Source organism: Perca fluviatilis, chromosome 21 (assembly GCF_010015445.1).
Source record: "Perca fluviatilis chromosome 21, GENO_Pfluv_1.0, whole genome shotgun sequence".
Lineage (NCBI taxonomy): Eukaryota > Metazoa > Chordata > Actinopteri > Perciformes > Percidae > Perca > Perca fluviatilis.
In genome coordinates this window covers 19,902,090-20,018,226 of record NC_053132.1, presented here as the reverse complement: position 1 = coordinate 20,018,226, position 116,137 = coordinate 19,902,090, and the positions used below count along the sequence as shown (strand labels likewise).

The 116,137-nt window shown below is 40.1% G+C and overlaps 7 protein-coding genes and 2 non-coding genes across 12 annotated transcripts; 5 read left to right on the top strand and 4 right to left on the bottom strand.

Annotated features, from left to right (window-relative positions):
- Positions 1 to 915: 915 nt before the first annotated feature.
- tex2l (testis expressed 2, like) lies at positions 916 to 17,506 on the top strand. The gene is made up of 12 exons (XM_039789227.1): positions 916 to 1,081; positions 5,327 to 6,707; positions 10,053 to 10,253; positions 10,681 to 11,011; positions 11,957 to 12,234; positions 12,480 to 12,629; positions 12,730 to 12,829; positions 13,431 to 13,563; positions 15,118 to 15,255; positions 15,783 to 15,992; positions 16,475 to 16,595; positions 16,679 to 17,506. Exons 2-12 carry the CDS (start codon positions 5,358 to 5,360, stop codon positions 16,850 to 16,852), a joined length of 3,186 nt encoding a protein of 1,061 aa, XP_039645161.1. The 5' UTR covers positions 916 to 1,081; positions 5,327 to 5,357; the 3' UTR covers positions 16,853 to 17,506.
- An 8,976-nt stretch (positions 17,507 to 26,482) lies between these two features.
- trnai-uau lies at positions 26,483 to 26,576 on the bottom strand. Its single transcript has 2 exons — positions 26,539 to 26,576; positions 26,483 to 26,518 (listed from the first exon to the last, which is right to left on the bottom strand). It is a non-coding gene; the product is annotated as a tRNA-Ile (tRNA).
- Positions 26,577 to 31,837: 5,261 nt separating this feature from the next.
- Positions 31,838 to 36,130, top strand: LOC120550672 (NADPH oxidase organizer 1-like). The gene is made up of 8 exons (XM_039787323.1): positions 31,838 to 31,986; positions 32,103 to 32,183; positions 32,283 to 32,355; positions 32,540 to 32,720; positions 32,808 to 33,010; positions 33,122 to 33,229; positions 33,638 to 33,755; positions 33,999 to 36,130. The coding sequence occupies exons 1-8, from the start codon at positions 31,912 to 31,914 to the stop codon at positions 34,660 to 34,662; spliced, it is 1,503 nt and encodes a 500-aa protein (XP_039643257.1). The 5' UTR covers positions 31,838 to 31,911; the 3' UTR covers positions 34,663 to 36,130.
- A 4,699-nt stretch (positions 36,131 to 40,829) lies between these two features.
- On the top strand, positions 40,830 to 40,923 carry trnai-uau. The gene is made up of 2 exons: positions 40,830 to 40,867; positions 40,888 to 40,923. It is a non-coding gene; the product is annotated as a tRNA-Ile (tRNA).
- A 1,670-nt stretch (positions 40,924 to 42,593) lies between these two features.
- On the bottom strand, positions 42,594 to 46,557 carry LOC120550701 (NADPH oxidase organizer 1-like). Its single transcript, XM_039787388.1, has 8 exons — positions 46,077 to 46,557; positions 45,880 to 45,960; positions 45,705 to 45,777; positions 45,184 to 45,364; positions 44,894 to 45,096; positions 44,675 to 44,782; positions 44,192 to 44,309; positions 42,594 to 43,915 (listed from the first exon to the last, which is right to left on the bottom strand). The coding sequence occupies exons 1-8, from the start codon at positions 46,149 to 46,151 to the stop codon at positions 43,216 to 43,218; spliced, it is 1,539 nt and encodes a 512-aa protein (XP_039643322.1). The 5' UTR covers positions 46,152 to 46,557; the 3' UTR covers positions 42,594 to 43,215.
- Positions 46,558 to 57,968: 11,411 nt separating this feature from the next.
- LOC120550905 (glucose-induced degradation protein 4 homolog) lies at positions 57,969 to 63,830 on the bottom strand. The gene is made up of 6 exons (XM_039787851.1): positions 63,422 to 63,830; positions 62,930 to 62,989; positions 62,418 to 62,525; positions 62,220 to 62,321; positions 61,996 to 62,126; positions 57,969 to 59,457 (listed from the first exon to the last, which is right to left on the bottom strand). Exons 1-6 carry the CDS (start codon positions 63,611 to 63,613, stop codon positions 59,394 to 59,396), a joined length of 657 nt encoding a protein of 218 aa, XP_039643785.1. The 5' UTR covers positions 63,614 to 63,830; the 3' UTR covers positions 57,969 to 59,393.
- Positions 63,831 to 63,961: 131 nt separating this feature from the next.
- atpaf2 (ATP synthase mitochondrial F1 complex assembly factor 2) lies at positions 63,962 to 71,234 on the top strand. Its single transcript, XM_039787850.1, has 8 exons — positions 63,962 to 64,363; positions 64,452 to 64,496; positions 64,660 to 64,808; positions 67,232 to 67,329; positions 67,744 to 67,824; positions 68,408 to 68,520; positions 68,760 to 68,875; positions 70,418 to 71,234. The coding sequence occupies exons 1-8, from the start codon at positions 64,246 to 64,248 to the stop codon at positions 70,562 to 70,564; spliced, it is 867 nt and encodes a 288-aa protein (XP_039643784.1). The 5' UTR covers positions 63,962 to 64,245; the 3' UTR covers positions 70,565 to 71,234.
- A 234-nt stretch (positions 71,235 to 71,468) lies between these two features.
- Positions 71,469 to 91,243, top strand: tom1l2 (target of myb1 like 2 membrane trafficking protein). 4 transcript variants are annotated; one of them, XM_039787846.1, is made up of 16 exons: positions 71,469 to 71,596; positions 72,008 to 72,092; positions 72,855 to 72,933; positions 73,249 to 73,398; positions 74,545 to 74,679; positions 74,810 to 74,956; positions 76,964 to 77,080; positions 77,344 to 77,477; positions 78,043 to 78,094; positions 79,277 to 79,285; positions 80,385 to 80,553; positions 82,999 to 83,125; positions 83,358 to 83,433; positions 86,274 to 86,333; positions 90,316 to 90,352; positions 90,497 to 91,243. In XM_039787846.1, exons 1-16 carry the CDS (start codon positions 71,545 to 71,547, stop codon positions 90,643 to 90,645), a joined length of 1,578 nt encoding a protein of 525 aa, XP_039643780.1. In that variant the 5' UTR covers positions 71,469 to 71,544; the 3' UTR covers positions 90,646 to 91,243. The 4 variants fall into 4 exon arrangements, with proteins under 4 accessions (XP_039643780.1, XP_039643781.1, XP_039643779.1 ...); XM_039787847.1 differs by lacking the exon at positions 79,277 to 79,285; XM_039787845.1 differs by lacking the exon at positions 79,277 to 79,285 and having other exon boundaries at positions 80,370 to 80,553.
- A 5,150-nt stretch (positions 91,244 to 96,393) lies between these two features.
- Positions 96,394 to 103,922, bottom strand: foxl3 (forkhead box L3). The gene is given in 4 exon segments (XM_039787263.1): positions 96,394 to 100,969; positions 100,972 to 101,104; positions 102,189 to 102,357; positions 103,735 to 103,922. Coding segments are annotated over 4 exon segments (747 nt in total). The 5' UTR covers positions 103,842 to 103,922; the 3' UTR covers positions 96,394 to 100,631.
- Between the last annotated feature and the right edge of the window lie 12,215 nt (positions 103,923 to 116,137).

Below are 116,137 nucleotides of genomic sequence, written 5' to 3'. Positions count from 1 at the left end.
GTTGATATAAATAGAACTGATTGTAGGGTAAATGGGCTCACACTGTATGATATCATCTAATATCAATTGCAGGCCACTGCATTGAATCAAATAGAAATCGTATAGTGGCAGACTTTGTGATATCAGCAAATATTGTATGGTGTCCAAAGAATCCATATAATAGCATGCTGTATAATTTGTGATTTACACCCCTAGGCAGCAGATAATAAAATAGGAATAATAGAGGGTGTTCTGTAAATATACAGTAGGCCTACTTTACATTCCCATATCTGGTCCTGGGCGATATTGTCAGTCATGCAGCCACGGTGTTCAGGAACTCCTCCTCCAGTCAGTGATGGATGGGGGTTATTGTCTCTCACCCCAGCTGCAGCCTGCACACCACAACCCTGTTCTTTATTTTGTCATTTCTAGGGCTTCCGGTGTGTTTTATGTAGGCCAAGATGGAGGGAGGGAGGGAAGAAGAGAGAGAGAGAGATGTGGGGTCAATTATTTTATCCTCTTCTTTATCTTTTTATTGTCACCAGAATATTTCAATGTATTTACCATGGGACACAATAATGAAGACAATAGGAGGAAAAAAGTAAACACCTATTAGTAATAACTTGGATACTGCTGTACTTGATTATAAATTGAGTATAGTTTTTGTGTGCTCACCAGAAGAGAAAATAACACTATTTAGCCTACTCAGGCTGAACTTTTGCTGTCGCCATGTTGTGTGTGTTGTACAATTAGACAACACTCTGAATGTACAGTTGTGTGGGTGAGTTCCATGCGTCTGTTGGGGCTGCAGGACTCTTAATCTGGATTATCATGCTTTTCATAATCAGTTTGGCGAGCTGTGATTCTCGGCAGCGCATGACACATCTGGATGATGTCGGTGAAGGGGAGCTGTGTGCGTGTGGGACTGTGTGAGAGAGAGAGAGAGAGAGAGAGAGAAAGAGAGAGAGAGAAAGAGAGAAATAGAGCGTGTTGAGACTCCTCACTCCGCGGTCCTTGCGCACACAAATGGAGAGGGAACCAGCAGAAGACATCCCTGACCGGCGGGTTTAGTCACATTTCCATGCACAGCATTATTTTTCGTGTAAGTAATATATTCCTCATCTCCATTCATGTTGCCATTCTTTTTTTCTTCTTCTCTTTTTTTGTTGTTGCAAAACATCATCAGTGCTGCACACATTTGCTGTTCCATTCATTTCTCTTGGCCCGTAGCGTTTTGCAACACGTTCTTACTCACTTTAACTTCTGCTGTCACGTCTGCATGTCACACTTGTATTGTGCATGTCCAGGATAGAGAAAGAGTGCAGCTCTGGAGGTAAAGGTGGAGGTGTTACACTACATTCTGTGACCTGCATTTTGCTGTAAATAGTCACTGCACAAGTTGAGGGGCCATGTGCTGTTTTGTGTACATTTATATTTTATGGCCTAATGACCCTATTTGATTTTGGATTGGGTCACATATTTTGGCAGTTGTGACAGCATACATTTTGTTTTGAGTAGCTTAGAGATACGTCTGTCTGCCCAAATAGTAATTATTTTCATTATGTATTCATCTGTTGATTATTTTCTCTAATTATGTTGTCAGAATATAGAGAAAAATGCTCATTATATCTTACCAGAGCCCATGTGTCACATTTAGTTGCATGTTTTATTTGACTTTATTTGTCCAAAACTCAGTTGACTCAGTTTTCTCTCATATATGACAAAGAAAAGCAGTAAATTCTCACATTTAAAAAAAACGGAACCAGCAAAGATTTGCTTGAAAAATGACTGATTAGGCCTAACTCATTTTTAATGACTTTCACTGTACACACACTCAAAATAATAATAACTTTTATTTATAAAGCGCCTTTCACAAAACCTAAGGACACTTTCCAGAATTACTGGGGCTAAGAAAAGCTAAGGGAAGCTGTGGTGAACAGGTGGCGTATGAAGAGTTTTTAAACATGTCCGGGGATGTAGCATTGCAGATATCTACAGGGAGGGTGTTCCAGAGGGACAGGGCTGCAACACTATAGGCTCTGTCTCCAAAGGTACAGAGTCTGGGATGGGGAATACTTCTCATGATCCTTCAATAATAATAATGTATTATCTGTTTGATAGTAATTATTATTGGTAAAAAACTGAACAGTAACTATACACCATAAATTACTGAGCAACATGGTTGCATTTCATTTCAGTTCAAAATATGTTCCGAAAACACTATTGAAATATATTTTCAAACTCATCAAACCATTCACTGGACCCCCCCCCCCCCCACACACACACACACACACACCCTGAATTCTGTACAGAAGCATCTGCATCGGACCTTAAGCATAAAGGAATAGAACTGATAGCAAGGGAGGATTGTGATGTTACTAATAACTACAATCAACACTGGGTCACAGAGATGAGCTAGCTTGGAAACGCACCCCACCAAATGTTGGCTTAGCCCATAATCCGGCTGTGTGTGATTTGTCAGATTTCACAGTAAAAGCCAGCATTAAATTAATCTGAGATTGTTAGTCTTCGTGTCTGATCAGAGGGTGGCAAACACACACACACACACACACACACACACACACACACACACACACACACACACACACACACACACACACACACACACTCTTTCACTGATTGAGAATGTAAAGGATTGATCGAACACGTTGCAGTGCACTTAGAGCAGATGTGTGCTGTGTTTCGTGCTACAGTCCTCACACATCACTATGTACTTCACATGCAGCCTTATGGCGCAGTTAACAGCTCTCTTATAGGCTATTACAGTTTATCATTAAGCATCACACGCTGCTTAACCCAAAATGACTCCCCACAAATAAAAGCTCAACCAGGCGACAGAGCTCCAAAATTCCAGCAGATATTACTAAAATAAACTTTTAAATTTGGCTGAATGCTTTCAACAACACAGTTAAACCAAAAACCCAAAGGACAGTTTGGGGAGTCAGCCCTGATAACACACACACTTTGCAACATATTAGGAGTTTTTGGGTGGAAATCTTTAGGAAAGAATTCTTCTTTTAAAAAAGGACCGGTTTTCTATGCATAACATAGCCCACATCGACTGGCAGCCAATGAAGTGTGGCTATATGACTCATTCGCTTACGGTAACAACCAATATTTTTAGCTATGCTAGCAGCTATGCTAGCAGTAGCCTATGGCTCTATGGATCAATACATTTTGTACACACATTCGTGGTCTCCAGAGGGTTATTCCTACTGACGTGAGGTTTGTGGTTCTGAGTGAAATGTCTAAACAACTATTGGATGGATTTCCATGAAATTTGGCACACACATTCATGTCCCCACAGGATGAATTATAATATTAGTGATCCCGCAATTTCTCATCAAGCTGCACCATCTTCATCATCTCTACTATTGCTTATTATCAAAACCTAATACCATTCCCTCAGTTTTACCATGTTAGTTCGCAAAGTTATTTTAGCATGCTAGCACGCTAAACTAAGATGGTGGTCATGGTAAATGTTGATAAACAGAATGTTTACATTGTCCTTTTGAGTACTATGTTAGCAAACAGATTTTAGCATTTAGCTCAAAGCACTGCTGTACGTAAGTCTCACAGAGCTGCTAGCATGGCTGTTGACCCTTAAGGGCCTTTCAGACCAAAGGCTGGAACCCATTGTTTCAGTGGCTTGCGTCGGGGCCACGACGGCGTTTTGCGGCCTCAAGCAAAGCGTTGGCGCAGGTTCGCTACAGGTCTGTTGAACTCTGTACCTAGCGCGCTGTAGATGTGTGGTGAACCCAGCGGCATAAACGGTGCAAAACCGTGTTTGGTCTAAAAGGCCTATTACTGGGTAGCTAAACCAACATGTTAAGTTTAAAATTCTCCACAGTGGATATTATACCACTCAATGCCAAAAGATGCACATCCAGTTGCAATGAGGTTATGCAAACAAAGCAGCAGTTATCTGATATATGACCATTTGGATTAGTGAAAAGAATACAGAAGCATCTGGAGTCCAAACAGAGTCCATTCACAGCAGCTTCCAAACTGGCTTGATGATATGACAACATGTCCTCTTAGTGTTCTAAAATTAGCTTGGACAAAACATTGTTAGCTTAACAGTGGTTTAGCCTGATGGCGTGTGAGTGCATTTGTGTGTTTTTGGACACTTGTTTTCTTCCCACCCTGTGAAAAGCTGCAAGGAAGGTCTAATGTCGCCTGGCTGCATGTGTGTCTGTGAGGTTTATCTCCCCATCCATTTTGGGCGAGAGCAGATTAGTCAGAACCCACCAGCTGCTGTGGAATTGCTTGAAATTGTGCCACACAGCACTGTAATACAGTTACATAAAATGTGACCAGTCAGAGGTGGGCTTTAACTTGAATGAAGAGCAGGGCACTTGACCCAGAGAGACAGCGAGTAAAAGAGTCCCTACTGGGCCTTTGTGCTGTTTCCCAGCTTGTGTCCAGTGAAGCAGAGCTGCTCTTTTCTCCCACAAAATGAGAGCGGATAACACGCATCGCCTCTCTGTTCTATGTTAGCATCATTTTGACAAGCCAGTAGGTGGTGGCTTGTCAATGTTAATGCTACTGACACTCAAAAGCCACATGGGGGGAGAGGGCACCTTTGAACTCTCCTTACTTTTTCTTTCAGGATTGAATATGTAACTCTTTAAACAGCTCGAGGAGACACCAGAGGGAGTGCTGTGGCTCGTCTGACAGTTAGCTCTGTAGAGGCTGAGACTGGAAGACGCTGTAGTTGTTTCCTTGGGGAGATGGCGTGGTGAAAACCACTTCAGGGAGTGCCTTTTTCCTTTGTTCGGAGATAACATTTTTGACAAAGACAAAAATAAACTCTCTTTGTTTAATACTGAAAGGTGTCTTTACTCAAACTAGGCCTTTTTCATTTCGTATTCATGTTCACAGAGGGCACAGAAATTGAATGAATTCTATATACAATAGACATCCAATCAGCCCCAAAAGACATTAGATCCAAGCTGCCCTAGTTTGTGCAACATTTGGGGGAGACTATCTTGTCTATTTTTGCATGCCTCTAAAGCCCATTCACTATGTGGAGCGGCAGCTATGGGAGAGGTGCTTATTTGGATCGGAGTCATTCACTAGGCTTCGGATTAATGTAGATTTCGACAACTCTTCAGAGCCAAACTACGTGACATTCACACAGTAATACGGAGTTGGCACTTGTAAGCAGTTTCTGTAATAAATGAGGCACAACTGTAGAAAAGATGCCCGTCCTCTTTTTCTCTCTCTATGGCTCATTCCCTCAAAGCTTTTATTTGTTCCGCCTCCGAGGCTTAATAATGTTGCTGACCGTGTTCTTTATTTATTCTCTTTCACTGACTCTTAGGTGCCTTGGCTGTGCGATGTAAAGTCAAGAAATGGCAGAGCTCGGAACAAATGGGGAAAGAAGTGAGGGTAAAGGAAGAGGAGGTGGCGGACCTCTCCAGGAGCCCCACGGCCCGGCGGTTGGCCTCTCCCCAGTGGGTGGGACCAAGAGGCATCGAGGGATTGTGATCCAGCTGACCAGGACAGAGGGAGAGTGGAACAGTCTGGATGACAGTGAGCTCATCTTCTCCATCGACCACGATGACGACTACCCCTCCATATCTCTCTCTAAGGAGAGGCAGCTTTCTGTTGAGGATGACAGAAAGTTGCAGTCCCAAGCTTTCCACGTCCCGCTTTCCCCCTCGTCCCCTGGCTCGTTGGGCAACTTCTCCGCCAGTGGCCCCAGCTTCCTCTCCCCGGGCACTTCTTCGCCCACCCACCGACCCCTCGCGAGCCTGGTCAAGTCTCTCTCCACAGAGCTGGAGCTTAAAGAAGGCTCCACCCTCAGACCTAGGCCCCTCCTCAGCCTCGTGAAGTCCATCTCCACGGAGATCTCCCGCTCAGAACCCGAGGTGTCGCAGTCTAAATCAGACTCCCGCCTCAACCTCCACCTGTGGAAGCAGCTCACGCAAACAAAAAATCGCAGCACTGGGGACTCTCGCACCGCGCCCCCTTCTCCGAGCTCGCACTCCCCTAGTGGAGAGAGTCTGAAAGGGAGCTTCTTCAAAATGGAGTTAGAGGACACCAAGAGGAAGCTCTCGGAGGCCGTGCACGAGCCCCTGAGCAGTATGTTCAGTAAGATCATGAGAGAGGAGAACGCAGGCAGCCCCAAACACCAGTGTAAGAGCCATGGGGCTCATCACGTCAGCTCCAGAGCTTTGGGGCGCGAAGGTAGCACCGACACGGTTCTCTCTGAGTCTCCTGTGAGGAACACGAGAAAAGCAGACGCGGATGTTTTTCCCGTGTTTGACTGGCCTTCTGTCAGACATCCAGGGAGCAGCCACTGCCCTGTGCATCACAACAGGCAACATCACAGGGACGAGGAACTGGAAATACGTACAGACGGCGACGTGATGCAAGTGTTAGCCATGGAGAGATCACCTACCCTTGCAGCGCCCCTGGTTAGGACTTCCCCCCTTTCTCAACCCCCTCATCCTCTGCCACGCATGAGTTTATTCTGCGTGGCAGTGCTGTCCTATGGCTATTTCATCCTACCTCTCAGTCCGTACTTCTCTGGCCTGGCTCTGGGATTAGCGCTGGGCTTCTTGTTAGGACTGTTGCTCATTAGGATGGGTTCCCGCAGGACGCGCCGCTCAGCTCCTCCACACAGATCAGCACAGACTCTGTTGGGTGAAGGCATTCTGACAGGTGGCACTGTCAGCACTGAGCCTGACACCCTCAAGGTAAATCTGATGATTCGTTAACACATTTCTCAACATGTCTTCCAGAAATAACACCTGACAAAGAGCGCTTATGCAGAATCATCAGACTTTGAATTTCATTTCTTCGTTGCACCCAACCCTTATCCGTTAAAGCAATAGTTGGCATTTTGGGAAATACGTGTACTCGCTTTGTTGGTGAGAATTAGACGAGAAAAATGAATACCACTCTCGTGTCTGTCCGTTACAGACAGTTAGCTAGCTTAGCGGCACAACGTCTGAGAACATGGGAGAAACAACTTTTTAAAAAAAGAAGGCATTTTTACTCCAAATACAGTACAGTTAACGAGTGACTTAAGCACCTCCGCTGACTGCTTCCCTCGCAGAGTAATGCTTCTCAAAGTGGCACGCAACTACATAAGATGCCCAGAATGCAATTACAATCTTCAATAATAAAAGCTGCCTGAGCCGCAGCGGTAATTACTGTTCTCCTACTGGCTACTGAGCTCGGCGAGGGGCAACCGGAGAGGACGGCTACCACCCAGACACTGTCAGTTCCAGAGGCAATTAGTGGGGATACAGGCAGGAGGAAGCTGTAATTTGTCAGGGTGCAAGGCAGGGTAGGGGGAGTGGAGAGGGGTGGTGATGGCTGGAAATGGGGGTTGTGCTGTCTCAGTGTTAAGATAATTCCCTTGTTTGGTCATTAGCAGGTTTGGTTTCAGTCTCATGGCTGTTGACATGTGAAAGTCAGAGCGGCAAGGTTTGTGAGAGAACAGTCATGGTGTTTTTAATTGCGGCCACAATTCTGAACGGTGTTAGCAGAGGCTGACACCGCTGTATGAATAAAGTACAAATACAATTTCAGTTTAAATAATAGATTGTTTATTAGTTAATTGGAGCATTAGGAGGGAGCATCAAGCTCTCAAAGGGGACCATGCAGTATGACACCATTCAGCACACATGCAGCAGTCCTAACAAGGCCGGAGTGGGACTCACTTTCAGCCCTGGAGTTTCATGCCTTAGACCGGCCCACTTTACTTCACGACTGACTATATTAAAATAATGTAATTAAAACCTTAGTATATACAACAAAAAGTTTGATTCATAAACACGAACATGTTGTATTATGTTTTGTACAAATGCTAGCATCTTGCACTGCTCCTAACTAGCTCAGCTTACCTCATCGTCTTCATTTGGCGTTTCACTCTCGCTGGTTTTAATGAAAAAGTAGCTCAGTTTAGCACATTTGGCCACGGTACCTTCTAGAGCAGGGGTGTCAAACTCATTTTCACTAAGGGCCACACTGGGAAAAGAGAATCACACCAAGCGCCAGACATGTAGAGTTTATTGACGTGCTTTTGTTACTGTATCTCACTCCTTTTTTTTTTTTTTTTTTTACATTTTGGTAGCTTTATTCCTCATTTTTGTTGTTTTTGTTCTGACTTTTTTGTGGCTTTCTCAGACATTTCTCACCTTTTTGTAAATTTGTTGCTTTTTCCGACATTTTTGTATGCTTTTTGTCGCATTTTTGTTGACATGAAGCCCTACAAAAGTGTTCCTTAGCCATCATAGAATTTAGCAAATCAAGCAAAACAACAACAACAACAACCTATTTCACAGCCTGAATATGAAAACTCTCTGCTTCTGGGGGAACGTCTGAGTCTCAGAGTCAGCAAATCTGCCATATGTCTGCTTTGAATGTCAGCTAATTGGAGTTTAAAAAACACTTTCCTGTATTTTTGGTTTGGCGCACAACTAGGCGGGCCAAAATGTATTGTGAACCCAAATTGATATACGGGCCGGTTTTAAATCTGCAAGGGGCCGGATGTGGCCCGCGGGCCTCGAGTTTGACACGTGTTCTAGAGCTTACCTTTATTTAATTGTCGCCTTTTCACAGCCGTTTATGCGCTTTCTATTATCTGTTTATATAGCTTCTTTTAGCTCGGGGTCGCATCCTCCAACACAAGCACCGCTGACTGAAGTGTATGAGGTGACGGTTTGTTTTTGTTATTTAGTAAGGTACCGTAAATACGTCATTGTTTACCAGGCTGCACTCTGCGAGTGGGCTGCATGAATTTAGAGAACAGTGGGCTGCAAGGAACAATACATAAATATAAAGAGTGGGCTTCGAGTTCAGGCAGCCTAGGGACATCACCCACGATTTTCAACTTTGATTTCAAACCAGTGCCATGACTAAACACCGGCTCTCGCGACCAAAAAAACAGACCCGGTGCTCCCAATTAGCCAATCTGGCCCGAGTCCTAATGAACACTTCAGCATATGCTGAAAAGGCATTACGTTTTATATTTGAATGCTTCTTCATTTTTTTTAATTTCACAGGATTTTAAAGCCAGCAAATTTACACTAATTAAATTATGTCTATCTGGTTATAGAGTTGTGTTCAAGCATACATTGACCCAATGCAACTCCAGACATTAAAGAAATAGTTTTGGAAAATGTACTTTCTTGCTGAGATTTAGATAAGAAGACTGCTATCTCTCACAGTTTTGCACACTAATTATTAATGGTAGAGCCAGGAAAGGCTTAGCATAGCATAGCGAAACGATTAGCTTGGCTCTGTTCGAAGCTCAAAAATACACCTACCAGCACATCTAAATGCTCACTAATCAACACATTAAATCCTGTTTGTTTAATTCATATATAAATTGTTAAAAACACTGATTTGTGGTTTTCCAGGTTACTGTGCCATTCCTCAATACATATAAGCTGTAGTTAGCTCAATACTTTGCATACAACTTAGTCGATTAAGCTAGCTTTGTCAAGCAAGAACTAGAATCTCTTAGCCACAGCAGTGACATTGAATGTATCATATGATTCATTTCTGATTTCATTTTATTAGCATCGGTTTACACACTAACCGAAGCCCTGCGTCTAATTCAACCGTTACCATCTGTAACCCAAAGTCTGTGATTGGTGGAGGTTGTTGACAGCAGCATGAAGCCAGAAAAGGCACGTTGCCTTGAAGACCAAATCCAGGAAACAATGTCCCTTTAAACTAAAAGCAATTTTTTTGTTATATTCCAGAATATTCTCGATTGCTAACATTATTGTGGATGACTAATCCTCTTACCCCTCAGCTCGCAGACTCGCCTCCTGTACTGCTTTGGTTTCATAACTAATTCAGCCATATTAAAACATAATTTATGTTGAAATCCATGAGAGGAGAATTTACCAAGAGAGAATTTACCAAGTATGATAGTTTGGACAAAAAGACTGCATTGTTAGGCTGATTACAATCATCATAGCATGATTTTCAAGACTGGAACAATTCCAGATCTCGTGTTTATAACTCATTTGAAACTGTGCACGGTGTTGATTGAAATTAACGCTCACTTTCTTTCTTTTCAGGGCTGGATGAATGAGATACATGATTACGACCCAGAAACCTACCATCCAGCTCTGACTCACTCCGTGTTTGCCGCCCTGGAGGGCTCTTGTCTCCGTCTGGACTCCCCACGTAACAACATCAGCCGCAGGGCCACGTACGATGAGAGAATCCACGAGACCACCTTCGTCAAGTCACGCTCCTTTCAGCTCGCAAAGAGCAAAGTATGATGACTAAGTAACTGTGTTATGGGAACATTTGTTCTGTATTTCAGGCTGTTTTTTGTATTTTTTTTTATTGGGATCTACAAAGGAAAGGGAAGGCCTGATATATTTTGGTGTTCTGGGGATGTTCTGATGGTGTATGTAGGGCAGAGCTGCAGTAAACTTAGTCTAACTTTATGTATCATTCACTGTCTTACTAATGAATGCATAGGATTTAGTACAGGGCCTGAAGTTGCTAGTAATACCTGAGAGAAAATAAACAAATATAGTGAAAAACATATTTGAAATCAAGTTTAATGGCAAGAAACAGTTAAATCAACTTCTAATGTTGGTTCAGCTCTTTAGAATTAATTTCATGAATCTGACTGCATTGCTCATTTAACGGTTGCCTTTTGCTTTGACACAAAACAAAAACTGTTCCCCAAAGGTATTCCTGCTGCCATCTGTGTTGGCTCGAAAGCGGATGTGGAACCCAAAGTATCCCATCTGCATCCAACTGGCCGGGACAGAGAACTCCCAGGAGGATGAGGGAGGAAGGTCGGAGGAGAGTCGGAGAGAGGAGCTAGGAGCTGAACCGGCAAGTCCGCAACAAAGTTCCTCCAAACACGTCCATGGCCTTCCCACCACTCTTTACCTCTTCGGCCGCACAGGAAGAGAGAAAGAAGAGTGGTTTCGCCACTTCCTGTTTGCATCTGTGGAGCCAGAGAGGGAAAAGGAGAGGGACAGACAGAAGCCTGGCAGATGTGTGTCCAGATTTGGTACGAGAAATGTTAATAATGCATTAGAGAAGAGAGGGCTTCCAGATAAGGCATCTATACAAATGCTACATATATGTGTGGATTATGGATTACATGCTCCAATTCTTTGCATTTCAAAGCCAATCCCTTTCAAAAGAACATGCAGATCTCATATTTGTTTCCTGACATGACAGGGCTAAGGCATCAGAAAAAAACAGCTTTGTTTTTACTGTATTTTGTAGAAAATGACTAACGTGTATAACCCCCTTGTGCTTTTTATTTTCTAATGCAAATCTGACATTTGATCTGGCATCTGTCACACCTCCTTATGACATCACCACACTCTTGTTTATGGCATTGGTTAGAAGTAGTACTGTATAAAAAATTAAAGTTGCTGCGTCACATTCTTGGGAATTGCTGGCGATTGATAAAAGTGGTTTAGTGATTTTAAGGATTTTAGTTTGACATATTACCTATATTTGTTTTCTTTTTTTGCAGAGAGTTAGAGGAGAAGATTGATACCATTCTTATGTCACGTGGCTTATGTATTAAGCAGGAACAGCGGGTTATCTTAGCTTAGCATAAAGACTGTAAATAAGGGGAATCAGATGGCCAAAAGTTACAAGCTCACATAGTAAATTTTGTATAATTTCCACAGCACTAATTCACCATACCAACATCAGAGAGATTTCATACACTCTGCTGCGCTTAGCTTCTCTTTTTTTAACAGAAATGTTTTCATACAAAACTCAACACGTTCCTCACATTAAAAGTGTACCTATGAAAAGAATGCTGCAAGACTTTTAATGTGAAAATTAAAACTTCATTCATAGTAGCCTAACATGTTCGGTGAAAAGGCAAAGTGGAATGCCTGACATGACTCTTGCTGTGCTAATGGAATGAACGTATTTTCTGTGAATGGTCGTTAAATAACCATAACCAACAATGCTGCCTGTGTTCTCCCAGGTGACCCAGCATCGGCACAGAGCGTTAATGCCCAAGGTAATGTCCCAAGCAGCAGAGGCTCCAGCGGAGTGGACAGCTGTGAGGACGACGCCCCCTTCACACCCCCAGTCCCCTGCATCCCTGCAGCTCCTGTCAGTCAGACCTCCAGTAGCACCGGGGGCCTTTCCCTGCTAGACTACCCCGGATACATGGCTCGCCTCCTGGCCACAGAGGAGTTCACCCCCCTCTCCAGATCTGGAGCCAGCAGCACAGCAACAAGCCCCACCATTAAGGGAAATGTAAGTCATGCTCGCAGATACAATTAAGTGAATCAAATGAAGTGAGACTGTAGGGACATTCCATAGCTGGACAGGTTACACGTTATCTTAACAGAGTAAAGTGACACAGCCCCAGTGGTATAAAATGGCGTAATTATTCCACTGTTCTTCCTCTGTTTTTAGCTCTAAATTGGACTAAACCAGCACTTTTCTTGTCCTTGCTCAGCTTTTACTCAGGTGTCCTTTTTTCTCTCCTTTTTCTCCAGTGTACCTGTGATCTAGCAGAGCACCCTGGGACGAGCCAGACTGCGTGGGCTAACGCTCTAATTGGTCGAATCTTCTGGGACTTCCTGCGAGAGAAGCACTGGGCCGATGTGGTTTCCCACAAGATCCAGAAGAAGCTGAGCAAAATCAGAGTGCGAGCAGCTTTATTTAAAGTTATAGTCAATTTACCCATAAGTGTGGACTTGTGTGTGCATTTTATATCCTTTAAAAGCTATGCAATATTCTTTACAGCTGCCTTACTTTATGAATGAGCTGACTCTGACTGAGTTGGATATGGGCTGCTCTATGCCACAAATCTCCATTACCTCCAGACCAGAGGTCAACCACAGAGGTTTGTACAAAATGGAGATGAAACACGGAGAGATAAAGAAAACCATACACATACCCAATATGCAAATGCAACATATGCAAGAGATGAGTAAGGAGATGGCCTGTTGCTCATGTGATTACAGCTGAGTACTGCAGAGCATCAGATCAGAAGTTGTTATCCTGTTGTAATCTCACAAAGCAGGAGAGCCATTAGGCCACGGCCTTTGGAATTTGGAGCGTATTGGCTTGTGTGTCTGTGTGTGAGTGTGTTTGTGTGTGTGTTTTAAAATCAGAGAATCTGGCAGACAACACTCCTAATGACGAGCGAAATGAAAGTGTGTCAGCATGCGTCTACGTGTGCGACCTCATGGTTTTTCTGTTTCTCCGCCCAATTCGCTGTTACACAACCGCCCGTCAACAAATTATCCTGTTTTCAGCCCCTAAAGGGGATTTATAATCCCTCGTAATTTGTTAGAAATTTAATTTCAAGGCTTGATAATCGCTGTAAAAGCTGTTTAATCCGCCCACTAGGCAGTGGGTGTCCAGATTGAGCTGTGTGTTTTGTGAGTTTTGTCTTGATTTCGTTGGTCTGGTGTTGACCTTTTTCCACCACCCCCCTGCAGGCCTGTGGGTGCAGATGCAGCTGGTCTACACTGGCGCCCTGCAGATGACCCTGCAGACAAAGTTCAACCTGTCCAAGCTGGGTAAGGAGGGCGGTCAGGATGCAGACTGTACGGCTGAAACCGGTAGCCCACGGTCAGTACCACACACACACACACACACACACACACACACACACACACACACAATGCAAACATAAATAAAATAACCGTTTGGGAATGTCTGTTTTCAGCTAATCCAGTGAATAATGAAAAACCTGCAAATAAAGATTCCCTGAGAGATATTACAGGGGTTTTCCAGTGATTTAGTATTGCACTTCCATAAAGCTATGGGATTTTATGGAAGTGAGAGACAGATTTTTGTTTCAACACATCCTCATACCTAAACGATAGAATAGGTCAATTGTCAATGACTCCCAAAAGGATATAAATGACATTGATAAATTGATAAATTAATCGTGACTGTTCTATTTAATGTCACGGGCGCAATTTTAAAAAAGGCAGGTAATGTCGAACGGAACCAGTTATGTTTAGGCAACAAAAATACTTAGGGTCAGTAAACATGGGATTGGCTGAAAATGCGTCGCTTAAAACTACTATAATGAGGATGTAATGTGACGTCACTGATGTCGTTACGGACTAAGATCCGTAAAAAATGTATTTGAAAAAGTGATAGTTGACTTAAAGGTGCTCTAAGCGATGTTGGGTGACGTTACTTCTTGTTGACGTTCAAAGTATTTTCAAACAAAACGAAGACTAGCTCAGATTAGCATCTAGCTAATCAGACAGATTAGCGCCGCCTGCTGTTATGGAGACGTATTACGTCTCGTCGCTTTGGTGTGTTCCGAGGCACTTTTTTGACCAATTTGGGGAGACTGATCAGCCCAACTGCCTTTTCTGCCGACGTTTGGCCGTCGGCTCTGTGTGTTTTACCCTTAAAGGCCTAAAATGCCCAAAAAATAATCTTTAAAAAATAAAAACACCAGAGCCTCCAGTCCCCATCATGCAACTCAATAGCGCCTATTGTTGGACCTTCACTGCCTGATGTCATCATCAGGGGTATTTTATCAGACTTTAAAGAGCTCCCTCCAAAAAACCAAAGAACACATCAAACAGCTGTTTTGACAGGCTAAGTAGTACTCCTCGTGATGAGTTAGCTACCCTTTATGTGTAAATTCTGTGGAGTGAAAAAAAATCATTTGAAGGTGTATATCATCATATTGCCCAGGCCAAGTAGCAGGAGTGATAGCCCACATAACACAAAATCCTGTATTTTCATTCTCATCATAGCATGAATATAACCACCTACACAGCCCTCTTTCTATCCCTTTATCCCCCTGGTCTCTCGGCTGATATTTAGAGCAGAGCTCCACATTACACTGATAAGCGTAGACCTGCCTGTCATAGGCCTGCAGCGGTGGGGATTACAGTCCAGGCTAAGCTTTACATTAGCTGTCTGTCGTGCATCTGAAGCTTTACACAGGGAGAGAAAAGTTGTGTTTTTTTCATCTTTTCAAGCCGCTGAGACACTTTTACAGAAATTGCAAGATTTGTTCTTAAACAGAACTCAATCTGATGGTTAAATGTCACTTTTTTGAATGCAAAAAATTATTTTGACGCTTCCATGCATATCATACATTTTGTCATCCATTCGCCCGTTCCTAACTTGTCTGCCCGCGCATCCTGCCAGCTGCAAGCCCATCTTCAGCATGTTGGCGGACAGTGATGAGGAGTCCTCCAGCGCTGGTTCATCTGATGAGGAAGAGCTGCTTCTCTCTGAGCCTCAGGGTCCAGTGGGAGAGAAGGGATCCACGCCAGCTACTGATGGGTAAATGCTGATATATAAAGTAGTGTAGTAAAAAACTAAATTCTGGCCATGTGTTTCCTTAGTACAAAAAAAAGGCTGTTTATTACAATACTAAGTACTTATTTGACTCTTTCAAAAGATGTTCAGAGTAGGTTTTGTTAATTAAAGATTACAAATGTACCACCAACTGCTACTTTTGGATGATATGCAATTAAAAATACTTTTACATAAACAGCTACTGAAAAAGGCAGAACGTGTATCCTTTAGTAAGCAACACCTCTAAGCGTTACTTCTACCCTTCTGTGTTGTGAATGCTCATTTTTCCAAAGCAAAAAAGAACCTGCGCTGACATCACACTCCAGATGGCTGCAGCTTTCCTTTTCATTTCCATTTCAGACTCTCAGCTCCCCTCAAATTTAGACTTAGCATCTAAATACTAAATCTCCTCTCCTCTCCTCTCCTCTCCTCTCCTCTCCTCTCCCTCTCCTTCTCCTCTCCTCTCCTCTCCTCTCCTCTCCTCTCCTCTCCTCTTCTCTCCTCTCCTACAGCACAGGGAGCGGTAAGACTGGACGGAAGATTTTGAGATTTGTGGACAAAATCGCTAAATCCAAGTATTTCCAGAAGGCGACAGAGAATGAGTTCATTAAGAAGAAGTTTGAGGAGATGTCCAACACGCCTCTGCTGCTCACTGTGGAGGTTCAAGAGCTGTCAGGGGCTCTGGTGGTCAACATCCCACCGCCCCCTACAGACAGGATATGGTAAATGCTGAGGCGTTGGAGCGGTTTCTGTCCAGACAATGTAATCGTGACACTGTAAACTACCTCAAATCCAGTGTGGATTTCTGTTATGCTATTTCTTGCTGCCATAAGCTCCAAGCAAAGCTTGGTCTAGCTCTCTGGATATAGACACTGATATTACCTTCCACATTTCAGACTAAATTGTGGACATTCATTTCACTCGGTACCAATTACTGCACGTCATGAACGCACCGCAACTTCAGAAACAGCCATTATCAAAATCAAATCAAATCACAGTGTTCAGCAACATGTTGTGTTTGTCACCGTTTGCGTGTGACTCATTTTCCACACCTGATCTCCTGCCAATTTAATTATTCTACCAATCCATTTTGGGCTGAAGCCTGTTTCAAGCACTGAGGCAACAAACGAGACTAAAACGTGACCGAAAACAGCAATTAAATAAAGATGTGATAGATTTGATTCTGTTATGACGTCCTCTGTAGGTACAGCTTCTGCGTGCCCCCCAAGCTGGATCTGCACGTCCGTCCCAAACTAGGGGAGCGGGAGGTGACTTTTTGTCATGTAACCGAGTGGATTGAAAAGAAACTGCAGGATGAGTTCCAGGTAAAAAAAAAAAAAAAACATCTACCATCTACAATGCTGTCATTCTCTTAGCTTTCCTTACAATCATGTTACTTCTCCTCCAGAAAGTGTTTGTACTGCCGAACATGGACGACATCTACATACCCCTGATGCATTCTGGGGTGGACAGCCCTCAAGCCTCCCAGCCACTGTCCTCTCAGTCCCGACGGTCCCAAAACTCCTCCACGGAGTCCATAGAGAGGATCCCACCTGAGGTCCCTGGGGCAGAGCCGCACTAGTGCCTCGTGTTGACGATCAAAAGAGCGCTGACCCTGCAAAATGGATTCAAAAGGGGCCGAAGCAGAAGAAAGAGAGCATAGTTACATTAGCCCCTATAGACTTCAGTAGCAGACTCGCTAACCCTTGTGTTGATGTCTGAACCAGGAGTTCCTGAAGCTCTGACGTTTAGCGCTGCAGGCAGTGTTGTAGTCGAGTCCCCAACTGTTGAGTCCGAGTCAAGTCGCGAGTCCCCAGCGTTCAAATCCGAGTCCAACTCACCAAAGAAGAGTCAGAGTCGAGTCTGAGTCGAGTCTCGAATCCAGAGAACGGCGACTGGAGTCAGAGTCCAGGACTCGAGTACTCCATCACTGCCTATTACACGTAAAAGTAGTCAGAAACTTCATCCAACTTCCTAGTCCTATTTCATGACTGCTCAAGTCCGATTTCATAAATCCTCGAGTCCGAGTCCACGTGCGTGAGTTTAAGGTGAGACACTAGTCCAGAGAATAGTGACTCCAGTCCAGGACTCTCTCATCACTGGCTGCAGGTGTTTGGGTGACTGATGCAGAGAGATGGAGGTTTGTTTACTGTACAACCAACTACAACGAATACCTTTTTGCAAATGTTTACATGTGAATTATCCCTGTGAGAGCATATATATATATATATATATATATATATATATATATATATATATATATATATATATATATATATATATATTATTAATTCGCTGCTTTGATGTTTACAGTTCAATGTCACTTTGGATATAAGATGATAGACATTATTAAAAAGAAAAACACTTGCCAGTTTTATTCTCCTTGCGCACAGAGTAAATGTGAAATCTTTGATTTCCCTATGAACTCTTTTATGAAAAAACAGCAAAAATGAAATCTTTTAAGAGACCTTGTTTCAGTTCCTTCACGTACTTGAATTAATACATGTGCATTAATACGTGTTCATAGATCGCTCTGTCTCAGAAAATCAATTAAACATAACATTTCTGTTTATTCAAAGGCACCATTGGTGTAGGCCTTTCATTTGTTGCTTATGATTTGCCAGCCTACACTGTCCTCATACAAACATACTGTTCACAATGTTCATTTTCCAATGAATGCCAAAGGCCAAAAACCTGTGTGACAACTTCTGGACTGATGCCGGCTCATTTGTTGGTTAATATCTACAGTATGCATATGCATCTGCAAAACGCCTAACAATTTCACCCTATTGACCACCATTAACAAGCTTTTACAATAATCAAAAGAGAGGACGGATACAGCATGTAATCTATTATCAGACTCTTGAAAATAAAGCAGAAAGTAATTCATTTTATTATACATTTTCCAAATGCAATATTAGTCAAGTCAAGTCAAGTTTATTTTTGCCAGGCTCATTGGAGTACTTGTGCGGATAACTCAGTCAGTAAAAAACACTTATAATTAAAAAAAGACAGAGCAGATAAAAAAGTCCACATACTAATAAATAACAATAAGTACAATAAATACAGAAGTGCAAAGTGCAAACTTGTGCCCATGATGATTGCACAGAAAGATGAGGTAGGTGTGCGTGTGTGCACGTGTGTGCGCACGTGTGGTCTAAATGTGTCAGAGTCAGAGTCTGAGTCTGAGTCTGAGGTGGGACAGGTTACTTCAAACCAGATAGAATGTCCTTAGCCAGCAGTTTGATGGCAGCTGGGTAGAAACTGTGTTGAAAGTGCTTTCTGTTCGCTCCTATGCTCTCCGGTCGATGGTGTCTCAGCACACGACCAGAGCTTCTCCACCTAAACAGAGAGTGACTGGCGTGATGTGGATCCTGGAGAATGGATTTGATTTTGTTCCTGCAGCGATCTTTTGCAGGGTTATTAAGTAAAGAAAAGCAAAGGGTGGGCTTAAGGGCTTAGCACTCATTGGAAGGGAAAAGCTTTCATATAATTTCATTTCATTTCGCGCAATATGATATACTGTATGATCATTGTGGATTTATTGTACAAATGCTCCGAAAAGACACTGACGTTCCAGTTGGATGTAGAAGCTTCTGGAAGGCCTACAATTGCAAGAGAAAACTATTTCACATATAAGCTGGAGAAAAAGACGGCTTACTCCCCTGTAAATATACTAAATATGATGAACAGGAAGTTGTTTTTCTGGGTTGTTTAGGATGAGTAAAAGAAGATCATGGCTCTGGATCACTTGATCTTAATAACATTAATATTGTTAGTGTGAACTGACGAAGTTTGGGGTAGAGCTCAAATGACTGTCCTCCATCATTCCATAGGCCCAGCCTCATTTACTGTAACAGGAGAGAGGAGGTGAATTGTAAGAAGTAGTCAGTCAAACGGAAAACGTTTGTAAAAGAGAATACATAATGAGGTCTGGCTGGCTGGGATTAGTTTTAGCATCGGATATTGCAAATACATTACAGTAATGTTAATAATGGTAACCAATGCTCATCGATTAAAGAACAAAAAAAAGTAAATCAATGACACAGATGTCGAGATGGAAAGCAAAGATTCAGATTAACTCTTCGACAAAACGACAGCAGAACATGAAGGGAAAACAGCCTGTACAAAATGCAAAGCCCTGATGCACAAAATTAAATCAACATGGGAAGGAAGTGCGATAACGTGTGGGAGGGTGTGTGTGTGTGTGTGTGTGTGTGTGTGTGTGTGTGTGCACGTATGTGTGCACATGTCGCTCTGTGGGACACTGTCGAGTTATTTGCGGTATGCATCATTAGACAGGCCCTAAGTTTGTGTCTGACGTTTTTATGAGATGCAAATGTGTTGCTGCAGTGCCTGTTATTATTCCACAGTGGAACTATAAAGTAATTTATTGTAACGAGTTAATAACCGTATTTGCTGGTATAGTATGGCCCTCTGACTGCTGAACATGATACAAAACGAACTGCACCATAACCATATTATTATTTCTTTCTTTGTATATGTATAATATCTGATTACATCCAAGGTTGTATTTGACGAACACTGAGACATGAACATATAGTCAAAGCAGCATAATGCTGTTTGGATAAATAAGAAGTTTATGAAACGGGCAAATCTGTGCAGGCCTTCTCCTTCAGGCTGTATGGTGTGCTGTAAAAAGACATTACACTACACTGTTGAACATGTGTACTGATCATACACCGTGTAGATTCTCCAGGGAACATTAGAGGGCAGCACCTGTTCATCATTTAGCAGGGACTTCTACGGCTCTACTGTACCTGCCAACAGCATACAGTATGACTACCAGCTCACTCTCATCCTTAAAGCATTTCCGAGTTGAGTGATGGGGGGGCAAAAGTGCCTTTTTTCAAACTTAAAAAGACGGTAACTTTGGAAGATATGAAGTAGATGTTGTCTAACTAAGACTTCTGAAGTGTCAAATTATCTTTACGATACGACGTGTGATACAACTTTATTATCAGTTTACACTGAAATTCATTTTGCGTTGAAAATGCCCAAAATGAAAAAAAGGTACACACAGATTTAGACAACAATTACACATATAGTACAAAAGTTGAAAACGCATCAGTAGCCATGACAAAGTGACAAAAACATTTTCATGATATTCTCGGATCCAGATCTTAGTAATTGGCAGAAGACTTATGCTACGTTTACACGTGGCCGGCTATTTTCATAAACGGACATTTCAATCTCTCCGTTTTCAGAAAAGTGTTTGCTTATATGTACCCGTGTATATATGCCGTCAATGCAGTCAAGAGCATGCCAGACCTGTAGGTGGCAGTGTAACGAGAAGCTCAAGCCCACGTTAGCCAATCAGAATCCCGACAATAGCAACAACAGCAACCAATCACGTCCTCTTTCTCTCTCTCGGCTGCCTAAACCTCCGTTTGTCTCAGTTTACATGCAAACGTGCAAACGCAGTTTTCCAAAATCTCCACTTTGGCCGGAGTTTTTAGAAATAATCGTTTTCTGTGATAAAAACGGGGGTTTTCGTGTAAATGAGAGGCCAAACCGCTGGAAAATATCTGCGTCTTCCCTTCGTGTAAACAGGGCCTGATTTTGGTTTAGCATCAGGTAGACTGACATATAAAAGAGTTCTTGAGCCTGTTGTGTCAAAACGAAGGGACTCCAAATTGCTTGTTAGAAGGCACAGGTTGGTATTTATAGTTTTAAAACATGCATGGAGTCAGAAGAGATGCTGTTAGCAAAGCCTGAGCATGCTTTTCTTGTGGGTTGTTTGAAAGGAGTGTGCAACAAGCACAGCCTCAGCACACATCCCTGTGGTGTTCAGGGTGATGGTTGAGGAGGTGTGATTATCTAACCTAACAGACTGAGGTCTGTTGGTTAGGAAGTCCAGAATCCAGTTACAGAGGGAGGTATTGATGCCCAGTTCACTGAGTTTGTTGATCAGTTTGAATGCTGAACTAAAGTCAATGAATAGCATTCTCAAATAGGTGTTGCTATTGTCAAGGTGGGACAGGACGGAGTGAAGTGCCGTAGAGATGGCATCCTCTGTGCTCCTGTTCTGACGGTAGGCGAATTGGAAGGGGTCCAGTTAAGGTGGTAAGCAGGTCTTGAGATGGGCCAGGACCAGCCTCTCGAAGCACTTCATAATGATGGGGGTGAGTGCAACTGGACGGAAGTCAGTAAGGCTTGTTGCAGTGGAGTGTTTTGGCACGATGGAGGTGGTTTTAAAGCATGCAGGGACAGCTGCCTGGGCTAGTGACAGATTAAATATAACATTGGTAAGGGTCTTGCTTTAAAAAAAATCAAAACATAAGGTTTAACACCCCTCCCTACTCTAATAATGTTTGTACAGCCCCCTAAATAACCCATGTGTAGGATAAAAAAAAAAAAAATTAGGGAATGTGCAAATGTATTGTTTGATGATGATGAAGTCAACATACAAAAGTGGCTGAGACCAAGCTGTCACAGAAATATTCTCCTGCTGTACACACTTGATGCTTGACTGAACTGGGGATATTTCATCAGAGAGAGTTCAGAGTTCAGAGTCATCCCACTCATTTCACTTCCTCTTCCTACCCTGAAAAAACTTGTTAATGAGACGTATTGCATAACCAGTGAACTTCAAAGAACATTGCTTGGTGTAACTGAGATAATAATGTTTGACTGCAGGGGTTGCTGATCCACGAGAGAGAGAGAGAGAGAGAGAGAGAGAGAGAGAGAGAAACAGAGAGAAAGAAAGAGAGAGAGAAAGAGACAGACAGAGAGAGAGAGAGAGAGAGAGAGAGAGAGAATTTCCATTTCTGCTTCCCACCAAATACAGTATATAGTATATCTTTTTTGAGTTTTGTTTCATGAGTGAAGTTTTTGCCCTTGTGTAGTTTTTTTCCCCCACCTTTTGTTCTGATTTCTTCCCATGCTATAGCACTCTGACTCAGGGCCAGGGTGGGACTCGTTTCCAGCCCTGGCGTTTCATGCCTTAGACTGGCCCACTTTACTTCACGACTGACTATATTAAAATAATATAATTTAAACCTTAGTATAAGTCTGCAACTTTGTTCTTTACAATAAGCACAGTGTACAGGTGACCGTTTTATTTTTGTTTAGCAAAGTGACGTAAATACGTCATCATTTACCAGGCTGCGCTCTGCGAGTGGGCTGCATGAATGTAGAGAACGGTGGGCCACCATGAAGTTGACATTGTAGTTTTGACTGAAATATCTGAAAAAAAATAAAACCCGGGGGATTCCCAAAAAGGGGTTTGTACAGAAAGTGAAATATTTCTACTACAGAAGGTATACTATTTCTTCATTATGTACATAATAGGTCTTAAAAAGCTGACCTGTGTGCAGCAGTCAATCGTTACATGATTAACCTATAAATAGATCACTGGAACGTGCGAGACATGCTTCCTTCAAGGAATCACATTCATTAACAGGAAACAGGAAAAAAATTCCATTCTTACATGAAGGTTTAAAATTCAGATGGGTGTTGTGATGCAAAAGGCAATTTAAAAGTTTGAGCTTTTGTTCAGTAAATGCCTGAAATAAATGTGAATGGATCCAATACTTTGCTTTATGACCAAATACCAGCAAAGCTAAGAACATTCCCATCAGCCTCAATTGCAAATTGCAAAGCACTAATTAGCAAATGTTGGCATGGTGATCTCAGAACGATTAAACATTGTATCTGCTTAACATCAGCAGAGTTTCTTCAACCTTCCAGCCTTTCAGGATTCTGTCTTTTAGTCATGCAGGTTTGCAAAACCATTCCTCAAATGCAGAACTCACAAAATAGTTGGATGGAAACACAGTGACGTCAGAGGAATTGTTGAGATTTCAAAAGTCAAACAAAGACTCTCAGTTGAAAGAAATCTTTTTACTGTAAACCTGTGCAATGATTGGAAGATTGAGCCACAATGAGCAATGGAAGCATTACCTAATGCCCCTTTAAAACCTGGTTGTGGTCAAACAGCAAACACAGCAAACGGTATTAGATAACATTTGACAAAGGGATGATATTAAAACAGCTTTAGTTTAGTTTTTTTCAATCAATCAATCACATAAATTACACAACATCACTTGCATAACATAAATGGTAAAAAAAAAAAAAAAAAGTGCCACCTTAGTTCATGCAGTGTCATCTTAACTCGTTTATAATCAACACTGATTGAAAAGGTGTAGGTTGAAGCATTTGCTTATTACACCTACCCTTTTTATATTCAATTTTTTCAAACTTTCTTTTGTTCTTAGGTCCCTCAGCATATTATCAATTTTATAAGATGTATTATCATTAATTTCTGTGTTTTATATACATATTATCACACATATGTGCAGAAGTAAAAAAAATAAACAAAACAAAATACATTCCCATTCATATATATACATTAACATTCTTGCCTCGTTTTTATATTCGTTAATCCTCCTACTTTTTAGTATTTTTAAATCTTGTGTAACACATTTTTTCTTCCTCATCTAAAAGATTCCACGTTTACTCCTTTTGCTGATATACATCTTTGTTTTACATTTGTTCTAATCTTTATCTTTGTGAACATGCACATTCTCCTCAGTTCACATTTGCTCTCTCCAATCTGAAACTGCTTCTGGATAGACTCTGGAACCATCCTATTTTTGACGTTATACATTATTTGCATTGTTTTGGCTTCCATCAAGTCTCTAAATTTAAGTGTGTGTGAGTTTATAAATAATCTGTTTGTTGGTTCAAGCTTCAGGTCGGACACACAGAGTTTTAGGCTTCCCCCGCTTTCTTCAGTGATCTGTAGTGAGCTTATCCACCGGCCCCCCAAATAAAGGGATTGTTTTAGTGCAAATCTGCTAAAGGCAAGAACATCCACGTCAAAAAATAAATAAATCTCGGAGGAAGAGATGTAGTGTATGTAATGTAGCTGTTCCTGTATCACACACAGTGTTATTGTAAATTAGTTTTACATTTATACATGCATGAAGATTTAGTCAGACTAGCGAATGCATACATCATTATATTATGTTCTGTTGGTTCAGTAAAATGTGGCAACATATGACAATAAATATGACTTTAATTACAGTAATATTAATTTGCCACGCAGTAAAAGGAAATGGATCTGGGGGTTTTCTTTTTAAAAAGAATCACAGGAAGAAAGAAAGGGTTTATTGTGCTTACAGAGAAAGACAAGGAAGCCTGAGACGACTAAAAATCAGAGACGAGCTGCTGATGGGAAAAAATAAAAGCCCCAAAGAAGTTTTATGGATGTAATGACGTGTGTGTGTGTGTGTGTGTGTGTGTGTGTGTGTGTGTGTGTGTGTGTGTGTGTGTGTGTGTGTGTGTGTGTGTGTGTGTGTGTGTGTGTGTGTGTGTCTCAGACCAGGAACCATGAGAAAGGTGATACTTTTGTTATGTTGAAGAATGTACAGTGTATTAGACTCTCTACACACAGATCACCCTGCCATCACTATTATGTGAAATTCTCCTTTAGTAACATTGACAATGTCTGAGAGAAGGTCCAGCACGTGATGTCCATAGGAACAGGACGAAAAATATTTCCACAGAAAGAATACAATTCCTTCATTCTGTCCAGAATAGGTATTCAAGAGCTGACCTGTAAGATGTCTGCAACAAGTGCAGTCAATCATGTAGTCCATGATGATCTTATTAATAGATCATTGTAACGTGTGAGACATGCTTCCTTCATTCATGTTTCAACAGAAAAAAAAGTGTCTTCTTGGTACCTACAATATTTTAATTCTAGCTGTTAGAGCGACACAGCTGCTGTCAGGGGATTTCATTGCAGCGGGGAAAAGCTTTTGTTCAGGAGTTCAATTGGAAAGAATCCATTCTCACATGAAGGTTTAAATTCAGCTGGTGTTAAAGGGCTATTCGATTCTTTTTCCTCCCACAAATAGTCCACCTCACTTTGGATAAGACGGTACCTTTCTGCAAGTCTGGTGGTTTTTTTTTTCATTCTTTATGGGAAAGCAAAAGATAAAGAAAGATTGGAGAAACAATACTGAAAAAATAATGCTACACCGCTAAAATGACTTACACTTTACAGGCTGTAGATATTGTCATTGTAAGAAAGCAAGTGTCGCTGATAACATTGAAGATGAATGCCAATCATTAGTTCATTTAGTATCACCTGTGCTTACCTAAAATGACATGTCAAAATGTCGAAATGTTGAAAATATTTCAATAGTTCAAATATTATTACCTAAACATCTAAGATTATAACAGAGCTTGGTTTTGCTCGTGCATTTGAAAACTAGGAAAAGCTAACCGCTTAGCCGCCAGACTGGAGTTAAGGATTTGAGGCCAACCTTGGTCGTGAACTTTGTGCGCCGATTTCTCCGCTTTGCGGCCAGCTCGCTCCTTTTCATTAGTCGGTGTGGTGTCAAACAGCGTCAACACTCAGCTGACAGTTCATTTGTAGACATTCAAACGTGGACATAACATCAACATAAACTTGGTGAGGAGATATCACAACAAATCTGAGACGCCTCCTTCCTCTTCTCATCTCTTCTCGTCACTCTCTCTGAACTCCACAGCAACCCCTCGAGTCGTACAGAGCAAATAGATCCGCTGATGATCTCCACAGCCCTCCACACTGTTCTCAGCCACCTGGAACACCCATCGTAAGAATGCTCGGCCTTTAATACCACCAGAACGACATCCTAGTGGACAAGCTGGCTGCCCTGGATTTCCCCCCTGCCACCCGTGCCTGGATTAAAGACTTTCTTACAAACTGCCCGCAGCCGCGTCAAAATCGGAACCCACAGCTTCTCCACACGCCGCTCAGCTCCGGCTCCCACGGTTTGTGTGCTGAGCCCATTCCTGTATGCCATCTACACCCATGACTGCACACCCACCAACACAATAATCAAATTTGCAAGACGATTCGGCCGCTTTGTGGGGGTCATAACCTGACTCTCATCAAAAAACAAACAATGAGGTGGTCATAGATTTCAGGAGGGACAAGGCTGACCCTGTCCCTCCCCACATCAAATGCAAAAACCTCCATGTCACATTCACCGGGTCCTTTGTTAGTTTATATTTATTCATATGGCATATCCCAAATATTCTTCATCCTAATCCTTAACTTAAACCCCCAAAAGCACCAACTGTACACCTTTTCTATAAGCTAGGCAGCATCTGCTAGTCTTTGTCGTCAGGGTTTTCTTGTGATCAGTGTTTTTTGAGCTTTTTAATAAACCCCTGCATGGTAAAACTCTTCTGCTCCAGGTGAGGATCGAACTCACAACCTCGGCATCACTCTGCAGGTTACTGTCTTATAAGTACCGCGCGCTGACCGATTGCGCCACTGGAGCCTATGTGCCATGAAGTTCAGTTGCTGGAAAATGACTGAATGGGTGTAGCTGTGGTGGGAGTTTGCTGAGGTCACCTAAAAAAACAAAGATAAAGATGGAATAATATTTCACCACCGAAAAAAGGAGAGGCCGTTTAGGCTGTATACCAGGAATCCATGCACATACTCCACTTTTACCTCACACACACACACACACACACACACACACACACACACACACACACACACACACTGTACAAAAAACAACGTAACATGAGACACAGCCATCTTCTAACCGTAAACAAACCGGAACTATATTCTCAGACAGGCTTGCTGCGAGCATATCACTCCCCCCAAGTACTATATTCTTCCGCCTGAGAATATAGTTCCCGGTTTATTTACGGTAGAAGATGGCGACTCTTCTGAATATTTGTACGACGCTATGACTCTACAAATCACAACATGTAAATAGGAACATGTCGGCGTTATTTTGTCACTTATTCGGAGCAGTAGGATTACTGGAACCATTCACCTGCCTGTTCTGTGATGGGCTGATGCCGCTGGAGACGTCAGACCGCTTTACAGCACGCACGGAGATGAGAAGGGTATGTATCGACTTGTCTAACTCTGGGGGTTACGGTGAATAAGCCATATTCCCAATAATTCGGCGTGTTCCTTTAAAGGTTCAATATACTCTTCAATATTTTTTTATATGCTTTACATTTTCCACTTGATAACGAGACAAGACTCAGAAACAGATCTGGAATGACATTCAGATCAGAACACTACCATCCATCATATATTTCAAAAAGACATACAAACTGTTCAGGCTTCAAAATTAACATTTTCGTCTACCAGCCAAATGGCTAATGAATGTTCAAATATTACCAGCCATTCAATAGATTACCATTGGGTTTTTGGCTGGTGAGTGAAGCAAATCTACCAGCCACTTGCATATTTCACCAGCTTTTGGCTGGTAAACGGTGCTAATTTAGAACCCTGAAACTGTTCCTTCTCAACAGTTACACTTGCACACATTAATTGTTCATGTATTGTTCAAGTCTGTATTGTTGTTTTTAGTTGTCTGTATCCATCTAGCCCATGCTAATGTCCTGTACAATTGTTTCTGTCTTCATGTGCCGTAACTATGTTCTATGTTCTATGTTTCTGCAGAACAGGAACCTGCTGGAAACCAGTTTTTAAACAGAATCAGGCCCGTTTATATTGTAACTTAATGTTACTTTTAACTTTCCTGTATAATAAATGAAATAAAATGAAATCACTGAGGCTACACAGCCGTGCTTTGAGCTAAATGCTAACATCAGTATGCTAACATACTCAAATGACAATGCTTACATGCTGAAATTTAGCAGATATGTTTAATCGTTCAGAGATCAGAATGCTAACATTTGCTAATTAGTGCTAAGAAAAAAATAACAGCTAAGGCTGATGGGAATGTTCTTAGTTGTGCTGGTATTTAAAGCAAAGTATTGGATTCACTCAGTATTTTGTTTCAGACATTCACAAAAGCTCACACTTTTAAATTGCCTTTTGATTAACAACACCCATCTGAATTTTAAATGTGAGAATAGATTATTTCCAAACAAAAACCTTTTTTTTCCATTACAATTAAATTCCGAGATTTGTCACCGCATTGACATTACAGCTATAATTAAACTATTGTTAGGTACATAAAAAGAGCCTTTTTTCCTGTTCAAACATGAATATGATTCCTTGAAGGAAGCATGTCTCGCACATTCCAAAAATCTATTTATAGGTTAATCATGAAATGATTTACTGCACGTTTGGCAGACCTCTTACAGGTCAGCTCTCTATAACCTATTCTCTACATAATGAAGGAATTGTATACTTTCTGTAGAAATATTTCCTTTTCTGTGCTTATTGACAACATTTGCTCTGTGGGGTTAATCAATAGCTGCACCAAAATTCAGGCAATCCATCAAATAATTTTCAAAATATTTCACTCAAAGCTACAAAAGTTTACTTCATGGGGCTAAACAAAAAAGTCAGGGAGTTACCAAAGTCAGTAAGATTCATCCTCTGGGGACATGAATGTCTGTACAATATTTAATGGCAATCCAGTTATTGGGATATTTCAGTTTGGACTGAAAAGATTTCAGCTCTTTAATACCTATTCTATAAATAATAAAGGAATTGTATACTTTCTGTAGAAATATTTTTCACACACACACACACACGCGCGCAAAGTTGTTCACCAACCGACTGACATTGCTGTCCTTACAGTCATGATGCTATAGCATAGGGAAAAAAACATGAACAAAAGTTGGAAAAAAAGTTCACTCATAAAACACATAAACACAAAACTCACATACAAGCTAAATATTTGGTGGGAAGCAGAAATGAAAATATTCTCTGGATTATTTAGATGCGTTACGACCCTATAAATCAGAGATTAACCATTGATGTAAAAAATAACTGAAGAAAGGAACTTGTTTTGGTGGAACATGTGCACGTTCAAAAGTTGTTTTAGTCGTGCATCAGAAAACTCAGATTGGACAGATAGTGTAGCTAGCTGTCTGGATTTACCCTGCAGAGATCTGAGGAGCAATTGACCATAGTCCTCAGAAATCCACCGGAGTTTAGAATGCCAACGCAAAGAAAGCGGTAAGGTAACGGACATCTGGGCGAAAAGAGCGTGATCCGGCAGAATTTCCGGCAGCACTGGAGCAATTGATGATGATGATAATAGACTATATAGTCATATACACTGACTGGTTGGGATCAGCAATGCAGTCAACCCCTGCAGATATACTCAACTATCATCTCAGTTACACCAAGTCTCACTCACTGCCTCTTTATTTGCCACAAGGATGCGTTGCCCAAAACCCTCCGAAAAATGTTTCTGATGGTAATTCACAATGATGGAACAACTTTACGAACGCACCAAACACCCCATACCCGCCTGTCAGCACTGATTAGTCTGAATGTTTTGTGAAAGAAAAGCACAGCACGACACAAGCATAGAACTACAGCCTCCCAGCGACAGAGTCAAGAAGGGATTCAAACCGGTTTCATTTTCTGATAATTACACCGTGAATAGAGAATGCAGAGTTGTTTTAAGGTCAAGTCAAAGTCATTCATGTAGTCATCAGTCTATGAGCTGAGCGGACTAGAAATATGTACCTCCCGCTGCCAAGTGTCTTAGTTACCGAAGGAGTGAACAACGTTGCCCTTGCATAAGAACCTTATGTAATGAATGTTCCAGGTATTAGTCAACCCCGCAGCTGTTACCAGAGTTTTGAGTTTTGGCTTGAACGTTTTTAAAGAAACATCAATATAGGTGATTCCAAACTTTTGAACGGTAATAGTGGATCTTCAAAAATGTGCACAATTATGAACTATAATATATTTGCAACAAAAATAAACTCCCTGCAGCTTTGATCACAACAGTTATGCCTATTCAATTATGTTTATGGTTCGGTTTCTTCGGCTGAAGTACGTGTTGTTTTCCATGACAGCGGGACGTGCGTCACACTTTTTGTATATATGCTATGTTATTAAAACACAACGCCAGCTCGGTAATTACCACTTGTTTCCATCTATGCTTCTCTCTGTACTTTATCTCCTTCATTGCAATTGTTGCAGCTGCTTTTCTTTGCATGATACATTCAATTCAATTCAATTTTATTTATAGTATCAAATCATAACAAGAGTTATCTCGAGACACTTTACAGATAGAGTAGGTCTAGACCACACTCTATAAATTCCAAAACCCCAACAATTACAGTAATTCCCTCAAGAGCAAGCATTAGCAGTGGCTGTTGCAAAAGCTCCCTTTTAGGAAGAAACCTCGGCAGACCCAGACTCTTGGTAGGCGGTGTGTGACGGGCTGGTTGGGGGTGTGATGAACAGTGGCAATGATAGTCACATTAGAGATAATGAAACAGTGACTTCGAAGGTCATCGTGGAAGTTCATGTCATAGCAGGGCACATCGTGTCATACTGAGTAGTGCAGTCTCCTATACCGGATCCTGACTACTCTGTGCATAGGAACATCACAGCAGGGCGTTGCGGGATGTAACGTGGCGCTGCAGAGCATGGGTGGATGCGGCGGACGCAGCAGGACGCAGCAGGATGCAGCAGGACGCAGAATATTATCTTTATGTTTGTGTGTGTGTGTGTGTGTGTGTGTGTGTGTGTGTGTGTCGGGGGGTGTCATACAACGACATAAACTGTGGTAACGCTTTACTTGAAGGTATCGACATAATCCTGACATGACACTGTCATAACTATGACATGACACTGTCATGAACGTGTCATAAACAATACAAACAAGTCATAAATGTTTATGACTTTTGTCATTAAGTGTCATTCAGTTTTTGTCATGACAAGTTGACATTGTTTGGGTTGTCTTGATTATGACAAGTTGACATTAAATTTGTTTGGGATGTCTTTGTAATGACAACTTGACATTAACTAGGATGACATTACCAGAGGATGTCTTTGTCATGACAACTTGACATAATGTCATCCTGTTTAAAGTCAAGTTGTCTTAATAAGGACACTCCAAAGAAATGTAATGTCAAAGACATCTTCTGGTAAAGTCATCCTGGTTAATGTCAATTTGTCATTACAAAGACATCCCAAACTAATTTAATGTCAACTTGTCATGACCAAGACAACTTCTGGTAATGTCACTTTCATTAATGTCAAGTTGTCATAATCAAGAAAACCGAATGACACTTAATGACAGAAGTCATAAACGTTTATGACACGTTCATGACAGTGTCATGTCACGATTATGTCGATACCTTCAAGTAAAGTGTTACCAAATCTGTTTACTGTTATTCCTTATAATGTACTGATACATTGGCAATTGTTCACGAAAAAATATCGCAACTACTGACTATACTGTAGGTCATATGGGGAAAATGGGAAAAACATATTTTCAACAGATCTCATGCAATTATTAACAAACACAACATATGCATTGCAATCAGGTGATTAAAGTGTATGTTGTGTAACTAATTGCCTGTTGCTTACATAAGATGTTGTTTGTTCTTTTCCTTAGGGAAACATACCAGTCGCTTCATGACAGATGCTCTTTTCAATTCGACATGATGTCTGTGATACTCATGGGTGTGACAGAAGATCCATTTACACCTGTCTGACAAGCCCCAGCAGGTTTGGCATGCGTGCATCCTTTTTGCAGCCCTCAGGTGTTTTTTACTTTGACTACGCCTCCATTATGTGAAGCCTATATCTGCAGCAGCAGCCTCTGTGATCTGGCATAGTAGCAGAAGCAGTTCAGCCAGAGACTGAAGGTCAATAAAGCAGCTATTCATCCTGAGAGCTGAGGCACAAACAAGAGCACGATGGCCGGTGAACAACGCTTTGTAATCAGCGCCCGCATTATAGGAGCCGTCCACAGGGACACACCAAAACTCAGGGTGAGTTAAGACCTCAGATGTTATGATTTATGTTCACTTGTTAATATCTTTGCTGTATTTGTGTATGGGGAAGCTCCTGGTCTCTCATCCTTTTATTTTGTTCTCTCTCTCCACAGATGTTCATGATATCTGTGTTATGGTCCGATGAGACTAAAGTGATTGTCTACAGGTCCTTCCAGGATTTTAAGAATTTACATGTAAGTAAAAAAAGAATTCCCACTTAGTATACTCAGTGTGCTGTTTATTTTGAACGAATAATAAATACAACATTTTTGTTGTCGTTTTTTTCCAAACAGAGGCAGCTGAAAAAGAGGTTCCCTGTCATGAACCCTTTCAAGAGAAATGACAGAGTGATCCCCAAATTTAGAGGTAAGATTATTTCAACTGTGTGTTACAAGGTGTATTTAAACGGTTTATTTAGCTTGCTTGTCCTCTGAGGTACAATGTTGAGTCCTTAAAGTTACTTAAGAAAAATGCTTTAGAAATAAAGTTCTTATGCTCATCTTCAACTAATGTATTAATCCTGAAAGCTTTTTTCCTCTCCTCTCTCCAGGGCGGGCCAGGCTCAGCAGCCAGCAGAAAGGATCCAAGCGATCCGTCCAACGAATGAAGTTGCTGGAGAGCTACTGCAACAAACTGCTGAAGTGCGAGCCGACTGTGACTCAGAGCTCAGAGGTGGCACAGTTCTTCCTGCCCAAAGACCATGACCTGCAGCCAGACTTCACCAAGAACAGGTTGGTTGTCATGTCAGTGTGTCAGCTCAAATTATGAAGCAAATAGGAGTTCTTGATTATTAAATGTCTGACTTCTCTCTCACACAGTATCATGATCCTGCTGTGTGAGGATCTGCCCGATGGTGAAGGAGGCGGAGATGTGACTCGCCAGCAGGCAGGAAACATCACTCACCCGTTTGTCACCCAGACCTACCGCTGCGTGGCTGCGTACGAGACGAAGGATACCAAGAACCGTCCGTTTAAAGTCGCTGTGGATGAGAAGCTGGATGTGCTGATCAAAGACCCTGCAGGTCAGTGCTTTAGCTTTCATGCAGCTGCTTACTGAAAATCAGCAATAAAAACACAAGCTTCCCCCACACCCATTTCTCTTATGCTGAAAGTATGTTTGATTTCCTCTCCAGGTTGGTGGCTGGTGGAGAACGAGGACAAGATTTTGGCTTGGTTCCCTGCTCCCTACCTGGAGTTATGGGATGGAGAGGACGATGATAACGCTGGATTCCAGCTTGCAGGTGTGTTACTTGTTGTCAGAGATGGATGTTAAGATTTAAAAAAAATACAAAATTCTAATTTAAATTAATTTATTAATCCCACGATAGTAAAATTCAAACGTTATTGTGCAAGAATGCATGTGTGCATAGTGAATGCGCTTGTCACACAGAAAGAACTCATCTCAAGCTCGATTACACAACTGTACTTTTGTAAGACAGACATTGGTGTGAGCTGTATAATCCATTGTGCCATACTTCATCATATAATGAAGCCTATTGTTACAGTACAAACAATCAACACCAGGGCATGGTCCTAACTGTTTTTATAAAGACAATCTGTGTATTTGTTCTTATTTTACCACGTCTCAAGAAAGAAGATTTTAGCTGTACAGCAGTTCCTAAACCAGTTTTGTACTTTGCGACCCTTAGGTGCCCTGTACTGTGCCGTGAGGAGTTACACGGCTAAGAAGGATGACGAGGTGTCTGTGCCCATTGGCTCTGTGGTGGAGGTGTTGAGGAAGTCTGACAACGGCTGGTGGCTCATCAGGTACCCCAATCTTATCTGTCTGCACTGCAAACAACAGAGAATAGGAATTAAGAGCACATTAAAAGACATTAATTGTCTTTTCATGCAAACACATCTTAAACGTACCATTGTCTATGTAGAGAGTTAGAAAGGTGCTTTTAAATGTCATATATTTCATGGCTAAATGTCATGAAGTCTAATTTAGGGTGTTACCATAGTTTACAATTGTTGAACAAAGTTGAAATGAATCCCCTTTTCTTTCAGATTCAATGGCAAGGAAGGTTACATCCCCTCCATGAACCTGCAGCCATACAACAACCCACGGGCAGGCCTCTACAGCCTGCAGAGAAAGCTGCACAGCTCCACTCTGAACCTGGCAACCAGCAGGGAGCCTCAGGCTTCTCGTGCACCCAGCGTCAGCGAGGAAATCAGCCCACGGCGGGGTTCTGCAGGTCAGTCCAGAGTAGAGCCCAGTGTGCTCGGGCGTCTCCACAAGGCCCGATCCCTGGACGTCCTCTCTGAGACTCGTTCGCAAACACAGATGGAGAAGGACGTCTCGACCTCAGACCGGCGTGCAAGCAGCACAAGCAGCACAAGCTACAGAAGCAGCGAGACCAGCTTCTCCAGCTTCTCCTCCAGCAGTGACTTTTCCTTAAGTCCTGCAGCCTTACCCCAGCCCGGTGTCAGCGACAGTGAGGGCAGCTTCCCTGATCTCAGCCTCTTGGACCGCCGCAGCTCCAACACTAGCTCTGAGAGCTCTGGATCTGTCAGCCCCAAAGGCAGTGAGAAGGCCTCAGACGCTCCCACGGTGCCACCCAGACCCAAAACAGAGGAGATCCTGACCCGCTGCACCACCATGACCCGCAAGGCAGCTCTGGCCACCAAGACCCAGCTTCAGATTCAGCCAGAGTCCATCCACAGCCGCTAGTGTAGAAAATGAACACGTTTCTGGATCTCGGAAGAAGAAGAAGAGGCATGTGTCAAATTGAAGATTTAACACAAAGATTTATTAATGAAAATGATAAGACAAAATAGATATGAATTACGCTGCAGCGGCCCTTTAAATAGTTGTTTTACCCTAAAGGTTCCACATCTATCTGCCCCGAATCCCCGTCTGCCTCCCTGCTATATTCCTCTTGCCCCAGGGGCAGTTACTTTTCACCCTCGTGAGTAAAAAACATCCTTATTGGCTCTTCGTTGGCATGGTGACATGTTGGACGCATCTCGTTGGTTTCTTCGCTGTCCAGTGAGGAAGAACATGCTCTAGACTCTGCCCCCCTTGGGGTCATTTTGGGCTCTGTCTTGACCTACTCTTCACAGAGACAAAGAGTGAGAATTACAACAGCATGATATGGACTTTAAACCTTAACCATTAAATTCAATCATATTTTCCTAACCCAGCTGCAGCATACAATTTAATACAAAAAAACATAAAAATACATGGTTATCAAGAATCAGCATTATTTCAACTTTATTTAACTCAACACTAGGTAATCACAAGCCTCTGATTTATAATGTATTCATGTAACATACTTAATCTGTTTGACCCCACAGGGTCTGTCAGTCAAATGGGTTTTGTGCAGCATTGTTCATATCTCTATACCAAATTTTTGTCATACCAAAGATGGGAGAGAAAGCCACCTTGACAAGATAAATGTATGCTGAATACTGTAATATGATGTTTACATATGTCCCATTTGATCAAATAGAACAGGGCATATTGGGTGTGAATATTTCACTCAGTGTAAGAATAATAATAATAATATTAATAATAATAAGAATGTAGCTTCAGCGAAGCGTTAGAAGAAGCGGGTACAAGAACAGATACTTTGTTTACCTTTGAAGCCACTTGAGGGCAAATTTACGTGGATTTTTAAACTAAACTGTATTTGATGTATCTCTCTTTACTGTTTGATAATAGAAAAGTCACTAAAATATTATGCACCTTTTATTTGCTTTATCTTTCCCAGCAGTTGTGTTTACTTTTTACTATGTTATATTTTATCATCTTATATACTCTACATACACAGTTTATCCTAATGGAAATTTATGTATAACCTCTAGCAGCACAGATTCTGTGCTGCTAGAGGTTATACATAAATTTCTATTCTTTGACGGGTTCTGTGCCACAGAACCCGTCAAAGAATAGACTGCATGCCAGAGTGAAGGTTTTTTGATTGACTTCCAAATAGAATATATTATGGGCGTGGTTAACAAGTTGTCACCTGACAGAAAGGAATTCCAGTTTCCATGTTCTCATTTAATTATTGCCTTCTATTTTCTGTTTCTTATTTAGTATGTCTATTGTTCTCCACTTCATGTTCAGTATATGTACAGTATGTATTATAACATGGATAACATGAACATGTCAATAAAATCTAACTTTTACCACCAAAGTCACCAGATGTCATGTATTTGTTGTTCGTTTAATGAACGATTCATCGTTTAATGAATAGTGGCAGAAATGACACTTAGAAATGTGATTGGTAAAAGAAGCTGTACATATTAGGGACTAACTAATCACAGTTTTGAATGCAGAGGGCCCAAAGAAAAATGGGTTCCCAAAATAATTACAGAATTCAAAATTGAAATGTTGGGGGGATAATGGTTACGACAGAATTCTCCCCTGTCCACATTGTGTCTACTTCTATTACTTTTGGGGCCAAAACTTGGTGTCTGAATCATACACTTTTATCTCTGGTAAAATAATGGGGGTGGATGTAGCTCGGTCCGTAGGGACTTGGGAACTTGCTAACAAGTCTTGGACAGCCAACTTGGATTGGTAGCTGGAGAGGTGTCAGTTTACCTCCTGGGCACTGCCAAGGTTCCCTCGAGCAAGGCACCAAACTACTCTGGCCGCCCCCTCACTCTGACATCTCTTTCCATTAGTGCATATAGGTCCTGGGCATGCAGGACTCCATCAGGACTCCAGATTCCATGACACATTCACATGCAGCCTATTTTCTGTGTGTGTGTGTGTGTGTGTGTGTGTGTGTGTGTGTGTGTGTGTGTGTGTGTGTGTGTGTGTGTGTGTGTGTGTGTGTGTGTGTGCTTGTTTAACTATATTCGTTGGGTCCAAAAACTGGGAGACCAGTATACTTGTCGGGTCCCGACAGCTTTGTGGGGCCAAAATGCTGGACCCCACAAGTTTAAAGGGCTGTTTGAGGGTTGAGACTTGGTTTTAGGATTAGGGATATAATTGGGTTAAGGTTAGGCATTTAGTTGTGATGGTTAAGGTTAGGGTAAGAGGCTAGGGAATGCATTATGTCAATGAAGGGTCCCCACAAATATAGTTCCACAAAACTGTGTGTGTGTGTGTGTGTGTGTGTGTGTGCACGCGCCTGTGTGTGTGCATGTGTGTATGTGTGCGTGTGTGGGGAGGGCATATGTGTCATACATTTACCGGAATGACACACACATTTTGGCAGGTCAGTAATGTTGAAGAATGTACTAGGGTGTTATTATAGGCAATGGTTGTGGGCATCTGTGTAGCATGAGTGAGGTTGTGGGTGAGTACATAACATGTAACAAGAATATATATATATATATATAAATATATATATATAGTCTTGTTTCTGCTTGTCCCTCTTCTTGGTTCAGACACCAAATATTTCTTTTCACACACAATTACACACATATTTTCAAAAATGCTTCCCACGCAGAAATTGCTTTTAAAACAGCATTGTGCCATAACAATATATGAACACCTCCTGACATAAACAATCAGTGTGTTTCCTCTTTAAGACAATACACATCATGTATACAGAAGAAAACATATATTTCTTGGGAGCTACACTAATACAGTAAATTCAGCTTAAGCTTCCTCTTTCCTGTTTTATTGTCCAGTTAGCCTACCAGAACTCCTGGTCCACATCTCATCAAGGAGCTCTCCATCCCTTCATCCCCTCCTTCATCCCAGCTCATGGCATCACTAACCCTCAAAATATGACGTCACAATGGGGTGTCGGTGCCAAAAAAATTTCTTCAATGATCCTATTTTGCTATGTTGATAAGTTTTATTATTTAATCATCACACACACACGCACGCATACACACGTACACACACATACATACACACACACACACACAAAAAAAACACACACATTCTCTCCTGATTGAACTATAAACGTGGATGTGCTTTTGACTCAGATATGATTTTTTGCAGACAAGTAAAAGGGATTGTAAAATCCAGCTTTGTCCAGTTTAGTAATATTTCAAAAATAAAATAATTTCCTTTTCAAGGATGCCTTGACACTATTACCGTAAATGACATAATTTTGTCTCCTCTGCATTATTGCAACACATTATACTTGTGTCTTCGCCAAAATAGCAGGCAAAATATAAAACTGGGGCAAAATGAATCTCCAGAGCTTTAAACCCGATCTGAGAAAAATATGTATTTAAAGCTATAGTGCATAGTTTCTGTCTCCCCCATGAGGAATTCTAAGTAATGACAACAACACTGTCGGCACGTCCACACGATACAAGCCTTAAAGGAACACGCTGACTTATTGGGAATTTAGCTTATTCACCGTAACCCCCAGAGTTAGACAAGTCGATACATACCCTTCTCATCTCCGTGCGTGCTGTAAAGCTGTCTGACGTCTCCAGCGGCATCAGCCCATCACAGAACAGGCAGGTGAATGGTTCCAGTAATCCTACTGCTCCAAATAAGTGACAAAATAACGCCGACATGTTCCTATTTACATGTTGTGATTTGTAGAGTCACAGCGTGTACAAAAAACAACGTAACATGAGACACAGCCATCTTCTAACCATAAACAAACCGGGAACTATATTCTCAGGCGGAAGAATATAGTACTTGGGCGGAGTGATATGCTCGCAGCAAGCCTGTCTGAGAATATAGTTCCCGGTTTGTTTACGGATAGAAGAAAAATCAGGACAACAGGAACATGTTGGCGTTATTTTGTCACTTTTGTCAGAATTCGGAGCAGCAGGCTAGTTGGAACCAGTTACCTGCAGGATCTGGGCTGGGCTAAGCTAATGCTGGAGCCGTCAGACAGCATTACAGCACGCACGGAGATGAGAAGGGTATGGACTTGTCTTACTTTGGGGGTTACGGTAAATAAGCTAAATTCCCAATAAGTCGGCGTGTTCCTTTAAGCATTTCAGGATTCAGTCTTTTAGTCATGCAGGTTCGCAAACTCATTCCTCAAATGCAGAATTCACAAAATAGTTGGATGGAAACGCAGTGACGTCAGAGGAATGGTTGAGATTTCAAAAGTCAAACAAAGACTCTCAGCTGAATGGTGAGCCGTATCCACGTTCCATCTATTTAAACCCAAGGAGAGATGGAAGATCGAGCCACAACCGAGCAATCAAAGAATTACCTAAGGCCCTGAAACCTGCAGTCATGGTCTGATTGACATTGATAGCTGATTGCTAACATGTAAACACCATTAGATAACATCTGACAACCAGAAAATATTTGAACGTGTGATTCAGCTTCAGGTCGGTCACAGTGTTTTGGGCTTCCCCTGCGTTCGTTAGTGACCAATAGTGAGCTAATGCACCGGCCTCCAAATAAAGGGATTGTTTTTGGCGGTTGTGGCTCAGGTGGTAGAGCGGTCATCTACCAATTGGAAGGTCGCTTCCTTCAACCGTAGCCCCTGCACTCCACATGTCAAGTCTCCTTGGCCAAAAAACCCAGAAACTTCAAACCCAAATTGCTGCCCATGCTATTCCATCGGGGTGTGAATGTGCAGGAATTCTTTTTATTTAACTATGACACCTTGAATGGCAGCCTCAGCACACCAGTGTGTCTGAATGGTGCCTGTAGTGTGTAAAAAGCTTTGAGTTGTCGTTAAGACTAGAAAGGCGCCTAAGTCCATTTACATTTTAGTGCTTATAGTGGCAACATGTAACTTTCAGTTTGTGTGGCTTCTAGCAGCAGCTTTGGACAACAGCAGTAGTGTTAGCATTACAGGGAGGTCATGTAGTTGCGATGAATGTTTTCCTCAGACAAAAAATTTCATTCATTTACAATGAAAGAATAAGTTATGCATCATTGCATTTCAAGTGTTGCATAGGGCTACCTACTGTGGATGTATCGTGAGCTAAACCGGGCATCACTATCACTGTGTCACGAGCCAAAGCATGAAGAGTTTGTTGTAGCAGCTGAGGTATATGGGCATCTTATTGTATCTGCATATTCTATATGATTTGTATTTAAGCTTTGGGTAACAAAGAAACCCAGATGAACTTTAGCCTACATTCGCTGGACACTTCTCTGGAAACATCTGGAAAGAATTAGGGATGCCCTTGTTGGCTTGGTTCCAAAAGGATGATAGCCATTGGTCAAAGTATTGTTTCCTCCCCCAGCTATGTTACACATATTATAGATATATACCATGTTCAAACAAAGAAAAGGCAGAGTGACTTTTGAGAATCTGGGAAACTGGTCGCTCTCCGGGCTCTTCAGGGCTCGTACATGATGCTGAATTCCTTGTTGTAAATAAACCTTTATAATCAAGAAACAGTGTCGGCAGATTCCTCTCTACACAGCAACGCAGCATCGCTACAAAACACACAACACAGCCAACGTAATAATAACTTATATTAATATGGCGCATTTCATGAAACCCAAGGATGCTTTACACAGGTACAGGGGGACGTGGGAAAAGCAAAGGCTAATACAAACACGGCCTGAAAAGGAAAAAATAAACAGAACCAAACGGAATGGGACTTTAAAAGGTAGTATAGTGCTAAAGGTAATGGTGCTAAAGGCAACAACATCTACCTCAAATTATTTATTTATTACTTATTTTTAGAAGTGATATAGTGCCTGTTGTTCCTGTATTACATAAGTTTGACATTTTTCAGTCCGAAATGTTATGTGTGGCAACAACATTTTTTTTACTTTATTGCTTACATACAAACAAGTGTGTGTGTGTGTGAGGTAAAAGTGGAGTATGTGCATGGATTCCTGGTATACAGCCTAAACAGCCTCTCCTTTTTTCGGTGGTGAAATATTATTCCATCTTTATCTTTGTTTTTTTAGGTGACCTCAGCAAACTCCCACCACAGCTACACCCATTCAGTCATTTTCCAGCAACTGAACTTCATGGTACACAGGCTCCAGTGGCGCAATCGGTCAGCGCGCGGTACTTATAAGACAGTAACCTGCAGAGTGATGCCGAGGTTGTGAGTTCGATCCTCACCTGGAGCAGAAGAGTTTTACCATGCAGGGGTTTATTAAAAAGCTCAAAAAACACTGATCACAAGAAAACCCTGACGACAAAGACTAGCAGATGCTGCCTAGCTTATAGAAAAGGTGTACAGTTGGTGCTCTTGGGGGTTTAAGTTAAGGATTAGGATGAAGAATATTTGGGATATGCCATATGAATAAATATAAACTAAAAAGGACCCAGTGAATGTGACATGGAGGTTTTTGCATTTGATGTGGGGAGGGACAGGGTCAGCCTTGTCCCTCCTGAAATCTATGACCACCTCATTGTTTGTTTTTTGATGAGAGTCAGGTTATGACCCCCACAAGGCGGAATCGTCTGCAAATTTGATTATTGTGTTGGTGGGTGTGCAGTCATGGGTGTAGATGGCATACAGGAATGGGCTCAGCACACAACCGTGTGGGGAGCCGGAGCTGAGCGTGCGTGTGGAGAAGCTGTGGGTTCCGATTTTGACGGTCTGCGGGCAGTTTGTAAGAAAGTCTTTAATCCAGGCACGGGTGGCAGGGGGGAAATCCAGGGCAGCCAGCTTGTCCACTAGGATGTCGTTCTGGTGGTATTAAAGGCCGAGCATTCTTACGATGGGTGTTCCAGGTGGCTGAGAACAGTGTGGAGGGCTGTGGAGATCATCAGCGGATCTATTTGCTCTGTACGACTCGAGGGGTTGCTGTGGAGTTCAAAGAGAGTGACGAGAAGAGATGAGAAGAGGAAGGAGGCGTCTCAGATTTGTTGTGATATCTCCTCACCAAGTTTATGTTGATGTTATGTCCACGTTTGAATGTCTACAAATGAACTGTCAGCTGAGTGTTGACGCTGTTTGACACCACACCGACTAATGAAAAGGAGCGAGCTGGCCGCAAAGCGGAGAAATCGGCGCACAAAGTCCACGACCAAGGTGGGCAACATCATATTCTGAACACAGCCATACTGAGAAATACAGAGAGAGTTGTGTGGAGCTGCTAGTCTTAATTAGCTTTTTATCAACTCATTTGGCAACGGCTTGAATGTAACGAACGTTTATTAATATCAAAAAGTCACGTGCTAAAGCTTTAACTTAAATTTACAAATTCATTCATGGTCCTGCTCCTGCCTACATTAGTAACCGCTTACGTAACCCCGAGCTCATCAGGGCCACCAGGCTTTGGAATAGCTCACCAGGTTAGCTAGCTCTGTATTTGCTTTGAAATCTCTTTTGAAAACATACTTTTTATTAAACTTTTACAGGGTGATTATTTGTATGTGTTTAGTGTATTTTTCACTAAATTTATGTATTCATATGGTGTGATTTTATTGTTTTTATCTGCAGTTTGACTCATACCTCATGATGCTAGTACTTGACTTTTGTTTTAACTGTTTGTTGCTTACATTAATGCAACACCTTAAAAACTTGTTAAAAGAGACGCAATATAAATAAAGTGTATTATTAATTACTTTTGGGCAGTCATACCCATAGGAATAAAGCCATCACCAAACAGCAAACTGTGGCTGCAGCTGTGGTGCAGCACAGTGCATTCAGATATTTGAAGGTAGAAATACCAGAAAAGTTATGGTTACCAAAATACATACCCACTGTTATACGCCCTCTGTCTATATTCAGGGACAACTTGTTACTTTGGTCGTGTAAATGAGATTTTATTGACATGTTTATGTTAAAGTTACATAATGAAGCTGCATTGTGAACAGGTTATAATGCAGCACATACTGCGGACAATATATGCAATATACATATTCATGCAATAAGCAACAAAAAAGAAATGTAAGGTAATCAATGATTAAGAACATGTTCTGACAGGAAAATTCTCTCCCTACACAGATTTCAATGTCCTAACTTGGAAGTCGATCAAAAAGTCTTCACACTGGCATTCAGTCTATTCATCGAGGTGTACCCACATAAATTTACCTTTAAGTGGCTTCAAATCAAGAGAAAATAATTTTCCATGACAATGTCACATACATTTTCTTGTACCTGCTCCTTCTAACGCTTCACTGAAGCTACATTATTATTAATATTATTATTTTTCTTACACAGTGAAATATTCAACCCTAAGGTGCCATGCTCCATTTGATCAAATGGGACATATTTAAACATCATCTTACAGTATTCAGCATACATTTATCTTGTCAAGGTAGCTTTCTCTACCATCTTTGGTATGACAAAAATTTGAAATAGAGATATGAACAATGCTGCTCAAACCCATTCGACTGACAGACCCTGTGGGGTCAAACAGATTAAGTATTTTATATGAATACATTATAAATCAGAGGCTTGTGATTCCCTAGCGGGTGTGGATGGACTCTGGCTTAATCTGAAGCCGGGTCTTGGTGGCCAGAGCTGCCTTGCGGGTCATGGTGGTGCAGCGGGTCAGGATCTCCTCAGTTTTGGGTCTGGGTGGCACCCTGGGAGCGTTTGAAGCCGTCTCACTGCCTTTGGGGCTGACAGATCCAGAGCTCACAGAGCTAGTGCTGGAGCTGCGACGGTCCAAGAGGCTGAGATCAGGGAAGCTGCCCTCACTGTCGCTGACACCGGGCTGGGGTGAGGCTGCAGGACTGCCTGTGCAGCTCTCATGCTCTTCCTCTTTTAAACTTGAGGATGAGTCGCTGCTGGAGGAAAAGCTGGAGAAGCTGGTCTCGGTGCTTGTGCTGCTTGTGTTGCTCTTGCTGCGTTCACGGCGGTCTGAGGTCGAGACGTCCGTCTCCATCTGTGTTTGCGAACGGGTCTCAGAGAGGACGTCCAGGGATCGGGCCTTGTGGAGACGCCCGAGCACACTGGGCTCTACTCTGGACTGACCTGCAGAACCCCGCCGTGGGCTGATTTCCTCGCTGACGCTGGGTGCACGAGAAGCCTGAGGCTCCCTGCTGGTTGCCAGGTTCAGAGTGGAGCTGTGCAGCTTTCTCTGCAGGCTGTAGAGGCCTGCCCGTGGGTTGTTGTATGGCTGCAGGTTCATGGAGGGGATGTAACCTGCCTTGCCATTGAATCTGAAAGAAAAGGGGATTCATTTCAACTTTGTTCAACAATTGTAAACTATGGTAACACCCTAAATTAAGTTTAGACTTCATGACATTTAGCCATGAAATATTTGACATTTAAAAGCACCTTTCTAACTCTCTACATAGACAATGGTACGTTTGTGATGTGTTTGCATGAAAAGACAATGAAAAGGCATTTATGAATGCTATACCACGGCCTCTTTTAATGTGCTCTTTATTCCTATTCTCTGTTGTTTGCAGTGCAGACAGATAAGATTGGGGTACCTGATGAGCCACCAGCCGTTGTCAGACTTCCTCAGCACCTCCACCACAGAGCCAATGGGCACAGACACCTCGTCATCCTTCTTAGCCGAGTAACTCCTCACGGCACAGTACAGGGCACCTAAGGGTCGCAAAGTAGAAAACTGGTTTAGGAACTGCTGTACAGCTAAAATCTTCTTTCTTGAGACGTGGTAAAATAAGAACAAATACACAGATTGTCTTTATAAAAACAGTTAGGACCATGCCCTGGTGTTGATTGTTTGTACTGTAACAATAGGCTTCATTATATGATGAAGTATGGCACAATGGATTATACAGCTCACACCAATGTCTGTCTTACAAAAGTACAGTTGTGTAATCGAGCTTGAGATGAGTTCTTTCTGTGTGACAAGCGCATTCTCTATGCACACATGCATTCTTGCACAATAACTTGTGAATTTTTTTTTTTAATCTTAACATTCAACTGTGACAACAAGTGACACACACCTGCAAGCTGGAATCCAGCGTTATCATCGTCCTCTCCATCCCATAACTCCAGGTAGGGAGCAGGGAACCAAGCCAAACACTTGTCCTCGTTCTCCACCAGCCACCAACCTGGAGAGGAAATCAAACATACTTTCAGCATAAGAGAAATGGGTGTGGGGGAAGCTTGTGTTTTTATTGCTGATTTTCAGTAAGCAGCTGCATGAAAGCTAAAGCACTGACCTGCAGGGTCTTTGATCAGCACATCCAGCTTCTCATCCACAGCGACTTTAAACGGACGGTTCTTGGTATCCTTCGTCTCGTACGCAGCCACGCAGCGGTAGGTCTGGGTGACAAACGGGTGAGTGATGTTTCCTGCCTGCTGGCGAGTCACATCACCGCCTCCTTCACCATCGGGCAGATCCTCACACAGCAGGATCATGATACTGTGTGAGAGAGAAGTCAGACATTTAATAATCAAGAACTCCTATTTGCTTCATAATTTGAGCTGACACACTGACATGACAACCAACCTGTTCTTGGTGAAGTCTGGCTGCAGGTCATGGTCTTTGGGCAGGAAGAACTGTGCCACCTCTGAGCTCTGAGTCACAGTCGGCTCGCACTTCAGCAGTTTGTTGCAGTAGCTCTCCAGCAACTTCATTCGTTGGACGGATCGCTTGGATCCTTTCTGCTGGCTGCTGAGCCTGGCCCGCCCTGGAGAGAGGAGAGGAAAAAAGCTTTCAGGATTAATACATTAGCTGAGAAGAAGATGAGTATACAAACTTTGTTTATTAAGCATTTTTTTCTAAATGCCCACACGCTTAAAACAAAGAAACATATACTATAAGACATCCACAACACTAATGCAGAGTGAAAGGATGCCCTACGGATTCAACATTGTACCTCAGAGGACAAGCAAGCTAAATAATCCATGTTTGTAGAGATATTAAACTGTTTTACTTGGTTATTCCTCTGATTACTGGCTGCAAATACACCGTTTCTTAAATGGGACCATTTAAATACACCTTGTAACACACAGTTGAAATAATCTTACCACTAAATTTGGGGATAACTCTGTCGTTTCTCCTGAAAGGGTTCATGACAGGGAACCTCTTTTTCAGCTGCCGCTGTTTGAAAAAAACGACATTTTTATTAATTATTATTACTACAAAATAAACAGCACACTGAGCAGACAAAGTGGGATTTTTTTTTGCTTTTTTGTGACTTACATGGAAATTCTTAAAATCCTGGAAGGACCTGTAGGTAATCACTTCAGTCTCATCGGACCATAACACAGATATCATGAACATCTGTGGAGAGAGAGAACAAAATAAAAGGATGAGAGACCAGGAGCTTCCCCATACAAAAATACAGCAAAGTTATTAACAAGTGAACATAACTCATAACATCTGAGGTCTTAACTCACCCTGAGTTTTGGTGTGTCCCTGTGGACGGCTCCTATAATGCGGGCACTGATTACAAAGCGTTGTTCACCGGCCATCGTGCTCTTGTTTGTGCCTCAGCTCTCAGGATGAATAGCTGCTTTATTGACCTTCAGTCTCTGGCTGAACTGCTTCTGCTGCTCTGCCAGATCACAGTGGCTGCTGTGGCAGATATAGGCTTCACATAAAGGAGGCGGAGTCAAAGTAAAAAACCACCTGAAGGCTGGAGAAAAGGATGCACCCATCCACTTATGCAGAGGCTGAGTCAGATAGGTGTAGCTGGCTGTTATGACCAATGAGGTTCACAGAGATCAGGTAGGATAATGTAATAGAGCTCTTTAGAAAAGAATAATTACTGGCAGGTGTCCTTGTAAAAAGATGATGATGATGATGATGATGTTGCCTTGGATGTAAGATTACTTTGTGTTGATTTGCTATTAATTTTATTATTCATCTTCAGTTGAAAATATGCTACATGTTTCCAATATCTGCCCCAAGGTCACCAATTACCTGGTCAATGCTATGGTACCCATGGAACGAGTCACAGAACGAATCTGGCATACAGTGCGCAAGTGTCAACCCTTAAGTTAACAGCGAGCTAGCTAGCCATGAAGGGTTAGGGTTGGGTTAAAAAACAGGGTTTGGTTACATCTTGTTTACTTATAAAGAGAGTCACATCTTCATGTACAATGACTTATTAAGTGGGCAAGATTATTGCTGCATTTGGCCTCATAATTTTTCACTACAACGTAGCGTTGCCGCAGGGTTCAAATAACCGTCTGTGTGTTGACCATGGATTTATAATAAAACCTGTACTTACTATACTCTGAGAGTTGCTCAGTGGCGCATAATGCCCAAAAAGTTCAACTTCCGCTTATAAAATGACCCGGATGATCAGCCCTGCTTCCGCACCATTAGGCCCATTGAGCAGGAGCGCTAGAGGCCTCCGCCGGCTGACGTGCTCCCGGCCGAGAAGTCCAGCACACAACCCCTCATAAAACCACAATATACCATTTTTACAAGTCAATTGAGGTAAGAAAAAAACAGACGAGATAGAACGTGTTAATTATAAAGATTGTGTTAACTTTTGGACAGAGCCAGGCTACCTGTTTCCTCGTTTCCAGTTTGTATGACGTTACTAAAGCTAGCTAACCGTCTCCTGACAGACGGACGTGAGGGTGGTATTGATCTTTTTATGTAGTAACTCTTTGCAAGACAGAATATAACCATATTTCCCAAAATGTTCTGTCATCTGTTTTACGGTAGGGGTATTTTTTTCACAATGCAAATACATTTAATAACTTTTCATTTTGATGCTCCAGGTACTAGGCCTGCACGAATAATCATTATAAAATCGCAATCTGGATTTACCCGTTTTTTTTGTGTGCACTTTTCGGCCTTTATTTTGATAGGACAGTTGAAGACATGAAAGGCAAGCAGTTAAAGAGTGTGCTAAGAAATCATTCTGTTTTTGATACTGTACTTAAATTGGCGTTCAAGGAGTTCAGATAGAGCCTGTATCAGGGCCATATTTAGTTCAATGTTTTATATGTCACTATTTTTGGTAGCCTACTGTACCTAAATGGCCAGAATGTACTTTATTTTCTTTATTCATTGATACATTGGTAACGCGCAATGTGCTATAGGTGCCAAAAACAAAATCTACGTTTGGTACTGCCAATTTTTTATGTTTTGTCATGGTTCATGTGTGCAATAAACATTACACTTAAAAATCGTGATTCATATTTTTCCCCCGAATCGTGCAGGCCTACCAGGTACAATAAAAACAAATCTATCGCCTTAAAGCAAGAAAACATGTTATTACTTTCTCAAGAATTTATTACGTCAGCTGCTGTCGTCCTTAATCGCTTCCCACCATCTCCTGCATCCTCAACTCCCATAATGAAAACTTGTCACCTGGCAGCAATATCCCTTATCAGGAACTAGTGCAGATAGCTGTGTGTGTGTGTGTGTGTGTGTGTGTGTGTGTGTGTGTGTGTGTGTGTGTGTGTGTGTGTGTGTGTGTGTGTGTGTGTGTGTGTTGAAACTGACCAAATAGGCAAGGGCGTGCATGTGTGTGTGCGTGTATTTTTGTGTGGGGGAGCAGGTGTTTCTTCAAAGTGAGGATTGCATGAGAGGGCCAGAGTCAGAGGGGGTTATCCCTACCTCTCATCAGAAGGGTGCGGTTGTGGACTCCTTGTCTGAAGTGATGCCAAGATTTTATAGCATACACACACACACACACACACACACACACACACACACACACACACAGCGTTTTGGTGTAAAAGGTCAGGTCTGTCCAGCTTTGTGTACGACCTGCGGAGATGTATGTCAACACCTGTGTGTAAAGCCACATGGGGTTTCCCACTCTGAACAAGAGGACCATGACTCTGGATTCCGTGGGCATCTTTTGATGACACAATACATAATGTGTATTGGGCACAAAACACATTAATACAAACGTAATACGCAGTCGTTTAAGGACACAATCACTCAACTACTAGCTCACACATTCTCACAAAGCATATTGTGATAGCACATTCAAAAAAGTAACTAGAAGGGCACTCGGAGCGCCGAGCTCTGTCAAGGCCGTGCCTTGTCTCGCAAATTTGCCAAAAGTTAAACATAATCTGTGTATCCGCATAATGTGGTTATTCTTTGATCCTTGCTACACCCCTCCCACCAATAACAGTGGAAATCGGGCCAGGAGTTTTCCGTAAATCCTGCAGACAAACGGGCAACCAAACAAAAAGCTTCATTGACGGTGGTAAATTGTGGGTGGATATGTACATGCTGTACCGCATGTCTCCATGTCTCCATGTCTCCATGTCTCCATGTCTGGGTGTCTGGGTGTCTGGGTGTCTGTGTGTCTGGGTGTCATGATGTCTCCATGTCTAGCAGGCAATTTTGTCAAATAATTTAGCATTTCGTAAATGAACTGCTGCACAGGGATGTTGGATAGGTTGTTTAGAACCAGCATTACACAGTCAGATATCCAGTAGATGATTTGACGTTGGGGGCTTAAAACACCGATAAACAGATGATTTACCAGTTCCAAGCAATTCTTTACACATAAGCTATGGATATATGAAATCTAAATCAGACTAGATATGGGGGAATTACACCATACTGTGTCAATAAATCAGTATCTAGATTTTAAAAAGTCTTTATATGTGCATAGAAATGACCACTAATGAATCAAACATGATTAACTTCGATCAGGAACAATAATAAGTATAGTTGAAAAAACAAAACAAAACCAAAACGTGTATTTTATCACCTTAAAAATGCGTTGGTCTCGTTTTTTGGGACTAAAGACTTCATAAATGTTTTGTGTAATGTGTTGCAATTCATTCTATATTCATTCATTCATTCTGCCAAAATAAGACTTGTTTGAACTCACACAACACTGAGACACTAAAGACTGAACGAGACTTGTTCGTGTGCATCGAAGTTATCTTAACCTAGGCTGATAATAACATTCTTTGTGAGAATCAGTTCAGAGTTTACCGTGCAGTGGATTTCTGTCTGCCAACAATTTTATAACCCGGGATTGATAGCTCTGTCTTTTCATAAAGACCTTCCTTCATGTCTTCAACAAAAAACAAAAATTCACTAGGATTTTCCACAGCATCATCTTGTTGTATTTTGCTTCACAATCACTCCTTTGTTTGGCTTGCCTTGAAACTGACAATGGAAATGTCAGAGAAATTGCCCAGGTGCATGGCTCATCGCCTTCATTTCCTTCTATCTCTACTAGACATTTACAGAAATACATATGTGTGTTACCAACTTGCAAAATTTAATTAGCTGAAAACAAAAACGTATTGTTACCCTGACAGATTCCTTTTCATCGTGAGCGTGAAAAGATGTCAGATATTACAGATTACGTGTCCTAACATTGTCCATTTTATTTGAAACATGACTCTGATTACAAACAAGGAGAAGGAATCATAAATGTCTTTCAGTTTTTTGTAACGAGGAAGGAAGTAACAAGTGTTGTTTGTTTAGTCACGTTTGGACACGTAATACTGTACTGTACTGTACTCAACTCAGTCAACCACAAACCGGTGAGGACGTGACCAGAAGCACACTTTTATGGTTGTCAGACACAGCCCTTGGCAAACATTGCCAACTTTTTCAGGGTGTAAAAGCACTGCAAGACACCGACCTAGAATGTGGATCTTTTTGGGGAAATAAGTGGGACATGGACTTCATATTTGCTTTCAATTACTCTGAGATTAAGTACTGAACCACTTTTCGGTGTTTACTTTTGGAGAATCATAGAAAATAAAATTTTAAAAACAAACAAACGTTGATGGTCTTGCACATACTGGAGAGAAGAGAGTAGTAGTATTCTAGACTTCATATCGTTATTCAATCTGTGATAGTATAGAGATTAGATTACAATGGTATTGAGGCATAAAAGATTACACCCAAAATAAATTAAAAACTTTATTACAAGGAAGCTGCAGGCGTAAACTTGACACTAAACTTGCAAGATAGCGGGAAAGCTGTAAATTAATGCCCTTACGGTAAAAAAAAAAAGTATTTGATGAATCCATGGCTGAAGGTTGTCCAGCACAGACGAAGGTGGAGTCAGTCGAAAAAGGGTGTACAGTTTCTGAGAAAAGTTATCAAAGAAGGAAGTTGTCCAACTTTGAAAGAAACCCTGACTGTAATTGCAAGTGCCAGGAAATCAAGTCCACAGATACTGTATATAAACACACGTGCGGAGCAACAAGTTGAAATGTATCTGCTTTTGTTGTGCCTGAAAAACCCTCTGGAGAACATGAGTCACCCATAATATAATAAGCAACATTGAAATGACTCATGCTGTTCCCAGTTACTGTAAATGATTGATCAATATATATATATATATATATATACATATAGCTTTTTTAACTTATTAACTCAATTTTGGATCATTTCTATTTTCTGGTATGTAAGGTCTTTAATTAGACATTTGCACATTCTGCCAAGCACATTTTTTTGTGTTGTAAAACCTCTTACTCATGGTCTTTCTTTTGTGTGCGACACTGCGAACAATTCAAATTATAAACTCAACCGTAATAACTACACCTAACTCATCCATCACTGACAACACCTTAATCTGGTCTGACAATCCACAGATGAAAGCCAACCAGAAGTAGCTCTAACCCGTCTGCATGTTTTCCAGGTGTTATTTTGCCTTTTTTAGGCATTTAGTTTGGTTTGGCTCTTATTTGTTGATTCCTACGAGCCGTTACCGAGGTCTAACACTTTTGCTTAATGAACAACCTAACACATTTTCACTCTATGATGGTGTCAGTGCAAATTCCATTCATCCTGAGGAGAATAAGACTGTGTATGTGACAAATTTCATGGCGATCCATATGATAGTTTTCCAACCATTTCACTCAGAACCAGAAATGAGAACCTCAAAAGTTACCATCAGGGCACCATGAATGCCTGTACAAAACTCTATACTATGTATATTATAGCAATCCATTCAATAGTTGTTAAGATATTTTAGTTTGGACCAAAGTGGTGAATGACCGACCAACAGATGGACAGTGCCATGCTCCCTAGTGCCATGCAGCAGCTAGCATGGCTAAAAACTCACAGGAGACATTCGGTGTTATGGGTGTTCAATATATATTATAAAATGTGTAAAATATTTCAATTTGCAATCAATTTCTTGAACTTTGTGACCTACAAAACCCATATACCAGACTCCAAGCAGTGTTTCAATAGACTATGAGAGTTTGAGAGTTGATGACAGACAGTCAGTGGTGGAAGTAGTACTCCAATCGTTTACCAGTACGTAGAAGTAGCAATACAACATTGTGGAAATACTATACAATAATATAGTAAAAGTACTGGATGTTTAACTGGTACTTAGTAGAAGTACAAAAGTAATATCATCAAAATATACTTAAAGTACAAAAAGTAATATGCAGCATGGCCCATTTCAGAGTAATGTACAGTATGTTATAATTATTATTGAATTCTAATTATTTATGCATACATGACTTTAATGTTGCAGCAGGTATGTAAAGTTGGGGCTTATTTTTACTATACTGCCAGGTAGCTTCTGACTTTCACCAAGGCATCAATGAAGTCGTATCTTATCTGATTATGCAAAGTACAGTAACTAAAGGCATCAAATAAATCAGTAGCCGAAAATAGAAATACTATTAGTAAAGTAACTCAAAATTGGACTAAAGTACAGTACTTGAGTAAATGTACATGTACAATAGACATTGCCATTTTTTTGGCAGTGTATTTTCTATTCATAAGGAAACTGTCAGCCAGCATTTTGGAAATACTGGATACTAATCACAAGAGGTTGCTTTCACTTCTATTGTTAGTGACACTCCTTGCAAGAAAGTGGCTGTCTGCTTGCCATAAGTATTGATTTGGTCTGGTGAATATAGTCTACACACACTGCAACCACACACAGATTGGCACATGTTCAAAAGCTCAGTGGCAGTTGTGGTTATGTAAGGAGAAAAGTTTCAGTTTCTAATTTACAGAAACTAGAATTCAGTCTCATTCCCTGAAGGTTTTGGATAATGCTCCTCCTGTTGTATCACACTTGATTTGATCTCTTTAAGCGTTTAGCTGACACACACACACACACACACACACACACACACACACACACACACACACACACACACACACACACACACACAATGACACACAGGTTGTCAAACTCAACGTTTCAGTTGCTGCCATGAGACTGAAAGTCCCAATGGCCGATTACAAGAAATCCTTAGTTCCATCAGATGTGACCATTCTCAAAAAGAGCCTGTTTAAATAGGCCCCATGGGACTCTGCTTTTTCAGGATTTTCTGCAACCAACACCATCACTTACTTTAATGTACATTCATGTGTTTATTGTTAAATACTGCTGAGTATCATTCATTGCTGAGATGTTTTGATGGACTTACAGTACATGCCAGTGAAAGAACAACCCACTCATCATTTACTGCCACTTGGTCACTTTAAGATTTAAAGATACATAATTGTTGTGCGTTGTTGTGTATGGTGTGTTGTCTTATATGCCAGTGCTAAAGAAAAAAAATACCATTCATGCAATCTAATGGAATATACAGTAATCTGAATCTGAGTACAATGTGAAAGCAAGCAAAGAGCGCACGGGCCAAAGCCACATCAAGTCTTTTATGTTTTAACAGGAATTGCTGACACTGATATGGTACCAAAATGTTTGTATTGCATTATTGGACTGCTGCCAAGTCAGCTTACATCGCCGACCAAGGATCAAGGTTCAGGGTTCAGGGGAGCCTTTATTATCACGTGCACATCAACAAAAGGCTTCCTCCATCAGTGCTCAATGAATAACTAAAAAGAAAATCACACATGTAAAGGCAAAATCTGAATCTAAGACAAACATAGTGCAAGTTCAAATAAAGGGCTAAAATAAAACAAAGTAATTTGTGTACACAGTATTGCAAATGAAAAAACTGAATGTAAAAAGAATAGTAAAAATTCTGGAAGACTACTTTGCGTCACATTTCTCTCTCTCCCAACCTAATTAGCTGCGTAGTCATCAGCTGAATGTGGGCGTTTACACTTTCAGTTAAACCAACCAGATTTTGCCACAAGCTCTGTGAGCTATCGCGTTGTTGCATTCAAACTTTAAATCTGTCTACTCTTTGCTGCTGTCAGTTGTCATTGCAGGCAAAATCGATGCGACCCTCCTCCACCCCGTTCACCTCCAGTTCTCATCATTCCCAGCACCCATCAGAAGCCCCGCTTCATATCACATCCATCCAGATCTTCATGCTTCCTCTATCCCTTCATCACCTTCACCAGTGTCTAGACTCCATCGGGGGGGGGGGGATATTCCTATATATCCACGGCCTCTATACCCATTATAATTTAACATTGCGATGAAGTCTAATCACCAAAAACTCTAACATGTCAACCTATTATGCACCATGTTTTTTTTTTTGCATTTTAACCTTTAATAGCCAGGGCAGCTGTAGACAGGAAAGGGGGGAGAGAGGGGGGGAAGACATGCAGCAAATGGCCGCAGGTCAGCCTCAAACCCTGAGCCGCTGCGTTGAGGACTGAGCTTCTGCTATGGGCGCCCGCTCTACCAGGTGAGCTGATTGAAATATATGTGTATACATATATATACATATATACTGCGTCTGAACGGCAGCAGGAAGAGCAGTGTGTGGCTGGGGTGATTAGCATATTTGATAATCCTGTTCTCAGGTGCGACTGCTTGAAGTTAAGCCAAGTCCTTGTAAACTCCCCATTCCCCAGAAGACAATGGAACCGTCATTGCAGTAAATTATGTAATTATAATTAACCCACATTCAGTCTGGTTTATGTTCCAGCATATTAGGCCTGTAGGTCACACACTTCCTTTTGGCAACCGAGCCTAAAGAGCCAGTAGCCTGCTGTTTGACTTTTTTTTTCTTGTTTCCTTACTTTGCTTTTTTTCCTGATCTTTCTTTATAGCACTTTTGTAAAACAGACACTTACTTAAGTATTATGTATCTAATTTCTTTGGCACTGTCTCAAGCTGTATGTGTTTGTGTGCAGTTTTGACTGAAATGCCGACACCAGACCGAGGATAGTTACAAACTCTGCAGTGTGGTGGAAACGCGTGCATCCGGTGCTTTGAATGTGAACTTACAGAGAGGAACAGAAATGTGAGGGAAATGGGCCTGTGGAAAATTCAAAAGCAAAGAGCTAGATAGAAACTTTAGATGTGTTTTTAGCCATGCTAGCTAAGCAGCAAGACTTAAAGCTATAGTGCGTATTTTCTGTCGCCCCCATGAGGAATTCTAAGTAATGACAACACCACTGTTGCGTCCACATGATACAAGCCTTCCGTAATCGCGCACCCGCCCCCATCCCTCCTCAACGCAGTTGCTTGTAGCCAAGGAGGACACGGAGGATTAAAAAAAACATGATGGACTCTTCAGAAGAGGTCATTATCTTCACTCGAGCATCTGCGCACGAAAGTCGCCGGACGACATCATATTCTAAACATAGCCATACTGAGAAATACAGAGAGAGTTTTGTGGAGCTGATAGGCTTAATTAGCTTTGTATCAACTCATTTGGCAATGGCTTGAATCTAACAGGCATTCATTAATATATAAAAAGTTAACGCACTAAAGCTTTAAGGGATAGCATCGTCGATCTGCCGGTCAGTTGGTCCACCAATGGGTCCAGACAGATATCTCCATAGTGACTTCGCTGATCCCTGAGTTTTCCTCTGGCGCCACCAGGAGGCAAACTTTTAACTTATCCTGTTTACAATTTTTCTGAATTGCTGAAACACTCCCACCCCCACAGCCCATTCTCTGAACCAAATGCTCAGTGGCCTAAACCCATTTGTCGAATCAATCACTCCTTTGGCAAAACTCTAAACACATTCTCACTCGCTAAAACACATTTCACACCGTGTTGCACTTGGGTTGCAAAGTGGTTAACACGTGCAGCACAAGTTAAACACAACTACAACACAGTTGTCGTCGTTTACACACGACAACTCATAATTGTACACACACGTTCCTAATGAGGTGATCCTTTAACCAGACCCAGCATACAGACATGAGGCTGGGACAGAATCCACCTTTCATCGACTTTGATTTTGCGGTTTCACATGATTGTTTAGTGTACTGTCATGTGCTTTTCATATCATTTTCTTTGATCTTTGGCCTTTTGCAGTTGGACTGCTGTATTGTTCTACAAGTGCCTAATATACGGACATTCAGTATTGTATTACTTGCACTACTTGCAGTGTACAATATATTCACCGTACAAGTTGTGATCTAATGAATGCTGTGTAGTGTAAAGACTGTAGACTGGCTGTGTTTAGGATCTGAAAGCATTGTTTGATTTGGCCAGCAGTCAGGTGTTTGGCGAATATAGTTTGAGAATTTGGTTTTGGGTTGACAGTTTTGAGAAAATGGGTGAGGGTTTCAAGAACTGTGTCTTAGCAATCGAGAAAAAACTGTAATATCTCAACATCTACTGGATAGATTTGGTACAAAAAGATTTTTTGGGTGATCCCCAGCCTTATCCTCTAGCGCCACCACGTGGTTCACAATTGTGGTTTGGGGTCAAACTACTGTATGCATTGCCGTGAAATCTGCTACATACTGTACACGCATGCCCCCCTCAGGATGGATTGTACAAAACTAAACCGTTGATTTTTCACCTAGCGTCATTAGGTCAAGATTTCAATTTGTGCAACACTTTGCTATATGACTAAATAACTGAAAAACAAACCTTCCCATCAGCCTCATCTGCACTTTGTGTGTATTGCTAATTAGAAAATGTTACCATTCCAACAGGCTAAACGTTATACCTGCTTACCATCAGCATGTTAACACTGCCATTGTGTCATATTTTTGTTCTATCGACTCCTAATGCTAAAGCACCAGCCTGTTGATAACTATTGTAGTTTATGTAAAACAGAACAAGAGTTGTTAACCCATCTTTTTTATGGTTGTTTATTCTGTATTGCATTCTGGAAAAGCTTTGAAGATTATATGGTATCTAGAACAAAACATACAATCACACTTGAAGGGAAACATATTATTACCTATTTTGAATGTAAAGATAGAAAGTTGTGTAATATTGTAAATCTCTTTATTTTATTAGGTAAGTTCCATATCCACAAGGCAAAATTTTCCAGTTCAACACCGTGCTTCAAACTATTCCAAGTTGAATGTGACATGTACTTTGAGTCTCTTAAGTTGGTATCCAATAAGAAAGCTATATTATCTGATATCTACTCAAATCTCTTTAAGTGCTCCTGCTGTCTTTATTTTTAACATTCTTGAAAGTCTGTCCCTTTTTGTTTCCTTTATTTTCCTCTGTTTAGACTATTACTTTTTTACTTTCATATATTATTTGTATATAGTTTTGTATCCTATTTGTTTATGTACTGCGGTGATTGAATTTCTGTAAATTGTCTCTTGAAATAAAATTTAATAAAAAAGTAAGAAATAAATGCTAAAGCACCAGAAGACTGTATGAAATGTTTCAACGCAGCAGAGGGGAGTGTAGGGTAGAAAGTGCCTGCCAGTGTTGTTGTTGTTGCTACTCAAATGTTCAGCCAGGGGCAGCACCATGGCCCTCCTTTTTTGCATTCCACTATACTATCAAGTTTGTTATATGGGGAAATAGATTTGTTGTCAAAGGTGCTGTCAAATTGTTTTATCTGTATATGATGTGGTTTGTTTTACTCTATTACATGAGTAAATAACTTGATAACTGTTGTGAAGTGTGCCATGAAAACATCACTTAAAAGGTCCAGTGTGTAACGTGTTTAGTTGTTAATTATCAAAATCTGTGTTGCCTGTTCAAAAACTTTACCACCAGAATATTTACCACCAGCATCAATTCCAAGTATTCCTTTTGGCTTGAAATGTTACATTTGCATTGGCATGAACTGGGTTAGACACTCCATATTCATGCGCCATCTTGAAATACGTTAGCCAGCAAGGGACATACTGGACATACTTCTCCGCCTTTTGCTGTCCCATGATAAACTCACAGGCGCTGCTAATGCTGCTAATGGGTATCGTAGCTTCCCGGCCCCGGCAAGTTTGAAGAAGGAAACGTGGAGGACCACACGTATTCAAAATCCAAATTTCAGGAACAGGAGTCTTCCTCTTCACCTGGAAAAAATAAAAAGGATATTGAAAAGAGCGAGAGACCAGCTTTTTGAAGCGTGAAGGCTACCGTAGCTGTCATACGTACTTTGAACTGCGTGGCGCGAGAGAGTTGATTGCGATATATGATCTCAACGCTAGATGGGAGAAATTCCCACACATTGGACCTTTAAAAACATGATGTATTGGTCTAAAAAAAAAAAGGCAACACACAGTGAAAGATGTCAATATGATTTTTTTTTAAATCCATTATCCATTCTTTACAATCACACCATCAATCAAATCCAGGCTTATTCTCAAACAAACAATCTGTTAGAATACAACTCTGATGAGCTTAAGAAAGATGGCACCATCACGTGGAAGGGGAACATGATCAGGGAGTGTTTTCACTTTTCACAGGCAATTTATTAAAAATATTTCCTTTTATGAAGATAGATTCTTTTCTTTATATACTATCAGGATAGAATAAAATGTCTCTGAAAACTGAAGGTTTTATGTGTGAAGAGTGCTATGTTGAAAGTGTTGCATAGTTGAGGGGACAGAAATGTAAGGATGGGGGGGGGGGGTCTTAATTTAAAATGACACATAGGGAAGTAAAAAGCTCTTTGTTAAATGCAGAGTGCAGGGTAAAATACTCTTTTTCAATACTTTTCTATGATTGTTTTGGCTCCGAACTCCCCACGCAGCCAAACCTTTAAAAACGAGTCAAAAAGCTTGACCTGTCACCTTGTGTACTGTGCATGTGGGTGTAAAATCCTGACCTCAAACATTAGTAACATATAGTCCATCTTTGTGCAAATGCAACTCAATAGAACAAGATCCACAGCAATCACATGTGATAATTATCTCCCAAGCGGTTGTATGAACACAGGGGGGGGGGGGCTCTTGTCTTCTTGTGGGTCAGTGGTTGTTTGCCACTCTGCGTCCATCATTTAGTAAAATAACAAAATATCTTCTTGGCAGGCAGACGAAGTTTAAAAAAGAAAAGAAATACTGTCAATCTAGCTTATGGGCTGATTAAAGCTCCAATCATTGATAAACCCAAACTTGTCTTCCACACAGAGACTTGGCAATTTACTTCTTTAGAGGTGGTGTTAATGCGAGCAGAGTCCTCAGAGGAATCCTTGTCCGGTAGTCAAAAGGTGTCTTGATGTTGTTCCCTCGGCATCGGCTGGATGAGAGCTGGAGACGTTTCTAGTCGAAAAAACAAGAAGAGGGAATCCCCCAACTCAGCTTATAAAATGTCTCGAGATGCTGCGCCAAGCGTTGTTAAAACGAATGAAAAAAAAAAAAAAAGGGGTACATTATATGAGCCACACCCAGTCTCTGCTGCTGGTTCTAACTTTACAAGCTCCAGCCAGGAAGAACTGCACTTTTCTTCCTTCCTCCCGTTCTTCTCATCTAATCCATACATTCATCATTGTCTGATATCCCGTCCCCTGGTCAATCAGCTGTCCGTCCACCTATTGGGAACATGTAAGAGTTTGCACTTCTCCAAAGCCCAACTTCTTATCCTTAGTCGTTCTCCTCCTCCTCCTCCTCCTCCTCCTCCTCTTCCTCCTCCTCCGGAGCATCTGCAGACCTCTGCTTTTGCCTTAAGTCTCTGTCCGTCAAAAAAAAAGATCCACGATGCCGGCCGGGGTCACCGGAACTCATAGATGGCTGCACTGTGCTCGGGAACGTGGGTGAGGTTTAGGGACTGGTACCTGCAGCGTAACAACACAGTACATGTTAGGATGTGTATATGTGGAAGAAGTACATGGCATAAACCGCTTTTCCAACTTTGTGATAATGCCTTTCTCAGATAATCCAAAATGATTTTTTTCAGTGGTTTATTTAGTTTAAAGACATAATTAATGAAATCAAACCCCTTTTTGATACTAAGGTCAGCATTTTTTTTTTTCTGCAAAAGCCATTCAGCTATTACCTCATTATATATATATATATTAGTTATCAGTGTTAGTGGTGGAGTCCGTCATTCCCACACTGGATTCAAACTGCCTTCACGTGCATGACATCCATGTACTCCAGTGTAATGTCATCTCATTGATGTCAGCCTCGCGGTTGACTGTTCATATTCCCTTTATACAATATTAGAGCATTAAAAGCATTCATCTGGCGCAAACACAGCGTCACTTTTAAAATGTAGAAGCCAAGAAACACAATACACAGTATTTGTCACAGAGATTAATGCTGACTACGGGTGGGTCAGCATTTCTTAAATTCTAACAGCCGATCAGTTGTAATCTTGTAACGAGAAGAAAACAAGAGGGAGGAGCCACGGCTGCACACCTCCAACTCCTCAGCAAGGCAACCAACTTTTACTGTGCCCTGCTGTTGTGTGGAAAAAATGATGAAATCAGATCTCGGTTGCTCACAGCATGATGGGAAAAAGTGTGTCTGGCTGTCGTGTTTCTGTAGCTGGAGGAGAGTTTGCTGTAGTATTCAACAGTAGCCTGGATGCCAGCCGAACTTAGCCCCGCCCACAACATTCGAGGTCGGGAATTCTGACTAGAATCTGAGTATGACCATAATTCAACAGCACATTCTGCTAATCAGAGGTGTCGTCAAATCAACCAGGACTGAAATCTTAAGGATTACAACTAAAAGAAGTTTTTTTTTTTTTACAACCAATAAAGGAATACTTAACCTATCAGTTTATCTGAAGAAAAAAAAAAAAAAAAAATAAATAAATAAATAAATAATAAACAAAATCGGAGATACATGGTTTTCACCGAATAGAGACAATAAGTCATAATCCTCTATATATTTTGTCAGGGAAAAAAATTAATTTGTCAATCATTTTTGAAGCATCTATTCCTTCAAGTGGGTTCATCAGGTCAGGTGAGAACAATACCAAGCACTCATGTGTTGCTTTGAAATATGCCTGATCTGATAGCTGACTTCACTTGAGTCTTCCGACACAACTGCAATCTAGTTTGTCAAAAACAACCCCAAAATAAAAGGCTTTACTAGAATAAAAAGATGGATGTTGACATCTGAAAGTCAGTAGCTGGAACAAAATGAATTGAGGGCAAACCACAGTCTGGACTCATGCTCAAATTCAGCCTTCCCATGTGTGGTTTGCAGGGTTCACACCAGAGGTGGTAAAAGGCAGCAACGAGCACAGAGTTGATCCTATAAACAAGCTTAATTCATAAATAGATATACAACAACATTCAAATTGCAGTCAATACAGTATTCGGTCCAGGCAATAATGTTAAATTAAATGCAAACATCATAGCATAAGTATGAAACAAGCGCTGGCTGTTAGTCATTTTCCACTTTTGAAAACAACATGAAATAGAGGCATTTTGCGATCAGAGAGGGGAAACAAAACTGCTTCCAAGTATTTGGTCAGAGAAGGGAATAAAAAAATAAAAAAATGAAACGGAATGGAATGAAATCAGAGGACTTTTGTAACAATAGCCAAACCATTAAGTGCAGAGGGAGTTAAAAGAAAAGCCAAAGAATGTCAAATAAAAAATGAAAACACTAAAAGATAGACACCAAGCAGGTCTAAGTTTGCTTATAACCAGACAGTACGACCATATAAATCAAATGCAACAAACGGAGGGTGTTATTTGTTCTGCTTCATCCATATAAGGTTACACACAGTCTAACTTGAAGCGGTTCAGAGCAACATTCATCCTCGACTAATCATCTGAGCAAGGGGAAATTTAGAATTAAGGGCACCTTGACAGAAGCTGCAGAAAGCTGGAACTTAGGGGTGGGAATCACCAGAGGCCTTACGGTACGATATCATCACGATACTTATGTCACGATACGATATTATTGCGATTTCAAACATATTGCAATATTCTGCAATATATTGCAATTCATTACCTTTTTTCCAACTTCAAATTTTTCCCAGTTTTAAATTATGTCCCCAAAAGGAAACTTTGTCAATGTCTGTTTTATCTAAAGAGATACATTTCTCTGTTTGTTCATCTCACTTCAATTATATTGCTGCAAAATCAGATTGTCAAGCAGACAAACTGACCAACGCATATATAATAAAAGATCAATACTTGGCGTCTGTGTATCGATACAGTATTGCGATACTATGCCGTATCGATTTTTTTTCCCCACCCCTACTGGAACTGTTGTCTGTTCAGTACTTTCCCTACCCAGATTTTCCATCTGGTCTGGGGCTTTGATCCCACAACCTTTCAGTAAAAAGTCTGCTAATTTGTTAAATTACTCGACTTCACCTCACAGTAACTAGTGTTGTGTTGCGTTACCATTCAGAGCTCCTGTGGTAGTAGTAGCCCTCGATCGTTGCTGTGGATTTCTGGAAGCATATGTAGTAGAATCCGGCAAAGGAAGCTCCGCTGATGTCTTTTATCGTGTGGTCAGGGACCAGAAACTGCTCCTGCAGGGGCAGGGTGAGAAATAGCAGCAGCTGAAAGTTCAGAGGTGACTTACTACGACATATGGTCAGGCTCAATTTTAGGCAGTACCTTACCTTCCACCTCATGAAAATAAAGTCAGAGTTCTTCAGATCCTCATAGTCAAAATCATCAGAGTTAAATGTCTTTGCATACTGGTAGAAGGCCTGGAACTTGCCCTTGACACAAAAAGTAAAAAAAGGATTTATGTCACGGTAAACCATCCTGCCGTAGAGCACTTGTGCCGATTACGAATGAACAAGCTTTCACCTTACCCAGTGCTTACGATCCACATCTTCATCTGCATCCCATTTCCGGGTGAGAAACGGCCGCTTCCTGCTGATGATCTCTCCAGCGAAGAACGTGGTCAGAGTTGGGTATTCCTGAGAGAGAGAGAGAGAGAGAACACGACAGAAAACGGTGGTGTTTTTGTTTGCTCTGGTGCCGCCAATCTGATACATGCGGTTTTGTCTTTTCTTCTCTTTGTAAGTGAAAGAATGTCACACCCAATGCTTATGATTAGTCTTTCAACTAATCACATATGCTGATATTCATTGCGTGTCTTCAATCACTGTAGTCATATTATGTGATTTATATGATAGTGTAAACTATGAGTTACAGTTTTGTACAGTAGGACAATATGTAGTCGTTTGACATGACGTCCTCTATAATAAGACAATAACAAGAAAAAGGAGCTCGACTTTACCAGTCTCTTGAAAAGGACACAAACACAATGAGCAGGGGAGCTTAAACTTTGTAGCTTGTTAAAGGGAATAACTCCTCTCACCTCAGTCAGTCCTTTTATTTTCAGATAGCCACACAAGTAGGAATCCTCCATGGTGACATGCTTAATAAAAGAAGACAAACAACAGAGAATCATTTACTTCATATCTGTATTATGTAGTTTCTTCTACATTCTAATGACAGTAAGTGGCATTGATATGATTCTATGGCATTTATAATATCCTCTCACACAAAACAGCCATGAACAGGTTTGTAAGCCTCTTCCTACAAATGCAGAAGCCACATGACTTAACCTCTATTCATTTGTATTTTTGATAATACGATTATATAACATCTCTCCTTATAGTTGAAAAGGGTTGCTAGTAAACAGTCGCTAGCACTGCTACATCTACAGCTAGCTAGGCGAGTTAAGCTCAACCACAGGCCAGGGCTCATTGATTTTCCAGCTGTCAATCATCACACCGCCCGTTTGACAGATCACAAAATGCCCCTGACAGCTGGCCTGAATAGTAAAATATCCGCTTCACAGCCCTACCTGCAAAACAACCTCCACGTCGTAAGAGTTCCCTTTGCTCTTTTGGTGGCCCCTGAACTTAGAGCCGCTGTACAGCAGCGAGGTGACAACGCCGGGCTGCAGGGTGTTTATCGGTGGCGGTGGGATAAGAGAGGCCGAGGATGCGAAGGCCGCAGCGGGGGAGTCGCTGAGGTATCCAGCGGGGACAGGCATGGCTCCCGCTTCGCTGGCTGGGCACCGACCGCGGTCACTTGCCGTCTGAGCGATGGACTCTGTCAGTCTTTTCGAACAGGTGGAAGAGGACTGAAGCGGTCCACCAACATTCAAATCCCCACCGATTCCTCCACAGTTTAGTTTACTAGGCGCCAAGCTTCCAGAAAAGTAAGTGGACTTCGCTTTAGGCACCAGAATCCGCCCTTCTCATTGGGCAACTGAGTTCACCTTGCTAACATCTGCAACGCTCATTGGTTCAACTTGCGGAAGGCTTATGGCAATAGTCGGGTGTAGTTTGTTCCTGTCGTTTTACAGTGCGTAGAAGCACTTTTAAAACTACATTTCCCACATATAAACAGTATTTGCGACGCACAGAGGTCACACGCGTGCTTTTGAACCACAGGATAGGACCTTCTGTGTGAAAGCTGAGGGAGAAATGTGCGATAGTAAATAGCAACTTTACACAGTTAGCCAGTACAGTATAAACAAGAGTTGATGCGAATACTAAAAATATTCACTCGTATACAAATGTTGCGTTTAATGAATTAACGAACTGCGGTCAGAAACAGGTAGCCTAGCCTGTCAGCTAACGTTAGCTTATCTTACAAACAGATCTTCACGTAACTTTCGCTATGTTTAGGAACATTGTTAGACTTCAGAGTCAGTTTGGAAATATCCTTTCTCCCAATAAAGTGTGCCCAAGAAGTCCGCACTTTCGATTTGCTTTGAAATACTCCACAGCCATAACAGGTAAGCTACATCTATTTTTCTGCTGCAGTAGCTACATTAACCTTGTTGTGCGAGTGCTGACTGATGTGATGTGTTCTGCTGTTTCTAGAAAGAAAACGATTTTATCAAGATGTCAGTATATCCCAAGGTGAAGGTAAGTGTCAAATGTCAATGGGTCGAGTATGGCAGTTCTGTGATTGGGGCTAAGTTAATTTGTTGGTAATAAAAGCACATTTTTGATAATAAGATAACCGCTTAACTAGAATTGTTCCTTCTCTGTGTCATTCTTCTACTTAATATTTTCAATTTTTATTTAGGTGGTTTATATGAGATAAACCTAGACAGAAAGAAACTGAAAACCCCTGGAGGGAAGCTGTTCACAGTGCCAAATGAAGTCCTGGCCATCGCCGTGGCAACAGAGTGGGATGCTCAAAGAGACACACTCAAGTTCTACACTATGCACCTGGTATGATCCTTAACCGGGAACTGGAGAGGCTTTAGTTTCCTATCCTTGTGGTCAGAACCAATTTAGGGTTGCTTGATATGTTTTAAAACCGCTATATTAATATGTTTGTTATATGTTTTCAATTACAAACAATACAATACATTTGAAGCTCCCTCTATGCTATTGAAAACAAGAGAGTTGTTGTGAGAGTTTGGGACCAGAAAACTAGGTCACGGTTTCCAAAAAGTATGAAAAGCCCTGACTTGTTGTATACTATGAGCTGCTGCAACCCAGATTGACACAGAGATTGCCACGCGGAGGTTTACTCCAGAACTAGTCTCGCAGTGCCAGACCTAACTCCACAGCGCTGTGGAGTAAGGTCTGGCTCAGAGGTGTGGACTCGAGTCACATGACTTGGACTCGAGTCACGACTTGGGCTGCATCTCATAACTTTTATTTGATAGCTCCTCGACTCCTCGGTTGATAACTTTAGGCTGTACTCGAGGAAATCAGACTTGCAGCTTGACTTGGACTTTAACACCAATGACTTGTGACTTAACTTGGACTTGAGCCTTTTGACTTGACAAGACTTGATACCTTTGGCCTTTATTTAAAATGTATTTTACAAATTAATTAATGAAACTATAATGAGCAATTAATTCCCAGTGAGTGATGAACACAAATGAACGCATCATTTCCCAGATCCACTTTAGCCAATCCGACAGACCGGAGAACATATGCTGGAGAGAAGCATGAAGAAGTGAAGTTATGTCGCTTAGTGCCAGTTGGAAATGATGACACCAAAGATAAAGACTATATGGTGGTCAACAAAAAACAGATGGCAATTTGCAAAACATGCGGGTCAAAAATTACAGATGGAGATGCAACAACTTAGCCTGGTTGACACCAGACCCTTCTCAGTTGTAACTGAGAGTGGGTCTGGGGAAGCTTCATTCACAGCTCATTTCCAACAGGGCGTCACCAACGGACGCCGCTCAAATGCCTCTGGGCGCAATCGGATAGCCCTTCAACGATTAATACCAACGATCCGGGTGACGTAGCCGCGATAGCGGCATCAACGGGTTGCTGCGCTTCGGTGGCCGTCATGTTGAATGTAAACAAAAAGCTGCTTGCCGTCGCTGCACTATCGTCATCGTGTAAAGCCCGCCTCAACGGTTGTGATTGGTGCCTCGATTTGGAAACATTGGAATGGGCTCTTGGCCAGACGGACTTTCAGAGCAAATCTCATATTTGCCGGAAATTTGTCAGGGTTTTCCCAGGCTAGCAACAACTTCTTTCGACATTTGAAGCTGCTGTTAACCCGAAACGAGATGACAAATCAGCTTTGAAAGTAAACGGCTATGCGCTGCAATCTGCTAACGTTACAGCGGCGAAACCATGGGTTAACTCTAAGTACCAGGAAAAAAAGCACAACCTTATGGGTGAATGAAACTGTTTATGCCTTCCTTGATGTTGTTTATGCGAAATTGGTATGTTCTCTCTCACACACATGCACACACAGATTATTCATCTATAAAGTGAGTAACTTTAATCTAGAACTCTAGGACCTATTTGTGGCAGACTGCTACACTATCATTGTTTTTTTCTTCTTCTATTACATTTATCTTTTTGTTTCATTTAGACATAAAACATTATGAAAGTGCAGTGTCAGTGTAAGTTCAGTACTTGTCTTGGGACTTAATGTGACTTGCAAAACAGTGACTTGGTCCCACCTCTGGCTCACCACATTCCAGCATAGGAGGGAAAAAAAAGATCTGGGTTGTTTACATTTCTTTAAACCAATCGTCTTAGGCGCCGCAACGGTGGCTCCGCAAAATGGTCTCAGGAAGGAACTTGTTTAGGTGGCACATTTGCACCCCGCAAAAGCAAACGCCACATATAATATTGAATGAAGTTAACAATACAGTAGCGTGAGCTATTTAAACTAGCTGGATACATGGTTCAACGTAATTTGCTCTTACAATTGTATCACCGCGTGTACCTCGTCCATAGCAATCCTCTCCAAATCGGGCCCAAAACGTCCCAGTTAGATAGTAAATGCCGTAAACGTTCTTTGTAAATCTTAACAATCATTTCCCGAAAGAACAAAGCAGTCCTGCACGATCCAAATTTTCTTCAAAACTTTACATTTTCAGAGTATAGCTTGCTAGCTCAAAGTTTGTTGTTGTTTCCCAAAGCCGATGGAGTTTGAGAACGGAAACACACAGAGAACGGAAGGAGAGGGACATGGATGTCAGGCAGTTATCCTGGAAATGTTTTTCTGTTGATCCAGACTCTGATTCTCAGAAGAAAAACATTGCTAGCTATAGTTTTTGCCATGAAGCTCTTTTCATGCTTGTTTTTTTTTTCTTGGCACTAGTAAAGGATGTTTAACTAAAAATGTAACTGACCGAAAGAGTAATGTTGGTACCCTCTTCCTGCAGACTACTCTGTGCAACACAGCTCTGGACAATCCCACCCAACGTAACAAGGAGCAAATGATCAATGCTGCCCTGAAGTTCCTGGAGACTGATACTGTCTGGTATACTAATTATGTTCTTATTGACTTAACCTTTTATGAAATTGTTAATCCTTTTTTAGAACGGGGGCTTTGTAGTTGCTGTGGATAAGAACTATAAGTCATTCGGTGTTCTGTACATCCATATATTGCCGGAGCTAAATTCTAACAATACTCTCTTAATAGGGATGTAATGTCATTATAGCCATTGTTTAATGCGTACAGCAAAAGAGAGAGATTAACACAATGACAACATAGATATTAAATGTCCATGTCACATTATTTAGAACTTGATCGCTGCAGAAAAGATATTGTCCTGCATTTGGACAAGCTTGTTGAATTTACATGTTGGTTATTGTCTGAGATATTTAGTTTTTTTTTTTTTTTTACGTTGCTGTTGTGACTTTAAATGTTAATGGTGTTTTATGTTTTGTTTAGTTACAGAGTAGATGAGCCCCACGGATTGGTTGAGCTGCAGAAGAATGAGTGGGACCCGGTGCTGCACTGGATTGAAAACCGGTAACAGCAGCATTATCTTTTGTCACAGTCAAGGCACGTCGGCTGATGTTAAAGTGATGGTTCGGAGTAATTTACCCTAGGGTCCTTTGCACCACGACCTCACCAGAAGTTTATGAACACTTGCCTGCTCTCTTCTGCTCTCTGCTGCTGCTGCTGCTGGTGCTACCTGCAGTTAGACTCACAGCAGCAGAGAGCAGAAGCCAGCAGGCAAGTGTTATTTACATAAACTTCTGGTGTACTTACAAACTTTCCAATCCATCGTTTTATGAGTACATAACCTATATGTACTAGTGTAGACCTTTGGTATCATTTCGGGCATTATTAGTCATTTAAGAGATACAAACGTGGGTCCATTAGCCCCGCGCTTAAGCTATTCAGCGCTACTACGCTTACTCTCACGCTTAACTCACTTCCAATGTTAACCCAGGGTGTTTGGCTCGAGGTCGTGGTGCAAAGGACCCTACGGTAAATTACTCCGAACCATCACTTTAAAGCCCCTAAAATGGCGATATAGCCCTTGTTAATGTAGCTACCATATTAAGCTCTCTCCTAATTGTCTTTGTCTTCCACAACTCAATTGCAGATATAACGTCACTATTGGCTCCTCGTCCAGTATTTTGGGTCCTGAGATCCCAGAGGCAACCAAAGACACATTCCGGCAACACCTGAATTCTTACAACTTCTGGTCCCTGACAGGTAATACATCTCCAAACTGATCCAAGATAAGCACAGCTCTTGGTTCAGATGATTTACCTGTAGTGCTAAATATTATCATCACACATAGTCTGATGACAAGATTACATGTATAGAATATTTTGGTTGTGCGGTAACTGTAATAGTTGGGATATTTAATCATTTTGCTTGGGTAGACTGTTATAATAAGCTTTAATAGTAGTAGGACAGAGCTATACAGTAATATGGTTTCTCCTGTGCAGGGCTTGAGTTTGTGATCACCCAGCTGAAGTCTGTTGTGCTGTCGATGGGGATGATTGACAGACATCTGAGTGTGGAACAGGCTGTGCTGCTCTCTAGACTGGAGGAGGAATACCAGGTAGGAGAGTGGCAGAATGGTGTTTCCAGCAACTTCTTTTAGTTGGTATCATTGGCCACATTTCTTTCCTGTGATGACCATAAACAAAGCCCTTGGTCAAGATGCTTGGTGGCCTCTATCTTGTGACACTGTTGTTGTTAGTGTTTTTTATAACAACGTTTCCCAGAAATCTCAGAACTCCTCTTGCAAAAAGAATATTTGCTGCTTCAGTCAAAGTTTTTACTGGCTTTATTGAAGATCAGAATTTGTAATATTTTTTTTTGTTTCCGGTTATTCTGCCACCCATCTGAAATTGCAAGAAACTCAAAAGGATGGCTTCATTTACTCTGGAAAAACAGTGCCCTCTTCTGTTTTTATCATATTCCCCATAAAACCTGAGTGGAGGTCGACCGATATGGGTTTTTCTCTGGCCAATGCCGATCTTTAGAAATCAGGGTCAGCATATGGCCGATAAATGCTGCCGATTTTATTTTGGCCGATATGTGCTTGTTTTTAAACCTCTATTTGAAATATAAAATGTAACCCTAATAATTACTTAAGATACACATTTCAACAACATTTATTGAACACTTCACCAATCTGCACTTGTATACTTAAATAAAAAATGTATAATTTAAAAACATATATATATATATATATATATATATATATAATAAAGTTTAGTGCACTTAGCAGCATTTATCAAACTTCTGAGAACATAAATCTGCAAACTTTCATAAATAAAATAAATTAACAATTTTAACAATAGTAGTGCTGCACGCAGTAGCAACCAGCAGCATTTTTAGTTTTAGGTCTGAAGAAAATGTTTAACACTTGAACACAAAAAATCTCAGTGGATCTTTACTTCTGCACAACAACACTAGGCTGCCCGCAGATGCGCCTGCCTATTAATCGGCTTAATATACTCGGATATCGGCCGAAAAAAAATAAAAAATGGCAAAAATCGGCCGATTAATTGGTCGACCTCCTAAACCTGAGCAGTTGGCACGCAATTAGTCTATAACGAGGATGTTTCATTTACGGGATTGTTCCGGTGCCGCCAGAGGTTCCGGCGGATGTCCCTCGTTTTCGGCTGTATGTCCCTCACCTTCCGCTTTCTTTGTGTTGGTATTCTAACTCCGGTCGAATTGGGAAACATCCTCCGAGCTAGAACCGACAATCAAATTATATATATATTTTTTTTTGGAGTAAAGTTCTCATCACACACTATTGTGATTAGTTTAAGGAAATACCAATAAACCACAGCACATTTTTCTCCTATCCAGGAATGTTGTGTGGAGTAGCCAGAGGTCTGGCAATGGGAGACTAGCACGCAATGTACAATGCAGTGTAGAAGCTGACTTTGTTCTCCTGAGTCTTGTTTAAACTTATTTACAGCAGTTCTTCAAATTACGTTGCTGATACAGTAATGCTTTTTCTATCTTGCACTGCTGCATGTAGTGCCTTCAGTATAACAATTAAGAAACCACAAGTTTAACATGCTGCTCTTCCTGCAGGCAGTATTCTGTTCTTATTCTCTAACATGTTTTTTCTCCTGCACAGATTCAGCACTGGGGAAACGTGGAGTGGGCCCATGACTACGACATGTATGAGCTGAGGGCACGAACCGCTGCTGGAGCTCTTTTTGTTCACCTCTCGTCTGAGGGTTCAACTGTCAAGCGCAAACTTCTGCAGGACCGACAAGGATAAGCTCAAACATAAAACTCTTAGTAAGCACACATCAAATGTGCCCTCAAACTGAAAGCACCACGGTTTATCCACGCTTCCACATCCACGCAGACAAACACAACACATCCTGTTTGTTCTATTTAGCAGTGACAGCTGCTTTGTCTGTGATCCGTTGTCGAGGCATCTCACTCCAGTAAAAAACAACAACAACATTGGCTGTCTTTTTGCAGTGTTTATACGTGGCAGCTGCCAAGTGTGCCACCCCTCACCGAGTTTCCAGCCGGTTCTCAGTCATCCGTGATATTTTGGATGGTTTCAAGAGAATAGTGACTAATGTCGTTGTCCGTTTGGTAGTGGAATGTTAATTCCTTGCCCTGCTTTTTCTGTGTGCCACATTTGAATAGAGCAAAGGGCCTATTCTATCCAAACGGCACACTATCAATACTAATTGTGCTGTGTGTAGTATTGCAATTGTTGAAACCTACTGCATTTACAAAACGTTTTTGGAATGGTAAGGTTGTCATTATCCATGTTATATGTACTTTGGCATATTTAGTGTACAAAGCTCAAGGTTTTGTTGCTTTTAATTTTCAAATTAAATTTAAATAATGACTCGTGTGTGCCCTTTCCACCTACTGTAAGCAAAATGCTAGTTAATTGTTAAATTAAAATCTAAACAAGTTAAAACATTTTTACAGATGTCTGTCATGTTTAATTACCATATGTGGATACGCCTGATATGATATGCTATGTCTGCAATGCATCATCTCTTATCAGAAGAGTGCTGTAGTCATAAAATAGCCATTTATACGTTATTGATGCAACCTTTGCTGCCTTTTATTTACAATCGCCTGACTCTTGTGATGGATATTCTAGCTGTCCAATCATGCTAAAGGTCAGGATTTCTTGGCCAATTACGTTGCTCTGTGGGCGGAACTTTATGAACGTTTTCTCATGTATAATCACCATCATCCCATGGACTGAGTTGTTTGTCGATCAAGATGGAGTTCCTTTTGGGAAATCCTTACAGTACACCTGTGGGGCATTGCATTGGTATGTAACCAGATGTTTAGGAAGTGACACTGCGTTAAAATAGATGTACATCCTGGGGATGTATCTATGTTGTGCGATAGTCATTTACGGGCTCGCTACCTTTAGCCTGCTAACGTCCCTGAATGAGTTCTCTACAGCTGGACCGTTAGCCGCCTAGCTAACTAGTAGTTACGGTAACATCTGTTATCATTGTGCTAGCAATAGCGTTAACAAACTTAATGTCTGCTTTGTGTCGTTGTCAATTATTAGGTCAGTGCTAAAATATTAACGAATACAATTACTTGTATCTTAAACGATGACTAATAGCTAAGTTAGCTAACAGTTAGCTAGCCATCAGTCACCGTCTTATAATTGTTTTACTGAGACGTCGTTATAGGTCAGTTTCTTAACAAACGACTTGTGTCCTTTCAGAGAGAGCCACTGATGGCTCTCTGCAAAATGAAGACTGGACCCTTAACATGGAAATATGTGACATCATCAATGAAACAGAGGATGGGTGAGTACTAATGAATTTCCATGTCAGTTATTGATTAACTCTCACATATGCACTAGCTTAATTCTGTCTTACTAGTTCCTGTGCTGTTTACATACTGCATTGCTTCAGCAAGATATACTAAAGTCAGCCCTTTTCACTATTTATCTGTGCCAAACTAAGAGAAGAAGCCTAGCTCTGCCTGTCCAAGGTGGATTTATGTCAGGCCTTATTGCTTATCTCATTCCTCCATTTACCTTGGACTGTGTGTTTTAAGCTCGTCCAGGTCTTGTTTGATTATTGGGTTGTAAACTGCCTTTGGTGAGGCCAAGCCTAGTGCAGTATACTGTACATCAGCAGCCTTTAAAAAGAGAGCTGACTTTTTTTCTTCTCTCTGGGGAATGTAAGTGGGTGTTATATGCAAACTGCTGTGAGGCTACCTTTAGAGGTAAACAGCCACTTTGTCAATGCAATGATTGTGAAAAGTCAAAGAATAATTTACATGTGTCTGTTCCTGGTATTAAGCTTCAGTTGTGTCCATCATCCTGTCAGTTGCATTCATAAAATGTCCCTTAAAGCCCTCTGCCATTAAGTTATTGGTAATGGTGCTTGTTCTGCTTGGAATGATTTACCAATCAATTTAAAAGCTTGTGTGTGTATCTGTGTGTGTGTGTGTGTGTGTGTGTGTGTGTGTGTGTGTGTGTGTGTGTGTGTGTGTGTGTGTGTGTGTGTGTGTGTGTGTGTGTGTGTGTGTGTGTGTGTGTGTGTGTGTGTGTGTGTGTGTAGGCCAAAGGATGCCATTAGAGCAGTGAAGAAGAGGCTGAATGGCAACAGGAACTATAGGGAGGTGATGTTGACTTTAACGGTGAGTTAAAAATGGGCAAGAGGAGGGCAGCTACACATTATTTACACAGTATTTATTCACAGTCACAGTATTATGAACATTATTCATGTCGTCTAGTTATCCTCATGTCATAATCGGAGGAATAAGTCACTAGGGAAATAGTGTTACTGTGACTCTTCTCTCGCATAATGTAAAATTCCAGTATGTAAAATTTGCAATCGCAGAGGATTTGCAATCCAAAATATCATGTACATGTCTATGTCTGAGTTGCTAAACTCTTAACATACCTATAACAGAATTTGAATCACACAGCAATTTCTTCTCTGCATCCATCAGGTCTTGGAGACGGGTGTGAAGAACTGCGGCCATCGTTTTCACGCTTTGGTCACTAGCAGGGACTTTGTCGATGGTGTGCTAGTTAAAATCATCTCCCCTAAAAACAACCCGCCCACAATCGTTCAAGATAAAGTACTCGCCCTGATTCAGGTAAGATGACAAGAAAATAGCTTGCGCCAGGTGATGGTTCATGGCTTTGGGTTGTGTATCATATTAGCATAGTCGGTGCATGACATAAAGCTTAAATGTTATTCCTATGACCGGAGTCTTTACATTTTCATTTTTTTAATGCTGTACATCAATGTGAGTGAAAGCTGGTGTTTTTGATTGAGTCAGTGAGAGCTGAAGTTGGGGGTTTGCAGTGTAGGTGTTAAGTAAAGTATGTGTGGGTGTGTAACCGTCCAAAAGGTGTCCTGTCATCCTCAGGCAGAGCCTCAGGTAAAGTACAGTGTCTGCAGGGCCTGCAGCAAGGAGCAGCTCTAGTTACCTGTCACAGCTCGGGTAATGCTGCTCTAGGCTCATGTGGGGTGCTCTTGTTTCCATCAGGGAAAACAATGAGACTACAGCTTACAGCATGGATCCAGGAGAGGTGGGGGGGCTGGGGGACTAGCCGTGAGGGAGAGGGGGTAAATCTAATTGGTTCTTGTTTGTCTCATCATTAGGAGGGTCAGCTGGGAAAATGTATCGAACAGCACTCCCTTTACACAACCGCAACCGTATTGTTGTTGTGTTATGCAGCTCCCTAACCACCAGTCTCATCTCTCAGGAATTAATGTTTGCATGTGTGAACAATTTTAAGTCCTTATACCATTTCAGTTTAAAGTAAGTAAGTCTAAGTTGATATATTCCAGACAAACTCCTCAGAGTATTGGTTTTACAATTAGATTTATCTCATTTTTAGACATACTTGAGCCAAACTAAGGGTGCTGTTTTGGAAATTTGAATTTTAGATGAAACTGGCTTGCAGTTGGAAGTGACCGAGTAGAAATTGGATTAAAAAAAAAAACCTAAGTCTTTGTGGACAAGTGTGTCATGTGTTTGAGCTGTTGTAATGGCCCAGTTTAGCTTTAACCTGCCCACTGGTGAGAGTGAGAAGTCAAATGCTTTGTGGTTTGCTGACAGTGTGTTCAAGGCAGACAAACAGAAATGATCAGAGAACCGGCCTCTTTTACTATTCTGACATCATTTGCTTTGTTTGCGGTGTCAGCCATCCTTTTACCCATGTTTTTTTTGTTGTCTGTTCAGTCTCTTCTCTCCCTTTCCTATTTAATTCTTTTATTGCTCTGTCTTCTCCAGGCATGGTCTGATGCGTTTAGGAGCAGTCCAGACCTTACAGGTGTGGTCCAAGCCTACGAGGAGCTAAAGAGGAAAGGCATTGAGTTCCCCACGTCAGACCTGGAGACCTTGTCACCTATAAACACACCTCAGCGGGTAGGAGGCATCATATGAAGCAGCTTAAATGTGTACACGAGTTTCTGTACAAAGACCAAGCAGAGTGTGGTTATCTTGCCAGATAATTTTTCCACATACTGTATATTCTCGCTTTCTCTGTTGCTTTTAGTTGGCATCTGCTCCAGAGGGCGACTCCGCCCTACATAAGTTGAGCACCATACCTCAGCCTGCACCACATGTTGTCCCACCAGCCTACATCGCCCCTCAGGTCCCCAACGCCCTCGCGTCTGGATCCATCAATCCTACACCTGAACAGGTATAATGTTACTCCCATAAACCCACTGAAACTGAACAGTTGGTTCAGATATGTATTGAACAAACCCCGTAGCACCCAGCAGTTCCCTCACAAGAGCACGTCTGCATCTCTTCAAACAGACCAAAGAAAATGATTAACACTTCAGAGTTTGAATACACTGCTGCAAACATTCTTGGTGTGACAATCCCTTTCCTAATCCATACCTTTTTTTTTGTCAGTGTTAAGGTTGCTTTGGTGTTTTGGTAAGTTATTACCACTAATGCCATTAATGGAGTGGCAGAAACTGGACGTACCAACAGCTGTTTATACATTACTTTAAGCTAACTATTCCAAGTGTTTATACATTACTTTTAGCTAACTATTCCAAGTGTTTATACATTACTTTAAGTTAACTATTCCAAGTGTTTTTATACATCACTTTAAGCTAACTATTCCAAGTGTTTATACATTACTTTAAGCTAACTATTCCAAGTGTTTTATACATCACTTTAAGCTAACTATTCCAAGTGTTTATACATTACTTTTAGCTAACTATTCCAAGTGTTTATACATTACTTTAAGTTAACTATTCCAAGTGTTTTATACATTACTTTTAAGCTAACTATTCCAAGTGTTTATACATTACTTTTAGCTAACTATTCCAAGTGTTTATACATTACTTTTAGCTAACTATTCCAAGTGTTTATACATTACTTTAAGCTAACTTATTCCAAGTGTTTTATACATCACTTTAAGCTAACTATTCCAAGTGTTTATACATTACTTTTAGCTAACTATTCCAAGTGTTTATACATTACTTTTAGCTAACTATTCCAAGTGTTTATACATTATGTTTAGCTAACAATTCCAAGTGTTTATACATCACTTTAAGCTAACTATTCCAAGTGTTTATACATTACTTTAAGCTAACTATTCCAAGTGTTTTATACATCACTTTAAGCTAACTATTCCAAGTGTTTATACATTACTTTTAGCTAACTATTCCAAGTGTTTATACATTACTTTTAGCTAACTATTCCAAGTGTTTATACATTACTTTAAGTTAACTATTCCAAGTGTTTTATACATCACTTTAAGCTAACTATTCCAAGTGTTTATACATTATTTTTAGCTAACTATTCCAAGTGTTTATACATTACTTTTAGCTAACTATTCCAAGTGTTTATACATTACTTTAAGCTAACTATTCCAAGTGTTTTATACATCACTTTAAGCTAACTATTCCAAGTGTTTATACATTACTTTTAGCTAACTATTCCAAGTGTTTATACATTACTTTTAGCTAACTATTCCAAGTGTTTATACATTATGTTTAGCTAACAATTCCAAGTGTTTATACATTACTTTAAGCTAACTATTCCAAGTGTTTTATACATCACTTTAAGCTAACTATTCCAAGTGTTTATACATTACTTTTAGCTGACTATTTGAACTGTTTATTCATTATTTTAGCTAACTATTTTAACTGTTTATGTATTACTTTTTGCTGACTATTTTAGCTGTTTATCCATTGTAGTGGCTAACAATTCAAATATACATTACTTTTAGCTGAATATTATTTTTATTATTATTTATTAACCTTTATTTAACCAGGAAGAAACTCGTTGAGATTAAAAATCTCTTTTTCAAGAGTGTCCTGGCCAAGGCAGGCAGCAGTACAACCACACATACAGTACATGCAAATTTTTGTTTTGTCAAAATACGATTCTTAATAACTGTTTATTCATGACGCATGGTGTTCTGTGAATGTATTTTGGTACAACTGAATCAGGTTGATGGGAAACTTATGCGTTAGTACCAAACATTACCTTTTGGCTTTTATTATCCTTTTTAATCAAATCACAATTTTTAGTTTTAGTTGAGTAAATTTCTTAGTTAATCTTTCCATGTACCCCTGGTTGGGATTTACTGTCCTATGCACTACTGTCGGTTGCAAGTATATTTTCTAATGATTAGTTTGCATAATAATAGACTAACTGTGGATGAATTTACCTCTGTGACCCCCAGATTAGCCGGCTGCGCAGTGAGTTGGACGTAGTTCGTGGAAACACTAAGGTGATGTCAGAGATGTTGACTGAGATGGTCCCGGGACAGGAGGATGCTTCAGACTTTGAGTTACTACAGGCAAGTGTGTTTGTGTGTGTGTGTGTGTGTGTGTGTGTGTGTGTGTGTGTGTGTGTGTGTGTGTGTGTGTGTGTGTGTGTGTGTGTGTGTGTGTGTGTGTGTGTGTGTGTGTGTGTGTGTGTGTGTGTGTGTGTGTGTGTGTGTGTGTGTGTGTGTGTGTGTGTGTGTGTGTGTGTGTGTGTGTGTGTGTGTGTGAGAGAGACAAGGACAATTATGTGTGGCTCAACAGTATTGCCAGCTTACTTTTGCGCATGTGTGTTTAGGAACTGAATAGGACTTGTAGAGCCATGCAGCAGAGGATAATGGAGCTCATCTCCTGTGTTTCCAACGAGGCAGTGACTGAGGAGCTGCTGCATGTCAATGATGACCTCAATAACATTTTCCTACGCTACGAAAGGTTAGAACACAGAAAAAATGCAGGCGCATGCTGTCTTTTTCGTGTTAGTTTTTTTTTCTGTACGTAATAAATGTATGAAGTACAAAAAAACACATTTCACTGCAAAAAGAGCTTTCTCGCCCACATACAGCACTTTTTCTCAACTGCTTGAAACGCCTCACCCATATTCCTGTTTGAAATTCCTCAATTTGTGATGTCATTGATTGAGAAAGCCACCCAGGTTTTTTTGTGTGCTGCCTGAGCAAGCACAGCCCGCCCAGTGGCTTGTTCGATTTTGGTTGACTAATGACAACAGAGTGGGCCAGCTGACCAATCAGAGCAAACTGGGCTTTTCGGGAAGGTGGGCCCAAGAGCTCAGACCAAACGTCTTAGGCAAAGAAGCTACAGCAATGGGCAGTATGAGAAACATAATGTTTTTTTGAACATCAAAGCATGTAAACCTTATTCTAGTAGACCCCAAGAGTACAGATATGAGGCTGAAAAGGAGTGTAATAGGGGCTCTTTAAATGAACTTTGAGAGAGTTTTTTTGTCATTTCTTTTATGTTGTCCCTTTCGTTGCCTCAGGTATGAGAGGTTTAGGTCCGGGAGATCCTCAGCTCAGAGTGTCAACAATGGGGTGAGTCAGCAGTTAGTTACTCAGGTGGTTAAACACCCAGTGTTTGCATCGCACTTCACATTCCTGGATTACCTGTCTGAATCTTCTGAGCTAGTTCTGCCATGTCATGGTGTTTTTATTTTCTGCTCACCCTCTCATCTGGTCGGCACCTTTCAGTGTCAGTAATGTTGACTCGCATGTTACGTTGCCAGTCAGGCTTTACTGTACAATGTCTTTCACGACTTGACATGACTTACCAGATGTACATGCCTAATTAAATGGAAACCACTCAAAGACTTTTACTTTTATTATAAATTATTCCTTTTTAATATTCTGTCTTCCATTGTTTTTCTACAATGCAGTCAGAGCAGGCCTGGTGCATTTCAGTCCTGTCCAGTAGGGGGACACATTGACTGTGACAATACAGCAGTCAAAGCAAAATCCTTGCGTTTTGGGTTAGTACTGGAGTCGAGCCGATTGAATTTAAAGATCCACTTGTGTTGGCCGATCCGGAATGAAATAGAATCAACAGTCCAGTCACAGCTTTGGAGCAGTCGTGTACCCCAAAAGGGTTCTTTAGGATTTATCAGCCAAAAGACCTGGCTGCATTGTTTAAAAAAAAAAAATAAACTAGTTTCAGCATCATGTAGAAGTCTGTTTTATTTTACTTCTATTTGCCTGTTTTTATCTTTTATCGAACACATGAGCCTCACCGTTTACTGATTGTCGTGCTTCGTCAAAGCTGTACGGTTTCAAACCTATCTGCCAAAAAACAAAGAGCTAAACATGTCTAAATCTAGATAGAGGGCTCATTTTATGAAGCAACACATTAGTTTACTGTGGCTCCCTCTACAGGTCCATGTACTCTACATCACACGCCTGCAGCTGCTTACAGTAGAGGTCTTTGTTGCTTCATGCTTTTTGTCAGTTTCCTGTTGTTTCCATCTCATGATTCATATTGTCTTTATGTTCTACACCAACATCTACATGGACCAAAAACATTGCCAGGAATCGGATGAAAAGCATGAGGCAAGCATACTCTGCTGGAACATACTTCCATCTCCGTAGGGTTTCCAGTTAATCAGGCATGCTATATCTTCCGTAGTTATCATACCATTACATTGTGTCCCTGCACAGCCATGTTAATGGTATTCACTGTCTCTTCCTTTCTGTTCTTTTCTGTTCTCCTGTTTCTGTGGCTAGCTGAGACAGGCAAGTATGAAAATATTGTCAACCTCCCTCAATGACCAGCGTCACCCCACAGCAACTGTTGAAACATGGCTAAATAATATGGGCACTGCCTCCACCAGTATCTTGTCACCCCCATATGGCATGTTTTGACTATGCAGCCCCCCATAAATACAGCCAATGATGTGCTGAACCTGAAGGTAGACTGACAGTGACACTTTAGCTTTAAGGTGGCACCAATGTGAACGTTTCCCTAGAGTCACTGCCATGTTGTGTTTGCACTGTCTCCCAACAGACAGGGTTTGGGTTTCCCAAAATGGTCTTGGTATATTAACTCCTACAAAGCCCAAAGATTCAATCTTCCCTCTTCATTTCTACCTTCTTAAGGGGATAGTTTTGTCCTCGGATACCAGCACTTTTGAAGTTAATAACAACATTATCACTAATTGGTCGACGCCACTTTTAAAACTTGACTTAAATGTCTCTAATGTAGAGCAATATTCTTCGGACCCCCTTAAGAAACAGCTTTTTAGAAAAGTTACTTAATTTCAACATTAATTTTAACATTTTTATGCTCTCCTGAAGCTAACCAACATGTTGTCCAAGATTGTACTTATTCGTATCATGCACCCTGCCCTTATTTTTTATTTTTATTTTATTTCCACCACAATTGTTTTTAGTTTTCGGCTTTCATTTTTTTTCCAGACACAGTCAAGGAACTACTGTATAACCCTGCCTTTCCTTAGCCTTCCACTAAAGGATTTGTTTTCCCTTCTCATGAGCCAGAAACCCTAAATCACATCTCAGCTTCTGCATTAAACAAGAGCAATAGTGTGTGTGTGTGTGTGTGTGTGTGTGTGTGTGTGTGTGTGTGTGTGTGTGTGTGTGTGTGTGTGTGTGTGTGTGTGTGTGTGTGTGTGTGTGTGTGTGTGTGTGTGTGTGTGTGGGTGTGGGGGGGGGGGGGGGGGGGGGTGTGGGGGTGTGTGTGTGTGTGTGTGTGTGTGTGTGTGTGTGTGTGTGTGTGTGTGTGTGTGTGTGTGTGTGTGTGTGTGTGGGGGTGTGTGGGGGGGTGGGGGGGGGGGGGGGGGGGGGGGGTGTCTCACGTCAGTCTTTTTTTCACCAGGTCCTGAGTGAGGCTACAGAGGACAACCTCATAGACCTGGGCCCAGGCTCCCCAGCCGTGGTCAGCAACATGCCAAACGCACCCCCGACCAGCTTTCCTCCAACCATCACGGCCCCAGCAGGAAGACCCTCCTCCCCGGCTACCTTGGCCTCCCGCCTGGCTGGCCTTGGTACGCACACCCTACCTCCGACACTAGCCGAGCGCTCGCTCTGAGATAACCAAAATGCTGTTCTTCTTCTGATACAACATATTGCAACTGTCAACAATTATAATTGGCTAAAATTACTTAAATAACATTTATATGTTGTATTGCCAAAAGCTGTGAAGAGCTGGTTTTGTTTCTGAACATATGTAAGACACCGACATGAGGAGCTTTTGCTTAATTAGCCTGCTGGCTAGTTAGCTATGTATTACTGCAACCAAACTGAGTCTCCTTATGCTAGATGTGTTTTGGAACAAAGAATGCAGCTAAAAACAAGTCAGTTTAGAGGACAATCACTTATGTTTCTGGAAGTACAGCATATCACCTTCGTACTGTGAGTTGGAATGTGAAGATTGATACCGCTCTCCATGACTGTGTGTTAACTACTAGGGATGCACCGAAATGAAAATTCTTGGACGAAACCGAAAAAGAGGAAACCAAAACCGAAACACTGATTATTAGGTCAATTATTAGTACCATTGCATTTATGGCTATGACTGTGTACTAACTTTACTAAAATCAAGGCATTGCAATTGTATAAATTTAATATTAAAGTTTTAATTAAAAAAAAAATATAGCTTACCTATTGTTATTATTATTATTATTATTTGAGGCACTTTCTTGCAGGATTTCACTGAACATATCAGACAACGAGGGTGCATGCCCCTCATCTGGTGCAGAGAGACGAGTCTTTTTTCCTGTGGGCTCTGATCTCCTCCTGCCCGCGCGCTGCTCCGTGCGCGCTCCGTCTCCACGCGGTTCTCCGCATCCATCGCGGCCTGGATCATTTCTCGTGCGCCCTGCTTTATTTCCGCATCCAAGTAATGGTCTTTATAACGCGGATCAAGTACAGTCGCGATGAAGTGCAGAGGATCCGAATAGTTCTCACTGAAACGTGTGCTGACCGACTCTAAGAGCACTTTTCATTGTTTTCACTCCGTGGTCCGCCTCAACCTCTTTGCTTAGGAGACGCTTTGCAGGTGGAATCGGTACTGACACACGTGCAGGTCGCGGTTTCTGTTGGCGTCATCACAAAATTTTCGGCCGTATTGTTTTGGTGATAAAAGTATTTCTAAATTTTCGGTGGCCGAATATTCGTGGCATCGCTATTAACTATGGAGCTAAATTTCAGAGGTCCCGCCCATACACCTGCTCGACCAATCGCGTGTCAATCACGGCTGTCAATCATAACGTTACATTCTGTTTTCATAGCATGAGGTAACTAATGAAAAAACTAATTTATCAGAAAAAAAATGAGCCAATGAACAAACATCAGCATGATAGCACTAAATAGCACACTAATGGCAGAAACCATCTTTGTAAAAAAAATTATTTGACATATACTTAGATTTTTTAGTTTGATCCATGTCCCATACGCTAGTCTCTCATCGCCAGACCTTCCTCCACAGCGCTGCGGAGGAGGGTCTGGCTAGTCCACATAGCATTTCTGAATGGGAGAACGTGCTCTGGTTTATTGGCATTTCTTTAAACTTATCACAGTCGTCTTGGGCGGTGCTAAGCGCCGAGCGGAGCGATGGTGCCGCTGCCATGGTGCCAAGAAGTAAATTGTTTTGGTGGAACATGTGTACGTTCAAAAGTAGTTTTAGTCATACAACAGAAAACTCTTGATATTGAGATTGGACAGATAGTCTAGCTAGCTGTCTGGATTTACCCTGCAGAGATCTGAGGAGCAGGTAACCATAGTCCTCATGAATCCACCGGAGTTTAAAATTACAACACAGAAAGCAAAAAGAGTGAAATCCGGCGGCAACGGAGCAATCCCGGAAGTGGAACATCACTTCCGGGATTGGAAATTCTGCCGGATTTTACTCTTTTTCAGCCGGATGTTCGTTACCTTCCGTTTTGTTTGTGTTGGTATTTTAAACTCCAGTGGATTTATGTTTAACTGCTCCCCATATCTCTGAAGGGTAAATCCAGACAGATGGCCAGACTATCTGTCCAATATGAGTTTTCTGTTTTGCACACATTCCACCAAAACAAGTTCCTTCCCGAGCCTATTTTGCAGCAGCACCGCAGCTTTTCCCGGTGCTTAACGCTGGCCATGACGATTGTGATTGGTTTAAAGAAATGCCAATAAACCAGAGCATGTTTTTCTCCCATTCCGGAATGCTGTGTGGACAGGCCACACCCTCTTCCACCGCGAGACTACCCATCCGCTAACAGAGTTTATGACATATAATGCAGCCAGTCACCAGGGGGCGATAAAATGTTTTGGCTTCACTTTTGGGGAGCTGATTCTGCTTCTGACCTCTATTTAAGCCTTTTTTTGACATAATTGCAAAGCTTTTGTACAACATATATGAAAGAATACTATTGCTTCAGCTTTGTAGTTTATGCAGTGGAATTCTGCTTTATGCTGTGTAGACAATTAAGTGTATTTCTTCCCTCCAGACATGGGCGCTGACAGTGTGAGCAGCACCTTGAGCTCTCTGTCCAGCTGTAAGCCTCCATCTGGTCAGGATGACTTCGATGTGTTTGCTCAGACCAGGACTGGAGCTCTGCCTGAACCAAGCAAGATGTAAGGATTTTATTTTTTTTTTACATACATACAGAGTGTAAATTAAGTTTGTTTGTGTTAGATCCCGCAGTCATTTTGAGAATGAAATAATTGATTATCAGAATTGTTGCAGATCCGTTTTTCTGTCATCCATTGAATGGACTGATTGTATACAGCTCTAGTCATATTTTCCATTCTGAAAACCTGCTGCAGAACAGGATTCTAAAAGCCCATCTTTACCTCTTTGTCTCAGCACTAGAGCAGCAGACAGCAACGCCTCTGACAACCTTCCTCCCACTCTGGATGTCCAACAGCCGACTGCAGGAGCGGTGAGTCTCAGAGACAACCTTAATGTCCAGTGTGGGCTATGATTTTCAGTCTGTGTTTTCATAACCACTCAAAGAACATTTGGGGTGTGTGTGTATATGTGCGCCATGCAGTTGTACCAGACATTTTCGCTCATGCTTTAACGTGCGCTGCTGGATGCTACTGATCGCTAATTGCTCAGTTGTTTAACATAAACAAGTTTGAAACTTGTCTTGGCGATGTAGTTTTTGTCCATTTGTGTTTTCTAACCAAGCCTGCAGTTTTAACAGCAATATCTTTAATATTCAGGCTACCGTTTCAGCTGTTTCATTTTGCTCAGTGTGGCTCTCAACTAGTTTCCAGTGCATTTCAATTTTTTAAGTCCTACCCTCTCTCAGCTGTTGTTTTCCATGCATTACTAACAAGACTGCCGTAGGTTTTGTCTTGTCAGTTGTAAGTGTGTGCAGCTTTGTCTTATCCCTGCTAACGCGACTGAACTGTCAAGCAGTAAAGGCAATAAACAGCAGTCAAATGTTGCTAATGAGTAGGGGGGTGGGAATCACCAGAGGCCTCACGACACAGTATCATCACGATGCTCATGTCACAATACGATATTATTGCCATTTTAAACCTATTGCAGTATTCTGTGATGTATTGCAATTTATTACCTTTTTTCCAACTTCAAATTTTTCCCAATTTGAAATTGTGTCCCCAAAAGGAAACTTTGTCCACATCTGTTTTATCTAAAAAGATAAATATCTCTGTTTGTTCATCTCACTTTAATTTTATTGCTGCAAAATGAGATTGTCAAGCAGACAAACTGACCAACACATATATGAGAATAGATTGATACTTGGCGTCTGTGTATCGATACAGTAGACTGGGTAAACCCAGCCCGATCTGCCGGCGATTTTATATATATATATATATATATATATATATATATGGGCTGTCAATCGATTAAAAAAAATTAACTAATTAATCGCACAATTTGCTGTAGTTAATCGCGATTAATCGCGTTTTTAAATTGAGACTGGAGCTTGTAGTAATGGATATTTAAATAATGCTAAATCACTTAACTTTACAAATATGAAGAGAAAACAAACAAGAAAAGGTTCTGCTAAGTTCAGAATGTTTAATATCTTTCAGAACAACAGCAGCAACAATTTGGCTTATTTAGTCCTGCTGAAGGCTGCTGAAACGGCTAGAAACTGTCCGACTTGAGAGCATATTTTTGTCACCACCCCCAATATTAGCCACATACCTAATATACCATATTCTGAATAATATACAAATGTGTGTGTGTGTGTGTATATATATATATATATATATATATATATTATAAATATTATAATATACATAGTATTTAATCTGAATGACTAAGCAAAGCACATATATCTAAACACAGAAATGCACATCAATATCAATACACATTAAACCAGTAACCCAAAACCACAAAGGTGTATGTTGGCCTAAAGGGAAAACATTGAGTGTAGTTTTAGATAGCGACGCTGTGCACAGCAATCCATTACCAATGTAAAGCGATTGACTACATTTCCCTTCCAGCACCGCAACCAGGAAGTAGCTTGTGTGACAGTGAGACGCACCAATTTCAAACATTTACTGGAATATAGTCACGGATACTATCGAGTCGACAGCGTTAAACATCAGACTGCAAATAAGGTTTTATCAGCGTGACCAACGTAACAGTTATCAAGCAAACAAATCGCGCACGTACATATCGGCAGCACGGCGCATGTAGCGAAACAGCAGCTTACCGGTGGCGCATCTCTCCTGACGAGACAACATGTCGGAACTAGTACTCGGTCCCGTTTATAGCCCGTGCTCATTCATTTCTGGATTCTAACACATCATCTTTTTTTCTCTTTTGGGATCTTACTGGTCCATGTTTCAACTCTTGACTGGCCCGTAGGCCTACTTCAATCAGGTAAATCCCTCCTAGAGTAGCGCCGCCTGCTCTTATGGAGACGTATTACGTTTCTCAGCCGCCACATGAAGTAAACAAACACAGCTGCATTAATTTCGTTAATTTTTTTTAACGAGTTAAATATATAAAAAATTAACGCATTAATTTTGACAGCCCTAATATATATATATGAATGACAATAGAGAAGCGACCAAGCAGCTTTTTGTTTACATTCAAGAAGCCGGCCACCGAAGCGCAGCAACCCGTTGGTGCCGCCGTCGCTGCTAGGTCACCTGGTTCGTTGGTCTGATTGGTTGAAGGACTATCCGATTGTGTACAGAGTCATTTGAACTACGCCCGTTGATCACGCAGTAGAAAATACAGAGCAGACTCCCCAGACCAAGCTCAAGATTGAGCTTGGTCTGGTGATAGCCAGACTATCGATACAGTATTGCCACGGAAAATATCGCGATACTATGCTGTATCGATTCTTTCCCCCGTCCCTACTAATCATTTTGTTTTATGTGCTCTGTGGGTTAATCATAAAGTTGGTATTTACTGGCCGAAGCAACCTGCCGTGCTGTCAGATATGCCGTTGCTCGCTATATTCAACTTCACCCGCTTTATGCTGCATCGCCATCTTAACCGGCTTGTGTGATGTGCGCTTTTTTTTGTGCGTGCAAGTGTAAAAGTTGATTCTCCCTCATATCGACGTGACTCCTTGTCACTGTTCACGCCATCCACAAACGCTGATCTTTATTCCGTTTCTTTATTTTTTTTCTTTTACAAAATAAGTTTAAGTTGCATTTGAGTTAACCCTGAAGTTCTTTTAAGTCATATTTTCTGTTGTCGGGATTTTTTTATTTTTTTTTCTGTTGTGGCATTGGTGCCCCGCCCCACCCCCCCCATCCCCTTGGTCTTGATGCTGCTCCGTAGGGTGTCGGAGGCCAGTCCTCTGTCATGGATGACATAGAGGAGTGGCTGTGTACTGATGTGGTGAGCCCATCATGATTTTTTTATTTCTGCCTGCAGTTTTCTCTCCCTTTCTCTTTCCTTTTTTCACGTTGTTATATCCCCTTCTCTCATTTTGAAAGTCTTTTTGTAAAACCAGAAAGTACACACATTTCTCTTACATTACATTTCCTCACTTTTTGACCAATCACACAATAATATCTTAGTTCACTTTAAGTTACTAACGGTGTGTTGTGGGGACAAACTGACTGGACTAAACTGTGTAAAATGAGCATGAGGTTTTGAATGCAGGTATGGGTTGCTGCATACATTGTGAGACAAAGCTTTGCCTCCACCAATGGACACACTGTCAAGTGTCTAGAATCTGGTTGTAGTCTGGCATTTAAACATTGCAATGGACATTCTGAGTTATGAATAAAAAGTATGTAACCATCTGGCTTCAGCTCTGAAAACCAGGGATAACGTTTCTTCTACTGCGTTTAGATTTTGAGTTGTAGCTGCACATTTGATCAAATTTCTTCTGTTGCCTAAACTTAACTTAATCTTTAAGGGATAATTTGGATGTTTTGAAGTGGGGTTGTATGAGGTACTTATCCATAGTCAGTGTATTACAGTAGATTGCGATCGGCACGCTCCCAGTTTGGAAAAGCAGACAGGAGTCCCGACACAGAAGCTAAGCCATGTACTGCTGTGGATGGGTGCAACAGCAAAAACATATTTTAGCCACATGAAAAAAATGAAACGCCTAAAAAATAAATCTATATCAGTTAAAGTGTACACTACATTTATAATATTGTCACTGCTTTACCCTGCTGTCAGACAGCCCTCTTCTGGAACTGAAGCAGTTATCTATGCTCTTTTCAATAACACCAGACTTACAGTCATTTTACCTTGCAGAACACGGGAGTTGCTTGTCTACCGCTGCCTTGATCCGTTAGTTAATGTGTGTTATTGTGTGACCTAGGTGTTTTTAAAAGGGTTAGGAACTAGCAAAACCAACAAACTAACCGATCGAGGCAGCAGTAGACCAGCAACTTCTTTGTTTTGTGAGGTAAAATTACTGTTTTTGTCAAAGCAGTCTGGTGGCTTTAAAGAGAGCAATATAAGGGCTTCAGTTCCCTGTTTGTAAAGGTCTGTTTCAAGGCAAGGTAAAGCGATGAAAATATTCTAAATATAGCGAACACTTAAACTGATGTTGATATATTTTTTTTTTTCTTCTTCTTTTTTTGTTTGGTGGCTAAAATACGTTGTACAGTCCATTGCTTAGCTTCTGTGCCGGTATTTCTGCCTGTTTCTCTAAACTGGGGCCATCTACTGCAGGTAATACACTGACTGTGGATAGGTTCCTTATACGACCCCACTTCAAAAGATCTAAACTATCCCTTTAAACAACAAGTGTGTCTTGCCTAAGCTTATCAAACATTTTAATGTGACAAAAAGGCATGTGTAATATTGTGTTTGTGGTCCAGAATGAGTGATGAAGCATTACAAGAGTTCATGCTCATTTTATTCCAATACAAGAGTTCATGCTCATTTTATTCCAATTTATAAGACTGATGTTGCATTATTGAGTGGGAATATCCAGCTGTTTTAGTTGGGAAACAACTAGTGGTTTTGTTCTGGTATTTATGGTATTTTCGGGTATGTTTGAACTATTTACAAAATGATTTGCACAATTGTGGGTGAGTGGTAATGACAGGTAAGTGGCTCCTTGTTATATAATAAAACCAATGAGTGTGTGTGTGTGTGTGTATATACTTGGGATCGACCAATACGTTTTTTTTTTTCAAGGCTGATACTGATTATTAGTAGTTAATGAAACCGATAATCAATATTTGGAACCAATATGCATTTGCAGTGAAAATGAAAATCTTTAAGTCAAAATCAAGATTTTGGAATGTTAGAAACTCTAACACAAACCTTTGTTTTCAATGCTTTAAGCTATTTAATAAATTAGAATTCAGATAGTGTTGTGGGTCATTAAGTCAGACTCAGTGGGGAGGGAAACTGAAGCGGAGCGACAGACACCTAGCTGTAGCGGAGCCAAAGTAGCGCACTTTTTTAATTAATTAACTTTATTGTTTATCGGGCAAATAAAACACAGATACAGATCAGGGCTTGACATTAACTTTTTGAGGCACTTGTCCTTCGGACAAGTACATTTAAGTTTCACTTGTCCATGAACAAAAGTCACTTGTCCGGGTAAAGATTCATCATTTTATAAAAAAAAATTGTGTTTTGCTAATGCAGAATTTGAAGAAACCATTGAAAGCATCCAAACCCTATCAACATTAATACAATTCAGTTTAAACAGTAGAAACAAATGTGTCCCAACAATAGATTTCCCCTTCAACAAGAAAAAGGGATCTCCAGACTCATAATGCAAAGTAATATGTTGCCCGGTGTGCAGAAGTTAATATATTGAGTATTCTAAGTGAATATTTTAAAGTTTCTCATTACTTTCAGATTCCTAGTCAATATTCTAAGTTACTATGTCAATATATTGAGATATTTTGAGATATTGAGTCAATATATTGAGATTGTAAGTCAATATTTTGAATGTTCTCATTGCTTTGAGATTCTTAGTCAATATTCTGAGTTACTAAGTCAATATATTGAGATACTGAACCAATATGTTGAGTTACTAAGTCAATATATTAGGAAAATAAGCCAATATATTGAGATTAAGTCAATATTTTATAGTTTCTCATTACTTTGATATTCTTTGTTTTATATTCTGAGATACTGAGTCAATATATTGAGATACTAATTCAATATTTTGACCAGAGGTAGTGGTGACTTGAACTTATACTATATCTAAAATAATTTTGTAGACATAACAATGGATTTTGCCACTAAATGTTGGTGTCAACGTGTTTTTTTTTTCTTTCTACAATTTCACTTACCAAGGGATCCTTTTAAAAAGGTGTAGCTACTTTACAGTTGATTATTACCTGATATTATCCGCTAACAGCCACGTAGCAGCGGAGCAGCTAGTAACGTTACGAGGGCAGAGAGCCAGCCGTCAAGAGTCAAATTAACTTCATGCTTCATCCGCAAAGCACACTTCTGCCGCCACGGTGACAGCTTTATCGGCTCGTTTTCTGTGAACGATGTGGGGACGGGGATACGTTAAAGCGTAGTTAGCATGCTAACGTTAGCTAACTAACAGCGGCTGCCTGGCTTGTTGGTTCCGCGGTGCTTTCATGCTGTATCGCTTACAGAGAAGGAGCTGAACAGTGGGCTGGGTCTAACGTCAGCGGTCCGCTCTCCGCTGCTGCTGGGTCTAACGTTAGTTAATGTATTTGTTTCAAATCGGTAAAGTAAAATCTGTAACATAAACGGAATGAGTGACACATAATAACGCATATAATGCTTCATCCACACAAAGCACATTGCTATCGCCACGAGTGACTTCTGTTTTCAGCTTGTTTTCTGTGAACAATGTAGCGAGGAGGTAACGTTAAGGTGGAGTTAGCAAGCTAACACCGGCTAGCCTCGCTCGCGCGGTTTCATGCGGCTTCGCTTTGGAGAATGCGACGCTGGAACCTCGGGCGTGGCGGCGCCCACGCTAGCCGCTCGCCGTCTGGGTGGGGTAAAATATGTATTTGTTTCAATTCTGTAACATTGACGAAATGAGTGGCACATAACGTGAACTAACATGGCATTTTGTTTTGTTTGAGTTTTAACTTGTCCAGTGGGGCAAGTAAATTTCTCTTCCACTTGTCCTACAAAAAATCCACTTGTCCCGGACAAGCGGACAAGCCTTAATGTCGAGCCCTGCAGATAATCTGCAAACTGCCAAAAAAAAAAGGGATAATCGGTCAGGGCCGATAATCGGTCAGGGCCGATAATCGGTCTACCCCGAGTATATACAGTACAGGGTGTGTGGTGGTTTTGGGCACAAACCAGGATCAGATCTGGGTTTGCGGTGGTTTGCAGTGGATTAGCTTTAGCAGAGTCAACTCCCAGGTTTGACATTGTTGTCTTTGTTTTTTTTCACCAGATAGGAGATGAAGGTGAAGAAGGCGTGACAAGTGAAGGTAGGACATCCTAAATCTCCTTCTTCTAATTGTAGTTTTTGTCTCAAATTTGTTTTTAGCTACATTTTAAACCCATCTCCTCCACAAATTCACATTCCCTTTCCCCTTGTTTTTGTTTTACTTCCGATGATCCGATGCTCCCAGAGTTCGATAAGTTCCTCGAGGAGAGAGCCAAAGCTGCAGAGATGGTCCCCAGCCTACCGTCGCCCCCCAGTGGCGAGCCGGGCGCAACGCAGGGAACCCCCAGCCGCAAGAAGCCAGCCAGGCCGGAGGACGCTTTGTTCGCCGTGTAGACCTTCCACCTTTTGACCCCCGATCCCTAGCCTAAGACCAGACCAGCCGAGCAGCATCACCCAAGAAAAGACTGACCTGACACTAAAACACATCCACCTCCGCTCTGATTCAACACTATTCAGTTACACTACAGAGATATGTACATGCTCTCCTTATAAGAAGGGAATTATTCATGCTCTCCGTTAATTTCTCACAAGAAAGGGAACACCAAACGAATGGTTTTATTTCTTGATAAGCCACCAGATGATGGATCTCACCCACATGACCGGTGTCAGAGACTATGAGGCAGCCTGCTCTCCCCTTCTGTGTGGGTAAAGAATCTCCCTCCGCCTGTTGTGGACTGCAGAGCGTCATGTTGCAGCTAAAAAAGCGAGTTTTATAAAAGAGAGTTCTGCTGTGCTTGTCAACAAGGACAAAGCAATTTCTTACCCAACGCCTTCAAAGCATGCATTAACACCACCAGACCTGATCATTGAAGTCTTAAAGTGCTCATATTATGCTTTTTGGCTTTTCCCCCTTTCCTTTATTGTGTTATATATCTTTTTTGTGCACGTTATAGGTCTACAAAGTGAAAAAGCCCAAAGTCCACCCCAAAGGGACTTACCATCTCCAACAGGAAACACTGTTCACAAACTGCTCCAAACAGCTCTGTTGTAGTCCAGCCTTTACTTCAGAGACGAACATGCATCACTTTGTAACACACGTTAAAATACTCGCCTAGCTGCTAGCGTGGCACGCCCTCATACTCTGCTTCTGACTGGCTAGTAGTCCTTACCTAGCTACAGCGCATGTGCGACTCCCAACAAAGATCGGACCAGAAGTGAGAGGTCTCACTCTTCAGCTAAAACGGAGAGCTCAACACACAGGATGAAAAGAGGAGCTGCAGCAATGTGCAGTACAACAAAAATATGGTGTTTTTTGAAAACGAAACCGTGTAAACCTATTCTGGTACAACCTCTAAATACAATTATGAACCTGAATATGAGCATAATATGAGCAGTTTTAACATTTAAAGAAACCCCAACAGAATCTTTATGGTTTTTGTTTCATTCAGGAAATGCCCATTACAGGCTGCAGCAATGAGCATACCTCCGAGGAAATTCTTTTGGTGTTTGTATCAGTCCCTTTTGCAAGTCAGTCCCGAGTTGAATTGTAAATCTGTAAATGACAAATGTCAATTTATGAGTCGTGTGTATATTTAAGCTACAGATGTATGAAAGAGATGTTAATTTAATGTAGTTTTTTTTTTTTTTTTTTTGAGAGAAGGGTTATCTTCCAGCTGCTCTGACGACAGGGATGTACCTCACTGGGGTCTGATTTCTCACAGGAAAAGGGAATTAGTATACATCTGATCATCTACAAACACTAATTTTAAAAGGAAGAGGAAGAAGGGAATGTAGTTTTTGTGACTGGCATAGTTGTGCACCACACCAACAAATGTGTCTTTTTACCCTCCTCTAGGTTTCTCTTTGACAAACGTAACCGCAGTTGTTATAGAGATTATTTCGCGGAGATTTTAGTCGCCTGAAGCTGCTTTCTGAATTCATGCAGGTAGTTAATTCCGTCTGCTGAAAAAATGCTTTCTGATTATTCTATTCTTTGAATATTCTATCTGATTTATGTAATCATCTTTTTACTGAACACCGATACTTTTGTGTCATGAATTTACATGGGTTGAGTTTGCAATGGTTGAGTGATAGTTTTTATTTTGGTCTTGCTGGTGAAGAGACACACATGCTGTCATTGGTGAGTTTTTACTCCCTGACTGTAAGTCTGAACTCCTTTTTGAGTAGGTTGTGCTGTATGATTTCTGTTCTGAGATCGAGTTTCGAGGACCAACATTGAATCTTGGATAATTGGGTTGTCTATACATAATCCGGTCCTGTCTTTGATTTCCAGCTCCAAGGGTTAGTTGGGATATTTTGAAGTAGGGTTGTATGAGCTACTTATCCATTGTCAGTGTATTTCCTACAGTAGAGGTCGGTGGGCACGCCACCAGTTTGGAGAAACAGGCAGGAGGACACGGAAGCACAACGGTTTTTAGCCACCAAAAAAAAAAATATCCGTTTTTAAGTGTACGCTATACAGTACAGGCCAAAAGTTTGGACACACCTTCTCATTCAATGTGTTTCTTTATTTTCATGACTATTTACATTGTAGATTCTCACTGAAGTCATCAAAACTATGAATGAATACATATGGAATTATGTACTTAACAAAAAAGTGTGAAATAACTGAAAACATGTCTTATATTTTAGATTCTTCAAAGTAGCCACCCTTTGCTTTTTTTGATAACTCTGCAAACCCTTGGTGTTCTCTCAATGAGCTTCGCAGGGGTAGTACCTGAAATGGTTTTCACTTCACAGGTGTGCTTTGTCAGGGTTAATTAGTGGAATTCTTTCCCTTATTATATAAAAAGCAAAGCGTGGCTACTTTGAAGAATCTAAAATATAACATGTTTTCAGTTATTTCACACTTTTTTGTTAAGTACATAATTCCATATGTGTTCATTCATAGTTTTGATGCCTTCAGTGAGAATCTACAATGTAAATAGTCATGAAAATAAAAAGGAAACGCATTGAATGAGAAGGTGTGTCCAAACTTTTGGCCTGTACTGTATTTAGAACATTTTAACTTCTTTACCTTGCTGTCAGGCAGCCCTTTCTGACAGGGAACTGAAGCCATTATCTCTGCTCTCTTCAAAAGTCTACCGCTGCCTCGAATCGTTCAGTTAGTCTGTGTCCAGCTTTGCCAGACCTTCCACCACTTTTAAATAATCCAAACTCTCCCTTTTGATATCCAGGGATGTAATGAGAATTCAATATCACACTACAAGCTACAGGTGTTCGCACATTATATTTGTGCGTTTTCCTCCTTTTTTTTAAATTTTTTTCACGCTGACATCTTAAAAGCCCTGACCTTTCAACATGACATTTGTTTTCAGAAAATGAGCTGGCTGCAGACACAGCGCTACAAATGAGACATTTCACTGCTTTGACAATAATAGATGCAACATGTTACACAATCACGACAAGCTCCAAACAAGCGTGCACTTTGACAGGCGCATTAGCTTTTTCAACCTGTACTGTAAATCAGCTAACACTTAGCCAGATGTAATTCATGACAACTGTTAGGAACTATTTGAGCAGAGGTGTAGAAATAATCGATTCAGCACTATTATATTTTTTGCCTCCAGATCAGTATTTTTAAATAATTTCGTCGTACAAAAGAAAAATGGAAAATGTTAAAGGGACAGAATGAGAAAATTGTCATAATGGTGTGTGTTTTTGTTAATGGAGTTCAGATTCTTTCCGTTTAATACATGGCTAATGTATCTTATGTTTCATGGTTATGTGGATATTCTGGTTTGCTGAATGTGTTGATACAGGAAGAAATATGGACATATAATAATGGCAGCCCATCACTGATTCATGGCTGAAAGAGAATCGCACCAGTTCTCGCGTTTATTTAATGGATATATATTTTAATAGTTTCACTCTGACTTAGCACAAGACAAAACAGACTTAATAACTTTAGACACTTTTGACAAAGCATCAACATTGTACATTTTGAAAGGGAAACCTAATTTCTCCTTCTGTTTCTTTGTTTTAGTGTTCAGCGTGTGTGTTTGTCTGTGTGTCAGCTGTTCTGTAACGCAGGACCGTTTTATCACAGTTGATATAGGAATGGAAAAAAACAAATAGAAGCCTCCAAATGTGTGTTTCAAAGAATACATGTTGTTACCATCCTGTTTGATACCACCCAGGATCGACCTGGTTTATATCGGTGTGAGCTCTGTCAGTGATTTGTAACTGAATCTCAGCATACCCAAGAGTCATCGGACCAGTTCTGCAGAGGAACAGTACGTTTCTTTGTACGTCACTGGTTGATATGAAAAGAGATGCTGATAAGGGAGGCTGTGTTGTGTGACTGCTACTTTCCCTGAGTTGCCTCATCTCCCATTTCTCTTTGTGTTGTTTGACTTATGCATGAACTCTAATAAAACATTAGCAGTGTGTCCTCGTCCTTTGTTTTTTTTTTTCTTTCTTTCTTTATTTTGCAGTCTTATGTTTCTTTCAGTATGTAACTAATTATTTGCTGCACTGCAATTGTGCTGTCCTCTCCTTGGCATACCGTGCCTCGTCTGGCTCCCCCTTCAGATGGTAATAGCTAAAGCTGACCTGCAGTAAACCCTCTGTGGATGCCCGTGGGCCCCACACCAGGGGCTTCCCCATTGGTCGTCTGGAATCGCCTCATCCCACAACATGGGCCCCTCACATTCAGCCTCAGTCACTGGAGCGTTTTTCCCGGTCAAAAAGAAAGGGGTGTGTCTGTCGGACAGTAGACTGCTATACACTAGTGCACAGGATCCCTGTTTGACTCAACGTGCTGCTTTTAAATGAGTAAGTGCCTCATCATCTCTTTAAAATAATATTGCACAAAAGAGCTGCTGGATTTCTCTTCAAGAGGTAAATGGATGCTTTTATGTTTTCAGTTTTTTTTTTTTTTTTTTTTAGAAATGTAGTCTATTTCTTTAGGATGCACACTTTAGATTGCTACAGCAAAACCTATTCAAATATGTTGAGATTACAAATTTGTGTGTGTGCGCTAGCATAACTGCTGCTATTACTGTAAGTATGTGTTGATTATGAAACCGTAACAAAAGGACAAACTAAATCTAAATGCAACATTGCTGAATTTAGACACAATTGTCACATTGTGGCAAGCATCACCTTAAACCTAATATCATTCCATCTGTTGCAGAGGCCTGAGCGTGTGGAGCCGTTGGAATCGCAAGAATCTGTTCTACAAAGAGCAGAAATATACAGGATCCACTTTTTCTCATGCTTCTACTCCCGAGATTGAAACCCCACCCTGGTGTTTGTGACCCCCCCCCCCCACCACCACCACCACCCTCTCTCCCCACGCAGTTAGTTGGCGCACCCTGGTGGTTCGACTACGGAGCCTGGTCAGAGGTTACATTGAGTGGAAAAGGATCTGGGATGATTAGAAAATAAACCATCAATGAAACTGACAATAGACAGCCGCCTCTCTTCCACCCCCCAAAAAAAGGAACAATGAATTACAACATCTACCAAATGTACCCAGTGAGAGGGAAATGCTGGCCAGAGCTGTGGTGCATTGTAGTTGCATTGCATGTAATGCTAACACAGTGCAATGGGTCTGCTTTGCAACACAGAACTCGGTCTTATATCAACCATGAGCATCAACAAGCAGGATCAATGCATAATCCATTTTTGTACAACTGACATTTGTCACTTAACATAAGAAATCAACATTGTAAATACTGTTGTAATGTGAGGAAATACACAAAGTTACCCATGTATTCTGACTACTTTTAGATTACTATTTCTTCATTTACCATATAGGGTATAGGTATAACATTTTGTCAATATAAGTTACGGGAGAATTGTATGGCTTTTATTAGATAGTTGAAAGTGGATGGATGTTGCATTTGGTTGGTGCCTAAGTCCAGAAGCCACCAGGGCTCACCTAAGCAATCTATCCTATCTACTGCGTATCTAGTATAATTTTTCAGTGGTGGAAAATCAATAAATGCATTTACTTAAGTACAGTTTAACTGTGACTTTACTTGAGTATTCCCTTGTTCTGTTATTTTATACGTCTACTTCACTACAATTCAGAGGCAAATATTGTACTTGTCGTTACATTACATTTATTGTCTAATTTACTAGTTTCTTTTCTTTGTGGATTCAGATTATTATATAGAAATATAATTATGATGTATTATTATTATTATTACTATGGTAAATCCACAAGCTACCCAGCAGTAAATACAGTATTTAAAAGCTCAGCTTTACCAGCTAATGTACACATTAATGCATCAATAAGTATATATTTGCACATTATTTTGAAATGCACCATTCTGCATAATGAGTACTTTCACTTTGGTTAAGTTATATGTTGATGCTAATACTTATACTACTACTTGAATGCAGCGCCCTTACTTATCTGTGGTATTGCTACTTTTAAAGTAAAAATATCTGAGTGCTGACTGGCATTTCTAAGCTTCAGAGCTTTTTTCAGGACTTTGTCAGATTCAACATGGCAGTGCTTGAGCCTGTTGCATTGATATGATATGTATTGCAAGGTGTTACTGTTAGTTGTCTAGTATTTGGCTGCAGCTGATATCAAACAATGGGTCAGGGGTCAAATCGTGGCCCTCTGGTGTAAGAACCATAGACTGTGTTTAATAAGAACCTTTCCTGAAACGTTACCACAGGTGAAGTGTTCAATGAGAACTGACAAATTAAAACAGATATCTGGCAGATTTCTGAGTTATATTTTCATTTGAATGTCAAGCCCTTTCCTTTATTAAATGTCCTATTTTCCATTTTCTTTGCGGTGAAACCCCTCATGGTATTCCTAGCAGGGACATCCCTCTAACAGGCCAAATGTAAACACATCTCCCAACTGCCATTGATTGACATGCAGTGGTGATTTTCTCATTACTGACCAACACTTGAAGCCATTTAAAAAAAAAAAAGAATAGCATATTCTAGCCTTAAAGTGCATACTGGCTGTATACCTGCAGATGTGTGAATGTCAAAGGCCTCAGGCTGTTTTTCACTGATCATCATTAGCTGGTAGCTATACCATCATCATCATATACTCCTCCAACCGCAGAGGAAGAAAACAACACACTAATATTCATCTTCATCGCCATAATCCTCACCACAGCCTCAGTGAAATCATAAACAAGCGCTCCGGATTAAATGACCTATTTGTGTTTATGATTTACTTTATATTAACGTTGCAGATCAATGGTTTCCCAATTTCCTCCACCTGCGATGTTGCTGTTTCTCGCCCTGAGCTGCTCATGTTTTATAAAGTCTCAAACAAAACACATTTCCACACTCCCATAAACGAGAATTTTTACAGCGAACGTAATTATAAACAAGATGTATGAAGCATTAACTAGGAATGAAACCAAACGGATGCATTTATAAGAGTTATTTTAATGGAGGCCATTCATTGGGACACTGTGCCAGTAGCTACAGTCTCACATATTCACCGACAACATAATATGTGCATTGACTTTTCGGGCCTGACTGGTGCTTTGCTTTCTCTTTAGCTGCCTTGAAGGACTCCCGTAGCCTCGGAGCACTTTATGCTAAGTTAATTTACCCAAATATATCCGCGGCATCACGGCAGCAGCAGCCCCCGCTATTCGACATCAACAACTTTGTTAATGGAAACTTGCTGATCCATAAACGTTTGTGCCGTCGCAGACGTTTGCTGGGGGGCAGTTCTTATATGAATGTTAAAAACCCACAGATCGATGAGGGGCATTTGCAAAGGAGGCAAAAGGTGTGTTTAATTATAATTGCGTCAAAGGCTTTGTGTGTGTTTGTTGGGGGAGGTACTGCTGTTCTAGGCAGGGGCCTCTGTATTTAAATAGGGTCACATCTCGGCCTCACCTTGCAAGTGTTATGCTATATTAAATGCCACTCATGTTAAGTGCGTTGAAACCCTCCTCTGATGTAGTCAAGACATAATATAAAGGTTAAATTGAAAAATGTCCCTTCGACGGCACAGGAACACGCCATGATTGATCTCCCCTTGTACAGGCAAGGAAATGTTAGCCAGACCCCTGTTTCGTTAAGCCTCTTTTAAAGCGCGTGAATATGATTTGTTATAATAAGGAGTGACTGGATTAGAATTTAAGTGTCAGTCAATCAGGATTTTCAAAAGGTCAGTGGAAAAATTAGCAAAATGTTTGCAGAAGGTGGGTCTGAAACGACTGAGATCATTTAGAATAAACACCATTTTATTTTTTTACAGCCGACATGTCATAGTAGCAAAAGCATTACATTAACGGGGCTCTGTTCTATTCAAATGTCCCAGTAAGTCATGGCATTAATAGCTGGGCCCAAATCCACACTCCATACATTCTAAGATTTTGTTTGTTTGTGTGTTCACATTGGAAAACGGACAAATATACTTGAACTAGACAGTATGCATGCTAAATATGATTTTTTTTTATTTTTTTATTTTACTGTTAATGGACACTATTCTCCCACAATGCAATGCACAAAGGACATGGAGCAGCTGGAAAAAAATAATAGTGAGGGCTGGTGTTACACCTGAGAAAAAACATTGACTTTGTTGCAATTACATGATACAATCTGATGTATACTATATACTACTTGTTATAGTATGCTGTTTTAATGCAGTCAGCATACTCAATTAATAAATGCATTCTCAATTAAACATAGAGTCAAGTTCTTTGTTTTCTGATGAACTGTGGCGATATCACCATCATCTACATGATGATAATTTGAATTTCTTTCTGCTGTGAGCAGCTCATCCATTTTTGTGTGTGCATTGCATTGTGGGAGAACTACATCCACAGCATACTCATGATCGTGTGATTTTTTTTAGTGTGCTAAAAGTGTTCAGCCTGAAGCCGGCTTAGTATTAGTATGTAGCATGGAGTCACAGTTTTACTGACTGAATGATAACATTGCACATCTTATACCATTTCCTTGTAGTACTAAATTGTAAAGTATGGATTTTTTTTAGTACATTAACTGCTAAAACTGTATACTTTGATGTAGTACATACAGTACTGTATAGTATGTAGAGTAAGTATGTTCTATGGATTTGGGATGCACAGGACCCTGAAACCGAAGCAGCTGAATGGAATTCAGCCATCACTGATTTCACGCTTTTCCTAGTGTGACATGTCAACAAGGTCTGTTGTCAACTTTGTTGGAAAAGGAAGAAAGAAAAGGCATGCAGGCGTCACGTGAAAACCTCATAAACACATTTTGATAATTGTTGCTCCTACTGTGTGTGGTTTGATAATACAGTTATTACACTTAGAATTTCGGAAAACTACAAGGATGTCAAGCTACTTTGTAAAAGAAGGCAAATCATTTGCTTTTTTGTGTTGAAATTGTTTCAGAACTTTCAGAAAAATAAGAAATGTGATTTCCTTATTCCTGCTTTACGTGGACGTCTGAGCATCACTGTGCAGAATGGCGTATGTGCGAAGTTTGACACTGGAAAGTTGTCTTCACTATTGTATTCATCTGCTGGAGGAGGAAAGAGGATGGGATTGTACAAGAATGACTTTGTGACAAGTGGCTCGGAAGCCAATCATGGTCCAATATGTATTAATATTTCTAATGTGGACAGCAGACATACGAGTGAATGGACTTTTCGGTGAAGTAGGACATATTCAAAAGTTCTGGATTTCTCAATGAGGGAGAGGGAAAAGATTGAATTTTAGTATTTTTAGAATTACATATTTAACGAGGGAAATGATCTTCTTTTTTTATCAGACTGAAATAGTTGCCTCTGTTCAGAAGGGGATCTTTGTGCTGCTGAACTCATTTGTCTTGACATTCACTAAAATAAGGTAGGAGAAATGAGCTAAATCTGCCATTCATCAGTCATTAATCTGAGAAATTACATAGATCATATTTAGGTTTAACAGGCGGCCAAAAGAATAACAGGGAAAACCATCTGAATAAATTCTTCTTTTATGAAGGAAAACCATCTCAAGTTCTGATCTGATGATAATCCAGTGACTCTTGTTTGGCCCGATCAGAGTTTGAAAGCATTTTTAAACACGTCATACGTGTGCTCACAGCTCCTGTGTAAATACATATAGAGAACCTAGTCTATGTCAGCACTGCACATACAGTATAGTGAGAATATGAACGCTTTACTGTATTCTTCCCATTTTATCTTTTGGATGAGTTCTTAGTCAGCATGATGCTTTCTTTTGACTTTATTCCATCTAGACCATCACACAATACTGTACCTCTATACTTTGTTCCTCATTTACGTTTTCATTCTTTTCAAGTCAGTAAAATTCCTCTCGTGGAGTTTTTTCTTCTGTCTTTGGGTGTCCTTACAGCGCTTCCCAGTTTTGGACACAGACAAATAATAAATTAGACTGAATAAATTCAGTCTTTGCTTTCCTCTTTTCTTACAGAGTCCAGAAGTGCAGGTTCAGATGTTGTGGCTCCAGGACATGTATGGGAGGCCCTGTGGGCCCTATGTGAACGGGGCCGTGGGAGGATCTGAACCCAGGCAGGGGTGGATCTGGAGTGGATAGGATGTAGTCAATGCTAAACTTGATCTCTGACTCTGGTTTGCCCTGCTGGGTGGGGTTAGGGATGAGGTGGTTTTGCCGGGGGCCCGGCCTCGGCCTCTCAGGGTTCAAAGGGCAGAGGGCGGAGTCGGGTTCCGGGTGCCGACCTGAGGGTACGTGCTGATTGCTGTGGCTCTCCAAGGGGTGGAAAGGGGTTTCTCCTGCATCACGTAGCCGATTTTCATGTTCCTCCTGCGCCGGCGACGCCGAAAATTGCCGTTTTCAAAAAGGTCGAGCATGGATTCACAGCCGGTGGCAAAAGTCCAGTAGTTTCCCTTTCCCTTCTCATTGCCCTCTGTCCGAGGAACCTGTGGGAAACATCAAAAATACTTAATAATGATTCAAAATGTCACAAAACAAATACAAAAAGGATTTTGCTGTGTCTAATCGTTGTAGGCGCTGTTGTTTTGCGTTGTGCTTAGCTTTGTCGTTAATCTTTTTGCGTCTGTGCTGTGTCTCCTGTCTTGTGTTGAGCTAAGTTCTGCGTTGTGCTTTGTTTTGTTGCTAATTTTTCTGCTTCTGTGCTGTTTTGTGCCAAGTTTAGTTCTGCTTGTGTTGTCTTTCTTTTTGTCTTTTTGTATTTTAAAAAAGCCTTTTTTTTTTACATCGAGGGCAGAGGACTACAGATGAAAAATAGCCTTTTTGGCCAATTCTGGCATTTTTAACCCATGTAAAACCATGTATTTTATTAATTTGCAGTGTCCCCTTTCATAAATAAACTGAACTGAATTGAATTTCTTCTTATTATTATTAATAATAAAAAGAAATAGGGAAAGGAAAAAAGAACACTACACTACAACAATGTATTATTTTTCTACTAGATAAAAAAGGTAAAAAGTTGTTTTTTTTATAAAGGCAAATAATAAAAAAAAAAACATCCTCATGTAAAATGTATTCGTTAAGTCAATTTCCCTCTTACATAGGGTCGGGTATCGTTTGGATTTTTACGATTCCGATGCCGAACCGGTACTTTTAAAACGATTCCGATTCCTAAACCGATTCTTGAAAAACTGAAAAATTACATCAAAGATGTAATAGGCCTATGTTTACTAGCGATCACGTGCAGTGAATGGTTAATGCTTTTACGTCCGTTTTGGTGAGCCCAGAGGGGAAATATGGCATTTTCAAAGTAGCCTACATTTACGATAGCTAGCTAACGGTAGACCACGGAGAAAGGGTGATATTTTTACATCTGTTTCGGAGCGGCAGAGGGAAGATATTTCAGTCGACACATTAAGTGGAACCGAAATCAGGAACCAAAATTTGCGTTCTAATCCGGTCCGATTCCTACCGGTTGCGTAGGAACCGGGTTTCGGTACCCAACCCTACTCTTACAGGCACAAAACACTTTAATATCTTGTTAAGATGCGATCATTTCCCAGGGTCCCCTACCTTGATGAAGCAGCTGTTGAGAGACAGGTTGTGTCTGATGGAGTTCTGCCAGGCTCTCTGGTTGGAGCGGTAGTAAGGAAATCTCTTCATGATGAACTCGTAGATGCCCGACAGAGTGACCCGCTGCTCGGGGCTCTGCTGGATGGCCATGGCTATCAGAGCTATGTAGCTGACACACGGACACACACACACACACACACACACACACACACACACACACACACACACACACACACACACACACACACACACACACACACTTTCATCAGCCAACGCATCATGCAGGCTCTTGACCTTTGTATTTTGTTGACATTCATGTGTAAAAATGGTAATAATTGCCCAATCTACCAATTATTTCCCTTTAATATATTTTTTTCTTTTCTTCTGACCATATCAAAGCCCAATGTATATAAAAGTGGTATCCCTTCCCTTTTTGATGAAGGTTCTTCTCTTTTATTAGGCTTGTTTACTTAGTTGTGTTTTCCTGTGTATGTTCTGTTAAGCACATTGGATCAACTGTGTTGTGTGTTAAGAGATGTATAATTAAAGTTGATATGATTTGAAGGTGACACCCTAAAAATGAAGAATAACCATACTGCACTGCTATTATAACACCTAAAATGTTCAGTATGAACAAATTGTTATAAGACTCCAATAACAGAAATATAAATGGGCTTGTTTTGGATTTGTTAGTGGTAGTTCTGCACAAACAGAACAACAGAACACCAATCACAGATATCAATATATGTGAAAACGTTTTAAAGCTCGCATCTGGGAGCACAAGTAACGCCCACATTTTAAAACATTTCATCAGTTCATCATTACGTTTATGAGCAATTCTAAAACAATCTCATTCATTAATAATAAAACAGTGTTAGGTATGTTTTTTGAAGCTGTTAAATTCAATTCCATTTTATTTATAGTGTCAAATCATTACTGAAGTCATCTCAGGACAAAAGAAACCAAACAGAACATTATGGTTAACTTAGTGAGGATGGAATGGCAGGTTTTGAATATTATCTTTAATTCTATTTGAACAAATGCATGCAGTCACAAGAAACTAGGCTGCTGTACAAACACACATTTGCATTTATATTGTTTTGTAACTCTGACAAAAGTCTATGAAATAGCCATGAAAATAAAAAAAATGTGAAAAATGAAAAAAATCAACTGGATAATAACAGAAAATCCAATAATAACAGAAGATCTACAGCGCACCAGGGAAATGATACAACTTACTAGAAATAAAACTACTGTATAAATAAGACTAAGCAAAGTATATGTGTGATTAGTTATATTTTAAAAGCTACTTTATTATACAGAATGTTTATGTTGTGTACACCGGTAACAACATATAAAAACTGTCAAACTTTAGGAGGTAAAAAAAAAAAGCTCAAATCAAACGGAAAACTGAAAAAATATATATATAATTACTGCTTATCAAATGTTTTAAAACCTACATACTGACGGACAAAGTGATGTAGAACAGCTCTGTCGAAGTTACATTGACAAATGAAATGACATTCAAAATGAAAACGGTCCATACCTGTAAGCGGGTCTACACATTTTCTTCTCTTCGTCTGTGCTGGAGGAAGGGTATCCGTCTCCATCGTAGTTAAAACAGTTGAAGGGGTAGTTGGAGTTATCAAACATAGCTACACTTTGAGGAGTCGGATGTGTGATCCAAAGTGTTTTGGCTCCTCGGACTCTCCTGGCCAAAGCCGAGCAGCAACCCCCCTGTCCTGCTGCTCTGCTCAGCATGCAGCTGACACCCATGTCTGAGCTGTGCTGCTGCTGACGGCTGCCTCCAGCCCCCCCTCTCCCCTCCCCACCATCAGGACCACCTCTCTGACGCCTTTCACTTCACATTTCACATTTCACATTCACAAATCTACATATGTTTTTGATTTGTACCTGGTCTTATATTTATTTTGTCACCAGCACTGCACGTGCTTTACGATGTCCATGTCAGGGCCGATCGCAAATCTGAAGATGTACTACTGATCTACTTTATGTCATCTTTCAAATTAAGCTGTTTTGTGCAGACAATACCATATTTAAAACCATAATACGCTTTAATCTTACATTAATGACCCCTGCATTTAAATGTTTACCTAAATGAAATAAGTGAAATGTAGCGTACAAAAAGTAGGCAATCAGTCAGGACAAAAAGTCTTAGTGTTAAATTATTGCCAAGGACATTTATTCAAATATTTTAGATATTTTAACTGTGTAGTTTCTGACAATGCGTCATTCTCTTATCTTAATAGACAATGTTTTTTTTCTTCTATTGAAACCCTTGTTCCGTAAAGCGACAACCAACACCTACGGCTGTTAGATAAATTTAGTAGAAGAAGAAGAAGAAGAAGAAGAAGAAGAAGAAGGATGTTTCCCCTCTGAAGTGTAGATCCAGCAAACAGGAAACAGCCGGTGGGCTTCAGTGCATCAAAACTGCCCTGGGCAATGTACATATAGCTGTTGGGCTGGGCAGGCCGAGCAGGTTACTTTGTTCCCTTTCATATCTGTATTTTCAGCAGTTTACAACAACTCTGGGCAGTGGGGGCTGTTGGCCCTTGTTGAGCAATGAATTGAGGCTGTCTTTGGTCTAGTTTCCAGATCCTGATCCAAATCAGACAAACTCTTTAAAAGTGTCTCCACAGATTTAGCATTGCACTTCTAAAACGTTGTTGTACTGTTGATGGACGGCTGATGCAGCAGTGCCAGAGATATTGTCTTTTTTATTCCACACATTCCTCTTCCTCGTCAACTTGACACCTACATTACCCACAATGCACTTGAAAAACCAAAAGACAGTTCTGTTAGAGATGCAGGTGTGTTATGGTTGTAGCTGCTAATGTAGCCTTGAGACGCTAGCATCAAGGAGAGATAAGGAGCGGGCTACAGAGGTCTGCCAAGCTCACTTCTTTCTAACTTCACACCTTCCGATTTTTTTTCAAACGTGTAGTCTTCAGCCTCTGATTTCAGGCAGCTCCTTCTGAAGCAACAAAAGATTTTATATCATTTTGTTTCCACACACACCTACTCCTCAACAACTGTAAACAGACGCTGACGTGAGATCAGACTGGACTAAGCTTGGCCAGGCAGTCTCACAGTAGCAGCCTGGTCGTCATTGTGCTGGACAGACCGCTCCTCTCCCCCACCTCCAGCAGGATTCTGGGTGGTCCGCCGGGCTCTTAGGCTGCCTTCATGTTTTATTTTGCTTCTTTTATAGCCTAATCTCTCTAACTGTACTTAAAACAGCTATCCCCAAACCAACAAACAAGATCCTTTGCATCTTTGTGTTCTTTTTTCTCACTGTTAACTATTTGGTGTGTGTGTGTGTGTGTGTGTGTGTGTGTGTGTGTGTGTGTGTGTGCGTGCGTGCGTGTGTGTGTGTCTGGCAGACGTTTAGTCAACAACGGGAAGTTTTGTAGATGCTATCTATAATGCTCTATAATGGCTATAAATTGTTTCCGTGTCTATGAAACAGGGGGATGTGTATTTTGAAGGGATCTAAACGGGGCAATTGGAGGTCTCCCGTGAGGCGACAGGGGCCGGGAAAACAGCCTGAGGTCTGTCAGGCCTCTGTGTGTGGCCCCGCTGGTGCAGGAGGAGCCTACAGGCGCTACATCCATCTACACAGAAAACATTAAAGCTATTCTCTCTTTATTTCTGACAGACTAATGAAGCAGCTGAAAGGTCAACGCTGTACTACATTTGAGGTGCAGGCCCAGACTTTTGAAGTGGCTTTGTAAAAAGCTGTAGTGCATCTTGAAGCATTGAAGCAAGGATTGATATCAGGTCTCCGTGTCGTCTTGTATCCGTCCTAATGATTTTTTTCTTCTTGTCTGATTGTATTTAAGTAATAATTTGAGGAACTTGAGTAGTAATATTTCACAGCACTTCACACTGCACTACAATTTAGAAAACTATGCAGAGTACTGCATTATTTATTTTTAGATATTTATTATAATGAATTATTTGACAGCTACGGTATAGCTTCCTTTACAAATTAAGATTTTACATAACCAAAATATGGTGACTTTATAAAATATGATGTATTTGTTTGGATTTAAATACAACATAACAGTAGCCTATATAAGATACTTAAAAGTACAACAGCAAAATGCTGCTTACCCACTGATGGAGCAACACAGATCTAATTTTAAAATAATGTGAGTGTTTTGAAAGGGTTCGTTTTACTTGTACTGAGTACTTTTGATACTTTCAAGCACATTTAGTTAAATATATAAGGTCATAAAAATACAAAGTATAGTATGCAAATGTCATAGTTTGTTGGAAAAAAGTCATAATAAAGTAATAGTATAGTATGTCTAAGAAAAGTCATAAAAAAGTCATAATATAGTATGTTGAAAAAAGATTTTAAAAAGTCATAATATAGTATGTTGAAAAAAGTCATAAAAAGTCATAGAATTGTGCATCAAAAAAGTCATGAAAAATCAAAGTGATCATAATAAAAGTGATAGTATAGTATGTCGAAAGAAGTCATAGCATAGTATGTCAAAAAAATTATAAAAAAGTCATAGTATAGTATGTCGATAAAAGTAATTAAAAGTCATAGTATATTATGTTGAAAAAAATCATGAAAAGGGATTAAATAAAACTTTAATTCATTTTTATTAGGGTAAAAGCTCTGAAATGAAAGAATGCAGATGATTCAATAAAAAGTCTTAACAAGGCAGTTTTACTGTATAATGCGTATGTAATATGCAGATGTCGGTCACGTGATCAGTTCCTCTATCACCTGCAGAGTCAGCTGAACAGCCTGCTGAGCACTAAACACAGACATTTAAAGTGATAACTAATCAAGCAAGCTAGCTAGCTGAACCACCAGGGCTCACTGGGACTTAGGTGTTCTCTGTTTCCTCGTCCACAGACGATGTTGTAAATTCAGAAATTGGCAAGTCGGAATTGATGCAGATTTAGAACAGTTGAAAACATACAAACATACATCACGTTCACTCTTGACCTCAGGAAGGGTTCAAACCCACATCTTAACGTTCCCAGTCGGTGTCCTTAACCACCAGACCATCTTCCACTCTGATTTACAGAAGGAACCAGAGACAAAAACAAATCAGACTGGAAAAACTTCACCTTGATCAACCTCCGGACTGACGAAAAAAGTCATAGCATAGAATGTTGAAAAAAATCATAAAAAAGTGATAGTATAGTATGCCAATTAAAGTAATAAAAAGTAATAGCATAGAAAGTCGAACAAAGTCATGAACAATTCATAGTATAGTATGTCGAAAAAAATCTTTAAAAAGTGAAATTATAGTATGTTCAAAAAAGTCATTGAAAAAGTATAGTATAGTATACAAGGTTGAAAAACATAAAAAAGTAAAAGTATAGTATGTCGAACAAAGTCATAGTATAGCATGTTGAAAAAAGTGATTAAAAAAATCATAGTATATATGACTTTTTTATCACTTTTTTCAACATACTATACTATGACTTTTTTTAATCATTTTTTTTGGACATAATTTACTACAACTTATTTCGACACACTATACTTTGACTCTTTTATCACTTTTTTCGACATACTATAATATGACCTAATTTCGACATACTATACTATAACCTTTTTTCGACATACTATAATATGACCTAATTTCGACATGCTATACTATAACTTTTTTCAACAACCCTATTACTGTTTTACGAAAACAACTTTGTGTCAGGTCACATAGCTTAGGGTGATGAGAGTATGATTTAAAGCCCCAAGATTGAGTCTTTGAATCTAATATGTTTGATTAACTTTTGGGGTCCACTATACTGCATGAAAGAGACAAATATGCTGAAAACATAGTATCTGTGTCAGGTTAGATATCTTAGGGTGATAAGCGTATGTTTGGAAGCCAGAAGGTTGAGTGTACAAATCTCAATTTTCATTAAGTTTTGAGGTCCAATATACTGAGTGGAAGAGACAAATATGCCCAAAACATACACTTTCCTATCAGGTCAGATAGCTTAGGGTGATAAGAGAATGGTGGGAAGATGGACAGTTGTGTGATCAAATCCTAGGTTTCTCAGCAAATTTTGAGGTCTGATACACTAAGCAAAAGACACAAATGTGCCAAGAACATAAACTTTCTATGAGGCCGGATAGCTTAGATTGATAAGAGAATGTTTGGAAGACACAAGGATGAGTCTTCAAATCTAATGTTTCATTAAGTTTTGAGGGCCAAAGAGACAAATATGCCTAAAACATAAACCTTTCCATCAGGTCAGATAGCTTAGGGTGATAAGAGAAAGGTTGGAAGATTAAAGGTTGTCTACGTCTTTCAGCAAATTTTGAGGTCTGATACACTAAGCGACAAATGTGCTGAAAACATAAACTATGTGTCAGGTCAGTTTTAGAGTGCTAACAGTATGATTGGAAGACAGTAGGTTGAGGTTCAACTATTACAGGGTTTCAAGACATACTTAACAATGAATTTATTTCCAAGTGATTAAAATGACTTTTTTTTATCACTTTTTTGGACATACTACTATGACTTTTTTGGACATACTATACTATGACTTTTATCAACATACTATACTATGACTTTATGTGACTTTTTGACATGATACATGTATACTTGGACATACAATACTTTGACTATTTTATGACTTTTTGGACATACTATACTATGACTTTATGTGACATACTATACCATGACTTTTTATGATTTTTTTAATATACTATACTATGACTTTTTCGACATACTATACTATGACTTTTTAATCACTTTTTTCAACATACTACACTATGACTTTTTTGACATACTTTACTGTGACCTTTTATGACTTTTATCGACATACTATAAGGTAACTCTTTTATGACTTATTTCAACAGGCTATAGAATGACTTTTTCGACATACCATACTATGACTTTTTATGACTTTTATCGACATGCTATACTGTGTCTTTTTTTCAACATAAAATCATTAAGAAGTCATAGTATAGTATGCCGAAAAAAGTCGTTGTATAGCATGTTGAAATAAGTCATAAAAAAGTGATAGTATAGTATGTTGAAAAAAGTAGTATGTCGAAAAAAGTCATAAAAAAGTCATAGTATAGTATGTCGAACAATGTCATAGTATAGTATGTCGATAAAAAGTCATAATATAGTATGTTGAAAAAATTCATGAAAAAGTCATAGTATAGTATGTCGAACAATGTCATAGTATAGTATGTCGATAAAAAGTCATAATATAGTATGTTGAAAAAATTCATGAAAAAGTCATAGTATAGTATTTCGATAAGTGATAAAAGTCATAGTATAGTATGCCGAAAAAAGTCATAGTATAATATGTTGAAAAAAGTGATAAAAAAGTGATAGTATAGTATGTTGAAAAAAGTAGTATGTTGAAAAAAGTCATAGAATAGTATGTCGAACAATGTCATAGTATAGTATGTCGATAAAAGTCATAAAAAGTCATAATATAGTATGTTGAAAAAATTCATGAAAAAGTCATAGTATAGTATTTCGATAAGTGATAAAAAGTCATAGTATAGTATGTCGAAAAAAGTCATAGTATAATATGTTGAAAAAAGTGATAAAAAAGTCATAGTATAGTATGTCGAACAATGTCATAGTATAGTATGTTGAAAAAAGTGATAAAAAAGTCATAGTATAGTATGTCGAACAATGTCATAGTATAGTATGTCGAAAAAAGTCATGAAAAAGTCACAGTATAGTATTTCGATAAGTGATAAAAAGTCATAGTATAGTATGTCGAAAAAAGTCATAGTATAACATGTTGAAAAAAGTGATAAAAAAGTGATAGTATAGTATGTTGAAAAAAGTGATAAAAAGTCATAGTATAGTATGTTGAAAAAAGTAGTATGTTGAAAAATGTCATAAAAAAGTCATAGAATAGTATGTCGAACAATGTCATAGTATAGTATGTTGATAAAAAGTCATAATATAGTATGTTGAAAAAATTCATGAAAAAGTCATAGTATAGTATTTCGATAAGTGATAAAAGTCATAGTATAGTATGCCGAAAAAAGTCATACTATAATATGTTGAAAAAAGTGATAAAAAGTCATAGTATAGTATGTTGAAAAAAGTAGTATGTTGAAAAAAGTCATAGAATAGTATGTCGAACAATGTCATAGTATAGTATGTTGATAAAAGTCATAAAAAGTCATAATATAGTATGTTGAAAAAATTCATGAAAAAGTCATAGTATAGTATTTCGATAAGTGATAAAAAGTCATAGTATAGTATGTCGAAAAAAGTCATAGTATAATATGTTGAAAAAAGTGATAAAAAAGTCATAGTATAGTATGTCGAACAATGTCATAGTATAGTATGTTGAAAAAAGTGATAAAAAAGTCATAGTATAGTATGTCGAAAAATGTCATAGTATAGTATGTTGAAAAAAGTGATAAAAAAGTCATAGTATAGTATGTCGAAAAATGTCATAGTATAGTATGTCGAAAAAAGTCATGAAAAAGTCACAGTATAGTATTTGATAAGTGATAAAAAGTCATAGTATAGTATGTCGAAAAAGTCATAGTATAACATGTTGAAAAAATTGATAAAAAAGTGATAGTATAGTATGTTGAAAAAAAGTGATAAAAAGTCATAGTATAGTATGTTGAAAAAGAAGTATGTTGAAAAATGTCATAAAAAAGTCATAGAATAGTATGTCGAACAATGTCATAGTATAGTATGTCGATAAAAAGTCATAAAAGGTCATAATGTAGTATTCGTCGAAAAAATACGAAAAAGTCATAGTATAGTATTTCGATAAGTGATAAAAAGTCATACTATAGTATGTCAAAAAAAGTCATAGTATAATATGTTGAAAAAAGTGATAAAAAAGTGATAGTATAGTATGTGTAAAAAAGTAGTATGTCGAAAAAAGTCATAAAAAAGTCATAGTATTGTATTCGTAAAAAGTGGATAAAAAGTGATAGTATAGTATGTCGATACAATGTCATAGTATAGTATTGCGAAAAAGTCATGAAAAAGTCATAGTATAGTATGTCGAACAATGTCATAGTATAGTATAATTCGAAAAAAGTCATGAAAAAGTCACAGTATAGATATTTTGATAAGTGATAAAAGTCATAGTATAGTATGTCGAAAAAGTCATAAAAAAGTCATAGTATAGTATGTCGAACAATGTCATAGTATAGTATGTCGAAAAAAGTCATAAAAAAGTCATAGTATAGTATGTCGAACAATGTCATAGTATAGTATGCTCGAAAAAGTCATGAAAAAGTCATAGTATAGTATGTCGAACAATGTCATAGTATAGTATGTCGAAAAAAGTCATGAAAAAGTCACAGTATAGTATTCGATAAATGATAAAAAGTCATAGTATAGTATGTCGAAAAAAGTCATAAAAAGTCATAGGATAGTATGTCAAACAATGTCATAGTATAGTATGTCGAAAAAAAGTCATGAAAAAAGTCACAGTATAGTATTTCGATAAGTGATAAAGAGTCATAGTATAGTATGTCAAAAAAGTCATAGTATAATATGTTGAAAAAAAGTGATAAAAAAGTGATGGTATAGTATGTTGAAAAAAGTGATAAAAAGTCATAGTATAGTATGTTGAAAAAAGTAGTGTCGAAAAAATGTCATAAAAAAGTCATAGAATAGTATGTCGAACAATGTCATAGTATAGTATGTCGATAAAAATCATAAAAAGTCATAATATAGTATGTTGAAAGAATCTTAATGAAAAAGTCACAGTATAGTATTTCGATAAGTGATAAAAAGTCATAGTATAGTATGTCGAAAAAGTCATAGTATAATATGTGGAAAAAAGTGATAAAAAGTGATAGTATGTTGAAAAAAGTAGTATGTCGAAAAAAGTCATAAAAAAGTCATAGTATAGTATGTCGAACAATGTCATAGTATAGTATGTCGAAAAAAGTCATGAAAAGTCACAGTATAGTATTTCGATAAGTGATAAAGAGTCATAGTATAGTATGTCGAAAAAAGTCATAGTATAATATGTTGAAAAAAATGATAAAAAAGTGATAGTATAGTATGTTGAAAAAAGTGATAAAAAGTCATAGTATAGTATGTTGAAAAAAGTAGTATGTCGAAAAATGTCATAAAAAAGTCATAGAATAGTATGTCGAACAATGTCATAGTATAGTATGTCGATAAAAGTCATAAAAAGTCATAATATAGTATGTTGAAAAAATTCATGAAAAAGTCATAGTATAGTATTTCGATAAGTGATAAAAAGTCATAGTATAGTATGTCGAAAAAAGTCATAGTATAATATGTTGAAAAAAGTGATAAAAAAGTGATAGTATAGTATGTTGAAAAAAGTAGTATGTCGAAAAAAGTCATAAAAAAGTCATAGTATAGTATGTCGAACAATGTCATAGTATAGTATGTCGAAAAAAGTCATAAAAAAGTCATAGTATAGTATGTCGAACAATGTCATAGTATAGTATGTCGAAAAAAGTCATGAAAAAGTCATAGTATAGTATGTCGAACAATGTCATAGTATAGTATGTCGAAAAAAGTCATGAAAAAGTCACAGTATAGTATTTCGATAAATGATAAAAAGTCATAGTATAGTATGTCGAAAAAAGTCATAAAAAAGTCATAGGATAGTATGTCAAACAATGTCATAGTATAGTATGTCGAAAAAAGTCATGAAAAAGTCACAGTATAGTATTTCGATAAGTGATAAAGAGTCATAGTATAGTATGTCGAAAAAAGTCATAGTATAATATGTTGAAAAAAGTGATAAAAAAGTGATGGTATAGTATGTTGAAAAAAGTGATAAAAAGTCATAGTATAGTATGTTGAAAAAAGTAGTGTCGAAAAATGTCATAAAAAAGTCATAGAATAGTATGTCGAACAATGTCATAGTATAGTATGTCGATAAAAATCATAAAAAGTCATAATATAGTATGTTGAAAGAATTCATGAAAAAGTCACAGTATAGTATTTCGATAAGTGATAAAAAGTCATAGTATAGTATGTCGAAAAAAGTCATAGTATAATATGTTGAAAAAAGTGATAAAAAAGTGATAGTATAGTATGTTGAAAAAAGTAGTATGTCGAAAAAAGTCATAAAAAAGTCATAGTATAGTATGTCGAACAATGTCATAGTATAGTATGTCGAAAAAAGTCATGAAAAAGTCACAGTATAGTATTTCGATAAGTGATAAAAAGTCATAGTATAGTATGTTGAAAAAAGTCATAGTATAATATGTTGAAAAAAGTGATAAAAAAGTGATAGTATAGTATGTTGAAAAAGTGATAAAAAGTGATAGTATAGTATGTTGAAAAAAGTGATAAAAAGTCATAGTATAGTATGTTGAAAAAATGATACGAAAAATGTCATAAAAAAGTCATAGAATAGTATGTCGAACAATGTCATAGTATAGTATGTCGTAAAAATCATAAAAAGTCATAATATAGTATGTTGAAAAAATTCACGAAAAAGTCACAGTATAGTATTTCGATAAGTGAAAAAAGTCATAGTATAGTATGTCGAAAAAAGACATAGTATAATATGTTGAAAAAAGTGATAAAAAAGTGATAGTATTGTATGTTGAAAAAAGTAGTATGTCGAAAAAAGTCATAAAAAAGTCATAGTATAGTATGTCGAACAATGTCATAGTATAGTATGTCGAAAAAAGTCATGAAAAAGTCACAGTATAGTATTTCGATAAGTGATAAAAAGTCATAGTATAGTATGTTGAAAAAAGTCATGAAAAAGTCATAGTATAGTATTTCGATAAGTGATAAAAAGTCATAGTATAGTATGTCGAAAAAAGTCATAGTATAATATGTTGAAAAAAGTGATAAAAAAGTGATAGTATAGTATGTCGAAAAAAGTCATAAAAAAGTCATAGTATAGTATATCAAAAAAGTCATAAAAAAGTCATAGTATAGTATGTCGAACAATGTCATAATATAGCATGTCGAAAAAAGTCATAAAAAGTCATAGTACATTATGTCAGGTCTAAATCGAATTGCTCAGGTGCTGCTAATATTCCGCCGGATGTCCCTGATTTTGGCTGGATGTCCCCACCTTCCACTTTCTTTGTTTCGGCATTGTTACAACTCGGGTGGATTCATGAGGACCTTTGAGAGGTTAACCTGTGCTGCCAACTGCCCAGGTTGCCCACCTATTTTTCTACCACCCCACTCTAATATAGCAGGCTAGAACCGGCCCTGAAATAGACCAACAGAGAAAGGCATTATAGAGGAGAAGAGGAGGTCAGCGTATCAGGTTGGTCTGAACTGAGATCAGATAAGCACCTCATGGCTCACTCCCATGACGAGGCTTCCTCTGGCGTCCTGTCTGCGGCCTCCCGTCCGCCGTGATTACAGCCCTTAGTTCTCCTCTGGTCACTCTCTGTCCCTCTGATGCTTGTCTCAGACTTCCTCCATTCATAGCTGTCTGCCTGTGTGTGTGTGTGTGTGTGTGTGTGTGTGTGTGTGTGTGTGTGTGTGTGCACGTGTGTGTGCATGCATTTATGTAAACCAACCAAGTAGCTTTTCCGGGGGCTGTTCTGCAAGGAAAGGTTATCAAAACACAACAGTGCACTTGGAACTGTAAACATGCTTGTGCACAGAGCTGGGGCTGAGGGCCATTTTCCTTTGCACTGTACTGTGCAGCCATTCTCACTGCCACCATTCACTGTTGAATTACACTGGGTTATAGATAAGACCTCCAGAGCAGGCCTGTGATGTACGCAGCAGCCAAAACACCATCCGCTCCGACTCATGGGGTCTGTTGTGTTTATCTCGATTAGAGCTAATAACATGTTGTCATTGTGTTGCATTTTTCACAAGGGAATGACTTTTGCTAATTAAATCCCTGATTTCCCATTATTGTTGGATGACATGAACTCCAGTTTCCATGAGCTGAAAACAACACAAAATTGGTCCGGTACTTAGCTTTGGTTTGTACAACAAAAACAGAAAAAACACGCTATTTTTTGTTTAGGTTTAACAAACAAAAAACGTTTGCTTTAAAAATTCAATAATCCACAAATTTGACAATCTGATTGTGATTTCTTCAAATGTAAAGCCCCCCCCTTCACTTTTTATGTATGTTTATTGTGACTTTATTTGGATGTTTGAGCTTCGCTGTGCAGAAAGATGAAGGGTGTTTTTTACATCCATCTGTTAAAGGGGGAAAGTTTCTCTGAGTTTAGGGCGTGTGCATAGGAGATTATTTAGTGACATCACAACTAGTTTAGAGCCAATCGTGGTCCAGTATGTAATTTACAAAGGTGTGATGTGGAAATTTGACTCCAATGCACAAACACAGAGAAGTCTATGAAGTAGGACACATCTTGTGTCCAGCAAAAAACACATCAGGAACAAATTATTATTCAAAATTGGTCCAAAAAGAAGCATATTAAGTATATATGATTGTTAGAAATTTGACAAAATACACAATACAGAGAATTGTATTAAATGTTCCTTAAAAAATAAGAAAAAACCTGTCTCTGATGCAATATTCACAGGAAATAATCTGCTTAAAATTAATCCAAATTCTACACAAACTTCCAGCAGTTATCATTTGGGTTGCCAGGCTTTCCTCCACAGCGCTGCGGCGGGGCGGCGCTATATACCGGACAGAGCAACGGTGCCGCTGCAAGATAGCTTCGGGAAGGAACTTGTTTTGGTGGAACATCAACAGAAAACTCAGATTGGACAGATAGTCTAGCTAGCTGTGTGGATTTACCCTGCAGAGATCTGAGAAAAGGTTAACCATAGTAAATCGACCAGAGTTTAAAATTCCGAAACAAAGAAAGCCGTAAGGTAACGGACATCCATCCGAAAAGGACATCCCGGAAGTGGAAGGTCGTGGATATAGATTACATTTGGGTTAATTGCACAGTTTTTCAGTTTTTCTGTGCGGTTATTGTAATGCATTAAATATAATATGAAATATCCATAGTATATATCCCTTAGTCAGGGGTTGTCAATTTA

What these genes read in the sequence shown, in the direction of transcription:
- tex2l (XM_039789227.1), top strand. Translation starts at nt 5,358, where the DNA reads ATGGCAGAGCTCGGAACAAATGGGGAAAGAAGTGAGGGTAAAGGAAGA. An exon ending in CTGAGCCTGACACCCTCAAG is followed by an intron (nt 6,708 to 10,052) that starts GTAAATCTGATG and finishes CTTTCTTTTCAG; the next exon opens with GGCTGGATGAATGAGATACA. An exon ending in TTCAGCTCGCAAAGAGCAAA is followed by an intron (nt 10,254 to 10,680) that starts GTATGATGACTA and finishes TGTTCCCCAAAG; the next exon opens with GTATTCCTGCTGCCATCTGT.
- LOC120550672 (XM_039787323.1), top strand. Translation starts at nt 31,912, where the DNA reads ATGGCCGGTGAACAACGCTTTGTAATCAGCGCCCGCATTATAGGAGCC. An exon ending in AGGATTTTAAGAATTTACAT is followed by an intron (nt 32,184 to 32,282) that starts GTAAGTAAAAAA and finishes TTTTCCAAACAG; the next exon opens with AGGCAGCTGAAAAAGAGGTT. An exon ending in CGCTGGATTCCAGCTTGCAG is followed by an intron (nt 33,230 to 33,637) that starts GTGTGTTACTTG and finishes TGCGACCCTTAG; the next exon opens with GTGCCCTGTACTGTGCCGTG.
- LOC120550701 (XM_039787388.1), bottom strand. Translation starts at nt 46,151, where the DNA reads ATGGCCGGTGAACAACGCTTTGTAATCAGTGCCCGCATTATAGGAGCC. An exon ending in AGGATTTTAAGAATTTCCAT is followed by an intron (nt 45,778 to 45,879) that starts GTAAGTCACAAA and finishes TTTTTCAAACAG; the next exon opens with CGGCAGCTGAAAAAGAGGTT. An exon ending in CGCTGGATTCCAGCTTGCAG is followed by an intron (nt 44,310 to 44,674) that starts GTGTGTGTCACT and finishes TGCGACCCTTAG; the next exon opens with GTGCCCTGTACTGTGCCGTG.
- LOC120550905 (XM_039787851.1), bottom strand. Translation starts at nt 63,613, where the DNA reads ATGCCTGTCCCCGCTGGATACCTCAGCGACTCCCCCGCTGCGGCCTTC. An exon ending in ACGTGGAGGTTGTTTTGCAG is followed by an intron (nt 62,990 to 63,421) that starts GTAGGGCTGTGA and finishes TCTTTTATTAAG; the next exon opens with CATGTCACCATGGAGGATTC. An exon ending in TACCACAGGAGCTCTGAATG is followed by an intron (nt 59,458 to 61,995) that starts GTAACGCAACAC and finishes GTTACGCTGCAG; the next exon opens with GTACCAGTCCCTAAACCTCA.
- atpaf2 (XM_039787850.1), top strand. Translation starts at nt 64,246, where the DNA reads ATGTTTAGGAACATTGTTAGACTTCAGAGTCAGTTTGGAAATATCCTT. An exon ending in CAGTATATCCCAAGGTGAAG is followed by an intron (nt 64,497 to 64,659) that starts GTAAGTGTCAAA and finishes ATTTTTATTTAG; the next exon opens with GTGGTTTATATGAGATAAAC. An exon ending in GACTGGAGGAGGAATACCAG is followed by an intron (nt 68,876 to 70,417) that starts GTAGGAGAGTGG and finishes TCTCCTGCACAG; the next exon opens with ATTCAGCACTGGGGAAACGT.
- tom1l2 (XM_039787845.1), top strand. Translation starts at nt 71,545, where the DNA reads ATGGAGTTCCTTTTGGGAAATCCTTACAGTACACCTGTGGGGCATTGC. An exon ending in TCAATCCTACACCTGAACAG is followed by an intron (nt 74,957 to 76,963) that starts GTATAATGTTAC and finishes TGTGACCCCCAG; the next exon opens with ATTAGCCGGCTGCGCAGTGA. An exon ending in AACAGCCGACTGCAGGAGCG is followed by an intron (nt 83,434 to 86,273) that starts GTGAGTCTCAGA and finishes GCTGCTCCGTAG; the next exon opens with GGTGTCGGAGGCCAGTCCTC.